Source organism: Coregonus clupeaformis, chromosome 30, assembly GCF_020615455.1.
Source record: "Coregonus clupeaformis isolate EN_2021a chromosome 30, ASM2061545v1, whole genome shotgun sequence".
In the NCBI taxonomy this organism is placed as follows: Eukaryota; Metazoa; Chordata; class Actinopteri; order Salmoniformes; family Salmonidae; genus Coregonus; species Coregonus clupeaformis.
In genome coordinates this window covers 35,745,944-35,890,122 of record NC_059221.1, presented here as the reverse complement: position 1 = coordinate 35,890,122, position 144,179 = coordinate 35,745,944, and the positions used below count along the sequence as shown (strand labels likewise).

The 144,179-nt window shown below is 43.2% G+C and overlaps 1 protein-coding gene and 1 long non-coding RNA gene across 4 annotated transcripts; both read left to right on the top strand.

The window, feature by feature from the left end:
- Nucleotides 1-11,375: 11,375 nt before the first annotated feature.
- Nucleotides 11,376-13,439, top strand: LOC121546527. The gene is made up of 5 exons (XR_006657628.1): nucleotides 11,376-11,774; nucleotides 12,049-12,254; nucleotides 12,449-12,687; nucleotides 12,787-12,887; nucleotides 13,011-13,439. It is a non-coding gene; the product is annotated as an uncharacterized LOC121546527 (long non-coding RNA).
- Nucleotides 13,440-39,567: 26,128 nt separating this feature from the next.
- Nucleotides 39,568-140,246, top strand: LOC121545333 (metabotropic glutamate receptor 7-like). Of its 3 annotated transcripts, XM_041855765.1 has the most exons (11): nucleotides 39,568-39,910; nucleotides 40,024-41,214; nucleotides 81,202-81,418; nucleotides 92,594-92,729; nucleotides 94,335-94,489; nucleotides 96,939-97,076; nucleotides 99,719-99,919; nucleotides 105,263-105,402; nucleotides 115,031-115,966; nucleotides 131,349-131,610; nucleotides 139,322-140,246. In XM_041855765.1, the coding sequence occupies exons 2-11, from the start codon at nucleotides 40,705-40,707 to the stop codon at nucleotides 139,369-139,371; spliced, it is 2,745 nt and encodes a 914-aa protein (XP_041711699.1). In that variant the 5' UTR covers nucleotides 39,568-39,910; nucleotides 40,024-40,704; the 3' UTR covers nucleotides 139,372-140,246. The 3 variants fall into 3 exon arrangements, with proteins under 3 accessions (XP_041711699.1, XP_041711700.1, XP_041711698.1); XM_041855766.2 differs by having other exon boundaries at nucleotides 39,568-41,214; nucleotides 131,361-131,610; XM_041855764.2 differs by having other exon boundaries at nucleotides 39,568-41,214.
- The last annotated feature ends 3,933 nt before the right edge of the window (nucleotides 140,247-144,179 follow it).

Here is a 144,179-nt window from a genome sequence, read left to right as displayed (position 1 = left end):
AGACAGGACTTGGTGCATCGCGGGAGGACTGCAGAGCCAGAACCAGACGTCAACCCCTCTCCAGGGTCGGGGCCTCCCACACCAGGGTCCAGATAGGGCTTGGTGCATCACGGGAGGATTGCCGGTCCAGGCCCAGATGTCAGCCCCTCTCCAGGGTCGGTGCCTCCCACACCAGGGTCCAGACAGGGCTTGGTGCATCGTAGGAGGACTGAGAGGGGAAGCATCGCGCCGGGGTCCAGACCAGACCAGGTGTGCAACGGGGAGCCAGAAAAGGAGAGGACAGTAAGGGTGACGTCGCGCCCGGAGCCGGAGCCGCCACCGAGGCTAAATGCCCACCCGGACCCTCCCCTAAGGAGTCAGTTTTGCGGCCGGAGTCCGCACCTTTGGGGGGGGTGGGGTACTCTCACGCCCTGACATAGAGATCTCTAGTTGGTTTGGTCAGGGTGTGAATATCTATGTGTAGATCTATGTTATCTATATCTATGTTGGCCAGGTGTGGTTCCCAATCAGAGGCAGCTGTCGATCGTTGTCTCTGATTGAGGATCATACTTAGGTAGCCATTTTGCCTACCTTTAGTTGTGGGATCTTGTTTTTGTTTGGCTTGTTTGATGTATAGCCTTTAGAACTTCACGTTCAGTTACTTTGTTATTTTGTCAAGTGTTTATTATTAACATTAAACATGTAAGCATACCACACTGCACCTTGGTCCAATCCTTTACACGACGAACGTGACACCTACATTTCTTCTTCCAAGTTCTTCTTCAATAGATCACCAGCATTGATTCTCAATGAACATCCAACCTGCTCTCAGACCGTAGGTCTAATTGAAACAAAAAGGCAGAGGACAGAAAAGTGATGTTGGGGTGCAGGTTCCAAAACAGAGACTATTTTACACTGCTTTCTGTGTCATGCTGAGGGAGAAAGAGAAAGAATAACCGAGTAGCGAAATAAATCAGTGAGTGAGAGTGATTGTAGCCTGCAGAGGACCGCCATTACGCTCACCAAATTGCATTATCAGATTTTCAATAAGATTGCAGCCATCAATTTGTAAATACGGACAAAGCCCTCCCTCGCCTCATTTCCCATCCTTTTACAAGGTCCAACATGTTTCTACAATCAAATCGGGCTACAAGGCCACAAGGAGTTTCTCCTTATTTCTCATATCCCAGAACAAATCACAAAGCCCAGTAAATCGAAGAGGCTGGCCGGCCCGGGGAGTGGCCCCAGGCTTAGATTAACTTTGTTTTTTGAGTGTTTACACAATGATTACCAGCTGCCAATCCACACGCTGTTGTGTGTGAGTGTTGCCACGGCACAAGGGCACTTGGGGGATTTACGCTGTTCTTCATTATTAAAATGTCTATCCAAAATGAAACCCCACTTTTTAAATAGATGAGTTTCCAGCTGCAAGGCCTAACCCTCATCACCGGACCAGGCTAATGAGAGATAAGAAAAAGGGGATGAAGGGAGAAAAGAGAAGACTATAGACTATGGGGAATACAACTAATACCACCATGCTAGAACTTGCCAATCATTAATTAAAGCTAGAATCCTTAATTTATAACAATAACAAAGAGTACTCCCCACCCCTGTTTCACCCAAATCCTCACAATCATTCATCACTAAAGCCTTTTTTAAGAAAGCAAATGTCATCAGTGAGAGTTGTGGGATTACGGGGTGAATAAGAGAGGAGTGCCGTAGAAAAGGAGTGGGAGCCTATCTGTCAGTGTAGTCCAGCTGAAGTTGGCCCTCGCCCCTCTGTTTGATTATTTCTTTATCTCTCTCCAGCTGGCTGGCAGTGAGTAACAGCAGTGACCTGCCAGATTGCTTCCTGGACCATATTTCCTGGGATGACTCCTGTGTTGCCGTCCGCTCCTGAGGTCACTGGATTTATGCTGGTTTTTACAAATCTCTGAAACACACAGAGCCACTATTTATTTCATGAAGAAAAGTGTGGTTGGATAAATAATGTGTGAAATAAACACAGCTAAGACGTTGAGAAACATTTTATGTGCTATGCATAGGCTGCGGAACAGTGAGCAAGTGAGTCAGGTATAATTTTGGTGCAGACATTAACATGTGTCAACGGTTGCTGTGAAGTCGGGGAAAGGCGAGGACATTTCACTGTGAAATTAAACGGCTGCAGCTCTTTGTAGCACTTGTGTGTGTGTGTGTCAAAGGAGGGCATGTCTTTCTCTCTTTCACACTCGCACACACACACACCCACCACCTCTGTTTACCTTGTTGCCTCTATTTGGGTGACATTTTTCTCTGCCTTAATTATGTGACTGTCACTCATGTAAACGGTGTCTTTGAAGTATCCCCCATGTTAACGGCCCTGGCACCTTTATTGACGGAGAAAACAGCTCAGCAAGGTCACTGCAGACAAGGCCCCATCTGTCTCCATGTAGCTCTCCTCTCCGGAATCCCAGATCCACCATTACACAGGCAATCGCCCCACCCCACCAGTCCCCCCCAGCCACCAGGGCAGGGACAATGGACCATCAATCTGTTTTACCCTGCTTCTGGCCAATGCTGTCATATCTCAGCCCAATACTCCCTTTTAACTATTTCTTAATGGTATGTGGTGTGATGGTGTTTAGTGTCTGTTTTCCTGCCTGTATCCCAGACCTTCACATGACTTCACAGCATATTTCATCATACCTGCTCTTCAGTGTCACATTTTTAGAGTTGATGCACTGGCGGACTTACCATTAGGCAAAAGAGACAATTGCATTAGGCCTCACATCATCAAGGGGCCTCATGAGCTGGGTATAAAAAAAATAAAACATGTAGAAAAAATATTCCTCAGCACCCACCCCCCCTCAGACGATCCTGCAGGTGAAGAAGCCGGATGTGGAGGTCCTGGGCTGGCATGGTTACACGTGGTCTGAGGTTGTGAGGCAGCTTGTGGTCGAGAAATGAACATTGAATTCTCTGGCAACAGCTCTGGTGGACATTCCTGCAGTCAGCATGCCAATTGCAAGCTCCCTCAACACTTGAGACATCTGTGGCATTGTGTTGTGTGACAAAACTGCACATTTTAAAGTGGCCTTTTATTGTCCCCAGCACAAGGTGCACCTGTGTAATGATCATGCTGTTTAATCAGCTTCTTGATATGCCACACCTGTCAGGTGGATGGATTATCTTGGCAAAGGAGTAATGCTCACTTACAGAGATGTAAACAAATTTGTGCACAAAATTTGATAGAAATAAGCTTCTGAAGTATTTTTTGTTTTTTTGTTATGAAACGTGGGAACAACACTTTACATGTTGCATTTATATTTTTGTTCAGTGTATATATATTTTTTATACCTACATGATCCTTGTTATGACCATCTTTAAAAGGATTCCATATGTTACCTTACTAGAAACCCAGCCCTTGCCCTTAGACTCTTTAGACAATACGCATTTCTTTAGTAAAAAGACCAGTGCTGCTGATAATACTGCCATCGATGTAGAGGCAGAGGACATTCATGTGTAGCCCATGTATCTGATGCTGTCTGGCCAAAAAGAGTATGGCATGTCATACAGCGTCAGATACATGGGCTACATATAATAAGACAGAGGGGCGATGTCACGCTCGATCGGATGCTTTCTCCGGTGAGATAGTTTCAGCCACTTGCGAATTTAAGGAAAGTTAGTGGGTGTACTATTCATATGCTGGGATAATTTTTGGATGAACGTACGAAGGTAACCTACTTCTTGAAGTGATTTGTTTGAGAATCAGATGAAAACATTATGACTGGTTGTATTCATGGCATATAATACATTTTTACAGTTAAATTACATGTCTTTATTATAAATCCCATAGAAATGTATGGGAGGGGGGGCCTCAGACTGGCCTCTGCCTGGGGCCTCCAAATCACTAAATACGCCCATGGGTTGATGTACTGGAACAGTTGTGCTGCTGCGCCCTGTATACTGGGCTGAAGGCATAGATCAGTTCCCACGGGGGGCCAGTATGAAAATGTATGCACTCACTAACTGTAAGTCGCTCTGGATAAGAGCGTCTGCTAAATGACTAAAATGTTAATGTAAATAAGTAAGCAATAATGGCATATCCATGTTATATAAGAGTAGTGTGCTCTCACAGTGCAGCAGCAGCGTATCTCTGAGCATAATTCTCTGTGACGGTCACGAAGTTGAAGTCTGTCGGTAAACTCACCCGACCATTCACTTCGACCACTTAGGAAACCAGGCACAATTTAAAAGTCCATCGGCTATGCCTTGAAAACAGCCTCCAGACTACCTTGCGCTTGCGCTCTCTCTCTCTCTCTCTCTCTCTCTCTCTCTCTCTCTCTCTCTCTCTCTCTCTCTCTCTCTCTCTCTCTCTCTCTCTCTCTCTCTCTCTCTCTCTCTCATCCTTTTATCTTGCTGTCTCTCTCATCATGTCAGGGGACATGGTGTTCTTTAGTGGAGCTGACGCAGGAGAATGTGGTGTGAATGCTGGTGCTCCCTGCCCATACAGCAGCTCTGATAATGTCTCTGGAATGCATTAGATACCTCATAAACAGAGTAAGCTTCTTATAAGCCCATAACAGGGGAGACAGCCAGACAAACAGCACCCATGGCTTACTGTAGGCCTATAGGAGGAAGGAAGTAAGAAATGTAACCTAAGTCATGTATGGGTTACTGCTGTTCAAACTTACATTCCTGGTGGTGATGCTGGTGTAACTTTGCATAAGTGGAAATAAAAACGTCAGGGAAAATCCTGCCCTCACTCTGATTTCTGCCATCTTCCTTTTCATACTGTTTTTCCCCTCCCTACACTCCTGGCTGTTGTTTTATCAGCGGTGCCCACCTAGGAAGCATCCCCTTAAGCAGCTCTCAAAACCAGCAAATGTCACTTTTTCAGCCAATATAAATGTCCCTATCTTCCAGAAAGTGGAGTCACAGAGTGCGGAGGGGGAACAGTTTGTCTCCACAATGCAAGGGCCTTAAGGGGTCTTTTAAAAGCGGCTTCTCTTCCTCTTCCTCAACTTCCAATATGACACAAATCCCACTGACATTGGAATGTTTCTTGTTGTCAGGTTGGCTTAAGGTGTTTTAGTCCCATTTTTTATCTCCGGTGTTTGTTCCGGTTTGTATACAACTGAGGAACCAGCGGGGGGAACCCTGGCATGTGTAGCCTCTATCCCTGGCTGGGTGTTTTGAAGACTGGCCCCTGCTCAAGGCAGAGGTGGTTGGCCAAGCATACTGTACTCCAATCCTGCAGGGGTTTTGAACATGATCCCTCAAACAGCCTCGATTGTTATTCACCTGGAACTGGCTGTCGACTGAGCTCACAGACTACCATGCAGGCCAAAATGCCACTGTAGTCCGTCAGCTATATATTTTTCTGTGTTCTTTTATTTTTCCTGTTGTTATTTAATCATATTTGATTTGAATCCCAACCTATACAATCCCACTGAAGTCCCACAGCACCATAAAAAAACGGACAGACCAGGAAGGATAGAATGCCTGATTCATGTACAGAGTCTGTCTGTCTGCTCTCTCCCCATCATAACAGACTACTGTCTCTCTACAAATACCCGAGTGGAACGACAGAATGCGACAGACCTGCAAAATGCATGGTGGCGTTAAGCCCTGTTCTCTTTGGCAAAGTGAACGTAGAGGGATTTCACATCAGTTAAAGGGAGCATGGCTAGGACAGGACTACAGTTGAAGTCGGAAGTTTACATCCACCTTAGGCAAATACATTTCAACTCAGTTTTTCACAATTCCTGACATTTAATCCTAGTAAATATTCCCTGTCTTAGGTCAGTTAGGATCACCACTTTATTTTAAGAATGTGAAATGTCAGAATAATAGTAGAGAGAATGATTTATTTCAGCTTTTATTTATTTAATCACATTCCCAGTGGGTCAGAAGTTTACATACACTCAATTAGTATTTGGTAGCATTGCCTTTAAATTGTTTAACTTGGATCAAACGTTTCGGGTAGCCTTCCACAAGCTTCCCACAATAAGTTGGGTGAATTTTGGCCAATTCATCCTGACAGAGGTGGTGTAACTGAATCAGGTTTGTAGACCTCCTTGCTCGCACACGCTTTTTCAGTTCAGCCCACACATTTTCTATAGGATTGAGGTCAGGGCTTTGTGATGGCCACTCCAATATCTTGACTTTGTAGTCCTTAAGCCATTTTGCCATAACTTTGGAAGTATGCTTGGGGTCATTGTCCATTTGGAAGACCCATTTGCAACCAAGCTATAACTTCCTGACTGATGTCTTGAGATGTTGCTTCAACATATCCACATAATTTTCCTTCCTCATGATGCCATCTATGTTGTGAAGTGCACCAGTCCCTCCTGCAGCAAAGCACCCCCACAGCATGATGCTGCCACCCCCGTGCTTCACGGTTGGGATGGTGTTCTCTGGCTTGCAAGCCTTCCCCTTTTTCCTCCAAACATAACGATGGTCATTATGGCCAAACAGTTCTATTTTTGTTTCATCAGACCAGAGGACATTTCTCCAAAAAGTATGATCTTTGTCCCCATGTGCAGTTGCAAACCATAGTCTGGCTTTTTTATGGCGGTTTTGGAGCAGTGGCTTCTTCCTTGCTGAGCGACCTTGCAGGTTGTGTCAAAAAAAATAAAATAATATAGGACTCGTTTTACTGTGGATATAGATACTTTTGTACCTGTTTCCTCCAGCATCTTCACAAGGTCTTTTGCTGTTGTTCTGTGATTGATTTGCACTTTTCTCACCAAAGTATGTTCATCTCTAGGAGACAGAACGCGTCTCCTTCCTGAGCGGTATGATGGCTGCGTGGTCCCATGGTGTTTATACTTGTGTACTATTATTTGTACAGATGAACGTGGTACCTTCAGGCATTTGGAAATTGCTCCCAAAGAGGCTGTCACGATCGTCGTAAGAAGCAGACCAAGGCGCAGCGTGATATGCGTACATCTTTTAATGAGTACTTTAAACACTACAAAACAACAAAACGATACGTGAAGTCCTAAGGTTAACAAACACAAACCTCTCCGGAACAAGATCCCACAAATGACAAGTGCAAAACAGGCTGCCTAAGTATGGTTCCCAATCAGAGACAACAAGCCACAGCTGCCTCTGATTGGGAACCACCCCGGCCAACATAGAAACACGTGAACTAGAACATGAACATAGAACACTAAACATAGAAACTAACACCCTGGCTCAACATATAAGAGTCCCCAGAGCCAGGGCGTGACAGTACCCCCCCAAAGGGGAGCAGGGACGGGCCGGACCGGGCTGACGACGCGCACCTCTGGCTTGGTGCGCGGGAGCAGGAACGGGCCGGACCGGGCTGACGACGCGCACCACTGGCTTGGTGCGCGGGAGCAGGAACGGGCCGGACCGGGCTGACGATGCGCACCACAGGCTCGGTGCGGGGAGCAGGAACAGGCCGGGCCGGGCTGGCGACTCGCACCACAGGCTTGGTGCGGGGAGCAGGAACAGGCCGGACCGGGCTGGCGACGCGCACCACAGGCTTGGTGCGAGGGGGCAGGAACAGGCCGGGCCGGGCTGGCGACGCGCACCACTGGCTTGGTGCGAGGGGCAGGAACAGGCCGGGCCGGGCTGGCGATGCGCACCACAGGCTTGGTGCGAGGGGCAGGAACAGGCCGGGCCGGGCTGGCGACGCGCACCCCAGGCTTGGTGCCAGGGGCAGGAACAGGCCGGGCCAGGCTGGTGACGCGCACCCCAGGCTTGGTGCGAGGGGCAGGAACAGGCCGGGCCGGGCTGGCGACGCGCACCACAGGCTTGGTGCGAGGGCAGGGACAGGCCGGGCCAAGCTGGCGATGCGCACCACAGGCTTGGTGCGAGGGGCAGGAACAGGCCGGGCCGGGCTGGCGACGCGCATCACAGGCTTGGTGCGAGGGACAGGAACAGGCCGGACCGTACTGGGAACACACACCACTGGCCTTGTGCAGGGATCAGGAACGGGCCGGACCGGACTGGTAACACACCCCAGTACCTCTCGCCGTGCCTCTACACTCTCCTTCCCTCTAATGACCAATGGCCCCCGTAACCTGGTGGCCTTCTTTCCTAGTCCACAATCTCGCCCTGTAGCTGCCTCCAGCAGCCCCGTCGTCCATGCCGTGTGCCCCCCCAAATTTTTTTATTGGGGTTGCCTCTCGCCTGTCCGACGACGACACTGTTGGCGCCGTACCTCCTCTCTCGCCAGGGCTTTAACTTTAGCCCATGGCCCTTTGCCCGCGAACATGTCCTCCCAGGACCACCATTGGCCCACCTGGGCCATCGCCAACCTCTCCAGCTCCTTACCCGGCGTTTGCTCCTGCACACGCTGCTTGGTCCTTGTATGGTGGGATCTTCTGTCACGATCGTCGTAAGAAGCAGACCAAGGCGCAGCGTGATATGCGTACATCTTTTAATGAGTACTTTAAACACTACAAAACAACAAAACAATACGTGAAGTCCTAAGGTTAACAAACACAAACCTCTCCGGAACAAGATCCCACAAATGACAAGTGCAAAACAGGCTGCCTAAGTATGGTTCCCAATCAGAGACAACAAGCCACAGCTGCCTCTGATTGGGAACCACCCCGGCCAACATAGAAACACATGAACTAGAACATGAACATAGAACACTAAACATAGAAACTAACACCCTGGCTCAACATATAAGAGTCCCCAGAGCCAGGGCGTGACAGAGGCACTGAGTTTGAAGGTAGGCCTTGAAATACATCCACAGGTACACCTCCAATTGACTCAAATTATGTCAGTTAGCCTATCAGAAGCCTATCTAAAGCCATGACATCATTTTCTAGAATTTTCCAAGCTGTTTAAAGGCACAGTCAACTTAGTGTATGTAAACTTCTGACCCACTGGAATTGTGATACAGTGAATTATAAGTGAAATAATCTGTCTGTAAACAATTGTTGGAAAAATTACTTGTGTCATGCACAAAGTAGATGTCCTAACCGACTTGCCAAAACGATAGTTTGTTAACAAGACATTTGTGGAGTGGTTAAAAAATAGTTTTAATGACTCTAACCTAAGTGTATGTAAACTTCCGACTTCAACTGTACATCTCCTCTCAAGAGCCTGAGCCTTGAGGTACAGATCCACCTTCCCACTGGGAAACAAATGGTTGAATCAACATCATTTCACAAAAAAATGTAATGTGAGGATGTTAAACCAACATGGAAAACTGATTTGGATGTAAAAAAAAAAAAGAAATCAACGTAAGAGGATTTTGTCTTTTCTTCATCCAGCCTTTGACCTAAATCCTATGACATGGTGAAATGTTTTATTGAATTCACATTAGTTAACAACTCAAAATGTAAATCAAAACTAGACGTTGAACTGTCGTCTGTGCCCAGTGGGTTGTGTGTTTGAGTAGGAGGATTAGGCTGCTTACCCTGCCTGCCTATGGAAATGACATTTATCAAGGTGTAGACACAGATACCTCCCCGGTTCCAGTGTAGCTATATTTCCCTCTAGGGAGACATAAGGAAAACAGTGAAACATCCTTGGGAGACACCGCTAACAGCCAGTGATGAACCACCGTAATCAGGATCATACTTTCTGGCGTTAATAGGAAATAGAGAAGGGCTACAGTGAAGGCAGTGCAGATATCCCATTAGACAACTGTTGTTTGTGTTTAGCGATCCAATCCCTGATTAGCATGATAAGGAACATGCATCTCTTCAGCTTTGAGACACATTGCCTTTCTCTTTTTTTGTATTTGTTGTATTTTACCCTCTTTTTTCTCATCGCTGCAACTCCCCAACGGGCTCGGGAGAGGTGACGGTCAAGTCATGCATCCTCCGAAACATGACCTGCCAAACCACGCTCCTTAACACCCGCCCGCTTAACCTGGAAGCCAGCTGCACCAAGTGTCGGACGAAACACTGTTCAACTGAAGACCGAAGTCAGCTTGCAGGCGCCCGGCCCGCCAAAAGGAGGTGCTAGAGCGTGATGAGCCAAGTAAAGCCCCCCCCCGGCCAAACCCTCCGCTAACCCGGACGATGCTGGGCCAATTGTGCGCTGCCCTATGGGACTCCCAGTCACAGCCGGTTGTGACACAGCCTGGTATCGAACCCGTGTCTATAGTGACGCCTCAAGCACTGTGATGCAGTGCCTTAGACCGCTGCGCCACTCGGGAGGCCACTGCCTTTTACTTTCAACCCATGAGTACTGGTTTATCATTTTCCCATGCTGGGATTTTAATGTCTTAATCCCTTGGCATATTGCAAGAGATTTTCTTTCTAAAATTAACTAGCCCCTTGAGACTGCATAGATAGCAGCTGCTTTTCTGCCACTTGGCGAGTTTTCAACAAACAAAGTGGCTTATTGCAAATGGGGAGCGTTCACACATTAGCTATTTTTAAGGGCTGCGTGAGATTATAGGAGTATCATGCTGCCACTTGACGGAATTCGAGTAAAGTAAACTTATGAATGTGATGTGGGAACCAGGGGAATCTTCAGGAGAAAATCCTGTTTTTGTAGAAGCTCTTTGGCAGCATTTGTGCTTTGGGTGATGTTGCAGTACTGGGAGTAAAAAAACACAGACAACATGGAACAATTCTAAGGAGATGCCTGGCTGCCCACTCTAGCTGTAAACTCAAATGTGTCTGCCATTTACCAGGGTTAGTCAATCAAACCTGCTCTTGTCAAAATCTAGATAAATGCTGCTTACAAGGCATAATCAATCGCACCACTGATATATAGATATATGTTTTTTTGTGTGGTGCAAGAACAATACTTTTCTGTGATGTGGGTTTGATTGAATATCAGCTGTATTCTCTGCATGGTACAGGCAGAGGCAGTATGGTTTATATTGTTTGGAAGTGTAGCTGGTCTTGCTGCATGTTTTCCCACTCTGACCTGCACTGTGGTCCTATCATCCATAGTGAAAGATGCCTTGCAGTAGACTGGACACACATTTCTCCTCAGAGCTAGTGTTGACCTGCTACTAACATGGAAGAGTGTCCCCTATGGTGCCAGTAATGATCGTGTGGAGTAGTTTCAAGTTTTATTTGTCAGATGTACGGGATATGTATGGTATAGATTGTCCAACGTAATGCTTACTTGCAGGTTCCTTCTCGACAATGCAACAACAATAATAAATAATACAAGATAAGAGAACGAACGTAAAGTAAATGGCAGTAGAATTATGGAGGACTAAAAGTGCCACAATTAAATAAATAAATACACCATTAAATAATTACTTAAATGTGTCATTAATTAATTAAAATTAGAATTAAATACATAAATGTGTTATTAAATGTGTCATTAATTAATTCAAATACCGATTCATTTTATGTAAAATACATATATAATAATTTCACTATTTACATTTACATTTCATGGTCCTGCGTTGGAGTGCTTCCTGAATTACTTAAAACTGTCAAACTGACCCATCAAAAGTTGGTAGGCGGAACCTAACGCCTGATTGGTTACCCTCTGCATCAAGCCAAGACAAATCAATTCCGGATAATGGATTGATGCAGAGCTACTGAACACATTCCAATACACTGGGTGGCGCTATTCACCTCTACGTTGGTTTAGTTACACGGTTAAACAGAACTTTCATTGCAACGGCTAAAAAATCAAGAGAAGACTCGGTCCTGCTAGCCCCAATGTTGAGACGCTGTGTGAGGTGCAGGACAAAATGTCTAAAAGTTGCCCGGAGCTGCTGAGAGAAGCAGCGAATTTGATTGAGGAAGCTCTGAGCAGAAGTCCAACGGCTCCCGCGGCACCGGTGACTCCGGCAGCTCAGTCACAGCAGATACCGGCCGCTCAATCACGTACACCTGTCCAAGGTAAGCTAAGTAATTTCATGTTAGCCAGGTGTGCTACTATTTAATGATTCGGGACACACGTGTAGGTTAAATTAGATCGACTCGAACATGTATTTGCATGCGGTATTATGATGCTTCGTGCGTGACACGTTTATTGTTAATGGGGGGAAGCATAAACCTAGCTAGTTCGCTAATCGGCTAAATGGTGTTAGCTGGCTTGAGCATCCCAAGATAGAAGTAGAGGCTGTTTTAGCTGACTGGTGACCATTGAGCTGTTACGTTTTCTGTGTTGCAGCGGAGGTAGCAAGGCTCTTTGCGCCATATAACATTGGAGCCAGAAGGAATATGACGAGACGACCAGCACAAGTCCAAGTTAGCCGAAGAAGCTACACACACACTGTCTGTTGTTTGGCTGACCACAATGCGGATAAAATTCCAAGCGTACTGTTTAAAGCTGAACTTCTTACTTCAGGACTTGGAGAGCAAAAGTAACATTTTCAGGTCAGTGCGAAACTAGGCATTTACCAAAAGTAAAAAAAGTTTGTACTGTCTGTGGCTTGTTGAAATTATTTGCATTTCTTTTTATAGTGACTCAAACTTAATTGGTGTTCATAGTGTCAATAATAGTTATCACAGGCTTATTTGCTTAATTTAAGGTGAGGTGAGTTATGATTTTGTTTTGTTTTTTTCTCCAGGGAATGACCACGATCCCATGGTTATAACAAATAAACTGATGGAAGTGTTTCCGAAGCTCCAACAAGGGGGAGGCTTTGAATTTCTAAAACTTGTAGGATCTACTCGCAGTCGAAATCTTGCGTTGCTTCAGTGTCCCAGCACTGGATACACCCTTGCCTATCTGAAAGATCCATCGACGATGATTGGACAGGCTACAATCTACATACGTCCACTTCAACAGGATCTACCCTTAGATTGTGTACATACATTTACAGAGACTTAGTTTAATACATAATCAAAACAAAGATTACTGGTGACTTTTAATCATTAATTAAAAGCCATTTGTTGTTGTTGTTAGGAGAGCTCACGTCCTGCCTCTGGTCCAGTCATCCCCTGCATCACTTGTCAGAAGGAAGTTCCCTTTTCAGAGATGAAGCTGCACAGATTGAGCTGCAATGGGTATGTACTTCTTAAAGCAATGCAAGGGTAGCATAATTTATTTTCTTTGGGAATATGTCTCTCTTATTGTTGTGCACACAAATAAGCGAGTATGACCATCATTTCAATTGTGTTAACTTCAAGGACACCCATGCAGGAATCAGAAAGAGAACAAGAGGGAGGCCAAAGTGAAGAAAATGATAGTGAGACAGCCCTAGTCAGTGACAGTGTTCCAGTGAGGCCTGAAACATCAGCTGAGAGTGCAGTAGTACCGGCAGTGATTGTCAACGAGGAGTTGGATCGCAAAGAAACAGACAGTGGTTTGTGTCATCACAATAGTGTTGCTATAAGATTGTGTGTAACTGAAAAGTTAATAGAAAGATAACACCTGTAGGATATAATTAGATAAGATAATACAGTTACAGACAACTAACCACTTAGTCATTATATCCACAATATGATAGTTATTTATCCGAAATCTAAATGTGGAAGATATTTTGTGAATGCACCAATTGTCAACCTTACAATATCGTTGCAATATCGACATCAAGGTGTTAGGTCAAAAATGTGATATTTGATTTTCTCCATATTGCCCAGCCCTAATGTCAATGCATACACAGTTCAGATGAATTGACACAAGTTCAGTGTCTTTGAAAACATTAACACACTGTGCAGTAGTTGACTTTTTTTTCTTCCATTTACTAAAATCAAACTGTTCTGCACCTTCAGTGCTAACAGTACAGCATTCATGTTAGTCATTCTGTGGACCATAATGAGACAGGAAGCTTCAAAGAAACAGCTTTTTTCCTTTCTTTTAAAAGGAAAGTAAACTTTCAGTTTTTCCTTGCTTGTTCTAACACAACAAATAAAAACATGGGTTGGACATCAGTCTAAGATTCTTGATAACACTTCCACAGTCTCTACATATAGTCTAAGTGCATCAGTAACAGAAACTCCTGGAGCTGGCAAAATTGCAACCTCTTCATCTGAGAGCTCACGGGCCAGCTGAACCTCGGGGACTGACACAGTGCCTCGATGAAGGCAGTGAGGTCCGTTCCAATCGATCCCATATTCTTCAGGAACCTGAATGGATGACAAGCATAATCAGTCTTGTACTTAAAACTAGTTTGACATGTCCTTACACAAGATTGTTATTTTTGGTCACCAAGGCAGTGAGAAATGAAATGTTACTTATTCAGTTTTTTAAAATAATACAGCTTTGCATAGTATGCACTGTAGAAACTACAGCTCACAGGTTGATCTTTAAAAGCTCGGGAGATTTTAAAGAGACAATAATCTATAGTAAATGTTTCATTTAAAGTATCACATTTAGCACCATTTTTTTCTCCCATAATTCCTTTGGGGAAACAATTTTAAGAAAGTGTTTAAAGTTCATTGTTAACCTCAGTAGGATCCTCCTCAGGGCCTTGCTCTCTGTAACTTCTCCAGAGTTGCTGTGGTGACTGATTCCTTTCAGTTCTAAGACCGTGGAAGTTCCAAGCATCTCGAAAAGAGTCGAGGCTTTGCTGAACCAGTGGAAGGAAAATCCGGTGCAGAGCGAAAAGATGGACTTCATTGTCTGGATTCAGTGTCTCCTGATCTTCCAATTAAGTAAAGATCTGATAGAAGAGGTCCAGGGCATGTTCATAAACATCTCTCCACATCCTCTCTATTCTGTGTTTAGGATAAAATTGAGAAATTGTTAATTTATGACATATGCTAAAGTACATTCAACTAGTATGTTAGTTGTGTGAGCCTAGTTGCCAAACATATTTCTTTACCGCTGATTGTGGACACTTCTGCCTGTGATGTGTGAATTCCTGTCGGTACCTCTGCTTCTGATCATGAATTCTGCTACATCTGCATTCTCCCCCCTTTGTCAGACCGTACCCTTGATGGCAGCCCATACTGCTCAACAGCGGCGATAAAGCTCTGTAAGACCGTATGAGCTCTATTATTGCCGGCCACAGTCAGGTAGACCACTAAACGACTGAATCCATCCACCCCACCGTGGACAACAAATCTCCACCTGTTGCAAACACATGAAAAAATATAACTTTATTGTATAACAATTGTAATGAAACATATAGAAAGATGCATTGTTTATCTGCTAATATCACTGACCTGATAAGCTTATGGTGGCCATCTATATGCCACAAAGAGTTTGGGCCAGGAACAAAATACTGCCGTCGCCTTAATACAAGCAGCCTCAGACGTCTCATGTAGACTCCCTCTGCATTGACTCTGCGTAAAGACTCTTGCAGTCTTGAGACTGAGGGGAGGAATTTAAAATGAATAACCACACACTCACTGGCTACTTATTTTGAGGATATAGTGGTGTCATAATAAAATAAATAAAGTGTGTAAAACAGTCAACTATTACAGAACCACCACAGCTTCAAAAATGTACTTTACTGTCAGATATTGTACATATACATACATATATATATATATATATATATATATATATATGTATATATATGTATGTATATATATATATATACATACACATATATATACACATATATAAAAATTATATATACATATACATATATATACACATACATACATACATATATATACATACATATATACATACATACATATATATATTTATATATATATACATACATATACATACATATATATACATACATACATACATATATTTATATATTGTGACGTCACGAGAGGCTACACAGCTTTCAGCGGGATTGCTCAAGTAGTGCAAGGAGACAAGGTTCAAACAAAACAAGGATTTTATTATAGGTCTTGGGAAATTAACGAAAATATAACAAAATTCTGTTCTCTTGTGGCTCTTTAAGGGTTAACAGTTCAGGGATGTCTCTTCCACATCCAAAATCATAATTCTCACTCGCTCAGATAACTTTTCCCCAGCCTTACTGTAGTCCACGTTGCAGCTAGTGGCCAACCCAGCAAAAAAGTCCTTCCAAATGTCTCTCACGTATTTCCACAGGTGCATATATCCAAAGGTGAGTATTTCCCAAAGGTAAGTATCTCCAAATCCTTATATTCCTCATGGAAGTGGACGTGCAGCACTCTTGTCCTCCAGAGAGCCCAGGTTGGAGACTGTGTCTCTTCCCTTCCCAAACCTTCAGCTCATCAGCTCCTCATTTGTTTCAGCTGCGTGGGAAGATTGGCCATAGAGGGGTGGAGTTCCCGACCCTACCAGCAGATGGAGCCATAGCTGTCTGGGTTTGCAGCCACCTCAGGGGGATGTAACGTCCCTCCAGGACACAGCCTCTCGTGACATCACACATCCCCCTCCTCGGGACCGACGTCCTCGTCGGGGTAAAGGCAGCGAAGAAGGCATCACGCCGGGAGAGGGCGTCCGCATTGCCGTGGTGCTTGCCAGCCCTGTGGACAACAGAAAAGTTAAATGGTTGCAAGCTCAAAAACCATCTGGTTACTCTACTTGGACCCGCCTGGTTTCTGGCTCCCCCTGGAGCCGGGATAAGTCCTGACGTGGCTGGGTTCGAGACCTTGGGGTCCTTTGGACGGGTTCTTCCCATTTGTGGTGGGGCCGCACTCCTGGGGTCTTTTCGGGAAGCATTCAGCATCTCCGCTGTGGCCTGGTACTTTTCCACAGCTTCCACGGTCAGATCAGCCGTGGTCAAGGCCTGTTGACTGATGAACCGTTTTTGCCTCATAAGGCAGGGCGCGTAGGGTAACGATCCACCACAACGGCCTCCACCACCGCCGCTGCTGTATTCCTCTGCGGATCCAGCCATTTCCTTGCGATTCGGACAAGTTCATGCATCTGCGCCCGAGGAGGTTGGTCTGGTTGGAAGGTCCAGCTGTGAAAGCGCTGGGCCATACCAAACTTTGTGAGTCCATATCTGCTGAGGATCTCAGACTTCAGGGCATCATAGTCAGTAACCTGGTCAGGGCCCAGGTCCCGGACAGCATTCAGCGATTCCCCGGTTAGAAAGGGGGCTAACAGACCAACCCACTGTTGCTTGGGCCAGGCTTCCCTAGTGGCCGTGGCCTCAAATGCATGCAGGTATGCCTCAATGTCATCGGTAGCTCCCATCTTAGATATAAAGTCACTTGCCTTTATTGGGCGGGTATTTTGGACCACCCTCTGTCTCTGCAACTGCAATTCCTCTGCCTTCAGAAGGTTGGCTTTCTTTTGCTCCTCCAAGAGAGCCACGTTTGCTTGCATCTGGGCTTGCTGGCCAGCAACAAGGGCTTTCAATATGTCCTCCATTTCAGTCGGGCGGGAGCCTACGGCCAACTTGGAAAACTGGGTGATCAAACCTTCGGTATCCTCCTCTGACATGCACTATTAACGCTTGAGCGTGCCAGCATTCTCCACCATCTGTGACGTCACGAGAGGCTACACAGCTTTCAGCGGGATTGCTCAAGTAGTGCAAGGAGACAAGGTTCAAACAAAACAAGGATTTTATTATAGGTCTTGGGAAATTAACGAAAATATAACAAAATTCTGTTCTCTTGTGGCTCTTTAAGGGTTAACAGTTCAGGGATGTCTCTTCCACATCCAAAATCATAATTCTCACTCGCTCAGATAACTTTTCCCCAGCCTTACTGTAGTCCACGTTGCAGCTAGTGGCCAACCCAGCAAAAAGTCCTTCCAAATGTCTCTCACGTATTTCCACAGGTGCATATATCCAAAGGTGAGTATTTCCCAAAGGTAAGTATCTCCAAATCCTTATATTCCTCATGGAAGTGGACGTGCAGCACTCTTGTCCTCCAGAGAGCCCAGGTTGGAGACTGTGTCTCTTCCCTTCCCAAACCTTCAGCTCATCAGCTCCTCATTTGTTTCAGCTGCGTGGGAAGATTGGCCATAGAGGGGTGGAGTTCCCGACCCTACCAGCAGATGGAGCCATAGCTGTCTGGGTTTGCAGCCACCTCAGGGGGATGTAACGTCCCTCCAGGACACAGCCTCTCGTGACATCACAATATATATATATATATATATATACATACACACATATATATACATATATATACACATATACATATATATACACATATACATATATATACACACATATATAGATAGATAGATAGATAGATAGATAGATAGATAGATAGATAGATAGATAGATAGATAGATAGATAGATAGATAGATAGATAGATAGATAGATAGATAGATAGATAGATAGTACCACTGCTCGAACAGAGATGACCTGAGATTTTTTGCCTCCTATGATATTTTGCTTTTCTATGATTATATTATACCCTTTACAGCAGGGGCACATCCGGACAGCTGAGAATATTACTGTCAGATATTGTTCCACCTCTATTAAACAGGAGGCTAAAAATCACAGGACATGTCTATCCTGATGATACAAGTCAGCCGTCCCTGAAATGTGTGTTTCTCTTCACATTTCTTCTACACATTCTACATCTCAGAGGCGATGTCTTTCCATAAGCGGGCTTCCTTCACCTTTCAAAGGGGCAGAGCTCCAAATTAAAAATACATTTAAATAATGCCCATATTATTATCTACTCACTTGGAACATGCACACCTCTTGCATTCAGGTGACCACGCATTAGCTTGTAGCCGGTGTTTGGATGACTTCTGTGAATTTCACTTACAATACGGTCTAACTCCTCATCATTCACAGCTGAATAGAGATCTGTCTTTCTGTACAAACAAGAAAAACACAACATCAAGTAATGTTACCTTAAACGTCATATTCTTTCCGAGTGTATGAGAGCAGCAATTCATAAACAGAAAACTCATGAATTTAGTGTAAATACCTTAAACTGTATTGTTGCATGCGCCTGTGACACTCTGGCTCTAGGACTTTTGTATGTGAGCTAGAGTGTATGTTGTTTTGTTGGGGATTTGGGTGTTTTTCTATGTTGGTAGTTCTGTCGGGTGTATTTCTATGTTTGCAGGTCTGTGGGTTGTTTTTCTAGGTGTTGTATGTTGTAGTCAATGACTCCCAATCGGAGGTAACGAGTGTCAGCTGTCGGCTCGTTATCTCTGATTGGGAGCCATATTTAAACTGTCAGTTTTCACCTTTGTTTTGTGGGTTATTGTTCCAAGTTCAGTGTATTGTTACGTTAGGACTTCACTATCGTCTTTTGTTGTTTTTACGTGGTTGCTTTATAAATAAAGTCATCATGTTCACTCCACGCGCTGCGTATTGGTCCGCTCCTTCCGACGATCGTGACAGAATAACCCACCATAAAGGAACCAAGCAGCGCGTCCAGGAACAAAGGGCCTGGACATGGAAGGAACTGGTGGAAGGTAAAGGGTCCTGGACTTGGGAGGAGATCCTAGATGGTATGGATCGCCGACCATGGAACGCAGACGGTGGAGAGGCGACGGCGAGAGGAGCAACGGCATCAGCAGGGCCATCATCGTCGGAAGGACGAGAGGCAACCCCAAGAAATTTTTGGGGGGGGGCACATGGCTTGGGCGACGGAGCAGCAGGAGGCTGCCACTAGGCAGAGTCAGAGGGCTGCCAGGTTAAGGGGGCTGACGGAGGCAGAGAAGGGACGGATTCAGTGGGCTACCAGGTCAAGGGGGCTACTGGGTAAAGCAGGGAAGGAAGGTGTTGAGGCACGGCGTGAGGTACTGGGGTGTGTAACCAGTTCGGTCCGGCCCGTTCCTAGTCCCGAGGTGCAGCCAGTAGTGTGTGTTCCCCGTGCGGTACGGCCTGTTCCGGTCCCTCGCACTAAGTGTAAGGTGCGCGTCGCCAGCCCGGTTCGGCCTGTTCCTGCCATACGCACCAGAGTATGCGGTGCGCGTCGCCAGCTCAGCCCGGCCTGTTCCTACTCCACGCACCAGGGATACGGTGCGCTTCGCCAGCCCAGCCCGGCCTGTTCCTACTCCACGCACCAGGGATACGGTGCGCTTCGCCAGCCCAGCCCGGCCTGTTCCTACTCCACGCACCAGGGATACGGTGCGCGTCGCCAGCCCCGCCCGGCCTGTTCCTGCTCTCCGCACTAGGCGTGAGGTGAGTCCCCAGGGTCCAGCAGGCCCTGTTCCGGCTCCCCGCACTAGGCGTTATGGGAGTCCCCAGGGTCCAGCATGCCCTGTTCCGACTCCCGCACTAGCCCTGAGATGCGTGTCCTCAGCCCGGTACCTCCAGTTCCGGCACCACGCATCAGGCCTACGGTGCGTCCCCAGGGCCAAGCATGCCCTGTTGCTGCTTCCCGCACTAGCCCTGAGATGCGTGTCCTCAGCCCGGTACCTCCAGTTCCGGCACCACGCATCAGGCCTACGGTGCGTCCCCAGGGTCCAGCATGCCCTGTTGCTTCTCCCGCACTAGCCCTGAGATGCGTGTCCTCAGCCCGGTACCTCCTGTTCCGGCACCACGCACCAGGCCTACGATGCGCCTCAGACGGCCAGAGTCTGCCGTCTGCCCAACGGGCCTGAACTGCCCGTCTGCCCAACGCCGTCTGAACTGCCCGTCTGCCCAACGGGGCCTGAACTGTCCGTCTGCCCAACGCCGTCTGAACTGCCCGTCTGCCCAACGCCGTCAGAGCCTTCCGCCAGACAGGATCAGCCAGAGCCTTCTGCCAGACAGGATCAGCCAGAGCCTTCCGCCAGACAGGATCAGCCAGAGCCTTCCGCCAGACAGGATCAGCCAGAGCCTTCTGCCAGACAGGATCAGCCAGAGCCTTCTGCCAGACAGGATCAGCCAGAGCCTTCTGCCAGACAGGATCAGCCAGAGCCTTCTGCCAGACAGGATCAGCCAGAGCCTTCTGCCAGACAGGATCAGCCAGAGCCTTCTGCCAGACAGGATCAGCCAGAGCCTTCTGCCAGACAGGATCAGCCAGAGCCTTCCGCCAGACAGGATCCGCCAGGCGCAAGCCGTCCAGCCAGGATCCGCCTGAGCCAGCCAGCCAGGATCTGCCCCTCAGTCCGGTGCTGCCCTTTAGTCAGGTGCTGCCCCTTAGCCCGGTGCTGCCCCTTGGTCGGTGCTGCCCCTTGGTCCGGTGCTGCCCCTTAGTCCGGTGCTGCCCCTTAGTCCGGTGCTGCCACTTAGTCCGGTGCTGCCCCTTAGTCAGGTGCTGTCCCTTAGTCCGGTACTGCCTACTAAGCAGTTTGTGACTGTGGTGGGGTGGGGATCACGACCGGGGCCAGAGCCACCACCGTGGACAGACGCCCACCCAGACCCTCCCCTAGAGCGTATGCTGGTGCGCCCGGAGTGCGCACCTTTAGGGGGGGGTACTGTGACACTCTGGCTCTAGGACTTTTGTATGTGAGCTAGAGTGTATGTTGTTTTGTTGGGGATTTGGGTGTTTTTCTATGTTGGTAGTTCTGTCGGGTGTATTTCTATGTTTGCAGGTCTGTGGGTTGTTTTTCTAGGTGTTGTATGTTGTAGTCAATGACTCCCAATCGGAGGTAACGAGTGTCAGCTGTCGGCTCGTTATCTCTGATTGGGAGCCATATTTAAACTGTCAGTTTTCACCTTTGTTTTGTGGGTTATTGTTCCAAGTTCAGTGTATTGTTACGTTAGGACTTCACTATCGTCTTTTGTTGTTTTTACGTGGTTGCTTTATAAATAAAGTCATCATGTTCACTCCACGCGCTGCGTATTGGTCCGCTCCTTCCGACGATCGTGACAGCGCCTCCTGATGGTCCTCTTTGACACACCGAACATCGCTGCAATTTGAACTGCGGGAACTCCACAAAGAAGTTGATGCTCCAGAACTGCACTCGGTATGTCAAACGCCAAACGCCTCGGTCCCTGTGTGTGTTGGGCCTGAAGTGCCCTGGTACCAGAGAAGCGGTGGACAACTTCTTCTAGATTTGCAATCACTCTGTGGTCGATATCTTCGTCGGAAAGTGCGGAAATGACTCCAACAACTTCAATAAGTTCCTCTGCTTTACTAGCTACATGCTCTGGGTCAGCAGGTCCTGCTTCTACATCCTCTGCTAAGTTTAAAATGTCTCTAACCAACTCCCTGGAAAGTTCACGGAGATCCTCCATTGTCTCTATCCAGGTTGGCCTACTCTACTTCAGACCAAAGCAATGGATCAGACTAGATTCGCGTTAGCCCCGCCCACTGACTTTGATGGGTCAGTTTGACAGTTTTAAGTAATTCATGAATCACTGCAATGCAGGATCATGAAATGTAAATGTAAATAGTGAAATAATTATATATGTATTTTACATAAAATGAATCGGTATTTGAATTAATTAATGACACATTTAATAACACATTTATGTATTTAATTCTAATTTTAATTAATTAATGACACATTTAAGTAATTATTTAATGGTGTATTTATTTATTTAATTGTGGCACTTTTAGTCCTCCATATAGAATACAATAGACATTTGAGCATAAGTATAATACAGGAAGGAACAATTTATAGACCAATATTTACACATGTATTGGGCAAGTGTATGGTCATTTATAAGAGAAGTGCAAGGGTACGAATGAAAGGAGACTGGTAAAACAACCCATACACTGAATAGTAGGTTTAGACTTTTAGAGCTTTTAATAGTATTTTAATAGCTCATAAAAGTAGGTTTGATATTTTAATGAGATTTAGCATTGTTCCACATCTGTAGTAAATGTAATTATCTTATAAAATTATGTTTGTGTTTTACACACCATTAGAGTTACCAATATACTCCACTTTCCCATAACTATGTTATTCATTGTTATTCTCTAGCGGGTAACCTTGATTGGAGTAAATCTATTACCTGTAATCTGATCATGACTTAACAGCACTGTATAGCAGCATAGAATATATGGATACTACATCTATTACCTGTAATCTGATCATAGTCAGTGTGCTGTATAGCAAACCCCCTTTGTCTCCCTTGCAACGTCGAGACTCAGACAAGTGAGTCATGTTGGAACTGACAGCAGATATTTATCACTGCCCGCCTGTTTGTGCCTCAGCTTCAGTACGGACAGTTTTTTTTTCTTTTTTTTCTGTCAATCTAGCAGCCTATAATAAGCACTGGAGTTTAGCACTAATAAGACAGCTTTCACCGTTCATCTCAGCCCCCCCCCCGACCCTCCACTATCGGACCGGAAATAGAGCTGAACAGGTTCTGGAGAAAACCTCCCAGGGTATCACCAGTTGGTTGTGTAAATAAACCAAAACAACTGGAATGGATTGTGACTGTGTGTGCCGGTGCTGCATATGCATAATTGGCTCCAGGCAATGTTTTCATCTGTGATATTCATAGATAGAGGAGAAATATACTTTGGCTAACATGGCCTTCCCTTTCAGCAGTTTTCACACTGTCACTATGAATATGTCCCATACACCATGAAATTTGATGCATGTCAGGTGTTGTAAAATCACAGGTTTCTTAAAGGAATATGGCATTTCTCAAAAAGTTATTCCACCTACTGAAAATACTCTTATTATAGGAATGCAAAACCTGCAGTGGGTCTTGCTATGCAAGAGGATGAGTTGTGAAATAACATTAGGATACATTGCACACACCGAGAGATGGAATTGCTGCTGACTTTATGTTACCTGGGCTATATAAAAAGCTTTGGAAAATAGCTGCAAAACATTCTGCATCAACAAACATTTGTGGAAAATGAGTGACCCTGAAGGAAGCTTTTCTATTTGCTTTTTGTCTCAAAACGGAGTGTAATTATGGAAACCTATCCCTGCAGTAAAGTCATGATTGCTGTCGAAAATTGCTGTCTTAATGGGCTGATATTTGCTTTTAGTGCTCTTTCAAATGACCTTCTGAACTTCAGATGCAACATAACACATCCTTCTAAAAGCATTCTGAAAATGACTAGGTTAGATTGGCCTCATCTCTGTTGTTTGTGCCCTGCTACATTTTAAAGTATCTATCAATCATGTCTACAGGGCTGTCTTCCAGCTTATTTCCACCTGTATGTGAGTGGAATAGTGTATTATTTATCCACAAAAACTGCTCCCCATCCCTGACAGATACCTGCAGTCTGAGGATGGCCTCTATGTTTGAATGTAAAAGGGCCCAACTCTGGCCACACTGGTCATTTTATCTGTTCTTCCCGTTTCCTGCTTGTTGCATTAGTTTGCCCACAGGGATTTCTTTTTGCACATTCAAAGAGATTTGTGTTAATAATTGATGGTGTGATCTATAGACTGTAGTGCCTGAGGTTCAATTGCAAGCATCCACTTAAAAGAAAATGATTGTTTCACCCACTGTGCTTTACCACAGAGACTTACCTTTGATGTCAAGCTCTCGTTAAACATTCTTCAGGAGAAAAGTTACGACCAGAAACGGAATGCTCTCAATACCATTTCAGAAGCAATTCCCAACCTTAAAAGATATTATTTGCGGTGAATGTATTAAACATTACGAATGGAAAGGGATGCAGGATATTGATTAATAGACTACTCTATGTGCAGTATGCCTTCACTGTGTGTATTTGTGGAGTGGAGGATGCTTGGCTCTTCAACCATTAGCATCTTGAGGAGAGACAAGGTCTGTAGTTTGTCAAACATCAATGAAGTCAGAATAATATTCATATTTGCTCTTTTGTTCATAGAATGGTTCATTGTCTGTTTGATCAAGACTCCTTGAATCAACCCCTCGGTTTGATTAGGTTAGATGCAAGCGAAGGGGTTCTTATTATAACCAAGTGCACTAGAGATGCTCTCATTGACTAAGAGTGATTATAATTTTGTTAGCCCGGGATACACTATATATACAAAAGTATGTGGACACCCTTTCAAATTAGTGGGTTCGGCTATTTCAGCCACACCTGTTGCTGACAGGTCTGTAAAATCGAGCACAGAGCCATGCAATCTCTATAGACAAACATTGGCAGTAGAATGGCCTTACTGAAGAGCTCAGTGACTTTCAATGTGGCACCGTCATAGGATGCCACCTTACCAACAAGTCAGCCCTGTTAGAGCTGTCCCGGTCAACTGTAAGGGCTGTTATTGTGAAGTGGAAACGTCTAGGAGCAACAACGGCTCAGCCGCGAAGTGGTAGGCCACACAAGCTCACAGAACGGGACCGCCGAGTGCTGAAGCGCGTAGCTCGTAAAAATTGTCTGTCCTCGGTTGCAACACTCACTACCGAGTTCCAAACTGCCTCTGAAAGCAACGTCAGCACAATAACTATTCGTCACGATCTTCATGAAATGTGTTTCCATGGCCGAGCAGCCGCACACAAGCCTAAGATCACCATGTGCAATGCAAGTGTTGGCTAGAGTGGTGTAAAGCTTGCCGCCATTGGACTCTGGAGCAGTGGAAACACGTTCTCTGGAGTGATGAACCACGGTTCACCATCTGGAAGTCCGACGGACAAATCTGGGTTTGGCGGATGCCTAATGCATAGTGCCAACTGTAAAGTTTGGTGGAGGAGGAATAATGGTCTGGGGCTGTTTTTATGGTTCGGGCTAGGCCCCTTAGTGAAGGGAAATCTTAACGCTACAGCATGCAATGACATTCTAGATGATTCTGTGCTTCCAACTTTGTGGCAACAGTTTGGGGAAGGCCCTTTCCTGTTCCAGCATGACAATGCCCCTGTGCACAAAGCGAGGTCCATACAGAAATGGTTTGTTGAGATCGGTGTGGAAGAACTTGACTGGCCTGCACAGAGCCCCGACCTCAACCCCATCGAACACCTTTGGGATGAATTGGAACGCAGACTGCCAGCCAGGCGTAATCGCCCAACATCAGTGCCCGACCTCACTAATGCTCTTGTGGCTGAATGGAAGCAAGTCCCTGCATCAAAGTTCCAACATCTAGTGGAACGCCTTCCCAAAAGAGTGGAGGCTGTTATAGCGGCAAAGGGGGACCACCTCCATATTAATGCCCATGATTTTGAAATGAGATGTTCGACGAGCAGATGTCCACATTCTTTTGGTCATGTAGTGTATATCCAAATCTTCTTTGAGCATATTTTAAGAATATATGGCCATTTCTTGGTTCCAGCTGTGTGTTTTGGTGCCTACTTTGATTAATACTTTGTATTTATTTTTACTTTTTTACTTAAAATCCAGTATTGTTCATTGGTTTAGTTGACTATTGGTATTCCTCATTTCTGACTCGAGGAATTTTAACTGAATGAAAAGCTGTTCTAAGCACATTTCTGCCATTTCTTAAAAAGTTTTTTCCTGCCACTTTCCAGCTAAATTAATAACAGAGAATAGAATCCATTCCAAATAGAATATAAAGAGGGAATCAGAGGTAAGAAAGGCACCTGCTTGCAATTTTCTGAAAAGAATCTGCATTATGTCTGCATGGTTATGAATTCCATTTTAATTTCCTGTTTATTTCACTCTCTGAAGCTATGGAAACTGGGAGCGGATTGAAATGTCATTCACTCAGGTCTCTTTCTCCCATTGCCTTTGATTTATAGATTAGATTTTCACCTTGAAAGAAAAAAGGGAGATATTCTAAAAGCAGGAAAAAAAGACTTATGACACGACACGGAGGAGCTTAAAGAGAGCTGAAAGATGGAGGAAATAGGCAGGATAAAAAAGTCCCATTCAGGCCCACTGATGAAATATGAGGGATTGTCTCAAACAATGTACCAAAACGTGATATGTAGCACATGAACTGGACTTTATTCAATTCCAGAGCAACCCTGAAAGTCCCAGTCTCTACTGTGCCCTGTGAAGACAAAGCAGATTCATTCTCTTACACACACATTCTGTCAAGCAGGCATAAAATTCGACAGTACACAATCAGTTAGTTGCCTTTGCTCAGATTTCTCTGGCAACATTGGAAACACAGAGGACTCTTACTGTGCGTCTTCCTGCTTCTCCCTGCATCTCTATGCATCTCTCTGTGTTTCCCTGTCTGTGCTATGGTGTGAGTCAATGAGACATGATAATATAAGGTTGTGTGAGTATTCATGACAAATCACCAGGGGATCGGAAACCCTGAACTTCCCGTGACCTCCCTCATTTCTCTGACATCGCCTCGAAAGGAATACGTGCATATTTTAATCCGCAGGGACTTGGGTAATGAACACGTAGTAGCATCCTCCACCTCATATTTCTCCTCTTATTAGCGATGATCATGTGGAATGGCTCAGATACCCATTGTGTGTGCAGGCAGTGGAACCGGAAAGTTGCTGGGGGAATATTACGCTTGTGTGACACAGTTCCAGCCGCTGTGCTCCTATGGGATTTATTGTTCAGAGGGAGAGGGGAGACAAGGGGACAGGGGGAGTTGGGGACCACTGAAGCATTGAGCTCATTGAACAGACAGCCCCTAGGGATAACTCTGGCTCAGACCAGACCAGACCAGACCTGTCCCCTGCTGGCCTGAAGAGTTCCCCTCTGTTTAACCATGGAACAACCTGGGGTCTCTCTAATGGTGAAGCATCAATGCAGATTTTTAACTCAGCACTTACACACCTGATTCAACTAACTTTGATTAGTTGCATCAGGTAGGAAATAACCAGGAATGTGAGTGTCCTCTTCAGGAGTAGGCGACAATGCTCTAAGTAAGGCTGCTATGTATAGTACAGTCGTGGTCAAAAGTTTTGAGAATGACACAAATATTAATTTTCACAAAGTCTGCTACCTCAGTTTTTATGATGGCAATTTGCATATACTCCAGAATGTTATGAAGAGTGATCAGATGAATTGCAAATAATTGCAAAGTCCCTCTTTGCCATGAAAATGAACTTAATCCCCAAAAAACATTTCCACTGCATTTCAGCCCTGCCACAAAAGGACCAGCTGACATCATGTCAGTGATTCTCTCGTTAACACAGGTGAGAGTGTTGACGAGGACAAGGCTGGAGATCACTCTGTCATGCTGATTGAGTTAGAATAACAGACTGGAAGCTTTAAAAGGAGGGTGGTGCTTGAAATCATTGTTCTTCCTCTGTTAACCATGGTTACCTGCAAGGAAACACATGCCGTCATCATTGCTTTGCACAAAAAGGGCTTCTCAGGCAAGGATATTGCTGCTAGTAAGTTTGCATCTAAATCAACCATTTATCGGATCATCAAGAACTTCAAGGAGAGAGGTTCAATTGTTGTGAAGAAGGCGTCAGGGTGACCAAGAAAGTCCAGCAAGTGCCAGGACCGTCTCCTAAAGTTGATTCAGCTGCTGGATCGGGGCACCACCAGTGCAGAGCTTGCTCAGGAATGGCAGCAGGCAGGTGTGAGTGCATCTGCACGCACAGTGAGGCGAAGACTTTTGGAGGATGGCCTGGTGTCAAGAAGGGCAGCAAGGAAGCCACTTCTCTCCAGGAAAAACATCAGGGACAGACTGATATTCTGCAAAAGGTACAGGGATTGGACTGCTGAGGACTGGGGTAAAGTCATTTTCTCTGATGAATCTCATTTCCGATTGTTTGGGGCATCCGGAAAAAGCTTGTCCGGAGAAGACAAGGTGAGCGCTACCATCAGTCCTGTGTCATGCCAACAGTAAAGCATCCTGAGACCATTCATGTTTGGGGTTGCTTCTCAGCCAAGGGAGTGGGCTCACTCACAATTGTGCCTAAGAACACAGCCATGAATAAGGAATGGTACCAACACATCCTCCGAGAGCAACTTCTCCCAACCATCCAAGAACAGTTTGGTGATGAACAATGCCTTTTCCAGCATGATGGTGCACCTTGCCATAAGGCAAAAGTGATAACTAAGTGGCTCAGGGTACAAAACATCGACATTTTGGGTCCATGGCCAGGAAACTCCCCAGACCTTAATCCCATTGAGAACTTGTGATCGATCCTCAAGAGGCGGGTGGACAAACAAAAACTCACAAATTCTGCAAATTGACAACTCCAAGCATTGATTATGCAAAAATGGGCTGCCATCAGTCAGGATGTGGCCCAGTAGTTAATTGACAGCATGCCAGGGCGGATTGCAAATATCGACTCTTTGCATAAACTTAATGTAATTGTCAATAAAAGCCTTGTAATTATACTTCAGTATACCATAGTAACATCTGACAAAAATATCTAAAAACACTGAAGCAGCAAACTTTATGAAGACCAATACTTGTGTCATTCTCAAAACTTTTGACCACGACTGTATATAAGGCAGTCGCCATAAGTGCAGATTTTAGTGGGCGTTACTCATCCATATGTAAAAATTGTGATTTATTTTCCCACCTTATGCAAAATGTCTGAGGTCATTTGTAACTGAGTTAATTTCCTTCGAATGAGTGTGAGAGATTAATTCATGTGTTTGATGAATGGTTTGTCAGCAGGAAGCCAACCCAAGCGAAGCTGGGGGTCTGTGTGGAAAGAATACACCTGGGGCACTTAGCTGGAATAAGTAGGTCTGCCCTCAACCGTAGTCTTTAATTCCACCCTCTGTAACGAGCCATGGTAGATAAACACGTGCTCTTCAACACACAAAACATCACAGTTCATTTAGAAAAGGAGAGAATGCGCACATTCTGCATGCTGTGTGTAATGAACAATGTTACAAATGCATTAGATTAGAAACATTTATATGTAGGCCTAAATGATGTTGAAGGCAGATAGAAAATGTGGGCATTCTGCACACTTACTCTTTCTCACATACTGTAAATGTGTATTAAGCAATGTTACAATACATGATGTTGAATAATGCAGTCAATCTGAAAATGTGAAAATGTGCATATTCTACATAGTCATTTATGGTCACACAAATTCTAGCTTGTAGGAAAACATGAGTTGTATAAGAGAGGCAGATTTCACCCAAAACGAATTATAAGAGGATATAGAACTGCCAATTTTATTTGAAACCAGCCTTTTGTTAAAGGCTTAAAGCTGCTTCAAACCTATCCGTTGTGGAATGAGAATAGCAATCATCGCATAGAATAAAAAGACGAGGAACATGTGTTTCATTCCAGACACTGTAGTGAATGACGAATGTCCTTGTCTGTACTGTTTTCATTGGGTCACATAGCTCACTGCCACTAATACAAGTCAGACATGAAGCTGTGTGTTTCACCTCTGGTTGGTAAAACACATATGTTCCTGTTCTAACTGGGATTGTTGAGGAGATTGTCTGTACTTCCTGTACTGTCTCTGTAAAGCCTTGATGTTCCCAAAGTCAACATCAAAACATTACAATAGCGCCATTAAAATAACACTATCATATGATTAGACAGGGGAATTAGTGGAGCTTTAGTACTTTCTTCTTTGTATAGGTGACAACAGTTGTGCCACAACCTCTAAACCCACATACACACAAGGATGATTATGAATAATTGACAAAGACCGTTAACAAATGTCCTCAATTATAATATTATATAAATGCTTCCTGATTAAATAACTCACACCCAGGAACACAGCTACTTAGAAGTTCAGGTAATTAACCGACACAATGCCAGGGGCCTTTGCTATCGCAATCGAATGTGTGGCTTCGTTCCTCTCGCTGAATATCACTGCAGACACAGCAACTGCCCCCACTTATCATTGCGCCCGCTGGGCCATGTAGGTTAGTCATAGTAACAAAGGCCCAATCACTCACTAAAAAAAACCCCAGAAGATTCTAGAACTGAGTGGGTGGAAGTTCAGAACCTCCAGGTTTTCCCACTGTCAATCATAATACGTTGCTGTTCGTTATCGCAACAATAGATGCGGTAAAGAGGTCAATCGAACTCGACCAAAACAATGGATTTGCCATGGAAAAGCGTTGGGGAAAGGGCCGTGGTGGAAAGACCCCAAGTTTCCTCTTTGCCCCCCAGCAAAATGTGTCCACATTTAGGCTGTTGTTTGTACCTGTATTTCACACTATGCTGAGGTAAAAATCGGAGTATAATGCTTCTATGGATGTCAACCCCAACACACGTTCATGTCATCGTTACCAATCAACTGCATTACAGTTAAAAACGACTTTGACTACCATCAACGATTTCTGTATGCTAGCTATGCTAACCAGCTTCTAAGAACAGGAGTTAGCATTTTGCAGTCACTTCTAAACCTGAAAAGGGACAGCTTCTACATGTTATGCAGCAAAAACAGCCAAATACTGTACATCCAAAGCAGACTTAAGTAAGCACATTGTAGGCCTGTTACACTACATAAATCATGACAGATTTGACAAATTTCCACTTTGTTAGATCTGATTTGTTGAATATGCGCCAATCTGGTCAGCGGAATGTCTGCGTTCCATTGACTGCTTTACCGCATCACCCTCCTTTTCTCCAATCAGGAGAGACTGTTATTGCCATGGCAACAATAAAAGGTAAACAGCAGATATTTTTGCTTCTAGGTATTTTCACTGGCATGCTGTACTGTAGGTACATAATGTACCAATCAGCTGTTTTTTTGTCGTTATGGACAGGACTTGGATGAGAGGGTGCTGATCCTAAATGGGTTGTTATGGACAGAGAAATCTTTTGACTGGTGCGACAAATGAGACTGCTGAGACATTAACCCAATGTCCTCCTGACTGGTCTGTGGTCACTAAACATCCCATCACACTTATTGCCAGATCTGGGGTGTTAACCTCAGTGTCTTGGCTGAGTTCCAAACCCAGCTCCAAACACTTACTGCCATCTAATAACCCTTGGCTGCAGACTGCCACTCCTCACCTCTCTGTCATAATGGCTGATTTGTGGGTAATGTTCAAGCACAAAATGGCTGCTGTCCATCACCCAGGTTGGTGCATCACATTGGTGGATGTGGCTATTGGTGGAAGTTACCCTTCATAAAGTAACAGGTTCTGATACCTACAGTAGTGACAAGTGAAGTAAAGACGCTTATCACTAAGCCACTGTTGTACCCCTACCTTCCAATGGTCTAAAGTGTTGAATCCAATACAGATGAAGGATCTTAATTTGATCACACTGTTGTGGCAGGAAATTTCCTGTACAGCGAACTGCAAACTTGTAGTGTATTCTAGGTTTAAAAAGGCTTCTAAAGTTTGTAATTTCCATAAAAAAATGTCAGACTTGTGAGAAACTGGTCAAATTAAGATCCTACACCTGTACCTCTCTGTCACATTGTGAGGCTTTGGCTGGGCACTGGGCACATGCCAGCAGACTACAAAGACATAATTGGAGAGGAGCAGGTATGACAAATGGATCACTAGGATAATTGAGAGTGTAGAGAGTCTCAATTATCATTCCTGGAGAGCACCTGCTATACTCCAGGTGTAAACAATGAGAAGAGCTAGGAATCTGTCTTCACAAACTGTGCTTACAGACACACCTCACTGTGACGGAAATGCAATATTAAACAACAGGTTTCAAACTCAAAGTAGCTGATTTGTCATAACTCCTCTTTCATACATATGTACATGCAAAGTACATATGGTATGATATGACAAATGAACAAGGTACAGATAGTGGCTAAAGCCCAACTAGATCTGTGACCATGTGAAATCATGTGATTAAAATCAAAAATCAAATCAAATTGTATTTGTCACGTGCTTTGTAAACAACAGGTGTAGACTAACAGTGAAATGCTTACTTACGGGCCCTTCCCAACAATGCAGAGAGAAAGAAAATAGAGAAATAATAGAAAAGTAAAACACGTAATAATAAAAGTAATAATAGATACACAATGAGTAAGGATAACTTGGCTATATACATGGGGTACCAGTACTGAGTCGATGTGCAGGGGTACGAGGTAATTGAGGTAGATACAGTATGTACATTTAACTAGGAATAAAGTGACAGGGATTTTCCACATGTGAAATAATGTGGTTTTTCTGTAAGGGTAGGTAACTAACCCTTTACACCACAAGTGTGTGTCATCCACCTGTGTGTATCCCTTATCGGTAAGTAGACCGAAATAAAGCACACAATAACAAAGCATGACAAGCTGTAATAACCCGATTTTGTTCCTCAAAACAGATGGTGCATAATTAGCCACAAGTCCCAGTGACCTTCACAGCCTTAATTACATTTACATTTTAGCAGACGCTCTTTTCCAGAGCGACTTACAGTTAGTGAATACATATTTTTTTTATACTGGCCCCCCGTGGGAAACGAACCCACAACCTTGGCGTTGCAAACGCCATGCTCTATCAACTGAGCTACATCCCTGCCGGCCATTCCCTCCCCTACCCTGGACGAATTGTGCGCCGCCCATGAGTCTCCCGGTCGCGGCCGGCTGCGACAGAGCCTGGATTCGAACCAGGATCTCTAGTGGCACAGTTAGCACTGCGATGCAGTGCCTTAGACCACTGCGCCACTCAGGAGTCAGTTAATCTAACACTGCCCTAACATTGAGGCAACATTAACATCTAACCCAGGCTTGAATATGTATGACTCGAAACACATGATGGTGTGTGCTTCGTACAAATCACTCAGACATTCAATTACCTCTGGCTGTGGGTTGATTTCTCTGGGAGGTCTGGAAGGAAACCCAGGCCCTTTCATTTGTGCCTGAGAATTAGAAGCTTTCCAGGTTAATTAATTTGACAGACAGACCCCATTGTGCTCACTGTCAGCCAAAAAGCCAACCGTATTGGCTGCTGTCCTGAAGGGTGACTTTTTATTGTTCTTTGATTCCTGCTTGTTCAAAGGGCCACACAGGTCTGCAAGCCTCATGGCATAATGTGTCAAATAGCAGGAAATTAGCTCAGGGATTCTTGAAAGTTGGGACAGGGAAACTTTATTTGTATAGTTGGAAAAAAAATGAATTTATTGCATTATTTGAGCTTAAAATGTACATCCTCAATGAATCAGGAATGAACAGAGTCAGCTGTACCGTAAGGATCCCTTATTCATGTCCTCATTACATGTAGTGCAACAAGACCACTCATCATCTGTAAAGTTTACAGATTTAAATAAACAACCATAAACTGTCAACTCCATCTGGCTGATACATTAAGATAGAATATGAATTTTGGTTCAAATATGTTACATTTAATTAGGTTTTAGAGTCATAAAGCAACTGAGGAGAAACTAAATTGCTACTGTGTATACCACTTGAATTAAGAAGAACATTTTTATTTTTGTCAACTCCGTAAAACATCAACTCCATCAGATTTTTGTCTAATGTCAAGTATGTCGGAGTGCTGAAAGATCTAACCCCCTTTTTTTGGTCAGTATTCTGAAAATATGTTTTAATCACTGTTCTATGCTTAAACAATTAAAGCAGTTGCTATGCTAGACCTATGGGATAATGTTTGCGGGAAATAAAGTTGAGATTGTCCCATCTTTCAAGAATCTCTGAGCTCTAAAACAACATTTTCTCTCAGCCTCATGGCAAAATGTGTAAAATAGCATGAGATTAGCAATAAAACTGCAAATGTTGGAAGTAACAGTGGTTGTTGAAATTCAAAACACCCTGACCGTTGGTTATTGACAGCTCAGGCCTCTTTTAGGAAGCCATTGGGGAACAGGAGACACCCATGTGTGTGTGCGTGTGTGTGTGCTGTCTGTGTGTGTGTAAATATGTATACATTATACATAGCCTTTTCCCATGGCAGATACAATGCTCATCACTTGGCAACTTGTGCTTCGCCCCCTACTCCTGGTGAAATAGAAATTAAGCCTGAGTGCATGTGTGTGTGTGTGCGTGCGTGCATTGGTGTGTGTGAGAGAGGGAGAGAGAGGGAAGGAGAGAAGCTCCAAACTGAAGTGCAATCTCAGTCTAAATCACAGAGGGTTCCCAGGGGAAGGGGCCCTCTTCCTGGGGTTAGTCAGTGAATTAAATCACTGTGCGGGCCCCATTTTTCAAAAGTAACCTTTCCGTTGACAGTGAAAGTGCGAGTCCGACTCCATCCACTCGGTCCGAGCAGTGGAATTAGTGTTGTGCGTAGACTGCAGTCTCCCAGGTTATCATTTGCTGTTGCTGCATTTCTCACAGCCCTGCCTGTCTGTGTGTTCATACTGGAAGAGACCATCTGCCTCTCTCCTCTCTTCTCTCTAGTCTCCTCCCTCTCTTCCCTGCTTCAGATCTCCCCAGCAGGCTGTCCTTAACTCTGGTCTGGGCTGAATGGTGTTGCTTAGATTAATACAGATAGCGTTCTCTCTCAACTACAGTAGACAATCTCTTGCTTTATTGGAAGGATACCATAGACACATCCAATAGCTATGAGCAGGTGCTGGATATGAAAGTAAAACATTTTGCGGGTGATCTTGTATTTTATTCCATAACAGCAGTCACGAGGATGCATTTAAACCATTGGGTAATGGCAGATAAAGTTGGATTACTCCTGGACCACAGCTACAGTTGAAGTCGGAAGTTTACATACACCTTAGCCAAATACATTTAAACTCAGTTTTTCACAATTCCTGACATTTAATCCTAGTATAAAATTACCTGTCTTAGGTCAGTTAAGATCACCACTGTATTTTAAGAATGTGAAATGTCAGAATAATAGTAGAGAGAATGATTTATTTCATATTTTATTTATTTCATCACATTCCCAGTGGGTCAGAAGTTTACATACACTCAATTAGTATTTGGTAGCATTGCCTTTAAATTGTTTAACTTGGGTCAAACATTTCGGGTAGCCTTCCACAAGCTTCCCGCAATAAGTTGGGTGAATTTTGGCCCATTCCTCCTGACAGAGCTGGTGTAACTGAGTCAGGTTTGTAGGCCTCCTTGCTCGGACACGCTTTTTCAGTTCTGCCCACAAATGTTCTATAGGATTGAGGTCAGGGCTTTGTGATGGCCACTCCAATACCTTGACTTTGTTGTCCTTAAGCCATTTTGCCACAACTTTGGAAGTATGCTTGGGGTCATTGTTCATTTGGAAGACCCATTTGCAACCAAGCTTTAACTTCCTGACTGATGTCTTGAGATGTTGCTTCAATATATCCACATAATTTTCCTTCCTCATGATGCCATCTATTTTGTGAAGTGCACCTCCTGCAGCAAAGCACCCCCACAGCATGATGCTGCCACCCCCATGCTTCACGGTTGGGATGGTGTTCTTCGGCTTGCAAGCCATCCCCTTTTTCTCCAAACATAACGATGGTCATTATGGCCAAACAGTTCTATTTTTGTTTCATCAGACCAGAGGACATTTCTCCAAAAAGTACGATCTTTGTCCCCATGTGCAGTTGCAAACCGTAGTCTGGCTTTTTTATGGTGGTTTTGGAGCAGTGGCTTCTTCCTTGCTGAGCGGCCTTTCAGGTTATGTCGATATAAGACTTGTGTTACTGTGGATATAGATAATTTTGTACCTGTTTCCTCCAGCATCTTCACAAGGTCATTTGCTGTTGTTCTGGGATTGATTTGCACTTTGCGCACCAAAGTACATTCATCTCTAGGAGACAGAACGCGTCTCCTTCCTGTGCGGTATGACGGCTGTGTGGTCCCATGGTGTTTATACTTGCGTGCTATTGTTTGTACAGATGAATGTGGTACCTTCAGGCGTTTGGAAATTGCTCCCAAGGATGAACCAGACTTGTGGTGGTCTACCATTTTTTTTTGGAGGTCTTGGCTGATTTCTTTTGATTTTCCCATGATGTCAAGCAAAGAGGCACTGAGTTTGAAGGTTTGCCTTGAAATACATCCACAGGTACACCTCCAATTGACTCAAATGATGTCAGTTTGCCTATCAGAAGCTTCTAAAGCCATGACATCTTTTTCTGGAATTTTCCAAGTTGTTTAAAGGCACAGTCAACTTAGTGTATGTAAACTTCTGAGCCACTGGAATTGTGATACAGTGAATTATAAGTGAAATAATCTGCCTGTAAACAATTGTTGGAAAAATTACTTGTGTCATGCACAAAGTAGATGTCCTAACTGACTTGCCAAAACTATAGTTTGTTAACAAGACATTTGTGGAGTGGTTGAAAAACGAGTTTTAATGACTCCAACCTAAGTGTATGTAAACTTCCGACTTCAACTGTATATTCTGCTGTTTAGAGTTGACCCTGATTTCTTTCTATTGAATTCTGCTTCTGCCACCAAAGCAGCTAACTGAGATAAATACTAAACATGGCACAGTTGGGCTTGAATTAATCTCTATTGGAGATAAATTAATTGGAAATGTGTCCCTTCATGCCTGTAACGTCAATAGGCCATGTTTCAATTACAGCTACATGATGCTACCCTTTAAGCTCTTAATTGCCAGAATTGAGATGTGGCCAAAATTGACAGAATATGGAACTCTGAACCTAACCATTACATTCAGCAACTCTGAGAGCCATAATGCATTGATAGTTAAAGGGTAAATTCTATTTGTAGTTTGAGAGCATATAATATTGCCAGTGTCACCATTGTTGATGAGCACAGTGCCTCATTTGCTAGTGAGATTACAGAAAAACACATCAATTATTTCCAGTAGGTATCTTGATGCTAACTTGCGAATGAAGGCAGATTAAGATGAGAATGCTACAGTACAGTACTAACTCAATACCCGTTGAGTGTCAAGCTTCCTAAATATAGGGTTGATTTCTAAGGAATGGTAAAGCTAAAAGTTGGTCCAGTTCTGCTTTAGTTGTTTAAACTAAATCATGCTAATTTAACCATTCTCCTATTTCTTTCAAATGCAGTGGTAAATATGAAAATAAAAGCTACCAAATGAAACGAACACCCCCACCTCTATAATGGTTTAAACCATTTATTTCTACATGGCTGCACAAACCGTCTCCCTGTCTATGAATGGTATACAGTCTATGGAGTGGCGCTGTCCACTCAGTAGTGCTGAATATCGGCCTCAGCTGAGCTCCCTTAAACTCATAGATTTTCCTTTGTACTTTCTCATTTTTGCAATTTGTTTGCCATACAACCTTATCATTGTTTGCTTTTGTCAGTCAGCTGTTTAGAGCTCTCATTGCTTTGTTTTTCAGGTGCACGCAGGGACACAAGAAGTAGACCATTTATTTAGTTTTATTATTTTCTATCAATATTTATTTTATTTCCTGGATCAGCTGATGACGTCGACAATATCACTAGACCACTAGCCTACAGCTAGACACTAGTGCGCATCCAATCCATCCAACAAGTTGACTCTTTCAGTTAGAAGCATTCGATTGTGCAATTGCATAGGCCTACATTATTTTGAATTTGTGTGCCCATGAAAACTGTTTTCAAGGCGAAACATAATGAAATGTTACCTAGGCATAATTACACTTACAGTGCATTTTCTGAGATCTCCAAGATCCAGGATTCCTACAGGGTTTAAGTTCAATGTTCTAATTCAATTGTTAAATGCTTAATAATGACAAATACCACGGCCATAAATGTAATTCATGAAAGGAAAGAAAGGTAGTGTTTTATGACACAGGATCTGTGAAGACTCCAAGCATATTTTATTGTTTACAATGCCTTTATCAATTAATTGGCTGTTTATAAATGGTATTTGTGTGATGACAGGATATAACTGCTAAACTTGATATCTTAATGGCGCTTTCAAGACAACTGGGAACTCGGGGAATAAACGAAGTCAAATCATTTCAGTGATCTTCAGTTCGGAAAGAAAGATGCCAGAGTTTCCGACTTGGAAATCCGGGTTGGATGACCATTCAAAACGATATTTCCAGTCGGAGCACATTTTTTTCCGAGTTCCCAGTTGTCTTGAACGCACTGAAGTCGGAAGTTAGAGATTTCCGAGTTCCCAGTTGTTTTGAACGTGGCATAAGCAGCTTTATCTAAAGCCTGAGTGTGTTCATGTGTGTAAAATTGCCTCTACTGAGAGGGTAGGCTACCGGCAGTGGTGTATAGGCCTCCCCTCTCAAAATCCATTGAAAGTATAGAGAGCATTACTTTTTCACCGCGACCGGCAATCGGAGTTTACCCACCTATTTATTTTATTACCACATTAGGCTTCCACACTATATCACTGGCTACCGGTAGGCCTATTTGAAGTTCATGGTAATACACATTGTAGCCTAGTCTAGTAAATTGATTGTGTGTTAGGGTGACCATGCCGTTTTTTCTGAGACAGTTTCAGCCCCATTTCATGTGTCCCGACTTTCCAGGCTACATAAAAGGTACATTTGTCAGCAAGACGCAATCGCCAAATGAGCAAGTGCACATGCAGTGAGTGCACTGTTTGGATGCTGGAATTATTTTTGAGTGGACGAACATGCGCAGGTAGCCTACCTTTTGAAGTTATTTGTTTGACAGTCAGATAATAAAAGGTAATTCATTTTTACCGTTAAATGACATCTTTACTATTAGGCCTATAAAAATGTTTCGTGCCACCCAATAGAGACCCCCCGAATGTAATGGTGTAATTCGCACTCTGAATTTAGTCCAAGGGTATAGGCTTAATCTATATCCGTGAAACCGGCCCCTAGAGTTTAAATTGTTTCGGTGCTGATAGCTTTTGGGTGGTAGGCTAGAGGATGATCTAGCCCGGGGTGTAGTTATGCCTCACCACCGTTGTCACAGCATGGGGGATGGCAAAGAAGAATTAGAAAGTGTCTTGTGGAGAAGGGGTTGCCAGGGCGACCAGTTGGCACCATTCAAAATGTCTGTGTTCAATGCTCTGTCTCTCTGACATTTCCTTTGCAGGGGGGTAGGCCTTCATGTTTGGTAGGCTAACATTTAGTGTGCTCTGAGCAAGAAATGTTGGATACATCAAAATATCTGAGTTCTTGTTGTAAAATTGTACAAATAGGCCCCTTATTGTAAAATAAGCCTATCTCTTAGAAGAGTTGACATTGTAGGCTAATCACGCGGTTGGATCGACTTCCTTTCGTGTACTGTAGCCTATTCGCGAAACGTCTACATAATCAGCACTGTCAAATGACTTAAAAAATCTCCCAGATGAGCTGAATATGATCGTGTCCATTTGAGATGTTTTTTCAACAAATGTATAATTAGGTGGGTGGAGTGAGTGAGTGCGTGTGTGCGTGTGTGTGTGTAATGAGAGCGAGTGAATGGAGAGGGGAGAAAGGGAGAGAGAGGGGAGGGGAGGGAGAAAAAGAGAAAGATATTTGGGATTTCAACGGACCCCGGAACGACTGCGTGATGCTGCAAAAGGCTGCTCCTTTGCTCAGTGCGCGCCGATGACGATAATGTGAAGAAGGAAAAATAACGAAGGAGCTTACACGCAATCAGAGGAATATAATAAAAACTGTGGTTTACAATGTTAGCCTTGACTGAGAAATGTAAAGACGAAGCACTGACAGTGAAAGAGTTGACACACTTGCCCAAACCTCGAAAATATGATTTTCTACAAGTAATCGTAATCCCTGGAATCCTTCTTGAGAAGTGATTCACCTCGGGGGTTTTCAAGCAGCTTGAATGACGTCTCAAGGAAAGCGGGTGAAAACTAATCGTGCATGGTGAGTTCTTCTGTGAGTCATTAATTAGTCTTAAGTGTAGGCTATCTGTTTTGTTATTTTTTTGCGGAGGAGAAAGGGATAAAGAAGTAGAGCTTGTTTGCATTTTCGTCCAGTTTCTTAGGGTCTGAATGCACTCCAACGGTTGGCGTTTCATTCGGGGAGATATTTAGTGATGATATGGACTCCGGGTCGACCGAGACGCAGCAGGCAGTTCGTAGCGGACACGCCAGATCCGTCACTGCGCTCATGTGAAGTTTGGCTCTGCGAAAAGGATGTCACCCAGTTCTGCTGGATCTAAAATCAAAGAGCATTTTTAAAGGCTGTTTGATCTGTTCGGTATTTTAATTCTGTGAAAGATATATTAGGCTTTTTCTCAGTTTTGATCGGATCCCTTTTACTTTTACTGTGAACTGACTAATCTAGGTGTTGCTTTCAGTGACAGCCTACAGTTATACATATTTTTGTGGCAGTGGGACATGAGTAAACTATATTTTATTGATGTTTTCTCAGACAAATGGATGTCAATTACCTCGTTTCCCTAAACGATTTGATTCCCTGTCAAAGTGTTATTTTGTATTCAACAAGCTAAGCGAGCACTCCTGGTAGTCAAGCGATGGGCGCAGTTTGCCTGAGTAGGAACCGAATGCGTCTCAATTTTTTAGATCCAGTTTGTTGAATCTCCTCCTGGGTAATAGGAATGGGCTCGTATTGACAAACTTTACAGCCATTTGGGTGGTAACATCGGTGGTTTACAGCCTCCCTTTCCCTAAAACTAACTCAGCCGTCGGAGCATCATGGCTCGTTACGGTCTCGGACTGAAACAGAACCCTCGCTTTCTATGGAGAGTGTTTTGTTTGATAAGAACTTTGTTAGATTTCGCGCTGTCGCAGGAAGTTTACGCACCCCATTCTATCAGGATTGAGGGACATTTGACCCTGGGTGGCCTCTTCCCCGTGCACACCAGAGGGGCCGACGGCGTGCCTTGTGGAGATATCAAAAAGGAGAACGGGATCCATCGGCTGGAGGCCATGCTGTATGCTCTGGATCAAATCAACCTCGACGATCAACTTTTACCCAACATCACCCTAGGCGCCCGGGTGCTAGACACTTGTTCGAGGGATACATATGCGCTGGAACAATCATTAACCTTCGTTCAGGCTTTGATACAGAAGGACACTTCGGATGTGAGGTGCACCAATGGAGAACCGCCGTTGTTCGTCAAGCCCGAAAAAGTGGTTGGAGTCATTGGCGCCTCGGCAAGTTCTGTATCGATTATGGTCGCCAACATTTTGCGCCTCTTTCAGGTGAGTTAACCTCTGGAAATTCCCCCATACTGTATGGCTATATGTGGATGACATTTAGTTTTAGTTGAACTAAAATGTGTTTAAAACAACATGTGTAAGCTAGTCCTATTTTATTATGTGTCTTATTATCTGTTTTATTTTACAGCCTATTGTTGGCCTCATTGCACTTGTCTTTTAATACGCTATTTTCTCTCAAAGAGAAGAACCCGAGAGAATCCTCGCCTCTACAATGCCACCCAAATCCTCGGTTAGCCTATTTCTCAGATGCTCCCTCAGTTACATTAAGGAGAATGAGAAAAGGTTGAGAAACAGTTTGAGTGGGCTGTTGCGTTTCCCTGGTGGTGCTGAAAGAACAGCTCCTGCTGCCCGCACGCCTCCCTCTATCCAAGGGTTCCCTCCGCACGCCTCCCTCATTCAAGGGTTCCCTCCGCACGCCTCCCTCTTGGCTTGTCAACTCTGTCACTGATGGCTAACCCCCTTAAGATCGATTTTTTGGTCAATATATATTTGTATCACTGTTCTGCAAAATATGCTTAAACAATTGAAGAATTTGCTGTGCTAGACCTAAGGGGTAACATTTGCTTTATAACTGTTGCTTTATGTTCTAAATCTAGAAAAACATTCCAAAATGCTAAATTAATTAGTCCTGGAGCATTTAATAGTGCTATAAAACAAAACAAAAAGAGGTTTGGAGATTTGTATAACATATTTGAATAATCTAATGTTATAATTAAACATTTAAGGCCTTTAAACACCTGTTGGACAATAATTGTAAAAATGAAATGCCTTTTATTGTGTCTGACAGAGTTGACATAAATCCAGTTAGTTGCATTTTATATATATACAAAATGAAAATAGGAGGTTGTTCCTTTACATGGTGTGATACCTGATAAAGTACTTTGGTCCATCAAAATATATATTTCAAATGTTGTTAATATTGAGACAAATATTTGTGGAAAAAAGTTGATTGTCCTGTCTTTCAAGAGTCCTTGAGCTCTAAAACAGCAACATTTTCTCTCAGCCTCATGGCTAAATGTGTAAAATAGCATGATATTAGCTATAAAACTGCACATTTTTCTTTCTGCCTCATGGCAATCCCCCATCCACACCAGACGTGATCATGACATACAGATTAAAATATCAAAACCAACTGTTAACCAACCATATTATTTGGGTGCAGGTCGAAGCACACATGAAACATTCATGGACATTTAGCTAGCTAGTTATTGCTAGCTAGTTTTTCCTGGGAGATGAACATTGTGTTGTTATTTTACCTGACATGTACAGTGGGGAGAACAAGTATTTGCAGGTTTTCCTACTTACAAAGCATGTAGAGGTCTGTAATGTTTATAATAGGTACACTTCAACTGTGAGAGACGGAATCTAAAACAAAAATCCAGAAAATCACATTGTATGATTTTAAAGTAATTAATTAGCATTTTATTGCATGACATAAGTATTTGATACATCAGAAAAAGCAGAACTTAATATTTGGTACAGAAACCTTTGTTTGCAATTACAGAGATCATACATTTCCTGTAGGTCTTGACCAGGTTTACACACACTGCAGCAGGGATTTTGGCCCACTCCTCCATACAGACCTTCTCCAGATCCTTCAGGTTTCCGGGCTGTCGCTGGGCAATACGGACTTTCAGCTCACTCCAAAGATTTCTATTGGGTTCAGGTCTGGAGACTGGCTAGGCCACTCCAGGACCTTGAGATGCCTCTTACGGAGCCACTCCTTAGTTGCCCTGGCTGTGTGTTTCGGGTCATTGTCATGCTGGAAGACCCAGCCACGACCCATCTTCAATGCTCTTACTGAGGAAAGGAGGTTGTTGGCCAAGATCTCGCGATACATGGCCCCATCCATCCTCCCCTCAATACGGTGCAGTCATCCTGTCCCCTTTGCAGAAAAGCATCCCCAAAGAATGATGTTTCCACCTCCATGCTTCACAGTTGAGACGGTGTTCTTGGGGTTGTACTCATCCTTCTTCTTCCTCCAAACACGGCGAGTGGAGTTTAGACCAAAAAGCTCTATTTTTGTCTCATCAGACCACATGACCTTCTCCCATTCCTCCTCTGGATCATCCAGATGGTCATTGGCAAACTTCAGACGGGCCTGGACATGCGCTGGCTTGAGCAGGGGGACCTTGCGTGCGCTGCAGGATTTTAATCCATGACGGCGTAGTGTGTTACTAATTTTTTTCTTTGAGACTGTGGTCCCAGCTCTCTTCAGGTCATTGACCAGGTCCTGCCGTGTAGTTCTGGGCTGATCCCTCACCTTCCTCATGATCATTGATGCCCCACGAGGTGAGATCTTGCATGGAGCCCCAGACCGAGGGTGATTGACCGTCATCTTGAACTTCTTCCATTTTCTAATAATTGCGCCAACAGTTGTTCCCTTCTCACCAAGCTGCTTGCCTATTGTCCTGTAGCCCATCCCAGCCGTGTGCAGGTCTACAATTTTATCCCTGATGTCCTTACACAGCTCTCTGGTCTTGGCCATTGTGGAGAGGTTGGAGTCTGTTTGAATGAGTGTGTGGACAGGTGTCTTTTATACAGGTAACAAGTTCAAACAGGTGCAGTTAATACAGGTAATGAGTGGAGAACATGAGGGCTTCTTAAAGAAAAACTAACAGGTCTGTGAGAGCCAGAATTCTTACTGGTTGGTAGGTGATCAAATACTTATGTCATGCAATAAAATGCAAATGAATTACTTAAAAATCATACAATGTGATTTTCTGGATTTTTGTTTTAGATTCCGTCTCTCACAGTTGAAGTGTACCTATGATAAAAATTACAGACCTCTACGTGCTTTGTAAGTAGGAACACCTGCAAAATCGGCAGTGTATCAAATACTTGTTCTCCCCACTGTATGTGGACATTAATTTTGCAACACTCGCATACGTAACATGGCCGGTGAGGTTTGCATGTCAGACTAACATGCTGACTAGACCAGGAACGTGTGTTCGTCTGCGTGGGCAATCGTGCGCATGCTGATTTTGTCCAGCCACACCAGACGCGATCAGGACACGCAGATTGAAATATCAAAAATCAGGTCGAAACACATGAAACATTCAAGGACATTTAGCTAGCTAGCTTGCTGTTGCTAGCAAATTTGTCCTGGGATATAAACATTGGGTTGTTAATTTACCTGAAATGCACAAGGTCCTTTATTTCTGGATCTTTGTAGAATTTCAACCCATTTTGAGTCACACAAAATCGTGTGTTCTCTACTCCGACACTTAATCCACAGATAAAAGGGGAAACCTACTTAGTTTCTAGTAATCTCTCCTCCTTCAGTCTTCTTCTTCTGTGGACTTTAAGGTGCATTACCCCCACCAACAGGACTGGAGTCTGGATCTCAGTTCATTTTTCAATCACCCACGTGGGTATATGCTCCTAAAAACGAATGAGGAGATGGGAGAAGCGGAACTTGCAGCATGTTCACATTTTTTTAATGGTGTTATTATAAAGACCATAGACCCTTTTCAGTACACGACACACTGTCAGGCAGAGATGCGTGCGACTCTTGGCGGCAGTAAGAAAGCCATCGCCATCTGCGCCCATTCAACATAGCCTAGATTTACGTTTTTATTACTTCTAAACTAAATAACTTTTTTGGGTTCTCATACACTTACAATTATGTTTTGATTCTTGCTTGAACAGTCACTAAGATTATATTTGGTTGTGATCTTTGCAAAATAACTATTTTGGATGCAGCAGTTGTTAGCTAGAATGCTAATGTTCATTGATATAGACTGTAGCAAAAGCTAGCCAAAGAGCCATTTTACTGGTTGAAGTTGAAGTGTTTTTTAAGTTAAATGCAGTTGATTTGCGATAATGACACACATTATATTAATCATGACATTCATAGGAGCCTTAAAATCTAATTATAATCCAAAAATAATGTGAAATGCACTCATAAGCAACATGTAAATAGAGGCTTTTTTTGCTGGCGTTCTGTAAGAACTCCCCCTTGTTCTGCCACCAACTTGCGAGCATCGCCCTCATGTGGCAATGTTTGCAAACACAGAAAGGGGTCTATAGGCAGCTCAGTTATGATTATTTTTATATGCGCATTTTCGTGGAACAGTTTCATTTCAATAATAACGTTTTTGTTTCTCAAAATCATTGTCACATGGTTAATCATAAAAATCTGATTTAAAAATGATAAAAATCTATAAATTACAATTCAACTAAGGCGAGAGCACCAGCCTCTGCCATTTGGACACATTCATAGCCTACACTCTGATCCATTGGCAGCTAAATAAATGAGCGCATGGAACTCAGAGATAGCCTATAGACCAATGCAGCAGTAGGCCTATAACTTCCATTGTCAACTAGCCTAAGTAAAATACAAAGGCCTAAAGCCGACAAATAAAAACTGAAGAAAATATCCAAATGAAAATTCTGGTTCTTTCAAATAACATTAATCTCTCTACTCTGCCTGTCTGCCTAGAGTTTTCCACGCCAGTGAGCTAGGGACAGACAGCTGTTTTTTATGACGTTCCCACTGTATATATGGGATCATCACATCATTATATTTTTTCATGGTGATTATCGAGGCCGGGAGAGTGTTGGAAAGATTTTTCAAATACTGTGAAGAACTATTATGGATGTAATAAAAAAATAAAAAATGGACTTTGTTGACTTACTGTGTGAGGTGAAGACAAAATGACTGAGAAGCTCATATTATTAGTGGTGGACGTGGTGACTTAAGACAATCAGAAATCAGACATCCCAAATGAGCGCTTTCCTCCATATGCATGCAGCAGACCAGGTACGACCTACTTCTATACATGCTCAGGCGCGCTCGCTCCCTCTGTATGGTCATAGAGAGAAACCAGACACATTCTCATTGCTCATACGGAGCACTCCAAACAAAAGACAATGAAAAAATTGACAAAACGTGTAAATTATGGTTATGGCTCATTAACCTTTACGGACCAAATAATGATGATCCACAATTCTTTGACAATATATATAATACATTATCAAGCCTGCAAGCAACTCAAGACAATATTATTATGGTGGGGGATTATAATACTGTTTTAAATAGCTCAATGGACCGTAAAGGAAATCACACCACAAACAATCACCCACATGCTCTTAAGGAAATTGTGAATGTCATGGATACATTAGAACTAGTAGATATATGGAGGCTTAAATATATTGATCTAGTGAGATATACATGGCGGAGACTGAATCAAGCTAGTCGTCTTGACTTCTTTCTTATCTCATTCTCGTTGGCACCAAAAGTAAAGAAAGTGTTGATAGGGGACAGAATGCGGTCAGACCATCATATAATAGGCATATAAATTACTCTTACTGAATTTCCACGTGGGCGAGGATATTGGAAATGTAATCAAAGCCTATTGGATGATTATTTATTTATAATTAGAACAAAGGAATTTATAACTGACTTTTTCCAACATAACATAGGTACAGCGAATCCCCTTATTGTATGGGACACCTTTAAATGTGCCTTTAGAGGCCATGCAATTCAGTACTCATCTCGAAAACAAAAGCAATTTAGGTCAAAATAGTTTATACTAAGAAAGGAAATAGAAAGTCTAACAGAACAGATAGATGGCAATAAAAACTGTAACATAGAGGCTCAGAATAAATTAGAGGAAAAACCAAAAGAAATGGAGAAACTTATTCAAGAAAGATCAAGTGTAATATATTATAAAAATAAAGCAAACTGGATGGAATATGGGGAAAAATGCAAAAATTATTTTTTAATCTTCAACATAGGAATGCTACCAAAAATAACTTCATGAAACTGGTTACAATTGACGGAGTCACCCATAATTCACCAAATGATATTTTGAAGGAAGAAACAAAGTACTTTAAGCATATGTTTTCTTTTCAGTCGCCCCCATCTCCTCTAACTGAAGCTAATTGTAGAGATTTATTTTCTATTCATAATGTCAAATTAACAGAAAGACTCATGTGAAGGTGAAAGTACAGAGGAGGAACTTCTGGATGCAATTAAAGACTTTAAGTCTGGGAAAACTCCAGGGTTGGATGGCATACCAGTCGAGGTATACCAAGCCTTTTTTTATATACTAAGAGGACCGTTATTAGCATGTTTTAACCACTCCTATGTAAATGGTAGATTATCTGACACTCAAGAAGAAGGTCTGACCTCATTATTACTGAAACAGGATACAAGTGGAAAATATAAAGATCCAGTCCATTTACAAAATTGGAGGCCCCTTACACTTCAGTGTTGTGATGCAAAAATCCTAGCAAAATGTATAGCGCATAGAATTAAAAAGGTATTGTCGGATATTATTCATTCTAATCAGACAGGTTTTTTTACATGGAAGATACATTGGAGATAATATAAGGCAAGTATTGGAAACAATAGAACACTATGGAAAATATGGGAAACCAGGCCTGCTATTCATAGCAGACTTCGAAAAGGCATTTGATAATGTTCGACTGGGGTTTATATATAAATGCCTGGAGCATTTCAATTTTGGAGAATCTCTTATAAAATGGGTCAAAATCATGTATAGTAACCCTAGGTGTAAAATAGTAAATAATGGCTATTTCACAGAAAGTTTTAAACTGTCAAGAGGAGTGAAACAAGGTTGTCCACTATCGGCATATCTATTTATTGTGGCCATCGAGATGTTAGCTATTAAAATCAGATCCAATAATAATATCAGAGGATTAAAAATACAGGGCTTAAAAACAAAGGTGTCATTGTACACTGATGATTCATGTTTTCTTTTAAATCCACAACTAATAATATGCCATTTAGCAGACGCTTTTATCCAAAGCGACTTACAGTCATGCGTGCATACATTTTTGTGTATGGGTGGTCCCGGGGATCGAACCCACTACCTTGGCGTTACAAGCGCCGTGCTCTACCAGCTGAGCTACAGAGGACCACAGAACTAGAATCCCTCCACAGCCTCATAGAGGATCTAGATACATTTTCTAACCGCTCTGGATTACAACCAAATTATGACAAATGTACTATATTACGTATTGGATCACTAAAAAATACAATTTTTACATTACCATGTAGTTTACCAATAAAAGGGTCTGATGGTGATGTGGATATACTCGGAATACATATCCCAAAGGAAATAAATGATCTCACTTCAATACATTTTTATAGAAAGTTAGAAAAAATAGATAAGATCTTACTACCATGGAAAGGAAAATACCTGTCAATTTGTGAAAAAATCACCCTGATTAACTCTTTAGTATTATCCCAGTTTACCTTTTTGCTTATGGTCTTGCCTACGCCTAGCGAACAGTTTTTTAAATTATATGAGAAAAAAATATTAAATTTTATTTGGAACGGCAAGCCAGACAAAATTAAAAGGGCATATTTATATAATGAATATGAATTCGGAGGACAGAAATTATTAAATATTAAAGCATTAGACCTATCACTAAAAGCTTCAGTCATACAAAAGTTATACTTAAATCCGAACTGGTTCTCAAGCAAATTAGTAAAATTGTCTCACCCAATGTTCAAGAAAGGCCTTTTTCCCTTTATTCAGATTACAACAACTCATTTGCAGTTATTTGAAAAGGAAATCATCTCCCAAATATCACTATTTCTAAAACAAGCCATAGAAAGTTGGTTGCAATTTCAATTTAATCCTCCAGAAACGACAGAACAAATAATGCAACAAATATTGTGGTTAAATTCAAATATACTAATTGACAAAAAACCTTTATTTTTTGACAGAATGTTTTAAAAAGGTATAATCTTCGTAAATGATATCATCGGTAGGACTGGTGGAGTTATGTCGCACATGCAGCTAACAAAAACATATGGAAATGTCTGCTCTATCCAAAATTACAACCAAATAATTGCAGCCTTACCGAAAAAGTGGAAGAGGAAAGTGGAAGGGGGAGAAAGTAAGGAACTTGTCTGTCGGCCTTGCATTAAAGAACATATTTGGTTAAGGAAAACTGTGATAAATAAAAAAGTATATCAGTTTCACTTAAGGACCAAAGGATTGACAGCCGTCCCATATAGATTGCAAAATATTTGGGAAGAGATCTTTGATGTACCGATCCCATGGCATAGTGTTTATGAACTGACACGCAAAACGACACTGGATTCAAAAATTAGAATCTTTCAATTTAAATTATTATATAAAATTATTGCTACCAATAGAATGTTATTTATATGGGGGATACAATCTTCCCAGCTCTGCAGATTTTGCTGTGAAGAGACAGAATCATTAGATCATTTGTTTTGGTTCTGTCCATTTATAGCTTGTTTTTGGACACAGGTCCAGGAATGGCTAAAGGATTGCAATATTTACCTGGAGCTAACCTTGCAGATAGCATTACTGGGTGATCTGAAAAGTCATAGTCAATCAATCAATAATATAATAATACTTTTAGCAAAAATGTTTATTTTTAATTCACAATCTCTAGAAGCAATGAGAATAGAAAGGTTCAGAACTTTTGTAAAACATCACAGTACGGTTGAAATATATATGGCAAATAGAAATCCTATTTGGATGGTGTTAAGAGATAGATGGGAGGTATTGAATAGAGTTGAAGGATGGGACTAATAACAAATAACAACAAATAATAACAAAGATAGATAAGAATGTAAGCATACTGTGTCCATAATAGTATATAGGTTGTATGTTGGGAGGATATATATATATAATAGAATTATTGTAAAATTAACTCTGTCCATAAGGTGTAGATAGTAAGTATAGACCGGAAGTAGAGGCCGGGGCATTGTTGATCACTAATTAACTCCAAGTAGGGAAAGGATGGCGGGGTTGAAAAGTAATAAAGGGGAGTATATATATAAAAAAAACATGGGGGATTGGAAGTGATGCAGACAATTACATTGATAGAAGATACAATCTATCTGCAATATTAAGCTGATCCACCCCCCAAGAAAAAAAAAAGAAAAAAAAAAAAGATAAAAAAATAAAAAAATGTATGGTTATGAAATAAACCAAAACGTGTTTCTCACAAGTGTAGCAGGTTGTGAACATTTCCACTCCGATAATGAGAACATAGGCTAAATGACTGTAATTAATACATTCATTAACATAAATTAATGTAACCAAATGACGGAGGATTAACTGTACATTTACTAGGCCTACTGGTGACATATGTCATGGGGAATTGATAAAAAATATTAAGTCAAAGGGCAAACAATTCACACAATGAATGCACAAGAATTGGCGGGAGACAGCTGAGCGCATTCTAGAGAGCTGAGTGCATGTATTCTGGAGAGAGACATGCGATATCTTCGCCACACACCCCTCCCCCTTCTTCTTGCAACATTTGAAATGATACTCAAGACACATTATCTTCACACATATTTTAGATGCTTTTCACTCACCGCCACAACTCAACAATGCACAGCATAAAAAAAGAAAGAAGCTAATGATCCTCGGTGGCTAACTCGTGCTCTCTGGTGAAGTATTTTGAATGATTTTATTTAGACAGGAGTAATTATATAATTTTGGCAAAACATCAATTTACTTTAGGGGAAGCCAGCATCCGAACAGTGCACTGTGCAATTGCCAACTTTCCTTTCCAATTTGCAAGAGGCTGAAACCAGAGATCTTTATATAATGAGGAGATGCTCATGTCTCCGCCCTAACAATGGGAGTCGTCCCAAACGAGGAAAGGCAGGCTACAATCTTAGGTCTGCATATATATGCCATAAAAACGCATTGGGCTTATTCAGGAAAGATTTTGGCAAGAGTGAGCCCTCTCGCTTCTCCTTTTCCTCTCTGCTGAAACAATCACCGGAGCAAGCAGCTGTGTGATCCAAACAGCGCCCCTCTGTCTTACTATATGTAGCCTATGTATCTGATCCTGTCTGGCAAGAAATAGTATTACATGACATATTATTTTTGTCCAGACAGCATCATATAGGCTACATGGTCTACAAATACTGAGACAGAGGGTCGCTGTTTCTCTCGCTCTGATGTTTTATCTGAGATAAATGCGTCTTTCTTTCGCTGCACATCTCAGTCAATATTTTATTTGGACAGGCAATGAGGTATGGTAGGACGGGCCTTAGGGGGCCTGGCCCATAACCCAGGCCCTTATTGAATGCCGCTTAGATATTTTGACAGGATTCGAGATGGTTTTCAATTGAGTGTTACCATGTCAACATGGCTAATTCCAAAATATCTGTAATGTTTTATTTGATAATGAGAGCACAGTGACCAGCGTAGAATGTTTAAGTACACCCTGTTTTCCTCACATAGGCCTGCATATCTCTTGTTGAGAGAGAGTCAGCAGCATACCACACTGACAGTAGGCTCCCTGTTAGTACTGCAGTGGAATGAGGCACCCAGCAGAGCTCCAATACAGCAAATTAATTATTAAAAACACATGTTTAGAGCAAAATATGCAATTACTTAAAATAGTGTGCATACATTTGCCACTGTACTAGCCAACATCTAAGCAAGTTATCTCATCTGAAGATATAAGATGTGCTGTTCAGAAGGCCAAGTAGAAAACATGAGTTGTATTGTTTGTGTTATTGACTTGTGGTTGAACATTGTGACTTACAATCAATGCTATTATTGTGTGTTTTCCGAGATCAATTAAACCAAGCACAGGCCAGGACTAAGTACTTACCATGCTGCCCCAACCACATTACACACACACACACACACACACACACACACACACACACACACACACACACACACACACACACACACACACACACACGCATTATTACCCCCCTTCTCTTAACACCAAGTCCAATCCTTACCAGACAACTCCAGTCATGCTGGTCTCAGGGGCTTTGTGGCTCTTGTCAGGTGGACATGCTTGTTGATGGTTCCAATATCTTGGCTTTGGGGTTAAATTCCCTCGACCATTATCTATGCAGGGTTGTAATCAGGATTCTCGTTAGAGTGAAGGTACCCCAAGGACAATAACTGTCATGTCTTTCCCAAATACAAGTGATTATGTCTAAAATATGTTCCTTGAGTGTAGCATTAAAACTCATTCACATAGTAGAAAAGTTATGGAGGTGTCATGGTATTTGGCGACCATAAAATATTCCTTCGGGGAAGAAAGGATAATTCCCTAAGTCCCTAATTCTGTTAACTCCAGGCGCTCCAGTGTCTGTGTGTGTGTCTGGCTGCAGCAGCAGCAGAGGAGGTGGGCTGTGTGTTGTAGCACCGGCGCATCGGCATAGTAATCAGGCTCGGGGAATCAGTGGGTTGACACAGGCGCCGTCACAAAGCTCCTTCCTGCGTTTGCTCAGGCAATCACTCTGCGTTTATGCTAATTTCCTCCACTGCACCGTCATATAGCTGTCCCTGGCTATGTTGATCCCCACAGTCAAACCCTACACAAATCCCAGGGAGGAAAGATTTGTTTAAATGTCTCGATTTCCAACCGATTTCAATATTGAGACAGTACTGTCTCCTCTAAGTTTTTCTCTTTCTCTCCCTCTTAGACATGTTCTAGTCATGATGATCATATTGATAGTAAACATTGATTAAGATGAATCCCAGTGGTAATCAATATAATCTAGGGATGACAGCTCCCTGCTCATTTACACTCATCAGTCTCACTGCAACTGATTAATTTGTGATAGCAATTACAAGTTTCACAATTATTTTCAAATCCAATCCATCAAGTTGAGAATTCATTTTGTCAAAAGCTGAATGAAACACCCGTTCCGTCCTGATAGAAAAAGTAAAGTGGAATTTTTGATGTTAAAATTGGGAGAAACGGCTCCATACTTTCTATTGCTCTATCAGACAAGCCACACCTGATTTCATTTTCTTTACATTGTCAATGATAAGGCGGATGAAGACGTCTGTGGTTGAACAACTGGAGTTGAGGTGCTACCTAAACTAAGTAGACAGTACATCCCAACATAAGGTGAGATACTCTTCATATAAATGTACAATTCTTTATTTCTATAAAGGTTAAAACATTGTGATGTATCAGTCAGCCATGACCTTTGTCATATTCTCTTCAACTCCAGTCAGTGCATAATCCAATAAATTCTGGAATGTTGTGGAATGTTCTCTCTATCTGCAATATAACTCTATGGACAGAGTCAGAGAGGGGTCAATCATCTTCGCAGAGCAGCGCATCAGTGTGGTGGTCCTTCAGTGAGGATTTCAGTGAAAGTCACCATATAACCCAGCCATTGTGTTCATCTCCCCCCTGTGATAAATGGAACAGCAGGGAAGTTAAATACAGATTGTTGCTTTTATTGCCAGACACTAAATATCGCGGCTGTCTTTTCAAGGTGTGAGTGGCCGCTGAACTGTTAATGCTGGGAAATTGACACGAGGGATAGATTTTTCTGAGGACACAGGAGTGTTGATCAATACTGTTGCCATGGTGAGGCCGATTTGCTCTGAATATGTTTTCATTTCCCTGTTCTTTCACACAGCGCTATAGAAATGAGAAACAACAATTCCAAAAAACGTTTCAATTATTACACATTGTTCAAACAAATGAGTTGTTGTTCTCAACCTCTGAGAGATCATCTTTTAGTTTTTCATTGTTCTGTGTTTTGCAAGCATTCTCCCACGTTCGAGGAAAGCCTTTCCCTCAGCATAAAATCCTTAGTGTCCATTAGCAACTCTTGGCCCATGGAATAAATAGTGAAATATACACTACCGTTCAAAAGTTTGGGGTCACTTAGAAATGTCCTTGTTTTCGAAAGAAAAACAAATAACTTTCTTCTGAAACTCGTCAGTCTATTCTTGTTCTGAGAAATGAAGGCTATTACATGCGAGAAATTGCCAAGAAACTGAAGATCTCGTACAACGCTGTGTACTACTCCCTTCACAGAACAGCACAACCTGGCTCTAACCAGAATAGAAAGAGGAGTGGGAGGCCCCAGTGCACAACTGAGCAAGAGGACAAATACATTAGAGTGTCTAGTTTGAGAAACAGACGTCTCACAGGTCCTCAACTGGCAGCTTCATTAAATAGTACCCGCAAAACTCAAGTCTCAACATCAACAGTGAAGATGCGACTCCGGGATGCTGACCTTCTAGGCAGAGTTGCAAAGAAAAATCCATATCTCAGACTGGCCAATAAAAAGAAAACGTGAAGATGGGCAAAATAAACAGACACTGGACTTTCTCTTTGCAACTCTGCCTGGATAGTCTTGGCGCCGATGAAGATGGCGGCCTCGCGACTAGCTCTTAGGAAACTTTGCAGTATTTTGTTTTTTTATGTATTATTTATTACATTATTAGCTCAGAACGTGTTTGGCATCATTACATACAGCCGGGAAAAACTATTGGATATCAGAGCGACGGTAACTCACCAGCATTACGACCAGGAATACAACTTTCCCGAAGCAGATCCTTTGTTTGCTCTCCCCAGGGCAACTGAACTGATTCCAGCGGCTGACCCAAAACATCGCCGGCGGAGGAGAGGCACTCGGAGCGGCCTGCTGGTTCGACCCACCGCTTATACTACTCGATAATGTTCAGTCTCTGGTTAACAAGCTCGACGAACTACGGGCAAGGATTTCTTTCCAGAGAGACATCAAGGCCTGTAACATACTCTGTTTCACGGAAACATGGCTCTCTTGGGATATTCTGTCGGAATCGGTCCAGCCAGATGGGTTCTCAGTTCATCGCGCAGACAGGAATAAATATCTCTCCGGGAAGCAGAAGGGCGGAGGTGTGTGTTTCATGATTAATGACTCATGGTGTAATTGTAGTAACATAGAGGAACTCGATTCCTTCTGTTCACCCGACCTAGAATATCTCACAATCAAATGCAGACCATATTATCTCCCAAGATAATTTTATTCGGTTATAGTCACGGCCGTGTATATCCCCCCCTCAAGCCGATACCACGACGGCCCTCAAAGAACTTCACTGGACCTTATGCAAACTGGAAACCACATATCCTGAGGCTGCATTTATTGTTGCAGGGGATTTTAACAAAGCAATTTGAGGACTAGGCTGCCGAAGTTCTATCAACATATTGACTGTTGCACTCGCGCTGCCAAAACCCTCGACCATTGCTATTCGAACTTACGGGATGGTTATAAGGCCCTCCCCCGCCCTCCTTTCGGCAAATTTGACCACGACTCCATTTTGCTTCTCTCTTCCTATAGGCAAAAACTCAAACAGGAAGTACCCGTGCTAAGGACTCTTCAACGCTTGTCTGACCAATCGGAATCCACGCTTCAAGATTGTTTTGATCACACGGACTGGGATGTGTTCCAGGTAGCTTCCGAAAATAATTTTGACGTATGCACTGAAATAGTGACTGGGTTTATCAAGAAGTGTATAGGTGATGTTGTGCCCACTGTGCCTATTAAAACATACCCTAACCAGAAACTGTGGATAGATGTCAGCATTCCCGCAAATCTGAAAGCGCAAACCACCGCATTCAACCATGGCAAGGTGACTGGGAATATGGCAGAATACAAACAGTGTAGCTACTCACTCCGCAAGGCAATTCAACTGGCAAAACATCAGTATAGAGACAAAGTGGAGTCGCAATTCAACGGCTCAGACACGAGACGTATGTGGCCGGGTCTACAGACAATCACGGACTACAAAAGGAAAACCAGCCACGTCGCCGACACCGACGTCTCGCTTCCAGACAAGCTAAACACCTTCTTCGCCCGCTTTGAGGGTAACACAGTGCCACTGACGAGGCCCACTACCAAGGACTGTGGCCTCTCCTTCTCCATGGCCGACGTGATTAAGACATTTAAGCATGTTAACCCCCGCAAGGCTGCCGGCCCAGACGGCATCCCTAGCTGTGTCCTCAGAGCATGCGCAGATCATCTGGCTGGTGTGTTTCTGGACATATTCAATCTCTCCATTTCCCAGTCTGCTGTTCCCACATGCTTCAAGATGTCCACCATTGTTCCTGTACCCAAGAAAGCAAAGGTAACTGAACTAAATGACTATCGCCCTGTAGCACTCACCTCTGTCATCATGAAGTGCTTTGAGAGACTAGTCAAGGATCATATCACCTCTACCTTACCTGTCACCCTAGACCCACTTCAATTTGCTAACCGCCCCAATAGATCCACAGACGATGCAATCGCCATCACACTGCACACTGCCCTATCCCATCTGGACAAGAGGAATACCTATGTAAGAATGCTGTTCATTGACTATAGCTCAGCATTCAACACAATAGTACCCTCCAAGCTCATCATTAAGCTCGAGGCCCTGGGTCTGAACCCCGCCCTGTGCAACTGGGTCCTAGACTTCCTGATGGGCCGCCCCCAGGTGGTGAAGGTAGGAAACAACATCTCCACTTTGCTGATCCTCAACACTGGGGCCCCACAAGGGTGCATGCTCAGCCCCCTCCTGTACTCCCTGTTCACCCATGACTGCGTGGCCAAGCACGCCTCCAACTCAACCATCAAGTTTGCAGACGACACAACAGTAGTAAGCTTGATTACCAACAATGACGAGACCGCCTACAGGGAGGAGGTGAAGGCTCTGGGAGTATGGTGCCAGGAAAATAACCTCTCACTCAACATCAACGAAACAAAGGAGATGATTGTGGACTTAAGGAAACAGCAGAGGCTGCACCCCCCTATCCACATCGACAGGGACGCAGTGGAGAAGGTGGAAAGCTTCAAGTTCCTTAGCGTACACATCACCGACAAACTGAAATGGTCCACCCACACAGACAGTGTTGTGAAGAAGGCGCAACAGAACCTCTTCAACCTCAGGAGGCTGAAGAAATTCGGCTTAGCACCAAAAACCCTCACAAACTTACAGATGCACAATTGAGAGCATCCTGTCGGGCTGTATCACCGCCTGGTACTGCAACTGCACCGCCCACAACTGCAGGGCTCTCCAGAGGGTGGTGCTGTCTGCCGAACGCATTACCGGACACATACAGCACCCGATGTCACAGGAAGGCCAAAAAGATAATCAAGGACATCAACCACCCGAGCCACTGCCTGTTCACCACGCTATCATCCAGAAGCGAGGTCAGTACAGGTGCATCAAAGCTGGGACCGAGAGAATGAAAAACAGCTTCTATCTCAAGGCCATCAGCCTTCAGCCTTTACTAGCACATTAGAGGCTGCTGCTGCCTATTGAAATCACTGGCCACTTTAAGAAATTGAACACTAGTGACTTTAATAATGTTTACATCTTGGACTACTCATCTCATATGTATATACTGCATTCTGTTCTATAACATTCTACTGTATCTTAGTCCATGCCGCTCTGTCATTGCTTGTCCATACAGTGGGGAAAAAAAGTATTTAGTCAGCCACCAATTGTGCATGTTCTCCCACTTAAAAAGATGAGAGAGGCCTGTAATTTTCATCATAGGTACACGTCAACTATGACAGACAAAATGAGAAAAAAAAATCCAGAAAATCACATTGTAGGATTTTTAATGAATTTATTTGCAAATTATGGTGGAAAATAAGTATTTGGTCAATAACAAAAGTTTCTCAATACTTTGTTATATACCCTTTGTTGGCAATGACACAGGTCAAACGTTTTCTGTAAGTCTTCACAAGGTTTTCACACACTGTTGCTGGTATTTTGGCACATTCCTCCATGCAGATCTCCTCTAGAGCAGTGATGTTTTGGGGCTGTCGCTGGGCAACACGGACTTTCAACTCCCTCCAAAGATTTTCTATGGGGTTGAGATCTGGAGACTGGCTAGGCCACTCCAGGACCTAGAAATGCTTCTTACGAAGCCACTCCTTCGTTGCCCGGGCGGTGTGTTTGGGATCATTGTCATGCTGAAAGACCCAACCACGTTTCATCTTCAATGCCCTTGCTGATGGAAGGAGGTTTTCACTCAAAATCTCACGATACATGGCCGCATTCATTCTTTCCTTTACACGGATCAGTCGTGCTGGTCCCTTTGCAGAAAAACAGCCCCAATGCATGATGTTTCCACCCCCATGCTTCACAGTAGGTATGGTGTTCTTTGGATGCAACTCAGCATTCTGTTTTTACCAAAAAGTTCTATTTTGGTTTCATCTGACCATATGACATTCTCCCAATCCTCTTCTGGATCATCCAAATGCACTCTAGCAAACTTCAGACGGGCCTGGACATGTACTGGCTTAAGCAGGGGGACACGTCTGTTACTGCAGGATTTGAGTCCCTGGCGGCGTAGTGTGTTACTGATGGTAGGCTTTCCAGCTCTCTGCAGGTCATTCACCAGGTCCCCCGTGTGGTTCTGGGATTTTTGCTCACCGTTGTTGTGATCATTTTGACCCCACGGGGTGAGATCTTGCGTGGAGCCCCAGATCGAGGGAGATTATCAGTGGTCTTGTATGTCTTCCATTTCCTAATAATTGCTCCCACAGTTGATTTCTTCAAACCAAGCTGCTTACCTATTGCAGATTCAGTCTTCCCAGCCTGGTGCAGGTCTACAATTTTGTTTCTGGTGTCCTTTGACAGCTCTTTGGTCTTGGCCATAGTGGAGTTTGGAGTGTGACTGTTTGAGGTTGTGGACAGGTGTCTTTTATACTGATAACAAGTTCAAACAGGTGCCATTAATACAGGTAACGAGTGGAGGACAGAGGAGCCTCTTAAAGAAGAAGTTACAGGTCTGTGAGAGCCAGAAATCTTGCTTGTTTGGAGGTGACCAAATACTTATTTTCCACCATAATTTGCAAATAAATTCATTAAAAATTCTTCAATGTGATTTTCTGGATTTTTTTGTCTCAATTTGTCTGTCATAGTTGACATGTACCTATGATGAAAATTACAGGCCTCTCTCATCTTTTTAAGTGGGAGAACTTGCACAATTGGTGGCTGACTAAATACTTTTTTCCCCCACTGTATATGTACAGTGGGGAGAACAAGTATTTGATACACTGCCGATTTTGCAGGTTTTCCTACTTACAAAGCATGTAGAGGTCTGTAATTTTTATCATAGCTACACTTCAACTGTGAGAGACGGAATCTAAAACAAAAATCCAGAAAATCACATTGTATGATTTTTAAGTAATTAATTAGCAAGTGCTAACATAATTGCAAAAGGGTTTTCTAATGATCAATTAGCCTTTTAAAATGATAAACTTGGATTAGCAAACAGAGCGTGTCATTGGAACACAGGACTGATGGTTGCTGATAATGGGCCTCTGCACGCCTATGTAGATATTCCATTAAATATATGTTTCCAGCTACAATAGCCATTTACAACATTAACAATGTCTACACTGTATTTCTGATCAATTTGATGTTATTTTAATGGACAACAAAAATTGCTTTTCTTTCGAAAACAAGAACATTTCTAAGTGACCCCAAACTTTTGAACGGTAGTATATATATATATATTTTTTGCTGACATTTATATCAGGGGAGGGCTGCCTGCTATTTCCTGTTTCCTCTCTTCCCCAAAGAGAGAGGCGTAACTTTGTATTGAAATCAGGTGAACTCTGTCCTGTCCTTCTGTCAGGGGACTGGGCCCCTGCAGACAAGCTGTCTAGGTGAAGCATTGATGTCCTCTCATAGCCTGACAGACATTACTCTGTTTTTATCTCTCGCCCTTTCCCAAAGAATCATCAGTACGATCGAGGCGAGGTAGATTGAAGCCTGACAGACAGACTGATCTATTCAGCTGACAACCGGAAGCACTGACAGACACATGGACATGTAGGCGAGATGGGTTGTGCAACTGGCACACTAAGCTGTCACAAAATGTCATAGGTTAAATGTGTCTGCTTGTTCTAAACACAGTGTGCCATTTGCACATTCATGCGTGTGACAGCAAAGGGTCAATTACTCCCATCTAGAGCACCTTTATTTATGCCTCTAGTGGATAGAGTTCAACTGTCAAGCATATGGACACACACTCAGGCACGCAAGAATGTATGCAAACACCCAAACAACCAAACACACATAAAAACATACACACACACACACACACACCCACACACACACACACACACAGAATATAAAAAGACAAAGCTCTTGTGGAATCGTTCCATGCCAGTGGTTTTGGAGCTTTTTTATTTTCTCTCCAAAGCTAGCCTTGCTAATTGGCTTTTACTCTGAGTGTGACACAGAAAACTCTCTGATAGTGAGTTTATTCTCCCAGATACAGAACAAACGCTGATAAGAATTATAATTATAATTTATTCAGACTTCCAGGAGCAATTATCAACTCGAAAATGGACCCCTTTTAGTGTAAAAGAGAACTCTCGGCATGATGAAACAAACAGACACTGTCCTCTATGGCCTTTTAGAGCCTACATCAGGATGTACTGTATGTGGAGTCATGTATGTTACATGTACAGTATGTTTCTACACATACCGGTACACACTATGCATTTCCACACAATCCCCGGCTGATCCCATTTGGCCCATGCTGATCTGTATAATTTATCTGCATTGAATGTCGTAAACACTTTCTCTGCATCCATCATGCATGTCTTACAGCTACATTTCCCCCGTATTTCTCTGTATAACACTGCACCTCGTATTTCAACGTACCTCAAAGTACCTCCTTTGGCCAGCCCATTAGAACCAGTCTAAGGTATAAGGAGGCAATGCAGTTGTCTCGTCCAGGCTGCAGTGAGTGGAGGGCAGGCCATTGTTCACTCACCCAGCCAGCCAGGCATTACCACCAAGCCTCTGTATACCCTGGAGAAAACAGGGGGCCTATTTAACTTAACTCCCCTCACATTCACCGTAAAAAAATAAAAATATTTTTGTTCACAACGTACAATTGTAAGGCAACCAGCTTCAATAGGATTGTGAGTTTGCTCAACAAACATTTTGATGACACAGCAGTGGTGGAACCTGACCTAAAATATGACTACTGTGTTCTGAGTGAACAGAATAGCGTAATATTTGGCCTTGGGTATCCAGATTTGTTTTGTACAGAAAAGTCCTTATCCCAGTACTACAGTTATACAGCATGGACTAGAATAAATAAATATATATCTATTTTTCCTCCTCCTGTCCATGTGCTGTGGCTGGATTACCAAACAGCTGTACATGTCCTTAAACCTGATCTGTTACTCCATACATGCAATACGAGGCTAATCACTTTCAAATCACCTTGTCATTCTGATAGCACTGCTGACGGTTGGCAAATGCATCATATTGTGTGCGGTCTTTGTGCTGTCATTTTAGACTACGGGTGTGTGCCATTTGGGAGGAGGTGTATGTTCCGCGTCGTCAGCTCCTGTTAAGCTTTGGTTCTGCATATTCTTTTTGAAGCCTCCAGAAGCTTTCCCCTCTTTTACACCCTCCCTCCCTCCCCCCACCCACCCTCCCTCCCCCCACCCCTCTTCCCCATCTACCCTCTTCCTGCTCTTCCTTCATACATGGTGCTTCAGAATCCTATTCCACACAGCCTAATCCTGTTCAACTGCTTGTCAGGGAGAGTTCCCTCTCAACGCATGAAAGAATTGCAATTGAAGAAATGCAGAGGAGCCCCCAAAAAAATCCAGAAAAAAAGGGACCTTTAGATTCACGTTGCGCACGTGCCCCCTCCCCCACCCCCTGCCTTACATCCTCCTCCCAAACCCTCTCTTCCTTACACACATAGTCAGACTCACATTCCACAAGACACTTTGCAGTCTGATGGCAGCCTAACTAAGTGGAAAGTGCACTGCTCACATGGCCAGCCTGTTGTCCCCAGAGGTTGGTGGCACTGTTATGTAGAGACTGCTGGACGTCTTAGTGAGGAGGAGTCTAATGCGGATGGACATGCACACTGAAGACTGACTGGCAGGAGATGTGAAGATAGCTCGGCCTGAGCTCTGCATCACTGAAAGAAAAGCAGACTGCTAAAAGCCTCTTGCGGAAAAAAGTGTGTGTATATTTGTGTGTGTGTTTAAGTGTGTGCGCATGTACATGTTTGTGTTAGAAAGACGGTAGGGAGACGGGGGGGACCCGTGGTGTGTATCCTCTCACTATATACACTAAGCCTTCATTAGGATTCATTGGTTGTCCTTCAGTTGTGTTATTACAGCAAGCCCTAAGGCCATCGAAGAATTTCTGCTGTCAACTGATAGTCATAAATCTGCGCCACATCAAACGACACAATGACGGGGTATATTGAAGGAAGAGGCATTTTTACAATAGGACCAACTTGAACTGCAGGTAGACATGCTTAAAGACCTGTTGATTTCACCCGTTAGAAATTCATAAGATTACTGCTTTAGAATTTGATTAGCTGAAATGTACTCTTGGCTATATTTCTCTGGGGATGGTGGTGAGTGAGTGTTCCGTTTTCTCTCCCTTTCTTTCTCTCAGCCTAAGCTTTGCAGTGGTGTGTGTGTGTGTGTGTGTGTGTGTGTGTGTGTGTGTGTGTGTGTGTGTGTGTGTGTGTGTGTGTGTGTGTGTGTGTGTGTGTGTGTGTGTGTGTGTGTGTGTGTGTGTGTGTGTGTGTGTGTGTGTGTGTGTGTGTGTGTTCCTCTGAGTCTAGAAAGTACACCATGGTGCTGCAGCAAGAGCATACATAAGAAATCAGTTGACAGGATTACTGTTTTCAGATGCAAATCCCTCAGGATTTCAACAACACTCTCAAAGCCCTTCTCCGACTGACAGTTAGATTGATTAGGGAAAGAACTCAATCACAATTGACATTTAGCAAATAACTATATCCATTCCTTAGCAAATGGGGTTGCTTAAACTGCAATTGACCCCTGTAGATTGGCCATTGATGAGAGAATATAAGGGTTTTGAACTCCCTTTCTCACTGACAGTCCACTCATCTTTCATCTATCTGGCTGAATGAACAATCCTCAATCAATAGTCTGTTATTTATCAATGGATTTGGCCTCCAGTGGGGTTAGAAGACCAATCAAATGTGTCAAACTTCAATAAATCTGTCCGTTGCTATGAAACTATTAGCCATAACCTCCCACTGGGCAAAAACTGGTTAAATCCACCTTGTTTCCATGTGATTTTAACCCCAAAACGGAATATGATGAAGTTGAATCAACATGGAAAAGTGATTGGATATAAAATAAAATCATCAACATAAGGGAATTTCTTATTTTTTTCACCCAACTTTTAACCTAAAGGCCTTTTCTCAACTACTGCATTGCGATATTTTTGTCAGAATTCTGAAAAAATACAGATTCCGATTTTGACGCACTAAACCATTCACACCAAGTCCGATGCGTTTTTTCGTCCACTTTTCCCATACATTTGCATAATGTCACAAACGCTACTGCAGTCATTCTCAGTGGCAATATGTTGTTCAAAGTGGCTAGAGAGGATGCAGTAATGAGAGAAAAATCATATACTACTAGAACAATAATATGCTAGTGGAAATATTAAGATAGGCTTTTCATCCTATAGGATGAATCATGAAAGGAGCTTGGCTATGCTTCATTCAGTTGCACCCATAATAAGAGAATAAACTCAAAACTGGCACCTGTAGTCATTCCTCGCACATACGCTGACCATCATGAGGCTTGCTGCCTACAGTTTTCTCTCTATCTGATTAAAGAGATGAAGTCCAGACATGCAAGGCCTATTTTAGGAAACTCTTTGAATGGACATAGAGAATTAGTGAACTCATATCCATCCACCCACCCAAAAGGACCCATCAATCAAAGCCGCCTGCAACGCATCTCACTCAGGCACATAAACAAATCACATTTCTCCTTTCCCAAAACCGTATTAAAAACCTTGCATTAGCTTTCTGTAAGATATAAAAAATGAATCAACATTATAAGATAATGTTAAATCAATGTAGCCTATTATATAAATACATTTCTAGTTCTTCTTGTTAGTCTTCTTGTTTATTTTTTCTTTCTTCTTTTTCTTCTTGTTCTTCTTCCTCCTCCATTATCTGTAGTATTCATATCACCATCAACATCTTCATTTTCATTCATATGATCATCATTTCTACCAATCGTTTCATGTTATCTCTCCTCTCTGTCTCTGTGTTTTGGATGTGCTATCGCCCTGCGGCTTGTGTGCTGCTCTCTCTCTCACTCTCTCATTCTGCAGGCAGTAAACAGATCAGTGGTGCTCCATGGGGTAATAGTCTGATCTGGTGTCTGCTCTTCTCTGACTGCTCTGACTCCAGCTCTGGAATACATGTCAGTCTGCAGCCCTCTCACAGCCATGGCAGGCCCTATACTGCTGATAAAACTCTGGCAACAGGGAAGTGCGGCAAGTGTGCTTGGCGAAAACCACAGAGGGAAACAGTTTGAGCGATGTGTGCATTAGTCTATGGTAGCTGTACACAACTCTGGTTGTCAAGCGCTGCAGTCTTGCTGGTTTGCATCCTTGCCTTTAACTAGGTACTGTTTTCTTATTGGTAAAGAAAGTGTATGCACAGCAAATCGGCATACTTCTTTTGAAGAATCTGGAATCAGGAAAGGTATACTGATGATGCCTAGTCAACTACTACTGGGGCGGTAGGTAGCCCAGCGTCTAAGGAGTTGGACCCGTAGCCGAAAGGTCACTGCAGCTTGACCCTGTGCTCCTCTCGTCTGTGTGGAGGGGGTTGAGAAAAGAAGAGAGCAGAAGACACATTTTCGTTGTTCGCTGTGACTATGGACAATAAAGTTGTACTGTATTATACAGATCTACCCGGATGCAGAATTTTTAAAGCAAGTTAATCCTGTATAAATTAAAAAGACAATTACCGGATATTGTGTGTGGGAGACTAGCAGGCCTCTGGCAGGGGTGTTAGGGCAGACCCATCAGTGATGTACCCCACTGCCAGACAGGAGCACAGAGGCCAGAGCAGGCCACGGCTAAAGACAGGATCATTCTCATCCCTGTCAGAATGGGAGAGAGACAGATCTGCCCTCAGTAGAGGGGCCACAGCACAGGCTTTTTATTGGAGTAACATCTGGCTGTTAAAACAAAATGGAGAGGGTAGACGATGCCCTAGCCACTGATGACATATCCTAAACATGAGTATTTCCAACCCAACATTTAAACTTCTCAAGCAAAAAAACAGAGTGCAGGGAAAGATCTTATCTTGCATCTTTCCACATTTACAGCCCAACAGATACAGTAGATCTGTCAGGTGTGGCATGGACGGTAATGGAGGGGAGTTGAGAATAATGAATAATTCCCAGGTATTGGTCCAGATCAGGCTGATGAGAGGAGATAGTGTAATCAACTCTCTGACTGTGGGCCAGGTTGAAGGCGTGACTGCAGGCGCTGCCTCCAGAGCTGGTCATTTCCTATTCAACTTTTGTTGTGACAGATACATATGTCTGGAGTGGTGTGGGGTGGGAGAGGTTATCAGGGAGAGAGAATACACAGAAAGATAGGGAATAGAACCGAGAGAGAGAGAGAGAGAGAGAGAGAGAGAGAGAGAGAGAGAGAGAGAGAGAGAGAGAGAGAGAGAGAGAGAGAGAGAGAGAGAGAGAGAGAGAGAGAGAATACACAGAAATATGGAGAGAGAGAAAGAGAGGGAATAGGATAGGAGACAGTACAGTACAGAGGTTGAAAGAAGGAGAGTACAGAGATGAGAGAGAGAGAGAGGGAATACTGTATCTGTGGTATTTTGTGATGCTGTTGCGATCAGTATGCAATTAGAGGCCTTTGGTGGAGAATGCTCTGTGAGCAGCAGACAGAGAGGACGAGATAAGATCGCAGAGGCTCACCCACTTTGTCTGCACTATTAGGGGAGGAATGGGGCCGGTGATGGTGTTATGTCGCTCTGATGAGAGAGAGAGAGAGAGAGAGAGAGAGAGAGAGAGAGAGAGAGAGAGAGAGAGAGAGAGAGAAAGAGAGAAAGGGAGAATGCGAGAGAGATAGAAAAGAAAGAGAGAGAGAGAAAGAGAGAGAGGGAGGGATGGAGTCATTGGGATGCAGGGCAGGGTGTTGCAGGCACAAGACTGGAGACAGACAATGAATGTGTCAAGCCCCTCCATGGTTCAGGTGTAGCTACAAAAAAGAAGCACATACTGTAACCCTGCTCCCTGGTAAATAACCTGTCAGAGACAGACAAAGACCAAGGGGAACAATGAGGCGTTGCACCATGTCACCCTCCTCTGTCTCTGATGAAGGATCTCTCAGACACACACAAAGACAGTGATATAAATTATGTAGTCAATTATGATGTAAGTGTTTTTTATTTGTTTTCTCTCATGTGAAAACTGTTCTTTTGTTCTCTCATCTAAATGGTGCTAGCCTGGAGAGCTGTTAAATGTTTTATGCATATTAGACTGATCTATATTTCATGTTGTTTGGGAGATTACTTGACTTTATCAAAACAAGGCTGTAAGAACAGTGTATAATAATAAGGGTTGGTCCAGTGCACAGCAGCTGTTGGGGTAATCAATAGGACTATATATGTAATGTGATAGCGGGGGAATAGACAGCAATACATGTGATATCACTTGGTCATAAAGCTGGTTTATTCTCACTGTCAGTTCAGGTTCCATAGCACCTGGCGAGACCATCAAATATAATGCTACTACCAATAGAATGTAGAGTGCTTAAACCTTCTTTATAGAGCATTTCTCTGTTCTTTTTTATATACATCTATCCTACCATTTAGTCATTTGGTTAGACTGAATCACTTAAAGTAATGTAAGTGAATGTTTATACATTTATTTTGCTCGCATAGAATGAGCATCACAACAAAATCAAGCATAATGTATACAAGCATATCCCTTCGGAAATGCAACATGCAATTATTACCAGCGCAAACTTTACAATACATGAACAACACAATAGAATGTGATTTTCTCCCGCCCCTCAGGCTGTTTTAATAAAGAGCTCTGTGTCTGTCTGAGAGCTCAAACTGCAGATTAGAAACAGATTATTTGAACGGCAACATGGTGAAAATAGCAGACTGTTTACCAGATGGGAAGATGGTCACTTACTGTAGGGTCCCTATAGTGAGCGATCCACCCTCTCCTCTCCTCTCCTCTCCTCTCCTCTCCTCTCCTCTCCTCTCCTCTCCTCTCCTCTCCTCTCCTCTCCTCTCCTCTCCCTCTCCTCTCCTCTCCCTCTCCTCTCCCTCCCTCTCCTCTCCTCTCCTCTCCTCTCCTCTCCCTCTCCTCTCCTCTCCTCTCCTCTCCTCTCCTCTCCTCTCCTCTCCTCTCCTCTCCTGGTCAAATATCTGATTTGTGAGTCATACCTGGCCTTTGTCCCTGTGGAGAGGAACATGCTGTGCATCTTAAAATACACTCTGGCATGGCAGACCTTAGGCCCAGCAGCCAGCCCAGCACACATACACCACACGCAGGGGGACAGGAGGGGGAGACAGGGGAGAGGAGGGGGTCAGGGGAGGGAGAGACTGCGGGGAGAGGTGGGGAGACGGGGGAGAGGAGGGGAGACTGGGGAGACTGGGAGGGAGGGGAGACTGGGCAGAGGAGGGGAGACATGGGAGAGGAGGGGAAACCGGGGAGAGGGAGACAGAGGAGAGGAGGGGGAGACAGGGGAGAGGAGGGGAGACTGGGACGAGGAGGGGAGACAGGGGAGAGTAGGGGAGAGGAGGGAGTCGGGGGAGTGGAGGGGAGACAGGGGGAGGGGAGACAGGGGCTCGGTGGAGGGAGAGAAGGGGGAGACAAGGGAGAGGAGGGGGGACAGGGGAGGGAGAGACCGTACCCCGGGCAAAAACTGGTTGAAAAAACTTTGTTTCCACGTCATTTCAAAAACATAAAAATCTATGTGTTGACATTGAATCAACGTGAAAAACTGATTTGTATTTGCAAAGTCATTAACGTAAGGGAATTTCTTATTTTTTTAACCCAACTTTTAACCTTAATCCAAGGACAGGGTGACATTTTTTGTTAATTTCATGTTGAATTCACCTTCATTGACAACTCAATCAAATGTAAATAAAAACTAGACGTTGAACTGATGTCTGTGCCCAGTGGGAGGAGGGTCAAAATACACTCTGGCAGGGCAATACTGCTGAACAGTTAATCAGATGGGCATTGACCCTGTTTTTTTACACTGACTCTCTTGCACTGGCTCTATGCACATTCACTGGACTCTACTCACACATACTACACTGACACTCCAACACACACGTATACACACACAAACACACTCACACACTCAAACTCACAAAACACACACACACACACACACATGCTTATTGATGCCACACACACACACACACGCATAGACACACTTTCACACTCTTCACATACGCTGCTGCTACTCTGTTTATTATCCATCCTGATTCCCTGGTCACCTTTATGCCTACCTACATGTGCATATTACCTCCATTACCTCAACTACTTCGTAACCCTGCACATTGACTCGGTACTGGTACTCCTTGTTTATAGCCTAGCTATTGTTATTTTATTGTGTTACAATATATATTTTTTTTCATATTTTCTTACTTTTTAACTCTGCATTGTTGGGAAAGGGCTCGTAAGTAAGCATGTTGTAAAGTCTACACATGTTGTATTCGGCGCATGTGACAAATAAAATGTTATTCGATTTGAGATCTGAGGCCCAGCACACACCTTGGATCAGCCCAGTGGATGGGTATAGAGAAGAGGGAGAAGGATGGGGAAAGTATGGGAAAGGAGTGAGATAGTGACAGAGCCTTTGGAGGGGTGGAAGTAGAGACTATTAACATGTATATGGAGGGGGTTTACTGTCAGAGGAGGATGATGATTGGTGGAGACAGAAGGAGGGAATAGTGTTTAGAGGAACTGTTGGGAAGCCTCACTAGGGGAGATAATGGAAAAGAGTCTAACTAGCTCACTAGATGAGCAACTGGCTGGGGGGGTGCAATGGGATGGGAGATTGGCTCATCTGAAAATGGCTAAGGGGGAAATGGGGGGAGGCAGACTAGAGAAAGAGGTATGGGGGAGTGGGAGTGAATTAAGGGGGAATGGGGGAGGGAGTTTATAATGGAGAAGTGACTAACTAGCTTCCTAGTTGGCTGTATAGATTAACTGGGGGAGCTGGCTGGCTGGCTGGCTGGGGGAGCTGGCTGGCTGGGAGTGCTGGAGGCAGGGAGACTGGCTCATGTCAGAATGGCTGAGGGGAGAATGGGAGAGGAATGGGGGAGACCAGGGAAAGAAAAGGATTCTTGGCCTTCGGAGAATTGGGTAGGGAGGAGAACTGGAAAAGAGTGACTGGCTTGTGAGAGTGGGGAGAACAAGGGAAGGAGACCAGGGATTAATAGAGAAAGGGAGACTGGTTCGATTGAGAGGGGCTGAAGGGAGAATGTGTGAGAGAGGGAGAGACAGCAGAAGAAAGGGAGGCAGGCTGTATTGAAAATGACTGGAGGAAGAATGGAGGAGGGAGGAAGGGATGGAGGGAGTAGGGAGAGGGAGAGAAAAGGAGACTAGCTCGATTGAGATTGACTGATGGGAGAATGGATGAGGGAGGGAACAGAGAGAGCAGGGAGGGATCAAGAGAGGGAGAGGCATGCTGGCTGGCTAAGGTCTAAATGGCTAGTGGCAGATTGGCTTGGCTCAGGAAACCCGGCAGCCCCTCCCTGGACAGGAAGTGTCTGCTGATCATCTGTGTGGGAGTGTCTTGATGCAGAGAGAGAGAGGGGGGAGAGGGAGGGAGGAGGGGAGGGGAGGAGTGAGAGTGGAGAAATTGAACTCGCTGTCTCCAGAGGGACAGACAGAGAGAGAGAGTGAAAGAGACAAAGAGAGAAGGAGGAGATGGATATGAGGATGTGAAAGTGTCTAAAGTGACAGACGGACAGACAGACAGACAGACGGACAGACAGACAGACAGACACAGTGAAGTGAAAGAAAAAGAGAGAACAAGAGATTCAACACTCGGAACGAGAGCGATCCCTCCCTTCCTGTCTTCCTCTTTTGTTTGGCAGTAGCATGTTCTGTTGTGGAGAGATTACCCAAGCCCAGCCCGGGGTTCCATGTATGGCCACAGTCATTACCTCTGACCTGCTGACAAATGGTACTGTCACCTGAATAAGCATCTCCCGCTGCCTAATCCAGCTACACTAGTAGACTTTTATTTTCAGCTGTCCCTTTGATTTATCAGCAAGTGCTTGAAATGAAATGTGATAACTGTTCAATATCTTTGTAGGCACACATTATATTTTACACTGCAGACATACATTTTCTTTACTGTACAGTTTTGTTGCTTTGTAGGTACTATTCCCTCTGTCAATGCATATTCTAGTCTCACATAATTTGCCATGAATTCACATCACATATCACTGTCAACATCAAAATAATATGTTTTAATAAATAATGCTAATTCATATCTTATAGTTGTTTTGCTCAGTTGATGATGAATGTGGTCCCAGATGACTCCTTTTCCAGATCCTATGCCCAGTGTTCCGCTGCAGTGTGATGGTGAAGTGTGTGCCCTAGCATTTGGCCACAGATAGCGTAAGGTCAGAGTTCGCTCTGTCAGAGAACTCGCTATCAGTTCCGCTGTCCGCCACCGAGACTGTGACCGTAGCAGCGCAGCCAGGCTGACTGATGTCAAGACATAGTTAGAATCTAACCATGCAATAAACAGAAACACTGGGTTTCTTACAATGTAACCTGGCTTGCTGTCATCTCTCTACTTAAATGGAACCTGGCTTGCTGTCATCTCTTTAGTTAAATGGAACCTGGCTTGCTGTCATCTCTCTAGTTAAATGCATTCAGGGGAAACAGTTCAGCTCCTGTCACAGGAATGTTTTTGTTTTGTTCAGAGTTTTTCCTCTGAGTAACTCTGTGAGAAATGGAGAGTTAAATCCAGACTGGATGCGGTCCAACTTTCTCTGGCTAACTCGTGAGTTATGGTGACAGAACTCAACTATTTTAACACTGAGGGTGACTCTCTCTGAGCGATCATGATTCTCCATCTGAAAGATGGGCTTTGGTTTACACAGAGGATCAGGTTTGATTAAGAGTCCCTGAGGGTATGCACTGTCCAGTCTGTTATCCATTGAGTTAGTCTGCTGTGCTTTGTATCTCTGAAGACGATAACATACAGTCGTGGTCAAAAGTTTTGAGAATGACACAAATATTAATTTTCACAAAGTCTGCTGCCTCAGTTTTTATGATGGCAATTTGCATATACTCCAGAATGTTATGAAGAGTGATCAGATGAATTGCAATTAATTGCAAAGTCCCTCTTTGCCATGAAAATGAACTTAATCCCCCCAAAACATTTCCACTGCATTTCAGCCCTGCCACAAAAGGACCAGCTGCCGTCAGTGATTCTCTCATTAACACAGGTGAGAGTGTTGACGAGGACAAGGCTGGAGATCACTCTGTCATGCTGATTGAGTTAGAATGACAGACTAGAAGCTTTAAAAGGAGGGTGGTGCTTGAAATCATTGTTCTTCCTCTGTTAACCATGGTTACCTGCAAGGAAACATGTGCCGTCATCATTGCTTTGCACAAAAAGGGCTTCACAGGCAAGGATATTGCTGCTATTAAGATTGTACCTAAATCAACCATTTATCGGATCATCAAGAACTTCAAGGAGAGAGGTTCAATTGTTGTGAAGAAGGCATCAGGGCGACCAAGAAAGTCCAGCAAGCGCCAGGACCGTCTCCTAAAGTTGATTCAGCTGCAGGATCGGGGCACCACCAGTGCAGAGCTTGCTCAGGAATGGCAGCAGGCAGGTGTGAGTGCATCTGCACGCACAGTGAGGCGAAGACTTTTGGAGGATGGCCTGGTGTCAAGAAGGGCAGCAGAGAAGCCACTTCTCTCCAGGAAAAACATCAGGGACAGACTGATATTCTGCAAAAGGTACAGGGATTGGACTGCTGAGGACTGGGGTAAAGTCATTTTCTCTGATGAATCCCCTTTCCGATTGTTTTGGGCATCTGGAAAACACCTTGTCCGGAGAAGACAAGGTGAGCGCTACCGCTAGTCCTGTGTCATGCCAACAGTAAAGCATCCTGAGACTATTCATGTGTGGGGTTGCTTCTCAGCCAAGGGAGTGGGCTCACTCACAATTTTGCCTAAGAACACAGCCATGAATAAAGAATGGTACCAACACATCCTCCGAGAGCAACTTCTCCCAACCATCCAAGAACAGTTTGGTGACGAACAATGCCTTTTCCAGCATGATGGAGCACCTTGCCATAAGGCAAAAGTGATAACTAAGTGGCTTGGGGAACAAAACATTGAAATGTTGGGTCCATGGCCAGGAAACTCCCCAGACCTTAATCCCATTGAGAACTTGTGATCGATCCTCAAGAGGCGGGTGGACAAACAAAAACCCACAAATTCTGACAAACTCCAAGCATTGATTATGCAAGAATGGGCTGCCATCAGTCAGAATGTGGCCCAGAAGTTAATTGACAGCATGCCAGGGCGGATTGCAGAGGTCTACAAAACTTAATGTAATTGTCAATAAAAGCCTTTCACACTTATGGAATGCTTGTAATTATACTTCAGTAAACCATAGTAAAATCTGACAAACATATCTAAAAACACTGAAGCAGCAAACTTTGTGAAGACCAATACTTGTGTCATTCTCAAAACGTTTGACCACGACTGTATTCACCCCAGTGATAGAAGAGATAGATGGTTGCTATTTCTATGACAGAGAATCATAATGTAGCTGCAGCATATGCTACCCATGTTTTGCAAATCGTTTTTTTCATTGGTCTATGCATGGTTCATCCTTCACAATGAGAGAGAATGAGCAATAGACACATGGAAGACACACAAGTCAAGTGCCAGAGAGGAGTAAACTTTAGAAATAAACAACATAAACATCCCTTTCCTCACACAAAAGAAATGATCCTAACCCTTCACCTATGTTTAGAACCATCCACCTCGCTGCTTTGTACATTTACATTTACGTCATTTAGCAGACGCTCTTATCCAGAGCGACGTACAAATTGTAGCCGGCGGTATGTGAAATAACAGTGGAAAGGGCAAGCTGCACTAATCTACTTCACACCGCATTCCTTCTGAAGTAAACGTTCAACCTTTACACAGTAACCCCGCAGTAACCCCCCCCCCACACACACCCCACACACACACACACACACAGTAACGTCTCTAACCTTTACACAGCATCCCTGCATAGTCACTTTTCCTCATAAACACACCTGCTGAAAAATCTCAATTAATCTCAGTAAGCATATTGGACTGCTCTTTCTCTCTCTCCCCCTTTCCTCCCTCTCTCTTCATCTCTGTACCTGTCAGAGCCTTCTCTCCCTCTCTCAGCTCTTCCTCTCTCTTTTTCTCTCTTTCCCTCTCAGCTCTCTCCCTTTCTCTCTCCCAACCTCTCCTCTCAGCTCCCTCTCACCCTTCCTTCACAGGTTTGCATTTATTGTCATGAATCTTGTCCTAGAGGCAGCTCTGCAGAGTGGTCACTAGCTGGCCACAAAGTAATAAAATCTGATTTTAAAGCCAACCCTAACTTGAACTCTTACCTTAACCACACTGCTAACCCTAATACACCTAACCCTAACCTTAACCACACTGCTAACCCTAACTTTAAATTAAGACCAAAAAGCTCATTTTTGTTTTCATTAATTCTTATGATAAAGCCCATTTTGACTTTGCAGCTGGCCCATCTAGCGGAAATCGCTCAGTTCTGCCTCCAGGGCAAGATTTGTGACAATAAATGTCAACCGTCCCTTCATTCTCTCTTTTTAGACTGCAGCTCTGGATTGTTATTCAGAGAGGTAGGCGGCACTTTACGTTGGTAGATCTATATAAGAGACCGCTGTGTTTTCCTCCCATTGATCCTGTCAGCACAGATACATTTAAGAGCAAGTTGAGCGATTACCCTTAGCAATCATAACTCTGATCCATACGACAAATGACAGGCGCCAGACATCAGCTCTGGGTAATTGTGATGTTGAAAGGGGGCATTGTTAATCTACCTTTTTTCCCCCTCGTTCCTGGGCATGAGTTCAATTTCTCATGTTCAATTCATTCTGATTTTAATTGTGCTTGAGTTATTATGGTCTAGACTGCCTGCATGGGCTGCAATCACTACACTACCTTACCTATGGTGGGACTGAGAGGATGGAGAAATGTGATTATGTATTGTTATGTACAACAGGCTCAACTGTACTGTAGAGACCCTATGAGTCATCGTATCACAGTCAGACGTCAGCAAGTGCAGGGGGGTGGATATACTATTTTAGTGTAGGCTGTCTATTGGCTGTGCTGGTAATTAATGGTAAATTGCAGAAGGATGCAATATTGAGAATGCAAAGTCCATTTAAAACACATCTAATGAAAAGGGTGCTTAGAACAGTCTGATCAATGGACATTTTACAAAGCCTATCGCTGAAGCAAATTGGATTCTGCTTGACTTGATGAAGCAGGATAGTGACAAAAAACAGAACAGTTCACCTTTTGTCCCTATGATAAATAGAGGAGATTGTAATTGAATCCTTCTATTTCACACAGTAGCCTAAATAAATCACAAACTGGCATCTTGCTTCATTTGTAGTCCATTAGCTGGCGGAGAGAGAGGTGCACAGATGTGAAATCCTTATCACAGACTGTTTATACCTACAGCATCTCATAGTATTGTGGTAATGTGGGAAGCGCTTAGTCTCACTCCCATGCATTTACTGATTGAAGGTTTAGCCTTTTTATTCAACGGGAGGTCAAGGGGGTAATTAAAAAAGACCCAGAGTAAGTAGTGTGTAAGAATTATATCAACAGGCCACGAGACATGGAGCAAATCTTGGTTGTGCTCCCAAAATAACACACAGCCCACTTTCTGCTTCTTAAAGCGTTTCATGAAGCAAGAAGCTCAGGAGAGAAACAAATGTTAAGTTTGTTTCCAGCCCTGTTCCTGAAAAGATGAGATGTGACTCAACAATCTATCAGACCTATATAAGACATCTGGGGCGCCAGAGTGCATCCCATTATAACAACAACAACAACATTTATGAGATACAGCTCCTACCAAACACTGCAAATAGATACATTCAGATAGAGAGAGACAGAGATAGAGCAAGAGAGACAGAAAGAGAGAGAGATAAAGAGAGAGAGAGAGCGATAAAGAGACAGAAAGAGAGAGAGCTAAAGAGACAGAAAAGGAGAGAGATAAAGAGACAGAAAGAGAGAGAGATAGAGACAGAAAGAGAGAGATATTACAGTTTTTCTCCATTGGTTTGGCTCATTTCTTGAAACAGAAATTACATTCTCAAAACTACATGGACAAACCTCCAAACCACTTGGCAATTGTTCACAACAGAATTGAATTTCTCATTCATTTCATCAAATTGCAAATGTCTAAGTACATGTCTCAATGTCTCAGTACATCTTTGCAAATGATTAAGTACAGGTAGCCTACATTTAGCACAATTTCCAAGTGAATAGATCTTGTTGATCTAAACTGATTGTTGATTCTCAGTCTAATGGTTGTTCGCTCCAAAACGTGTCAGCGTCATTTCATTGTATAAGTCATCACATGCACAATAGTCTGTTCAATTGTCAAAATTAGTCAAGAACATAATACCATGAATACCATATATGAATCCCCTTGGAACATTTGATAAATTTATTACAGCAATTGACAGTCAGGTGAAACTAGAACTTGACTAACGAAGGAGGAGTTTCACACATCTCAGATGACCAATCAAACAGTATGTTTAGTTACCTGACAGGTGCTGTCCATGACTGTGAATGCTGCCAAACATGTATGTAAAGAGCTTGACCATGCAGGACCAGTACAATTTCTGAACATGGAGGCACCTGGCCAAGTAAATGAACAAGGGCAACTGCCTGCTCGAGGAAGAGGAAGAAGAAGAAGAGGAGGAGGAGGAGTAAGGGTGCGTGGTGGTGGAATAGGGGGAAGAGGCCGAGGAGCACGAAGACACCATGCTGTCCCGGATGAAATTCGGGCCACAATTATAGACCATGTCATCAACCATGGCCTCACAATGGCGGAGGCAGGTCGCCGAGTGCAGCCTAATGTGCCTCGCTCAACAGTCTCCTCCATCATCCAAACCTTTCGCAGGGAAAACAGGTATGTAGTCAGTCAATGATGGAATTATATGTTGTATAGGACAGGACACTGTGCATAGAGCAAGAAATATATTTATTTACATATTTACCTATTCATTTAGTGTGTGTGTGTGATAGGCCTACAGTAATATCTTACCTCAATGGGATGTTATGATACTAAAAATGACAAGAAAAACATTGGAGAAAATAAACTATGGAATAGTTTATTTTCTACAGTATTGATGATACAGTTTACAGTAGTATTCCAGTCACTGTGCAGTGATGCATTAGAATTGTGGTAAAGTTACTGTAAGTAAAACAACAATACAATTACATAGGTAACTCATTCTGTAAGGAATACATAAGGTATACATTACGAATGGAGTGTTGTCCTTTGACTTCTATATCTAGGATTGGACGACAACCTTGCACAGGTGGCAGAGGAAAACTTCTCAATGAACAACAAGAACAAGAGATCTGTAACATGGTGATGGCAAATAATGCCATCACATTGAGACAGATCCGCGCTGCAATCCTACAAGACAATGCCATATTCCAAAATGTCAACTCTATAAGCATCTCCACAATAGACCGGATATTGAAGAAGCATCAGATGACAATGAAGCAAATTTACAGGGTACCATTTGAGAGGAACTCTGATAGAGTGAAAGAGCTGCGGTACCAGTATGTACATGTAAGTCAGTTACTGGTTGTCCATCATTATAACATTTTTACAATTAAGCAGTGGTTCCCAAACTTTTTGGCTTCAGTACCCACTTTACCTGATTTGTGTATCCAGGTAATCCAGGTATGGAAGTATTTGATTTATCTGACTTCAACATTTCGCCTAAAAACTGCAGCTTACTGTATGATGCAATTATCATTATAATCCTTATTTTGAAGAATATAACATACAATAAGAAAAGGGGTCAAAGAGCTGCAATTAGTGCCTCCCATGTAAATCTATCTAATACTGTGGGTTTTACTGTAACATTTCAGTAAGTCTAGTCATTGATGATTTCCCCCTCCCCTTTCTGTCAAATACCCCCTGTAGTACCTCTGCATAGGGGGTACATGTACCCCAGGTTTGGAACCACTGGAGTAGTGGCCAGTAGTATATTGAACTTGTGGAGAACATAGAACATTCCTATGTAATTGTCTGTAACTGTAGTAGATGACTCTTCTGTATGACTGATTTGATGTTTTCTTTTTTACGCTATTGTAGAGAATAATGGCATTGGAAGGAAACGAGACCCATCACATCCTCGTGTTTGTGGATGAAGCTGGCTTCAACCTGGCCAAGGGCCGAAGACGTGGCCGTAATATTATTGGCCACCGGGCCATGGTGGATGTCCCAGGCCAGCGAGGGGGCAATATAACTATGTGTGCTGCCATATCGGAGAATGGTGTGGCCACTCACATCCCCAGTCTTGGCCCATACAATACACAGAAGCTCCTCATCTTCTTGGACCGCCTTCATGTTGATTTGATCCCTGAAAATGAGAGCGGTCTCGTAGGGCCTCACCTACCACAATATGTCATTGTATGGGACAATGTGAATTTCCACCGTGGCCCGCTCATCAGGGCCTGGTTCACTACTCATCCAAGGATGGTCATGGTGTTCCTACCACCTTACTCTCCTTTCCTCAATCCTATTGAGGAGTATTTCTCCGCTTGGAGGTGGAGAGTGTATGAGCATCGGGCTCAAGATCAGAGGTCCCTGCTCCATGCAATGGACGCTGCGTGTGAGGATATTACAGGAGATCAGTGTAGGGGATGGTTGCGACATGCACGCCGTTTCTTCCCTCGTTGCATCGCAAGGGAGAATATACGCTGTGATGTGGACGAGAATCTGTGGCCAGACAGACAGCAGCGTGTGGATGGCCAGGAGGGTGAGGACAGCGACCAGTGAAGAACTGTTAGTTGTGAAACTCCAGCTTTATTTACAGCACTGTAGGCTGCATATAATTTTCATTGTTTTTTGTTTGTGTGTTTATATTACAGTATATTATGCTGTATACATTTTCTTTTTACTCTGATGTATGGAAGTTACTTTATGTGTGTGAATGATAATGGTTACAATTTCCTTGGCAGTATGAGTGCAATGTGTGATGTCAAACCTTGGAGGCTACTCTTACCCTAAAATCCTATTTATTTTTTTCAGTTTTATACACAATTGTATTCTGTTAGCTAGACAAAAAACAGTACAGTAACCATTGTCAATGAAGGACTGGGCTAAGACTGAAAGGTGGACATGAGGGATATTTCAATGGTCCTCTGCCATAGTGACAAAACATCTAAACATTTTGACTTGCAGTGCTTACACAATGCCAAAGGGACGAAGCATTTTGGGGGCACTGACTGTTTAAATGAGAAGGAAATTTAGTTTTGACACATGCGTGAACTGTTTTGGGAGAGGTATGAGCTTTTGCAGGTGAACCATGGTGTTGTGCCGAACCATCCACGTTATTTTGGCTAAAGCACCAAGAGTGTTGAGAACGTCCGGTCTGTTTCAAGAAATGAGCCAAAGCAATTGAGAAGGATCTTTGCCATTTTCGTGGCACTGACTCCTTATATGGGAAAGGAATTTAGTTTTGAAGCATGAGTGAACAGTTTTAGGAGAGATATGAGCTTTTGCAAGTGAGCTATAGTGTTGTGCTGAACTGTAAGACTGTTTTGCCAAATGATCTTAGAGTTTTGAGAATGTAATTTCTGTTTCAAGAAATGAGCCAAACCAATGGAGAAAAACTGTAAGAGAGACAGAAAGAGAGAGAGAGAGAGAGAGAGAGATAAAGAGAGAGAGAGAGACAGAGAGACAGAGAGATAGAGAGAGATAGAGATAGAGACAGATAGAGACAGATAGAGAGATAGAGATAAAGTGAGACAGATAGAGAGAGACAGATAGAGAGAGAGATAGAGAGACAGATAGAGACAGATAGAGAGATATATATATAGAGAGAGAGATAGACAGACAGATAGAGATAGACAGATAGACATATAGACAGATAGACAGATAGACAGATAGATAGATAGATAGATAGATAGATAGATAGATAGATAGATAGATAGATAGATAGATAGATAGATAGATAGATAGATAGATAGATAGATAGATAGATAGATAGATAGATAGATAGATAGATAGATAGATAGATAGATAGATAGATAGATGATAGATAGATAGATAGATAGATAGATAGATAGATAGATAGATAGATAGATAGATAGATAGATAGATAGATAGATAGATAGATAGATAGATAGATAGATAGATAGATAGATAGATAGATAGATAGATAGATAGATAGATTGATTGATTGATTGATTGATTGATTGATTGATTGATAGACAGAGTGTTAAAATACAACTCACTGGGCCTCAGTACAATACAACTCACGAGTGGCGCAGTGGTCTAATTTCTGTTCCACTAGAATTCCTGGTTCAAGTCCAGGCTCTGTCGCAGCCGGCCGTGACCGGGAGACCCATGGGGTGATGCACAATTGGTCCAGGGTAGGGGAGGGTTTGGCCGGCAGGGATGTTCTTGATCCATCGCGCACTAACGACTCCTGTGGCGGGCCGGGCGCAGTGCACACTGACTTGGTCGCCATGTGTACGGTGGCTTCCGGGTTTAGCAGGCACTGTGTCAAGAAGCAGTGCGGCTCGGTTGGGTTGTGTTTCGGAGTTGTGGCGATGGGACAAGACTGTAACTACCAATTGGATACCACGAAAAAGGGGGTAAATCTTTCTCATCCTTTTATTACATTGTTTAAAAATAATCATGTTTTAGTCATTTAGCAGACGCTCTTATCCAGAGCGACTTAGTTGAGCAATTAGGGTTAAGTGCCTTGCTCAAGGGCACATTCACCATACAGTATTTATTACCTAGTCGGCACGTGGATTCAAACCAGCAACCTTTCGGTTACTGGCCCAATGCTCTTAAATGCTAGGCTACCTGGCTGCTGCCCACTTTTGACCCAGAACACTAAATCCTGACTCACTGAAGTGGTTTAGATACTAACATCTGACAGTATTCCCTCCCCTGAATTTGTGTAATTGCATTACAACCAGAACTGATGTTTGGCCGTTCAACACGTATTAAGTTTCTTTGAACATGACCTCCTGTTCCCCCCCTCTATTTGTCTGCTTTGTGCAGTTGATCCCATTTGTGCAGTTGTGGGTTAAAGCCATAACTCATACTCGGTGCTATGAGCCAGGGCTGTGGAATTCCTTCAGTGGGCTTCTGTGTCCTCATTCCCATGTTTCCCCAGTGTCCAGCTGCTTCTCATCAGCCTAATAGGAATGGATTGCATTCTTACAGCAGCTTAGATAAGATGGTGTGATGGGGTAACTCAACCACATCCAACCACATCAATGTGTTGCACCCAGCCCACCTGAGTGATGCAAGGTAGCTGGTCTGTACCTGAACACTCATAACATCTCTGTGATTGCACTGGGGACGGGTGAGGAGGGGTGAGGAGGGGTGGTGAGGAGGGGAGATGAGGACAGGTGAGGAGGGGAGAGGTGAGGAGGGGAGGGGAGAGGTGAGGAGGGGTGAGGAGGAGGAATGAGGACAGGTGAGGAGGGGAGAGGTGAGGAGGGGAGATGAGGAGGAATGAGGACAGGTGAGGAGGGGAGAGGTGAGGAGGGGAGAGGAGCGGTGAGGAGGTACAGGGATGCAAGGGGTGTGGAGGGATGCGAGGGGTGAGGAGGGGTATGGAGAGGTGAGAAGAGGATGCGAGGGGTGAGGAGGGGAGAGGAGAGGTGAGGAGGGATGCGAGGGGTGAGGAGAGGTACCAGTGTCTTTTCAAATGCTATTTCATTTACACATCACCTGTAAAGTCACCAGCAGCTTTTGATGGGGTAAACAGCCATACTTTGAGAGCCAAGCTGTCTGTGATTAATTATAGGGGACCGGGAACATCTCAAGTGATGATAAACAGCTTCATAATAATAGTACAGTGCTTTTATACAGTACTTTTATACAGTGCTTTTTACTAGGTCTCACTAGGTCTCAAAGTGCTTTTCGTTCTCTGTCTGGTTGAAACTCGTGTCATTCACCACCAACAATAAGCATATTCAGTGAGGAGTACTCAGTTAGGTAAAACACTCAGAACATTGCAGACAGAAATATAATGAATAGGGTTGAACGTTGTATACTGTTGTTGCACTCTGTTGAGCAAAAGAGGAGTAAAATCACTTCTCATCATTTCACTCTCTCCTCCAATCAGATCCCTCAGATCAGCTACGCCTCCACGGCCCCAGAGCTGAGTGATGACAGGCGCTATGACTTCTTCTCTCGGGTGGTTCCTCCGGACTCGTTTCAGGCCCAGGCCATGGTAGACATCATCAGAGCCCTGGACTGGTCCTACGTCTCCACCATAGCCTCTGAGGGCAGCTACGGAGAGAAGGGCGTGGAGGCCTTCCAACAGATCTCCAAGGAGGCTGGTAAGTGATGGAAGTAGTAGTGGATATGATACTGTAAATTATAAGATACTGTGGTTAGATTTAGCTTTGGAGTTATTTCTCAAAGCGATGTAGAAGTCAGTTACAGTTAGAGCAGTGTTGTACCTCTTGAAGCCTTTTTCACCCAGGTTTCCATACAGACAGGGAATGATCACAGGTGAGAATGCCCTCCTCCACCTTACAGCAGGTTAAAATTACACTGCCAATTTAAGACAGGCAGCACACTGACAGGCTGGAAAGGAGAGGGAGTGAGGCTGTTTTATCCATCTGGGGCTCACTATGGACCAACAAATTGCTGTAAATGCCATGCTGAGACTACACAGACGATTATATTTTGTAATAAATTAAGAAGTATTAATTTATTGACAACAATTAGCATAGTAACTTCTAGTTCTGTGAGTGACTTCTAGTTCTGTGAGTGACTTTCAGCTCTGTGAGTGACCCTGGGTAAAATATGATCTAAGAATATGAGTTTGTTCTGTGGGTGCTGGCAATATCTGTTGTGTGGGAGAACTCTCAATTCCATTTCCATCCCAGCGACAGAGGCGCTGCTTTAAGAAAGGATTACCTACTTCATCATCTGTCCCAGGAAATTACACTCCATGATCTACAGTTCAACATTCATAAAACTCCTCCCCCGGCAATACCGCTGTACCTAGGGAACCAAGGTTACTTCAAATCAAATCAAATCAAATGTATTAGTCACATACAGTCGTGGTCAAAAGTTTTGAGAATGACACAAGTATTGGTCTTCACAAAGTTCGCTGCTTCAGTGTTATGAGATATTTTTGTCAGATGTTACTATGGTATTCTGAAGTATAATTACAAGCATTCCATAAGTGTCAAAGGCTTTTATTGACAATTATATTTAATTTATGCAAAGAGTCAATATTTGCAGTGTTGACCCTTCTTTTTCAAGACCTCTGCAATACGCCCTGGCATGCTGTCAATTAACTTCTGGGCCACATTCTGACTGATGGCAGCCCATTCTTGCATAATCAATGCTTGGAGTTTGTCAGAATTTGTGGGTTTTTGTTTGTCCACCCGCCTCTTGAGGATCGATCACAAGTTCTCAATGGGATTAAGGTCTGGGGAGTTTCCTGGCCATGGACCCAACATTTCGATGTTTTGTTCACCAAGCCACTTAGTTATCACTTTTGCCTTATGGCAAGGTGCTCCATCATGCTGGAAAAGGCATTGTTCGTCACCAAACTGTTCTTGGATGGTTGGGAGAAGTTGCTCTCGGAGGATGTGTTGGTACCATTCTTTATTCATGGCTGTGTTCTTAGGCAAAATTGTGAGTGAGCCCACTCCCTTGGCTGAGAAGCAACCCCACACATGAATAGTCTCAGGATGCTTTACTGTTGGCATGACACAGGACTAGCGGTAGCGCTCACCTTGTCTTCTCCGGACAAGGTGTTTTCCAGATGCCCAAAACAATCGGAAAGGGGATTCATCAGAGAAAATGACTTTACCCCAGTCCTCAGCAGTCCAATCCCTGTACCTTTTGCAGAATATCAGTCTGTCCCTGATGTTTTTCCTGGAGAGAAGTGGCTTCTCTGCTGCCCTTCTTGACACCAGGCCATCCTCCAAAGTCTTCGCCTCACTGTGCGTGCAGATGCACTCACACCTGCCTGCTGCCATTCCTGAGCAAGCTCTGCACTGGTGGTGCCCCGATCCCGCAGCTGAATCAACTTTAGGAGACGGTCCTGGCGCTTGCTGGACTTTCTTGGTCGCCCTGATGCCTTCTTCACAACAATTGAACCTCTCTCCTTGAAGTTCTTGATGATCCGATAAATGGTTGATTTAGGTACAATCTTACTAGCAGCAATATCCTTGCCTGTGAAGCCCTTTTTGTGCAAAGCAATGATGACGGCACATGTTTCCTTGCAGGTAACCATGGTTATCAGAGGAAGAACAATGATTTCAAGCACCACCCTCCTTTTAAAGCTTCTAGTCTGTCATTCTAACTCAATCAGCATGACAGAGTGATCTCCAGCCTTGTCCTCGTCAACACTCTCACCTGTGTTAACGAGAGAATCACTGACATGATGGCAGCTGGTCCTTTTGTGGCAGGGCTGAAATGCATTGAAAATGTTTTTTTGGGGATTAAGTTCATGTAATGATGTCAAATCAAATCAAATAAAATTTTATTGGTCACATGCGCCGAATACAACAGGTGCAGACATTACAGTGAAATGCTTACTTACAGCCCTTAACCAACAGTGCATTTATTTTAAACAAAAAAAGTAAGAATAAAACAACAACAAAAAAAAAAACAAAAAAAAAAAGGATTGTGAGGACAGGGAAAGAGGACAGGGAAAGAGTTAAGAGATGAGTGGTTTGGGGCCATGAAGTCTACATTCCTTATGTCAAGGTAGATTAGTGATGTTTAGAATAGCATGTGTGATGGGCAGGATACTGACTTGGGGTAAAAAGTGATGAACATCAAAGACAGGGAGTGCCCATGGAGACTTGCCAGATGTATGCCAGCAGAAGGGTAATAAAGGCTATATAAGGTAGAGTGTCTTCTTTGTTTAAGTTAGTTCGTAGCATCAAGGGCAAAGCTCTGGTCATTGCTGTCACGAACCCGGTACAGATCATTAAATAATTGTATTAACTTTCTACAAAGTGTCTCAGTATATCCGTGCATCCTTGATTCTTTGAACACCCAAGAAACTCATCATAACAGTTCATTTTCATGGCAATGAGGGACTTTGCAATTATTTGCAATTCATCTGATCACTCTTCATGACATTCTGGAGTATATGCAAATTGCCATCATCAAAACTGAGGGAGCAGACTTTGTGAAAATTAGTATTTATGTAATTCTCAAAACTTGACCATGACTATACACATGGTTAGCAGATGTTATTGCGAGTGTTGCGAAATGCTTCCTGATTCTCACCTTGACAAGAGAGGAAGAGGCGAAGCTAGAAGGGTTGTCTTTCGCCAAAAAAGAATCCCAATGCGTTTCTATGGGCTTAATATGCAGGCCTGCCTTTATGTCTTTGGGACAACGACTCCCATTGTTAGGGCGGAAACATGACACACTGGGCACAGACGTAATTTCAACATCTAGTTTTGATTTACATTTGGTTGAGTTGTCAACTAATGTGAATTCAACGTGAAATCAACAAACAATGTCACCATGTCATTGGATTTAGGTTAAACGTTGGGTGAAAAAGATATGAAATTCCCTTACGTTGATGACTTTTTAGAAATCCAATCAGTTTCACACGTTGGTTCAACGTGATCACATAGAATTTATTTGTTAAAATTACGTGGTAACAACGTTTATTCAACCAGTTTTGCCCATCATCTCATCATTATATACAGATCTCTGCCTTAACCTCTACAGATCCCAATAATTTTCCTGTAATCTGCAGCTACTAGCTAGACCCCTGTTGACCAATCCTGAGCATCGGTACTGAGGAGTGATGCTAGTGTAGATGAAAGGGAGAGAGCTAATGATATCCCTAAAGATGGTGGATAAATTAAGATGCAGTAGTTCACTCAAGCCGTTTACCATTTTAAAACATGGGCAACTTACTGTCTACATTAGGGAGTGGTTCTCCCATAGACACAGCTGGGTCTGGTCTACTTAGCTCATTGACTTCCATTGAAACAGAAAAAATGAGGGAGTGGGATGTTTCGCTTCCTTTTCCGTCTCTGATATCCAACGGGCGACGATAAGAAGTCCGGAGGACATTAATATTTAATAATGTGCAGTGTAATCACTCATTAAAACTTGAAGAGGCTGTTGTGGCGCTGGAGAGAACAGCTGCAGGAGGAGCCTCAGCAGAACACTGAGAGGGAATTGGGAAGAAAAGTCCTGATGATTTAGTGGGTTACTTTCGAGGGGGTTTCATTTCAGTTTGTTACATCTTCCAATGCACACGGGGATCTGCAGTGACCAGATTGTTTTCTCTCTGTTGTATTTCCTTCACTGGTGTTTTTGTCTCGGCATAGAGTCGGCAAAACGCTGCATTGATAATATTGTTGTGACTGTAAAAACAGACAAGGGAATTAGAAATATATATTGCTGTTGTTGTTGACTCATCCATTACAATAGAGCTGCAGTCAGGGAATGCTCTTCTGTATCCCCATACAAATCAAATAGGAATCATTTCCCTCAATGAAAGCCTTGCACACCCTAGGCATTGTGTTTTTGATAAAAGCTTTGATTACGAAATGACAGAACTCTTGATATTCATAACATCAGAGAATGTGCCATTTGCAGTACGACATGCTGCATTTGATTGAAATGAACAGGCATCATACTGTATCTGCACTGAAGCAGTGGTGCAGTAGAAATAACTCCAATAAGAGAGAAACTTGCAGTCCCAGATACAGCCACAGTTTGTTGTTTGTGTTGATCTGTAGGGCCTTGAGATGTTTCTATTGCTCCCTGTTTTTTGTTGTTGTGGGAGTGACATGGCAGATGCATTAGTAGCATTCTCACTTCACCACATCAAGGAGAAGCATCCACCGGACTAATGCAATATGGCTGCCCATTACCCCGAGCAGAGAGTGTTGGTCAGCTCGTATCGATCTGCCCTGTTTTCCACTCTCCTCTTTCTCCCTTGTTTAGGTATTATTCCACCCTAGCAGTTTCATTTGAATGAGTTGTCTTTGCTATAGAAGCGGAGCAGGGGAAGATTCATCTTGTTTGTATTTTTCTTGGTGTGTCTATGTCTGGAATTGGTCCAGAGTGATGGGAGTTTTTTTTTATCTTTGATAAACAGACTCATGCAGTGCATTTGAGGAGTAGATACTCCCACAAACATCAGTCTCAAATTAATTGCAGTATGCTGCCACAGCCGTGTTTTCATATCACTAGTTTAAACAGCGAAAAACCTGTCAAAGGCACTCCAAATATTTAGCAGAGGGACTGAAGCGGAAAATGTAAAGAGAATAGTATTTTATTTTGACTTTATACAAATGGAGTGACTACCCTGGTTTGCCCTAGTATTTGAGCAATAGCTTGATGTGTTCTCAGAAGATGAGCATTCTAAAGTGGAACAGTGTTCTCCTACAGCATGCTAAAATGGAACAGTGTTCTCCTACAGCATTCTAAAGTGGAACAGTGTGCTTCTACAGCATTCTAAAGTGGAACAGTGTGCTCCTACAGCATTCTAAAGTGGAACAGTGTTCTCATACAGCATTCTAAAGTGGAACAGTGTTCTCCAGTAGCCGTCCCCCCTCTCTTCCAGAGTCAACATGACAGTGGAATGGAACAGGGGATAAGAAAGGAATGGGTTAATATGTACAGAATAGCAATGGAATTCTATTTCTGTGTGCTCCCACTTGAGCTGCACAGGGAGGAAAGTGTCAGTGGAGGAAGCCTGTCGTCGTTCTGCCTCTGCTCCTGAGGTGATAAATATAATTGGAGCATTATGGATCCCCCTCAGGGGTGGAGTGATGGTGCGGTTGGGGATGTGCGTGGTAGTGGGGGGAGAGAGGAACAGGTAAGAGTGTTTGAATCCATTAGGAACCACTCTGATATCTGGAACACCACGGTCTCATCCTGGAGTGCATTTTGGGAATCTCCGGGATATGGGGATGAATAATTGAAGCTGTTAATGCAGCACACGACCTGTGGCACTTAGACTCATCAGCCTAGGACTAGCAGAAGCCTGATGAATTAAATCATCATTATTTTATCTGTGATATATTAATCAAACTGGGAAATGTGGAGCACCGAGTTGGAGGGGGGAGAATGTTTAATGTAGATACCGAGCAGTAGGTCTATAATGATAGAAATGAAATATTGTGCACATTGAAACGTCCTAGGATGTTAATTTCACGAAAACCACATGCTTACCCAATACTTTTAGACTGTTGCATTAAAACTATGTTTGAGGTTCTATGTTAGAATCGCCTATATATAAGATTTGAAAACTCCACCCAGAGCAGTGTGAGGAGTAAAACACTCCCCTCTATGATACCCCCTGTTTTTTTCCCAACAGAGACAGTGGACTTCTCTTTGGCTGCCAGTGGATTGCTCTTTGGCTGCCTGTGTAAATAGAGAGCTCTTTCTTTCATGTCCAGAGAACAGACACTCTGCCAGCGGCAGGTGAAGACACTCAAACCCACAGCACTAGACTCCTGGCTCTGATGGCTCTGCCTGCCTGGTGTTCCCATCTTGACTGACTGACAAGGAATTCTGCAGTCATTCAATAATTTAGCCACAGCTTCACAGCACACAGCCAGTCTGCAGCCTGCAGGCAGGCTAGTCCTCACAGCATATTTGAGCCTGGTAAAATAAATAAAAGGGTTTTATTGTCACATACACCAGAAAGGTGCAGTAAAATGTGTTGTTTTATAGGGTCAGCCATAGTAGTACAGCGCCCCTGGAGCAAGTTATGGTTAAGTGCCTTGCTGAAGGGCACATCAACAGATTTTCACCTTGTCAGGTATTTGAACCAGCAACCATTTTGGTTTCTGGCCCAACGTTCTAACCGCTAAGCTACCTGTCACCCTTAAAGGTTAGTGCTATCTGGAATCCTTGGGACGTTACCCTATTGAAGTTTAAATGAAAAATGGTTAAGGTGAGGGTTAAGGTTAGGTTTAAGTAAGGGTTAAGTTTAGGGTATGGGTAGGGGTTAAGGATAGAGTTTAGGGTAGGGATGTCCCAAGGATCCCAGATTGCACTAACCGAAAGCAAAACCACTCAAAAGGCTGCTTATCTTCATCAGTGACTGGCTGCCATGGTCCCATGTCTCTGTCAGCTTCCTGCTACAAGGTGTGGCCTTGATTTCTCTTTGACCCTAAAATCTAGATACATTTTAGTTGGATTAATCCTCATCACCTATGATACCCTCCGACAGACAGACAGACACATAGACAGCCCCCAGAGCTAAAAGGTAGGGCTAATACCTCTCTAAGAATTAGCCCTAGTACATTATTAGAGTTTCCCAAAAAGGAAACCTTGTTCGTAGCAGTGTCATAAGCCCTCCCAGAGCCCTGAAGAATCATGTGGAATCTTTGTGCTGAAATGGAGCTTTAGTGGTGTCCCTGTGAGACCCTCCGGCTGCTGCCTCTCTCTCTGCTGCTACAGCTCCACAGATACACCACAATACCAGGCTACACTTTTCATTTTAACAGGAGAGCCCAATCCTCAAGCATTTAACAGACCAGCCGCCAGAGAAAGGAGCTCAGCTTTTGTGTTCTGTCCACTTAAGGAGGATTACAGGAGACATCCTCACTGTCTTTGTAGAGATATATTGTCTGGCAATCAGTAATATTGTCTAATTCTGGCTGCGGCTGCTGCTGCTGCTGCTGTTGGGGATGGTGAAAGTGGGATGGAGGAGAGAGGGAGAACTAGGAAGGAGTCCTTTAGATGGAGCTGTCTTTAGCTGTAGCCCGGTAAACAGGGGCTGGAGTTGTGGTTTCTACTCGGTATTAAAATAATGAGCCTGAGCAGACGGCTAATTAGTCGATTCCTCCCATTTCTCAGTCTACTCAGGGAAACCAACCCAATGTTGCAAAGGTTATCTGGTATTAGGAGTGCTTGAGTAGGATATAGTCTAATTGGTTTTGATAGAGAAGCCTGAGTGTTGACTCAGGACCAAACCTACCTGCTGCTCGTCATGTAGCTCCAGTTATCATGTGTCTTCAGGTGTAATGTCTGTTTACTCTAGATGGTTAGGTCGGCCCGTGCGCTCACATCTGCTCCAGCCTAATGAATAAAATTAAGTTACTTGTTAAAGATACGATTTGATGTTTATATTCTGATAATGAGCTCTTGAATGTGACCTGAGGATGACAAATCTATCAAACTCTGTCAAACTTAATATTTGTTTTTCTCTCTTCACAAAATGGTGGCTGCAGTCTCTCCTCCAGCACAAGTGTTTTCATCAGCTCAACATGGAGCTATGGGACAATATTTAAAGATGACCTTAAATGCTTGACAGGAGCAAATTAGGTCATATCACAGGCCCTTCATTTTAGATTCAGACAACCATGGATGAAGCTAAATGATTGCCTTAATCAATATTCCCTCAAGGACAATTGCCAACTAAGTTTTGGCCATGTCTCTGAGGTGACTGTCACAGGAGGCCCGCCAAATATCTAATAACTATTTAGCGACGCAGGGAAGCAATCAGTCAGTACCTTTCATCCTGCACAAACTCATTAGCACTGACCTGTCTGAACATGATTCATTGTCAATATTAATATCCTCCTTGTTTGTGTGGCCTGTCTCCACATCTGATTGGTTGACTGTCCATTGTGTTGTGTCTAATGATGACGTTAAATGAAAAGTCAATGGGGAGGGGACGACTTCTAAACATCTGTGGTCACAAAGTGTGAAGAGTATTTTCACGTCTTCCTTCTACACGGTTGATGCGGTTTCCCATTGGTCTTCTGTTGTACTTAAGTATTCACCCACAGCCCTCGAATAAGAAATGTATCCCACTATTCATTTGTGAGGGTTTTCCTTTCAAATGCTAATTGTTATGCTGAGATGTACCGCTTACCGAAAACCACTCAGCTCACAGCGTGTGACTCAAATGTACATCGGATGTCTAGTATGTCTACAGTGATTGTCTTTCTTAGTCATCTATCTACAGTTGAAGTCGGAAGTTTACATACACTTAGGTTGGAGTCATTAAAACTTGTTTTTCAACCACTCAACACATTTCTTGTTAACAAACTATAGTTTTGGCAAGTCGGTTAGGACATCTACTTTGTGCATGACACAAGTAATTTTTCCAACAATTGTTTACAGACAGATTATTTCACTTATAATTCACTGTATTACAATTCCAGTGGGTCAGAAGTTTACGTACAATAAGTTGATGGTGCCTTTAAACAGCTTGGAAAATTCCAGAAAATGATGTCATGGCTTTAGAAGCTTCTGATCATCATTTGAATCAATTGGAGGTGTACCTGTGGATGTATTTCAAGGCCTACCTTCAAACTCAGTGCCTCTTTGCTTGACATCATGGGAAAATCAAAAGAAATCAGCCAAGACCTCAGAAAATGTTTTGTAGACCTCAACAAGTCTGGTTCATCCTTGGGAGCAATTTCCAAACGCCTGAGACAGGTACAACATTCATCTGTACAAACAATAGTACGCAAGTATAAACACCATGGGACCACGCAGCCGTCATACCGCTCAGGAAGGAGACGCGTTCTGTCTCCAAGAGATGAACGTACTTTGGTGCGAAAAGTGCAAATCTATCTCAGAACAACAGCAAAGGACCTTGTGAAGATGCTGGAGGAAACAGGTACAAAAGTATCTATATCCACAGTAAAACGAGTCCTATATCGACATAACCTGAAAGGCCGCTCAGCAAGGAAGAAGCCACTGCTCCAAAACCACCATAAAAAAGCCAGACTACGGTTTGCAACTGCACATGGGGACAAAGATCGTACTTTTTGGAGAAATGTCCTCTGGTCTGATGAAACAAAAATAGAACTATTTGGCCATAATGACCATCGTTATGTTTGGAGGAAAAAGGGGGTGCCTTGCAAGCCGAAGAACACCATCCCAACCGTGAAGCACGGAGGTGGCAGCATCATGCTGTGGGGGTGCTTTGCTGCAGGAGGGACTGGTGCACTTCACAAAATAGATGGCATCATGAGGAAGGACAATTATGTGGATATATTACATTTTTATTACATTTTAGTCATTTAGCAGACGCTCTTATCCAGAGCGACTTACAGTTAGTGAGTGCATACATTTTTCATACTGGCCCCCCGTGGGAAATGAACCCACAACCCTGGCGTTGCAAGCGCCATGCTCTACCAACTGAGCTATTGAAGCAACATCTCAAGACATCAGTCAGGAAGTTAAAGCTTGGTCACAAATGGTCTTCCAAATGGACAATGACCCCAAGCATACTTCCAAAGTTGTGGCAAAATGGCTTAAGGACAACAAAGTCAGGGTATTGGAGTGGCCATCACAAAGCCCTGACCTCAATCCTATAGAACATTTGTGGGCAGAACTGAAAAAGCATGTGCGAGCAAGGAGGCCTACAAACATGACTCAGTTACACCAGCTCTGTCAGGCGGAATAGGCTGAAATTCACCCAACTTATTGTGGGAAGCTTGTGGAAGGCTACCCGAAACGTTTGACCCAAATTAAACAATTTAAAGCTACCAAATACTAATTGAGTGTATGTAAACTTCTGACCCACTGGGAATGTGATGAAAGAAATAAAAGCTAAAATAAATCATTCTCTCTACTATTATTCTGACATTTCACATTCTTAAAATAAAGTGGTGATCCTAATTGACCTAAGACAGGGAATTTTTACTAGGATTAAATGTCAAGAATTGTGAAAAACTGAGTTGAAATGTATTTGGCTAAGGTGTATGTAAACTTCTGACTTCAACTGTATCTATCTCACAAAGGCACAGACCTATAGCGAAGATGAAAACACAACAAAAATATGGGTCTCCCTTTCAGCACCACTTTGTTTGAAAACTTTCTATATCCATATGGATCTGATTTCCATGAGAAAAGGTTAACACAACCTTGACTTGAGGGTGTCAAGTGTGTGTTTGTATTAGAGCTGGGGGATATGGTTACGATATCTGCATTGTGCAATTGAGAATCCAGGCATTATTGCATGTTCAAAATGAAGTGTTATATGTCAACATTCTAGAGCTCATGTCATCAGTGATGTAGTTGGTCTTAGAGCTGGGGGATATGGACAGAACCATATCGCGATCAATTGCTTGAATTGATGTGATAATGATAAATAGAACGATAAGTTTATAACAATGTGCACCACCATTTTTTTTAAATGATCCTTTAAACTACTGCTACTAGTTTAATGGTTGTAGCCATCAATTGTCCCATTATAATGTTCTGCTTATCGTCCCAGCTCTAGTTTGTATGTGTTAGTGTGTGTGTGTGTGTGTGTGTGTATATGTGTATGTGTGTGTATGTGTTCGAGAGGGCTCATCATCTCTTTCTCTCATTCTCTCTTTCTTTCTTTCTTTTTTCTTTCTGTGTATCTCTCTTTCTTTCTGTGTATCTCTCTCTCTCTTTCTTTATGTGTATCTCTCTCTCTCTCTCTTTCTTTATGTGTGTCTCTCTCTCTCTCTCTCTCTCTCTCTCTCTCTCTCTCTCTCTCTCTCTCTCTCTCTCTCTCTCTCTCTCTCTCTCTCTCTCTCTCTCTCTCTCTCTCTGAATTTAAGGTGGGATCTGCATCGCTCAGTCATTGAAAATTCCCCACAACCCCAAGCTGGAGGATTATGACAAAGCCATCCAACAACTGCTGGAAACGCCCCACTCCCGGGGAGTCATCATCTTTGCCAGTGAAGAAGACATACGGTGCGTAGAGCAGTACACAGCATCTAAATGCATTTGTGAACGCACTGGGTGTCTGAAACACAAACATGCCTCCAATAACACAAACAGAAAGGTGCCTGGGAGGGGAACTGAGAATATGGAATATCACAACAAAGCAGCAGAGATATTGTTTCGTTTACAATGCCTCAAGGGATATGTCTCTGAGAGGAAAGAAATAGACGGATGGATGGATAGACAGACCATAGTAAGAGAAAAAGAAAGAGGGAGAGATGGAGAGTATATGAGGGAGAGAAAAAGGGAGAGAGACATAGAGCTCTTGAAATCATTTCACATCTTCTATACATCAATCAATGGAGGCTGCTGAGGGGAGGACGAATTATAGTAATGTCCAGAATGGAGTCAATGGAATGGTATCAACCACATGAGAACCAAATGTTTGATACCATTCCATTGACTCCATTCCAGACATTATTATGAGCCATCCTCCCTTCAGCAGCCTCCACTGACCTCAATGGATTTAAAACACAATGTAGCCTAAATATACATTTATATCAATATACACTACCATTCAAAACATTGGGGTCACTTAGAAATGTCCTTGTTTTCGAAAGAAACACCAGTCTCAACATCAACAGTGAAGAGACGACTCCGGGATGCTGACCTTCTAGGCAGAATTGCAAAGAAAAAGCCATATCTCAGACTGGCCAATAAAAAGAAAAGACTAAGATGGGCAGTCTGAGATATGGCTTTCTCTTTGCAACTCTGCCTAGAAGGTCAGCATCCCGGAGTCGCCTCTTCACTGTTGACGTTGAGACTGGTGTTTTGCGGGTACTATTTAATGAAGCTGCCAGTTGAGGACCTGTGAGGCGCCTGTTTCTCAAACTAGACACCCTAATGTATTTGTCCTCTTGCTCAGTTGTGCACCGGGGCCTCCCACTCCTCTTTCTATTCTGGTTAGAGCCAGTTTGTGCTGTTCTGTGAAGGGAGTAGTACACAGCGTTGTACGAGATCTTCAGTTTCTTGGCAATTTCTCGCATGGAATAGCCTTCATCTCTCAGAAGAAGAATAGACTGACGAGTTTCAGAAGAAAGTTATTTGTTTCTGGCCATTTTGAGCCTGTAATCGAACCCACAATTGCTGATGCTCCAGATACTCAACTAGTCTCAAGAAGGCCAGTTTTATTGCTTCTTTAATCAGCACAACAGTTTTCAGCTTTGCTAACATAATTGCAAAATGGTTTTCTAATGATCAATTAGCCTTTTAAAATGATAAACTTGGAATAGCAAACACAACGTGGTTGCTGATAATGGGCCTCTGTACGCCTATGTAGATATTCCATAAAAAATCAGCCGTTTCCAGCTACAATAGCCATTTACAACATTAACAATGTCTACACTGTATTTCTGATCAATTTGATGTTATTTGAATGGACTAAAGAATTGCTTTTCTTTCGAAAACAAGGACATTTCTAAGTGACCCCAAACTTTTGAACGGTAGTGTAAATAGTACATAACTTCTGCCATATACTGATATGCATATTCATAGGTTGCTGTTTACCCCCCCATGATATTGGATTGCATGCGTCCCTTCTGCTTTCTCCTAATTCACACATGGTTGCCCTTGCAGGGGAGTTCTCAATGCCACCAAGAGAGCCAATCAGGTGGGCCATTTTCTGTGGATCGGGTCAGACAGTTGGGGGGCGAAGAGCAGCCCAATACACCAGTTAGAGGACGTGGCGGTGGGAGCAGTCACTATACTGCCCAAACGCTCATCTATTAAAGGTACACACACACACACACACACACACACGCACACACTGTTTTACCAGTCAGCAGTGACTTATTTAGCAGTTCCACTCAGTATCACTGTGATAATAGCCACTCATCATTACAATCTGGGGCCTAGGTGGAAAGTGAAGTGTGGGTTTTTGTAAAGCTTTTTTAAATTAGAGTGGACTAGACAGGACAACACATGGTCTGTTAAGAGCCAGCAGGCAAGATGAGTAAATTAAACCAGCATGCATCATTGACGCCCCTTTCAGAAGAAAATCAGCTGAGTCATTCAGTCATGATTAGTCATCATCTCTTGTCACAGTGCTTCTGATGATAAAACTGACTGTGTGAGAGAGCGGAAACCTGTGTAGAGATTTGGACCGTGAGTACGTCACAGCTGGAAATGATACATCAACCCAAACCCTGTCTTTGTGCTTGTTATCCATTCTTATTAATACTGCTTATCTAAAGAGTTCAATAAAAATTCATCAAAATGTACAGTACATAGGCCACAGGTGAGGTGAGAAAACTGATTGGACTTATATAGAAACTTCACAGTAGGCTTTCTCATAAATTACAAATAAATGGCCAAAGAATAAAACGTATTACAGGGTACTGTCCTTCCAGGAAATACTGTAGCGTATAGACTTCACATACAAACCCCATTATTATAGTCCCACACAATAAAATCGGGGAGGGGACAGTGGATCGTCTCCATCCGTCCGTTCGTCCATTCTTACATGTTGACCACACCGCTCGCACGCATGCACCATCACGCGCATGTTGATTTTGTCCACCCACACCAGACGCGATCAGGACACGCAGGTTGAAATATCAAAAACAAACTCTGAAACAACTAAATTATATTAATTTCAGGACAGGTCGAAAAGTATTAAACATTTATGGCAATTTAGCTAGATAGCTTGCTGTTGCTAGCTAATTTGTCCTGGGATATAAACATTGGGTTGTTATTTTACCTGAAATGCACAAGGTCCTCTACTCGTACAATTCATCCACAGATAAAAGGGCAAACCAAGTTTGTTTCTAGTAATCTCTCCTCCTTCAGGCTTCTTCTTCTTCTTTGGACTTTATATGGCGGTTGGCAATCAACTTTAAGGTGCATTACCACCACCAACTGGACTGGAGTGTGGACCTCAGTTCATCTTTCAATCACCCACGTGGGTATATGCTCCTAAAAACCAATGAGGAGATGGGAGAGGCGGGACTTGCAGCGCGTCACAAATAGAATCAAGTTCTATTTTAGCGCCTGGCTACGCAGACGCTCATTTATTTGCGCGAGCAGTTTTGATGCAATGATTGAATAACATGTATGTGTACATTTATTTTGCAACGTTTGCGCACGCGACACGGGCGGTGTGGTCAGCATGTTAAATTAGTCACATGCGATATCTCAGACAGCACTTGCCCGATTTTGATGAAACTTGGGTGAATGATGAGTCTTGCCATAGATATCGGGCATTTACAAAATTACACTGATTGGCCAAAGAAAGGAATAGTCATTAACTGAAATTTGTGAGTCTCACCAGAGAGGAAGAGGCGAAGCGATAAGGATAACTGGGCCCAAAATCTGTCTTCTCCAGCAAGTGGCGTTTTTTCATTTATTTCGCTCACAAAGTTTTTGTATGGAGGTCAATGAGAGAGTGTCAAATTTGGTCAATAAATTTTTTTATGGCTTATTTGCTATGTGTCGCTTATTTGATTGAATATATTTTTCGTAGCGCTTAGGTTGTTACGAGTGTACTGATAAGTAGGACACGTGACATCCTGGCAACTTTGAGAAAAATCGGAGTTGTGCCTATTTTTCACACACGTACCTGCCCTCTCATTGGCTAGAATGGTCCCACCTGATCTTGCCTCCTCCCGACTGCCTTCTGGTCTGGGTACCAGTCTCTTTAGCTAACGTTCCACTCCTTGCCACTCCTTGTCATTGCCAAAGAGTCTTTGGCACGTGACATGGAGTACAGGGAGGGGATTAGCTAAAGAGACTGGTACCCAGGCTAACTGCCTTCCATATTTAAGACATTTATTTTCATTGTTAGAGCGGCCACTTGAGTATATGGTCAATATAATGGATCATCTGTGGTAACACACGATAACTGAAATGTGTTAGTCACACGCGATATATCAATTGGCCCAAGGGGAGGGTGCTGCATCATTCGTGGAGGATGACATGTTTACTATTGCCTTGTTTATTATGCGTCCTGCTTTTTAATTTCCAAGATGAAAGCCCTGATTAAAGATCCATATGGTACACAGGAACTGCAGTGGTCAAAACTTGATGAAGAGCAGTTTATTTGTACTTTAGCTATGAGACTAATACAACAGCCAGTACAGCACAGCGCTGCAGCAACACTGCCCAAGTCATTTCCCCTAGGTAGGGTTCTGTTGGTAATTGGTGCGGATCTGAAGAATTCTCTTTTCTTTTTTGATTCTCCAGGGTTTGATGAATACTTCACCTCGCTCACCCTGGAGAATAATCGCCGGAACGTGTGGTTCGCCGAGTTCTGGGAGGAAAACTTTGACTGCAGGCTCCTTAGTTCCTCCAAAAGAGAAGACACCAGCAGGAAATGCACAGGTAGGTAGCCAACAGAGATTTGTTTGCTTATGTGGTTTTGTTTTTTCATCTGTTTGTTTGTGGGAGGGGTCATTACTATTGGCAGTGGTGCGCTATGAAAATAATACAGATGTAGGATCTTAATTTGATCGCCTGTTGCAGGTGAACCTTCCTGCAATGCAGGACATTTCAAACTTGTAGTATTTTTTAAGTTTAAAAAGGCTTCTGAAGTTTGTAATTTCCACTTAGAAATGTCAGACTTGATTTTCTCTTACGAAAAATGTATCAACCCCTACAGAAATGTCCATGAATTATAATCCACGTAATAATTCACACTTCCTGTTGCTGCATGATTATTTGTTATAGGTATCTTAAGATGATGGTAGTACACATCTTTACAAATGAGGACACTGAGGTGTAGGCCACTGGATCATGTAAATAGCTGGTCCTACTGGGATAGTAAAGTTGTGCCCAGCTGGGTAATGGCATCATGCCAGCAGTGCTAAGCTGTGATATGTATGCTAAGTAGGTAGTAGAGCAAACATGCATGCCATTTAGAGAGGTGCTGAGCAGAGGAACTGATGAAAATGATGAAAGTAAGTAAAGCTCTGCAAGTACAGTAACTCACTATTGATGCTCCCAAAGAGCTTTATTACTGACAATGTTTTGATCTCGCTGCAAACATTATTTGCAATGAGGTGTGTTGGGACTTGGGAGCATTGATAGTGTGGAAGTGTTACTTACTGTGGTGTTTACTATCTATCCTATAGGTATGCCAGCAAAGGGAGAAGATATACAATGTCACTGAGTCAATGCCAGTGACAGGGATTTATATATTTTATATGGCTTATGCCTGTGATGGACTGAAGGTCCTTGCACTCTCGCTGACCATACTGTAGCAGTTAGAGTGACAGGGAGTTGTTGGTATAATATCTTATAAATGCCGTATTTCATAATTTCTTTATGTGCCACATGCTGCAGATCCTTGCACTTAAGAAAGCACATAAAAAATGGATGTAGAATATCAACAAAGCGTTTAAGCATTGTACAAAGACACAAAAAGGTTGGTGTATAGCTGCTTCCATTTCTCCTTTTTCCACATCTAACCAAGCCGATCCATATTTATGAATGTCAGGAACTAAGGGGAAGGTTCTTTTTTTGCATTCAAAGCTTTTGCATTCAATGCTCTACTCGCTGCTCTGGAAAACAAGAAAGGTTATGTGTGGGCTGAGATGTATGTTGAAAGGAGAGAAAGTGGAGAAAATGTCAACATTTATTACTTTTGACCTCCTTCAGCTTGTGCCAGTCTCCCACGTTGTAGTCATATTCGTCATGGTGACACAGCCTGCATTTTCCCTTCTTCTCAAGTTTGCAATTTGAACTGGGAGCCTTTATTTGGTACTTACATGTCAAAATCACACAGTAATCTCCTTGCACTCTAGAAGCTTTTCCCCACGGTGCTGTATAGCGCCCCATTCATCTGTTATTTTGTACTGTGTATTGATGAGCTGGTTTCCTGTTAATGCATCCTTGTTCATTACTGCCTGTGTCTTTCAAATGAATATATTCAGCATCCATATGCCATGCTTAATGATAGAACCTGTTCACATTAGCACGTTGAAAATGTGCAAAATACCTCAGTCAAAGGATCCCCACCTAAAGAAAGTGTGTGCGAGAGAGAGAAGAGATCCCCCACCAACCTGAAGCCATTCATTAGACATTCAGTCAGGGTATCACCAGTTCAATTAAAACGCCTTCAAAAGAATCCATAGTGAAAGGGCAGAGACCGTAATAGAACATGGTGCTGCCAGCAGTGCTAGGAGATGCCTCTAGACCAGGGGTGCCAAACTCATTCCATGGAGGGCCTAGTGTCTGCTGGTTTTTGGTTTTTCCTTTCAATTAAGACCTAGACAACTAGGTGAGGGGAGTTCGTTACTAATTAGTAACCTTAATTCATCAATCAAGTACAAGGGAGGAGCGAAGACCCGCAGACACTCAGCCCTCCGTGGAATGAGTTTGACACATGCTCTAGAACAGGGTTCTTCAATTCCGGTCCTGGAGGGCCGAAACACTTCTGTTTTTTATTTCTACCTGGTAGTTAATTGCACTCACCTGGTGTCCCAGGTCTGAATTAGCCCCTGATTAGAAGGAGAGGATGAAAAACAGAGGTGTTTCGGCCCTCCAGGACCGGAATTGAAGAACCCTGCTCTAGAAGCTTGTCAAGGCCTTGAACACTCTTGAAATGGGACAAATGCAATACACATATGTAGGGCCTATAGCGGCCTGACTTCACTATGAAATATATGCATGTGTACATATGGTATTCATTTATACCTGGTTGGCTCCTCCTTGGCTAGCACTTCTTGGTTTACACTTCTACAACAGGACTCTGCAGGACTATGACCCATGCCGTGCTATATGAACAGGGTGACTCTAATTCACAGTGTGTGACTCTGTCCTTTTCTTGTCCTTTTTCTTTGGTCCTCTGTAGCTCAGTTGGTAGAGCATGGCACTTGCAACGCCAGGATAGTGGGTTCGATTCCCGGGACCACCCGTACGTAAAATGTCTGCACGCATGACTGTAAGTCGCTTTGGATAAAAGCGTCTGCTAAATGGCATGTATTACATATATCCTCTCCTCTCTCCACTGTCTCGTCCCTCAGGCCAGGAGCGGATCGGAATAGACTCCAAGTACGAGCAGGAGGGGAAGGTGCAGTTTGTGATAGACGCGGTGTACGCTATGGCTCACGCCCTCCACAACATGCAGAGAGACCTGTGTCCTGAGTACTCTGGCATCTGCCCTGTGATGGAGGCAGCCGATGGGAAGACTCTGCTCAAGTACATACGCAACGCCAGCTTCAACGGTCAGTACATTGGTTATCCCTGGACCTCATAAAAATATATGCAAAGTGACATTTTGCAAGGGTATTTTTATTTGAAGAAAAAAACTTCTGTTCCATTGTAATTTGTTATGTGCAAATAAAATACAATAAGGACAGGTGGGAGGTAAGATAGAAGCATCAAAAGCGAAAGGGTAGAGTGGATATTGCTCTAAATCCACGATTTTTCTCAGTCCACCAAATATGGCTGCATAATAGAACATGTCATTTCTGAACATGCAGAATCACTAGAGGCACTGGATTCTCCCATGTGTGATGTGTTGAGCAACAATTAATTAAACCTTATAAATTAAACTGCCAGCGGACCACATACTGTAAATTCTCCAATTGTCCAATTCTCTTCATGTCCGTTCTACTAAATCAAATTCTATGGAACAATAATTTCTCCATAGGAATAAATAAAGTTGATTGAATTTAGTTGAATTGAATGGAGGAATGTTTGGCATTTTTCCTATTTTGTTGCCTTACAACCTGGAATTTAAATTGATTTTTGGGGGGGTTGTATCATTTGATGTACACAACATGCCTACCACTTTGAAGATGCAAAATATTTTTTCTTGTGAAACAAACAAGACATAAGACAAAAAAACTGAAAACTTGAGCGTGCATAACTATTCAACCCCCAAAGTCAATACTTTGTAGAACCACCTTTTGCAGCAATTACAGCTGCAAGTCTCTTGGGGTATGTCTCTATAAGCTTGGCACATCTAGCCACTGGGATTTCTGCCCATTCTTCAAGGCAAAACTGCTCCAGCTCCTTTAAGTTGAATGGGTTCCGCTGGTGGCCATTCCAAGACATTTAAATGTTTACCCTTAAACCACTCAAGTGTTGCTTTAGCAGTATGCTTAGGGTCATTGTCCTGCTGGAAGGTGAACCTCCGTCCCAGTCTCAAATCTCTGGAAGACTGAAACAGGTTTCCCTCAAGAATTTCCCTGTATTTAGCGCCATCATTCCTTCAATTCTGACCAGTTTCTCAGTCCCTGCCGATGAAAAACATCCCCACAGCATGATGCTGCCACCACCATGCTTCACTGTGGGGATGGCATCCTCAGGGTGATGAGAGGTGTTGGGTTTGCGCCAGACATAGCATTTTCCTTGATGACCAAAAAGCTCCATTTTAGTCTCATCTGACCAGAGTACCTTCTTCCATATGTTTGGGGAGTCTCCCACATGCCTTTTGGTGAACACCAAACGTGTTTGTTTATTTTGTTCTTTAAGCAATGGCTTTTTTCTGGCCACTCTTCCGTAAAGCCCAGCTCTGTGGAGTGTACGGCTTAAAGTGGTCCTATGGACAGATTCTCCAACCGCCGCTGTGGAGCTTTACAGCTCCTTCAGGGTTATCTTTGGTCTCTTTGTTGCCTCTCTGATTAATGCCCTCCTTGCCTGGTCCGTGAGTTTTGGTGGGTGGCCCTCTCTTGGCAGGTTTGTTGTGGTGCCATATTCTTTCCATTTTTTAATAATGGATTTAATGATGCTCCGTGGGATGTTCAAAGTTTCTGATATTTTTTTATAACCCAACCCTGATCTGTACTTCTCCACAACTTTGTCCCTGACCTGTTTGGAGAGCTCCTTGGTCTTCATGGTGCCGCTTGCTTGGTGGTGCCCCTTGCTTAGTGGTGTTGCAGACTCTGGGGCCTTTCAGAACAGGTGTATATATACTGAGATCATGTGGCAGATCATGTGACATTTAGATTGCACACAGGTGGACTTCATTTAACTAATTATGTGACTTCTGAAGGTAATTGGTTGCACCAGATCTTATTTAGGGGCTTCATAGCAAAGGGGGTGAATACATATGCACGCACCACTTTTCTGTTATTAATTTTTTTGAATTTTTTGAAAGAAGTTATTTTTTTCATTTCACTTCACCAATTTGGACTATTTTGTGTATGTCCATTACATGAAATCCAAATAAAAATCCATTTAAATTACAGGTTATAATGGAACAAAATAGTAAAAACGCCAAGGGGGATGAATACTTTTGCAAGGCACTGTAAGTATGAGCTACCTTGCCTGGCAGAGGGTACATTGGTATTTCTCAAGTATGTGTTGTTTCTACATGGCATAACCATTTCTAGAAGAGACTTACGCAAGGTCTGAAGGCTAATATTTTATTTTGGTCTCAGAAAGAAGTTAGGAAAGCCTTTGTAGCTGCCAACTTCTCTCCAGCTGGTATTTATCGCAATTCATGCGGGGGCACAATTCATGCGAATGTACAATAATTAGCCTAAAGTGTTTCTCTCAGCATTCAGAAAAGGCGAACAAGCTGTTGTTGTATTTTGTTGCACTCTTTCTGAACCTATACAGTACCTGCTATGCACTTGCAATAACACTGTGACAGAGGAATGCTCGGCTCACTAAATTAGCCATTGCCCGGTCTACCCCGGCTGATGCAGTATTCAGATTCACTAACCCTTGTACTTGTAAGCCAACATAAGTACTCCCATAGCTTTGACAGCCATATCTCTTTGTTCTTTACTGCATCCTGTCTGGACTGTGTTTGTGTGTGCATGTGCACGTGCGAGTGTGCGTGTGTGTGCATGTTTGCGTGCGTGGGTGTGTGTGTTGTGTGCATGTTCGCATGTGTGCTTGTGCATGTGCATATGCATTTGTATGTGTCCATGTGTGTCGTCTTTGTTGCTCTCCCCACTTTGCTGGAGACACAGAGCTGAAGATAGTGAAAGAAGGAGAATAATTAAAAAGAGAAGCGCAGCAGTGGAGCCCCCAGTCCACCCACTCTGCTCGGCACAGCACAGCACAGCAGCAGTGCACTTTTGTCATGTCTTAGTTCAGAGCCCCATGCGAATGGATGAACCTTTCATCTCATACAGCGCTCTCACAAAGCTGTCTACACAGATCATTTTGTTCCCTTGCAAATAACGGGAAATGTAAAATAGAATGGAAGTTGTAATGGCTTTCAATCTGCAAGGAGAGCCACGCTGCTTAATTGTTTGCTTACTGACAGACTGTGTGTTTGTGTGTGTGTGTGTGTGTGTGTGTGTGATTCTTTGTATTTCCATGGGCGTAGAACAAGACAGTCTTGTAGTCCTGTCATTCTACTGCTTACAGTGTACTATGTCAACACCTTGTCAACAACTAGATACAGTATGTCAACAACTCTATTCTCTGTCTGTTGGAAGAAGAAGTGACAGATTGTTGACTACCACCGCTGTGTTTGTGTGTGTTTTCGTTTCAGTTTCATAGTAAAGAGGATTCTGCCGTTCTGCAGCCATATGTTTAGTACAAGTATTGGAAGTGTAACACTTTACATGAGCCTGTTGTCTTAAGGGCTACATAGTCATATCATAATACTGACACAACTGATGTCCTTAACATTCATGACAGCTGATGTTATCTTACGACAACTGACAACAAATTGTCTTGACACAAACCATTGTTTATCTGCAAAATGTCCAGTAATAAAGCTGGTCAACTGGCTTCCCCAATATACTGTATGTGAGGGTGGAAAGGATGTAAAGTGTTCAAGTCAGGTATTGTTATGTTCAATGCATCGACGCTAGTGGTCCTGCTAGTCTCTTGTTTATTACACACAGTTCAGATAGGGCAGAATGTGGACCTAGTCAGCCTATTCATATTCTGCACACACAGAGTGAAAGTTGTTTCAGTGACTTCACCTGCGTTATTCAGGGTATTAACTCCCCTCTTCTGAACCCAATTGAGCTCTTCTAATACACCTTGCAGACCATTAACACTGCCATTTCAAAAGCTGTTGAAGGAAGTGAATAGTGTATGACTAATACACTGGAAACGTATGGAAATAACTTAAGCAACTTATTGACTTTGATGGTCATACAAACTTTGAGTGTTGGATTGGGTCCTCCCATGAGAGTTCTGCATCCTTTAGGTCTCTTCCTGTATGTATGGTGCATCTAAATGAGCTTGTTTTACTTCCTGTCATCTCTCTGCTTGCTGTATGAGGGGAGATTTTTGTATTGATCTTTAGTAGAATGTTCAATGACAAATGTCCTTGGGAAAAAAAACTGACGTCTAGCCAGCTGACAGTCCCCTACTGACAGAAATTAAAAGGAAAGGTGTGCAGCATTGGGGTACAGCCTGTATCTCACAAAGACAATGTCCTACACAAAACACAAAGGCAACATGTCCCCCAAAAACATTTTAGACAGGTGTTATTCGTCCTTTTCCTTAAACACATTTTATAGAGCTATTGCTGCAGTCAATTCCCATGCCACATCTGATCTGAGTCCCCCCGTCCTATTTAAAAAATGGTATCTCCTATGCCTTTGAATTATTGTATTCACTGCCAAGGTTAACTCACTGTTAAACTGCAGGAGTAATACAGTCTCTCTCACAATGGCTGGATGAGGGCCATCGACCTTACTGTGTGTTGTATGTCACATCAAAAGAGACACTTAATTCTCAGGGAGCTCTTTATTATGGCGAGGTCTTAACACACAGAAACATACAGATGTATACACGCATGCACACACGTACACAAACACACACATGCATGCACACACGTACACAAACACACACGAGCACGCACACATGCGCACGCACACTTCATCCAAATCAGACCATGGATGTCATTTCTCCAAAAGCGTGTTTCAGGTGTCCAGAACCTTCAGTAAGCTAATTAGCCAAATCTGCGATCCTGTGCTTGAGACAGGCTGCTACAAATTGGGACCAGATGGGGACCCAATGATTATTTGACTGACCTATTTATCCCTTCATTTCCTGTACACCATGTGTGATTGAGAAGGTTTGCTTTTGTCCTGAGGAAATGTGCATCCGTCTTGTAGAACGGCCACCATACGATATTCCTAATGCACAGCTGTGATAACCTACAGCTGCACACCGCTCCAATGATGCTGCACATCTAATGGTGTATCACACAGATCTGATGCTGAAGTGCTCAGATTTGAAATGTAGGGCTGTGGTGTGGTGTTGGCTAGCCTCAGCACATGCTCTTTCACAGTGAACACAGGTGAGGTCTACAGCACAGCAGAGCCATCATCAGTCCGTAGGGAGCTAGCTGACCTTGCTAGCGTTATAATGAGGGGACAGGATATCGGCCATGGTCATTATGAATAGGCCATCAGCACATGAACACACCCTGTGGTCCTCGTTGCCCATGGAACAAGGGACGCTAGGTTAAATGTCAATGTTTCTCTCACTGGGATTTATGTACTGTTGGCCCAGTGGGCTGAAGACTAACCCCAGGGCTTTATTAGTCTTAACTGAAAATGTGCGTAATTCAATTCTTCACACAAATATCTACTCAATATAAACACTTTCTGTTATTCCTTCCTTCTCTCTCGCTGCAGGGAGTGCAGGCACGTCAGTTATGTTTAATAAAAATGGTGACGCCCCGGGACGCTACGACCTGTTCCAGTTTCAGATGACCAACTCCAGTGTTCCTGAATACAGGCCCATCGGACAGTGGGTGGAGACTCTCCAACTCAGGGTAAGGTTATGGCCTGTAATCAGGGCTAGGGTCAAGGACACATGGTCAGAACAAAATAATGGCCTTATTTTATTATATTTATGATCTGTAGTGATACATTTAATACATTTTAGAGAAATGTAAGTACAAACCGGGCACTTGTTGATTGAGGGGATTCCCCACTAACTAGTACTAATTATTACAATAACTTGTTAAGGAAGAGCAATGTAAAATCTAATTGAGGAGTTAGCCTGTAGGCCTGACTGTTGCTCTTGCTTTTTGGCAAGACGACGACAAGTTGAAATATCTTTGTCAAGAAATATTGAGACATGTGACCTTGATGATATCATTTCTGATGAAGATATGAATCAAAATGGGTGTGTCAAAATGCATCTTAAATCCCTACTGAAACCAACAAACCCAACAAACCACCCCTCCTCCTAAAAAAAGAAAGAAAGAAAGAAAAAATAAACAACTACAGCAGCCCTATCAGTCCAAGGTGACAAATCTTGCTTTGTGGTCTCCGTGGCAACAGTGGTGTTGTTCTCATTACAGTATATAACCAGGAGCTGTTCAAGGGAGCACCATTGTCCACATAACAAATCACAGCCCCCAGCCCCTGCACAGATAACTGATAGCAGATCATAATCTAATGAGAAAACACATTTGTCATACAGGTACACGTGAGGTACAGGAATACGCACACACACACACACACACACACACACACACACACACACACACACAGTAGTCATTGTAGGTATTGGCATGCACTAAGGTATTGACCAGAAAAAATTAGTAGATTTGAAGACGGTGGGTTTCTGAATCTTTTTTTGTGAGAATCTGTGGTTGTGTAAGATCTTAAATGTGATTATTATCAGAGCAATTAATACATTCATTCCAAAGGTGCAAAGGTTTTTCGGAGACAGAGATATGGGAGAAATTATATAAGTTGTGATGTGAGATGCTAGATAAAGAGTTGTTCTAGATGACTTGTACTGATAAGTCCAACCCGTTTCTGACCTTAAGGTTAAACTAATATTGTCGACAAAACGCAATGCCAAACTCCTGAGTGGCGCAGTGGTCTAAGGCACTGCATCGCAGTGCTTACTGTGCCACTAGAGATCCTGGTTCGAATCCAGGCTCTGTCGCAGCCGGCCGCGACCGGGAGACTCATGGGCGGCGCACAATTGGCCCAGCGTCGTCCAGGGTAGGGGAGGGAAATGGCCGGCAGGGATGTAGCTCAGTTGATAGAGCATGGCGTTTGCAACGCCAGGGTTGTGGGTTCGATTCCCATAGGGGGCCAGTATAAAAAAAAAACATTAAAATAAAAAATGTTTTCACTAACTGTAAGTCGCTCTGGATAAGAGTGTCTGCTAAATGACTAAAATGTAAATGTAAATAAATCTTCTGGAGTGTTAAGGCTTAGTATCTTTTAAGTACTATAATTCAGTGGCCTTCTCTAAATTCTCTGTAGTCGACTTTACATTTATATGACAATATAACGATCCTGAAGAGATAGTCCCCATCTAAGACGGCTGTAAAATTGGCATTTTAAGGCGGTAAATCAGATTCTCAAATTTTTCATAACTCTCTGGCTTTTCATTACATAAAAAAAATCAACGACTGTCTCCATGGTGATATCAACTACTCTTGAGTACAGAATAGGACAGATTAAAGTGTATTGTTTTATTTTACTTATTCTTAGCAATCTTACGAGTGGAACTACTTAAGCAAATGGATGAAACATATATTGTGTTCTCCACGGCAACAACTCAGTGGAAGTTATACAGTTGAAGTCGGAAGTTTACATACACTTAGGTTGGAGTCATTAATACTCGTTTTTCAACCACTCCACACATTTCTTGTTAACAAACTATAGTTTTGGCAAGTCGGTTAGGACATTTACTTTGTGCATGACACAAGTAATTTTTCCAACAATTGTTTACAGACAGATTATTTCACTTATAATTCACTGTATCACAATTCAAGTGGGTCAGAAGTTTACATACACTAAGTTGACTGTGCCTTTAAACAGCTTGGAAAATTCCAGAAAATGATGTCATGGCTTTAGAAGCTTCTGAGTCAATTGGAGGTCTACCTGTGGATGTATTTCAAGGCCTTCCTTCAAACTCAGTGCCTCTTTGCTTGACATCCTGGGAAAATCTAAAGAAATCAGCCAAGACCTCAGAAAAATTATTGTAGACCTCCACAAGTCTGGTTCACCCTTGGGAGCAATTTCCAAACGCCTGAAGGTACCACGTTCATCTGTACAAACAATAGTACACAAGAATAAACACCATGGGACCACGCAGCCGTCATACCGCTCAGGAAGGAGACACGTTCTGTCTCCTAGAGATGAACGTACTTTGGTGCGAAAAGTGCAAATCAATCCCAGAACAACAGCAAAGGACCTTGTGAAGATGCTGGAGGAAACAGGTACAAAAGTATCTATATCCACAGTAAAACGAGTCCTATATCGACATAACCTGAAAGGCACTCAGCAGGGAAGAAGCAACTGCACCAAAACCACCATAAAAAAGCCAGACTATGGTTTGCAACTGCACATGGGGACAAAGATCGTACTTTTTGGAGAAATGTCCTCTGGTCTGATGAAACAAAAATAGAACTGTTTGGCCATAATGACCATCGTTATGTTTGGAGGAAAAATGGGGTAGCTTGCAAGCCGAAGAACACCATCCCAACCGTGAAGCACGGGGGTGGCAGCATCATGCTGTGGGGGTGCTTTGCTGCAGGAGGTGCACTTCACAAAATAGATGGCATCATGAGGAAGGAAAATTATGTGGATATATTGAAGCAACATCTCAAGACATCAGTCAGGTGATGCAAGCAATGACCCCAAGCATACTTCCAAAGTTGTGGCAAAATGGCTTAAGGACAACAAAGTCAGGGTATTGGAGTGGCCATCACAAAGCCCTGACCTCAATCCTATAGAAAATTTGTGGGCAGAACTGAAAAAGCGTGTGCGAGAGGGAGGCCTACAAACCTGACTCAGTTACACCAGCTCTGTCAGGAGGAATGGGCCAAATTTCACCCAACTTATTGTGGGAAGCTTGTGGAAGGCTCCCCGAAACGTTTGACCCAAGTTAAACAATTTAAAGGCAGTGCTCCAAATACTAATTGAGTGTACAGTCGTGGTCAAAAGTTTTGAGAATGACACAAATAATAATTTTCACAAAGTCTGCTGCCTCAGTTTTGATAATGGCAATTTGCATATACTACAGAATGTCATGAAGTGTGATCAGAGGAATTGCAATTAATTGCAAAGTCCCTCTTTGCCATGAAAATGAACTTAATCCCCAAAAAACATTTCCACTGCCACAAAAGGACCAGCTGCCATCATGTCAGTGATTCTCTCGTTAACACAGGTGAGAGTGTTGATGAGGACAAGGCTGGAGATCACTCTGTCATGTTGATTGAGTTAGAATAACAGACTGGAAGCTTTAAAAGGAGGGTGGTGCTTAAAAGCATTGTTCTTCCTCTGTTAACCATGGTTACCTGCAAGGAAACATGTGCCGTCATCATTGCTTTGCACAAAAAGGGCTTCACAGGCAAGGATATTGCTGCTAGTAAGATTGTACCTAAATCAACCATTTATCGGATCATCAAGAACTTCAAGGAGAGAGGTTAAATTGTTGTGAAGAAGGCGTCAGGGTGCCCAAGAAAGTCCAGCAAGTCCCAGGACCGTCTCCTAAAGTTGATTCAGCTGCGGGATCGGGGCACCACCAGTACAGAGCTTGCTCAGGAATGGCAGCAGGCAGGTGTGAGTGCATCTGCACGCACAGTAAGGCGAAGACTTTTGGAGGATGGCCTGGTGTCATGAAGGGCAGCAAAGAAGCCACTTCTCTCCAGGAAAAACATCAGGGACAGACTGATATTCTGCAAAAGGTACAGGGATTGGACTGCTGAGGACTGGGGTATTGTCATTTTCTCTGATGAATCCCCTTTCCGATTGTTTGGGGCATCCGGAAAACACCTTGTCCAGAGAAGACAAGGTGAGCGCTACCATCAGTCCTGTGTCATGCCAACAGTAAAGCATCCTGAGACCATTCATGTGTGGGGTTGCTTCTCGGCCAAGGGAGTGGGCTCACTCACAATTTTGCCTAAGAACACAGCCATGAATAAAGAACGGTACCAACACATCCTCCGATAGCAACTTCTCCCAACCATCCAAGAACAGTTTGGTGATGACCAATGCCTTTTCCATCATGATGGAGCACCTTGCCATAAGGCAAAAGTGATAACTAAGTGGCTCGGGGAACAAAACATCAACATTTTGGGTCCATGGCCAAGAAACTCCCCAGAACTTAATCCCATTGAGAACTTGTGATCGATCCTCAAGAGGCGGGTGGACAAACAAAAACCAACACATTCTGACAAACTCCAAGCATTGATTATGCAAGAATGGGCTGCCGTCAGTCAGGATGGGGCCCAGAAGTTAATTGACAGCATGCCAGGGTGGATTGCAGAGGTCTTGAAAAAGAAGGGTCAACACTGCAAATATTGACTCTTTGCATAAACTTAATGTAATTGTCAAAAAAAGCCTTTGACACTTATGGAATGCTTGTAATTATACTTCAGTATACCATAGTAACATCTGACAAAAATATCTCATAACACTGAAGCAGCGAACTTTGTGAAGACTAATATTTGTGTCATTCTCAAAACTTTTGACCACGACTGTATGTAAACTTCTGACCCACTGGGAATGTGACGAACTAAATAAAAGCTGAAATAAATCATTCTCTCTACTATTATTCTGACATTTCACATTCTTAAAATAAAGTGGTGATCCTAACTGACATAAGACAGGGAATTTTTACTAGGATTTAATGTCAGGAATTGTGAAAAACTGAGTTGAAATGTATTTGGCTAAGGTGTATGTAAACTTCCGACTTCAACTCTAGGTGTGAAAATTACTAACACCACTGTTTTCAATATCTTTCAATACCTCATCTTGCGAGGTTAACAGCACTGAGCCTTTTTCTAAAATGTGACCGACCGCCTTGATTCGGTTTTATGTAGCAACATTTGAAATTGTGTTTTTTACAATGGATAAAAGCAGAGACATAGTGCTACAACATGGTATATCATACTCTAAATTTAAGGGTACAATGGGAAAGTAATTCTGCTTTGAAAGTTGATAAACATGTAATCTCACTTTTGAGAAAATGGCCTTTGAATGTTTTGGTACCTACTGAAGAGCTCTTCTTTGTCTACACCCATTTCAGCATCATTCACACCCTCTTAAGCTTTAGCCCCACCCATCTTGTTTCGCTCTCGGAGCGTTCAGAGCGCACACTTGACACTCTGGCCGATGAGTAGGGTTGATCCGAGTGTTCTGACCTCACAACAGCAGTCAAGCACCCAAGCTAACTGGCTAACATTGGCTTGCTTGCTAGCTACTTCCAGACACAACATGTGGATTATGGTTCATTGTTTACCTCTGGATAACATGAAAACAGCCTAACCAGCTCTGCTAGGGCGAGTAAAATGGTCAGTGGGGTGTTCTTTCATTAAATGGTCAGTGGGGTGTTCTCTCATTAAATGAGAAAACACCCCACTCCACTGACCATTTTACTCACCCTAGCAGAGCTGGTTAGGCTGTTTTCATGTTATCCAGAGCGTTGGTGACTGTAACTGTGCTGCTGGCAACAATTTAATTATGCTTTTTTGCCGACGTTTACTGACACCGGTCATATTCAACAGGTGTTGTGCGTTCGTAAATTCATCAGTTATTCTGCGCTCTGGCATACTCAGACTGAATTTACAAAAGCACCTGCAATGGTTACTTGCATAGTGGAGTCTTTTGTTAAGACATGTAGCTAGCTAGCTAGCTAGGTAAACAATGATCCATAATCCCAACTCATGACGTTACTACCCTGTATGAATCTGCAGGTAGCTAACCAACCAGGTTCAATGTTAGCTAGCTAACATTAGGCTCTAACTAGCCAAGCAAATGGCTCTGAGATATGAATAACAAGATCATACACGTAATGTTAGCTAGCGTGCCAGCCAGCTAACACTAGCTAGCTAGTTAAACAATGAACCATAATCCCAACTCATGACTTTACTACCCTGCATGGATCTGCAGGTAGCTAACCAAGCAGGTTCAATGTTAGCAAGCAAATGGCACTGAGATATGAATAATAAGATCATATACAGTGAGGGAAAAAAGTATTTGATCACCTGCTGATTTTGTACGTTTGCCCACTGACAAAGACATGATCAGTCTATAATTTTAATGGTAGGTTTATTTGAACAGTGAGAGACAGAATAACAAAAACAAAATCCAGAAAAATGCATGTAAAAAATGTTATAAATTGATTTGCATTTTAATGAGGGAAATAAGTATTTGACCCCTCTGCAAAACATGATTTAGTACTTGGTGGCAAAACCCTTGTTGGCAATCACAGAGGTCAGACGTTTCTTGTAGTTGGCCACCAGGTTTGCACACATCTCAGGAGGGATTTTGTCCCACTCCTCTTTGCAGATCTTCTCCAAGTCATTAAGGTTTCGAGCCTGACATTTGGCAACTCGAACCATCAGCTCCCTCCACAGATTTTCTATGGGATTAAGGTCTGGAGACTGGCTAGGCCACTCCAGGACCTTAATGTGCTTCTTCTTGAGCCACTCCTTTGTTGCCTTGGCCGTATGTTTTGGGTCATTGTCATGCTGGAATACCCATCCACGACCCATTTTCAATGCCCTGGCTGAGGGAAGGAGGTTCTCACCCAAGATTTGACGGTACATGGCCCCGTCCATCGTCCCTTTGATGCAGTGAAGTTGTCCTGTCCCCTTAGCAGAAAAACACCCCCAAAGCACAATGTTTCCACTTCCATGTTTGACGGTGGGGATGGTGTTCTTGGGGTCATAGGCAGCATTCCTTCTCCTCCAAACACGGCGAGTTGAGTTGATGCCAAAGAGCTTGATTTTGGTCTCATCTGACCACAACACTTTCACCCAGTTCTCCTCTGAATCATTCAGATGTTCATTGGCAAACTTCAGACGGGCCTGTATATGTGCTTTCTTGAGCAGGGGGACCTTGCGGGCACTGCAGGATTTCAGTCCTTCACAGCGTAGTGTGTTACCAATTGTTTTCTTGGTGACTATGGTCCCAGCTGCCTTGAGATCATTGACAAGCTCCTCCCGTGTAGTTCTGGGCTGATTCCTCACCGTTCTCATGATCATTGCAACTCCACGAGGTGAGATCTTGCATGGAGCCCCAGGCTGAGGGAGATTGACAGTTCTTTTGTGTTTCTTCCATTTGCGAATAATCGCACCAACTGTTGTCACCTTCTCACCAAGGTGCTTGGCGATGGTCTTGTAGCCCATTCCAGCCTTGTGTAGGTCTACAATCTTGTCCCTGACATCCTTGGAGAGCTCTTTGGTTTTGGCCATGGTGTAGAGTTTGGAATCTGATTGATTGATTGCTTCTGTGGACAGGTGTCTTTTATAAAAGTAACAAACTGAGATTAGGAGCACTCCCTTTAAGAGTGTGCTCCTAATCTCAGCTCGTTACCTGTATAACAGACACCTGGGAGCCAGAAATCTTTCTGATTGAGAGGGGGTCAAATACTTATTTCCCTCATTAAAATGCAAATCAATTTATAACATTTTTTACATGCGTTTCTCTGGATTTTGTTGTTGTTATTCTGTCTCTCACTGTTCAAATAAACCTACCATTAAAATTATAGACTGATCATTTCTTTGTCAGTGGGCAAACGTACAAAATCAGCAGGGGATCAAATACTTTTTTCCCTCACTGTACGTAACTTGAAATGAAACCACTTTCTGTCAAAATTAGAAACATGTAATATCTGAAAATGTAGCTAGCTAGACTATCTTACCCGTATACATCATGCATGATGGATGTGTCTCCCTGTCACGGATGCCATTAGTTTGAAGATGTAATCCGGAGACAGGTGTTTTCTCCATCTCTTTAGCTATCATACTCTAATTCCACTGATTTCAAAACTCGATCCTTCAGAAGGTGGAGAGCAACACTTATGCAGCTCCACTACACGATGTTGGACAGGATTACCTATACATACTGACCACCTCAAATAGACAGAAGCGTGCTATATGGCGTACCAATCCAAACTCCTCTCTCGGCATGTCCAGCCCACTCATTATCTCAGCCAATCATGGCTAGTGGGAAGGTTGCTGTCTTTTTCTGTGTCTTAACCGACTAGGCTTGTAATTTAACAATTTTATTCATATTTACAGATGGCATACAAGTTTGTTATTAAGGCATATGAAAGTTCACATGTTCCAGAAGGCATTTCTGCCAAAAAAAACGCATTTAGAAAAAAAAAAAAAAAAAAAAAGGTTTACGTTCAAATGGCTCTCCCGTAAAGTAGAAATGAGTCACACATGTTTTATGAGTTGGAGAACACATTGGGAGGGATCCATACAGAATCCTTCCAGATCCTTGATATCCTGCTTCTGCGCTTATGGACTGCCCTCTTCAATTCAAACCACAGGTTTTCAATTGGTTTCAAGTTCGGAGACTGAGCTCTTTGGCCACTCTCTTTTGCCACGCACACCAGTGGTGAGAATGCATGAGCAGAAAATAACCCCATACCTACTGTAAAATATGGAGGTGGATCTTTGATGTTATGGGAGTTTTTTGCCAACAACCTGGTTGCCTCTGCCAGGAGGCTGAAACTTGGCAATGAGTGAATCTTCCAGCAAGAAAATAACCCCAAGCACACATCAAAATCCACAAAGAAATTGTTAATTGGCCACAAAATCAACATTTTGCAATGGCCATCTCAGTCTATGGACTTGAAACCAATTGAAAACATGTGCAGATGAAGGATATCAAGGATCTGGAAGGATCCTGGGTAACCCTTTTTTTGGATAGTCCACCTGTAGATGCTCTAAAAAACGATCAGTAACATTTCAACTAACTATCTACTAACCCTATCCCTAACCCTAACCTTAACCCTTATCCTAACCCTTATTCTAAACCTAACCCTAACCGTAACCTTAGCAAGCAGTTGCTTATCAAAAGATCGTTTGTTGATAGCATGACCATCACTACAGATGGACTATCCGGACTATCCAAATAAAGTGTGACCGGATTCTGCATGGAGGAATAGTCTAATGTGTTCTCCAACTCATAAAACATTTTACGAAAAGGCTCAGTGCCATAATCCTCGCAAGGTGAGGCACTGAAAGGTATTGAAAACAGAGGTGTCAATCATTTGTGAGAAATATTTGTATTACTTGTTAAACAAAATCTCTTTCTCTGAGCAATTGCATTAGTATAAAATAATCAAATGTCCCCATTTATTTGAGTATACAATGTAGCTCAGTATTTGAATGATTTATTTTATCAAGGGTGTCAATAATTTCGGACCCCACCGTATCTCATCCTGTATGCACACGCCCAGTCCAGGCCCATTTGCCTGTCAGGTAGATGCAAAAGACTTCATCACTATCGACTAACCCTCGTATCTGAAGTGCTACCTTCACTGCTTGTCCCACGGTCTGTGGTCTCTCTCTCTCTCTCTCTCTCTCTCTCTCTCTCTCTCTCTCTCTCTCTCTCTCTCTCTCTCTCTCTCTCTCTCTCTCTCTCTCTCTCTCTCTCTCTCTCTCTCTCTCTCTCTCTCTCTCTCAGCTGGAGGAGCTGCAGTGGCCAGAGGGGGAGCAGGAGGTCCCTATCTCCGTGTGCAGTCTGCCCTGTAAGACAGGTGAGAGGAAGAAGAGGGTGAAGGGCATGCCATGCTGCTGGCACTGTGAGCTGTGTGATGGTTACCAGTACCAGTACGATGAGACCTCATGCCGCCTGTGCTCTTACGACATGAGGCCCAACCCCAACCGGACGGAGTGCCAACCTATCCCCATCGTCAAGCTGGAGTGGCACTCCCCCTGGGCCGTCATTCCCGTGTTCCTCGCCATGCTAGGCATCATCGCCACCATCTTTGTCATGGCAACGTTCATACGCTACAACGACACGCCCATTGTGCGTGCGTCGGGCCGCGAGCTGAGTTACGTGCTGCTGACGGGCATCTTCCTGTGTTACATTATCACCTTCCTGATGATTGCCAAGCCTGACGTGGGCGTGTGCTCCTTCCGGAGGATCTTCCTGGGCCTGGGGATGTGCATCAGCTACGCCGCGCTGCTCACCAAGACCAACCGGATCTACCGGATCTTTGAACAGGGGAAGCAGACAGTGACCGCCCCGCGCTTCATCAGCCCCACCTCCCAGATCGCCATCACCTCCTCCCTCATCTGTCTGCAGCTGCTGGGCGTGCTCGTCTGGTTCGCCGTTGACCCGCCCAACACCATCATCGACTACGACGAGCAGAAGACCATGAACCCCAACCTGGCGCGTGGCGTGCTGAAGTGTGACATCACAGACCTGCAGATGATCTGTTCGCTGGGCTACAGCATCCTGCTGATGGTCACATGTACCATCTACGCCATCAAGACCCGCGACGTGCCAGAGGACTTCAATGAGGCCAAGCCCATCGGCTTCACCATGTACACCACCTGTATCGTCTGGCTGGCCTTCATCCCCATCTTCTTTGGCACAGCCCAGTCTGCAGAGAAGGTGAGTCATCCCTCTCCCACACTCACTCACTCACTCACTCCCTCTCTTCCCCCTCTCCCTCCCCCCCTCTCTCTCTCTCTCTCCCACCCCCTGCGCTGCTTCTACTCCTTCCAGCTTGTGTTTTATCTCATGCAAACACACACACTGATATAGACACACACTGACATAGACACACACTGACATAGACACACACTGACATAGACACACACTGACATAGACACGCACTGACATAGACACGCACTGACATAGACACGCACTGACATAGACACGCACTGACATAGACACACACTGACACAGACACGCACTGACATAGACACACACTGACATAGACACACACTGACATAGACACGCACTGACATAGACACACACTGACATAGACACACACTGACATAGACACACACTGACATAGACACACACTGACATAGACACGCACTGACATAGACACACACTTAGAGACGCAAAAACAGATACACACATAAGGAAACACATACACACAGAGGCTTACACACACCCAAACACACAGGGTCTGTATGCTAAAGACTCATTTTCTTTTGATTTCAAATTCATATGGCTCAGATGTGCATAGAAAAACACACAAGGACTGCAGGAGACATACATAGGCCTTAGAAAGGGGGGGAAAGGAGGGGATGCTGTGAGATGTAGCAGCTCCTTATGTCATTATCTTAGCTTTCATGCCTGGAGCTCAACACTAGCTATTATACCTCATCCTGTGGAGGAGGAAAGGGAGAAGGAGAAGGATGAGGTGGAGGAGGTGGAGGAGGATGAGAGGGAGGAGGTGGAGGAGGATAAGAGGGAGGAGGTGGAAGAGGAAGACTAGGAGGAGGTGGAGGAGGAGGTGGAGGAGGATGAGAGGGAGGAGGTGGAGGAGGAGGAAGACTAGGAGGAGGTGGAGGAGGAGGTGGAGGAGGAAGACTAGGAGGAGGTGGAGGAGGAGGTGGAGGAGGATGTATATCACGCCACTGTGATATACAAAAAGGCCGTGACAATAAAAAGACAACAGTCACACAGTGGCGGAATATATTTAGCTACACATACGTTTGTTTCATCACAAAACTGGAGAGCAACATCTGTCCAGTGAAGTCCACAAAGCAAATATGTGACTGACCTCCTCGATTCGGTCTTATGTAGCAAAATTTGAAATTGTGTTTTTTACATTGGATAAAAGTAGAGACTCAGCACTAGAAAATGGTATATCTTACACCGCAGTTGAGGAACAATGGGAAAGTAATTCTGCTTTGAAAGTTGATAAACTTTTGAGAAAATGTCCCTTGAATGTTTTGGTACTCCTACTGAAGCGCTCTCCTTTGTCTACACCCATTCAGCATCGTTCACACTCTCTTAAGCCTTAGTCCCACCCATCTCTTTAAGGATTCACATGTGAGGCCATGTGGTAAACACACGCGATATCGAATAAAACGTTTATTTGTATGTACAGGATACAGAAGGGGTAAACGGTATAGTGATAGTACTTGCATACTTGCATAGTAGCAATATCAAAAACAGAAAGTGCCCAGGTAAAAATATTTAATGAATATTTTATCGTTATTAGATTACGCTTACCCGACACACTTGTCTAAATTGATGGGTCATGTGAAGGAAATGCTATAACCACCCCTCACCCACATCTAGCTAAGTGGATGGGTCACTATTAGACATGTGCACATGTTCATGAAATACAATCGATGGCTGTATTCACCCCCAGACACAACTGCTAATTTGTAATAATCCGGCCGAAGTGGAGTCCTTTGTTTAGACATGTAGCTAGCTAGGAAGCTAGCTAGCTAAACAATGAACGGCATAACCACAACTCATACTACTACCAATACAAACATTGCCATAGCTGTAGTATGAATCTGCAGGTAGCTAAAGCTAACAAACTAGGTTCAATGCTAACTAGCTACTATTAGGCTATAACCAGCAATGCAAATGTATTTCTGACTCAAATAATATTACTACACAGATCGTACACGTATCGTTAGCTATCGAGCCAGCAAGCTAACGTTTGCTAGCTAACTAACAGTATGCTTTAACTTGAAATAAAAATGCATTTCTGACAAAATTATAATCGTATATCTGTAAAATGTAGCTAGACTCTTACCCATATACACTACCGTTCAAAAGTTTGGGGTCACTTAGAAATGTCCTTGTTTTCGAAAGAAAGCATTTTTTTGTCCATTAAAATAACATCAAATTGATCAGAAATACAGTGTAGACATTGTTAATGTTGTAAATGGCTATTGTAGCTGGAAACGGCAGATTTTTTATGAAATATCTACATAGGCATAAAGAGGCCCATTATCAGCAACCATCAGTCCTGTGTTCCAATGGCACGTTGTGTTTGCTAATCCAAGTTGATCATTTTAAAAGGCTACTTGATCATTAGAAAACCATTTGCAATTATGTTAGCACAGCTGAAAACTGTTGTGCTGATTAAAGAAGCAATAAAACTGGCCTTCTTGAGACTAGTTGAGTATCTGGAGCATCAGCAATTGTGGGTTTGATTACAGCCTCAAAATGGCCAGAAACAAATAACTATATTCTGAAACTCGTCAGTCTATTCTTGTTCTGAGAAATGAAGGCTATTCCATGCGAGAAATTGCCAAGAAACTGAAGATCTCGTACAGCGCTGTGTACTACTCCCTTCACAGAACAGCGCAAACTGGCTCTAACCAGAATAGAAAGAGGAGTGGGTGGCCCGGTGCACAACTGAGCAAGAGGACAAATACATGGTAGTTTAGGCAGGCCACAGGTCCCAACTGGCAGCTTCATTAAATAGTACCCGCAAAACACCAGTCTCAACGTCAACAGTGAAGAGGCGACTCTGGGATGCTGACCTTCTAGGCAGAGTTGCAAAGAAAAAGCCATATCTCAGACTGCCCATCTGAATCTTTTATTTTTATTGGCCAGTCTGAGATATGGCTTTTTCTTTGGTGTTTTGCGGGTACTATTTAATGAAGCTGCCAGTTGAGGACCTGTGAGGCGCCTGTTTCTCAAACTAGACACTCTAATTTATTTGTCCTCTTGCTAGCTAGCTAGTTAACTTGAGCCTACTAGGCTACATCTAGGCTACTATTGAACTTCAATCGTCTCAGGCCAGTGGCACAACATATGAATTTATGGTTAGATCAGAATCACAGTCATAATCATTGGCCTGTACAGAGAATTAAGTCCAAAGCCCCATCTCCATCCATGGCTTAGGAAAGGGACGGTTTAGCAAGCTAGCTACTGCTGGACATTAACACAAGCGGACCAGAAACAGACACGTTTTTCTGAAAATTAAGTTTTGCTTAGGATGTGATTTGATTGGTGTGAAACCAAATCCAAACTGGCCTCCCTTAGGTGTGTTTTGCTGCACCAGGACAACCCACTGCTGAGATCAGCTCAATGCTGATTGGCTAATTATTTTATACGTTTTTTATCAAGTGAGGCCAAATGCTTGCTGGCATCAATCAAATGCTACGGTGGCTTACATGTTATACTCTTTTGGTCCAGACAGCATCAGATACATGGGCTACATATAATGAGACAAATTATGAAAACAAAGAGAGAGACGAAAGAGAAATTATTATTATTATTTAAAAATATATATATTGGTCAAATATTTGGGGAAGCCTGGCTTCCCTTGGCATCCATGAATACACAACACTGCTAGGAGGAGGTGGAGGAGAAGAAGGAAAACTAGGAGGAGGTGGAGGAGGTGGAAGACTAGGTGGAGGTGGAGGACTAGGAGGAGATGGAGGAGGTGGAGGAGGTGGAGGAGGAGGTGGTGGAGGAGGAGGTGGAAGAGGAAGAGAAGGAGGAGGAAGACTAGGAGGAGGAGGAGGAGGAAGACTAGGAGGAGGTGGAAGACTAGGAGGAGGTGGAGGAAGACTAGGAGGAGGAGGACTAGGTGGAGGAGGAGGAGGAGGAAGACTAGCAGGAGGAGGACTAGCAGGAGGAGGACTAGGAGGAGGTGGAGGAGGAGGAAGACAAGGAGGAGGAGGACTAGGAGGAGGTGTAGGAGGAGGAGGAGGAGGAGGAGGAGAAAAAGGGGTATAGATAGTCTGACTCAAGACATTCCATTCCTTGACAAGGTGAACTCTAGAAATGCACTTGACATCATTAGCTACTGGAGTTGATTGACAATGTGACAGAGGAAGAGAAGGAGGAGGAAGACTAGGAGGAGGAGGAGGAGGAAGACTAGGAGGAGGTGGAAGACTAGGAGGAGGTGGAAGACTAGGAGGAGGTGGAGGAAGACTAGGAGGAGGAGGAGGAGGACTAGGTGGAGGAGGACTAGCAGGAGGAGGACTAGCAGGAGGAGGACTAGGAGGAGGTGGAGGAGGAGGAAGACGAGGAGGAGGAGGAGGAGGAGGAGGAGGAGGACTAGGAGGAGGAGGAGGGAGGAGGAGGAGGAGGAGGAGGAGGAGGAGGAGGAGGAGGAGGAGGAGAAAAAGGGGTATAGATAGTCTGACTCAAGACATTCCATTCCCTTGACAAGGTGAACTCTAGAAATGCACTTGACATCAGTAGCTACTGGAGTTGATTGACAATGTGACATCCTGACCCCCCTGTGCTAGTCATTGCTTATCTGAACAGTATTGCACAGAATACAGATGCATGTATCTGCTCTATTCTTGAGGTGTGTGGTGCTTGGCAGGCCTTGTGTACATATAGCTGAGTGGAAGTTTTCCACTGCAGACTATCAAGGTCGACAGGAAAGTTTTACTCCTAACCTTTTGGGAGCCGCACCGTTCAATATCCTTCCTGCTAGGCTACAGAAAGGGATAGATCACAAACTGATTTTCCTCCTCTCAATTTGCAGCTGATTTCATAGATGAATTACACTCTCAGAAGCCATTAGGAGTTCATTGTGTAGAGCAAGCCCTTAATGTGTCTATCCTCCTTATGCTGTTAACTCATACTGAACACTGGCTCATCTTACACACACGTAAGCCACAAAGAAACATACGGCAGTAGCCTCTTGATGCAAGGCTCTTTGTAGGCCCACTCCTGTGGCCTTCAGCAGATTAGGGGGAGTGGTGTTCACAGGGAGCTCTCCATTAACTCCTAAGCTTTGCGCCCAGAGACTGATTGCTGCATTTGACCAGACTCCTTATCGCCAAAATACCTTGCACTTGTTGCTTGCGACTGAAAAGCCCCAGGCACGTTTGATTTTGATTTATCTGGGCCATTCAGGGACTCCCATTATCTAAAGATGTGAGGTGATACGATGCCGGGCAACTCCTAATTTTAAGCCTGAGATCCTGTTGACCTTATGTTATTGTATCCTGCTTTGATCGCACAGCCAAAGCTCTGTTGCCGTATTGACTGAATTCTCTGCAGCCTGTGCCTCCCCACACCCAAACCCATGCTGTGTGAAGCGATGCACACACAGCAACAAAATATCAAGCAGCAGTCTTTCCCCCCCTCCGCACCTGCACTCGCTCAGTCAGCCACTCAGCAGACAGCACACAGCTAATGACCATGAGAATAACCAGCTTGGGCAAAGGCCAGATTGACTGATTCTACCTCTGACTGGCAGTCCTTCAGACATTTGAGAAATAGATGTCTTACTCTGGTTAGAAAAGCAAAGTCAATATACTTCTTGAATTGTGTATCTGAGAGTGGTGGAAATCCAGCTAAAATATCCATTTAGCCTCAGCTGGTCATCTATTTGAAAGAATAGAGGGAGTCCTTTATTCACCTCTAAACTAATAGCATCTTCTTGCAATTGAGCTTTTTTCTCCATTTGAACCATTTTATGTCAATGATGTATTAAGTGCCTTGCAAGAAATGTATGTAAAAAAATCCACAGGAGCTGATTCGCTCATCCCTTTCTATTGCAGCTTTCTGTCCCCTCATTGCCGAACCTTTGACTCACATTTTCTATTTAACAATTGCTTCTGGTGCTACCCCTAAGATCTGGAAGGTGGCGCATGACCTTCCCTTTTACAAAGGTGGAGATCCTTCTGACCTAGATAACTACCGCCCCATTTCTAAACTATCTTGCCTTGCAAAAATATTAGAATCACTGGTTAATTCTCAGCTAATAACTTTTTTTTAGCTAATAACATATTCTTAATGTGTACCAGTCTGGTTTTGGACCTGGACATAGCACAGTTTCAGCAGCTATGCTTGTCTTAAAGTATATATTAAATTGTTTAGATCATAGGAATCGCTGTGCTGCCATATTTATAGACCTATCCAAGGCCTTTGATATTGTCGACCACCCCCTACTCATTCAAAGGTTCTCTGAAATGGGCCTCGACCAGGCGTCTTGTAAATGGTTTGGGAACTATCTGTCAGACAATAAACAATTTGTGCTTTCTGATGGTGTCAAGTCAAGTTACCTCGATATTACTAAAGGTGTCCCACATGGGGTCGATTTTGGGTCCTATGCTCTTCACTACATATATATACAGTATCAGTCAAAAGTTTGGACAAACCTACTCATTCAAGGGTTTTTCTTAATTTTGACTATTTTCTACAAAACTATGAAATAACAAATATGGAATCATGTAGTAACCAAAAAAGTATTAAACAAATCAAAATATATTTTATATTTGATATTCTTCAAATACAGTGAGGGAAAAAAGTATTTGATCCCCTGCTGATTTTGTACATTTGCCCACTGACAAAGAAATGATCAGTCTATAATTTTAATGGTAGGTTTATTTGAACAGTGAGAGACAGAATAACAACAAAATAATCCAGAAAAACGCATGTCAAAAATGTTATAAATTGATTTGCATTTTAATGAGGGAAATAAGTATTTGACCCCCTCTCAATCAGAAAGATTTCTGGCTTCCAGGTGTCTTTTATACAGGTAATGAGCTGAGATTAGGAGCACACTCTTAAAGGGAGTGCTCCTAATCTCAGTTTGTTACCTGTATAAAAGACACCTGTCCACAGAAGCAATCAATCAATCAGATTCCAAACTCTACACCATGGCCAAGACCAAAGAGCTCTCCAAGGATGTCAGGGACAAGATTGTAGACCTACACAAGGCTGGAATGGGCTACAAGACCATCGCCAAGCAGCTTGATGAGAAGGTGACAACAGTTGGTGCGATTATTCGCAAATGGAAGAAACACAAAAGAACTGTCAATCTCCCTCGGCCTGGGGCTCCATGCAAGATCTCACCTCATGGAGTTGCAATGATCATGAGAACGGTGAGGAATCAGCCCTGAACTACACAGGAGGATCTTGTCAATGATCTCAAGGCAGCTGGGACCATAGTCACCAAGAAAACAATTGGTAACACACTACGCTGTGAAGGACTGAAATCCTGCAGCGCCCGCAAGGTCCCCCTGCGCAAGAAAGCACACATACAGGCCCGTCTGAAGTTTGCCAATGAACATCTGAATGATTCAGAGGAGAACTGGGTGAAAGTGTTGTGGTGAGAGACCAAAATTGAGCTATTTGGCATCAACTCAACTCGCCGTGTTTGGAGGAGGAGGAATGCTGCCTATGACCCCAAGAACACCATCCCCACCGTCAAACATGGAGGTGGAAACATTATGCTTTGGGGGTGTATATCTGCTAAGGAACATGACAACTTCACCGCATCAAAGGGACAATGGACGGGGCCATGTACTGTCAGATCTTGGGTGAGAACCTCCTTCTCTCAGCCAGGGCATTGAAAATGGGTCGTGGATGGGTATTCCAGCATGACAATGACCCAAAACACACAGCCAAGGCAACAAAGGAGTGGCACAAGAAGAAGCACATTAAGGTCCTGGAGTGGCCTAGCCAGTCTCCAGACCTTAATCCCATAGAAAATCTGTGGAGGGAGCTGAAGGTTCGAGTTGCCAAATGTCAGCCTCGAAACCTTAATGACTTGGAAAAGATCTGCAAAGAGGAGTGGGACAAAATTCTTCCTGAGATGTGTGCAAACCTGGTGGCCAACTACAAGAAACGTCTGACCTCTGTGATTGCCAACAAGGGTTTTGCCACCAAGTACTAAGTCATGTTTTGCAGAGGGGTCAAATACTTATTTCCCTCATTAAAATGCAAATCAATTTATAAAATTTTTGACATGCGTTTTTCTGGATTTTGTTGTTGTTATTCTGTCTCTCACTGTTCAAATAAACCTACCATTAAAATTATAGACTGATCATTTCTTTGTCTATGGGCAAATGTACAAAATCAGCAGGGGATCAAATACTTTTTCTCCTCACTGTAGTCACCCTTTGCCTTTATGACAGCTTTGCACACTCTTGGTATTCTCTCAACCATCTTCACCTGGAATGCTTTTCCAACAGTCTTGAAGGAGTTCCCACATATGCTGAGCACTTTTTGGCTGCTTTTCCTTCACTCTGCGGTCCGACTCTCCAGATCCTTCAGGTTTCGGGGCTGTTGCTGGGCAATACGGACTTTCAGCTCCCTCCAAAGATTTTCTATTGGGTTCAGGTCTGGAGACTGGCTAGGCCACTCCAGGACCTTGAGATGCTTCTTACGGAGCCACTCCTTAGTTGCCCTGGCTGTGTGTTTCGGATCGTTGTCATGCTTGAAGACCCAGCCACGACTCATCTTCAATGCTCTTACTGAGAGAAGGAGGTTGTTGGCCAAGATCTCGCGATACATGGCCCCATCCATCCTCCCCTCAATATGGTGCAGTCGTCCTGTCCCCTTTGCAGAAAAGCATCCCCAAAGAATAATGTTTCCACCTCCATGCTTCACGGTTGGGATGGTGGTCTTGGGGTTGTACTCATCCTTCTTCTTCCTCCAAACACGGCGAGTTGAGTTTAGACCAAAAAGCTCTATTTTTGTCTCATCAGACCACATGACCTTCTCCCATTCCTCCCCTGGATCATCCAGATGGTCATTGGCAAACTTCAGATGGGCCTGGACATGCGCTGGCTTGAGCAGGGGGACCTTGCGTGCGCTGCAGGATTTTAATCCATGATGGCGTAGTGTGTTACTAATGGTTTTCTTTGAGACTGTGGTCCCAGCTCTCTTCAGGTCATTGACCAGGTCCTGCCGTGTAGTTCTGGGCTGATCCCTCACCTTCCTCATGATCATTGATGCCCCACGAGGTGAGATCTTGCATGGAGCCACAGACCGAGGGTGATTGACAGTCATCTTGAACTTCTTCCATTTTCTAATAATTGCACCAACAGTTGTTGCCTTCTCACCAAGCTGCTTGCCTATTGTCCTGTAGCCCATCCCAGCCTTGTGCAGGTCTACAATTTTATCCCTGATGTCCTTACACAGCTCTCTGGTCTTGGCCATTGTGGAGAGGTTGGAGTCTGTTTAATTGAGTGTGTGGACAGGTGTCTTTTATACAGGTAACAAGTTCAAACAGGTGCAGTTAATACAGGTAATGAGTGGAGAACAGGAGGGCTTCTTAAAGAAAAACTAACAGGTCTGTGAGAGCCGGAATTCTTACTGGTTGGTAGGTGATCAAATACTTATGTCATGCAATAAAATGCAAATTAATTACTTAAAAATCATACAATGTGATTTTCTGGAGTTTTTGTTTTAGATTCCGTCTCTCACAGTTGAAGTGTACCTATGATAAAAATTACAGACCTCTACATGCTTTGTAAGTAAGAAAACCTGCAAAATCGGCAGTGTATCAAATACTTGTTCTCCCCACTGTAACTAGATCATGCCTCTCCCTAAACAGCAGGAAGGAGATTGTACAGTCAACTTTCCTGACAGTTCTTGACTATGGTAACACCATTTATCGGAATGCAGCAGCCACTACTCTTAAACCTTTGGATGCCATCTACCATAGCGCCGTTTGTTTTATCACAGGTGACAGTTTTAATACTCATCACTGCATCCTGTATCAAAAGGTTGGCTGGTCCTCATTAAAGTCCCATAGATCACTTAATTATTCCCTTTTTGTTTACAAAGCTCTACTACACAAGCTTCCAACTTACCTCACTTCGGTGTTAAAATATAAAAACATGAGATACAAAACCCATTCACAAGGATGGTTAACTCTCGAGGTTCCACTAGTACGTATCGATCTAGGTAAATCCACCTTCAGTTTTAGTGCCCCCCATTTCTGGAATAGCCTACAAAACTCCCTACATCTCGACTCTGGTGCCTCTAGGGCAGTTTAGGACTTTAATGTTGAATGAATTTAATGAGAATTGTAACTGTTTGGATTGAATGTAAACAATTGTATTTCTGGTGTTTGAAGCTGTAGTGTTGATTCTGTAATTTGTAGTTTATTTTCATTTATTGATCATTTTGAATTTGTTGTATTGTTGTCCTCAGTGCACCATTGTAAATGAGACCCTGGTCTCAATGTCCCCTGAAGAAATCAAAGTTAAATACAAATAAATAACCAGCTTCCAAATCCAATTTGTTTAATGTTCAACTGCCATCCACTCACCAGGAATGGGGAATGATCCAACCGAACATAAGTGTTGGAATGGAACTACATGTAAAGGATTTTGAGTAGTTCTGTAATAAGCATGTGTAGCTGTGTTTTATTCAAGCAAACTTGCAAATAACATAGGTAAATGAATTGTTGTCATATTGTCTGTTGTTTTTGTTTTTTTACCAAAATGTCTAACATTCTGGAGTGATCAGGTATCAGTGTCCAGGTTTACCCATTTTATTTGAATGTCTCAAGTTAGAATCTCTGAGTAATCTCTAACTCTATATCATTCATTACATTTTGACCGAGTGAAAACCACCTTTGTAAAGAACTCCTGACACCAAACATCACCAACTCAACTTTCTCCTAAAACCATAGAAACCTCACTCGGAAAAGGAAACTTGTGTTAAATCAAACCTCTTTACCTCAACACGTCTTAACAAGCACTTCAAGTCTTGTAAAATGGCACTTGTGCATATGTGAACTTCTTAAAGTCAGGGCGAGCTGCCAAGTTAGATTACCCGTGGTTAAGGCAAGAAGCATTGAAGCATTTCCTCCAACTTTAAGGGGGCAGAAAAACAACATAATCTGCAATCCAGTTGTCTTTCAGCAAATAACTTTATTTGACAATAATTAGATTTTCTTTGTCAAGGCGCTTTGCCTTCCTGAATTTATATGTTGGATGCTTACTGTCTCTGCCTGAGTTTGCATATCTAGAACCTCAAACAGCATGCAATGCACACCAACATTTTACAATCAACAGAAGGAGAACTGCGGGAACCAGGGGCTTTGTTAAGCTTTAGCCTTATTATAGTGGTTAGAGATGGAGAACATCTTCTAACAAGATATCACCAGGCCAAGAGGGTAACCTAAAAGGATGCTTTAAGTTGAGCACACGATGATAACAACTATATTGTAAATAGCCTAAAGTGCATTGGTGGCAGGTTAGTGGTTAGAGCGTTGGGCCAGGAACCGAAAGGTTGCTGGTTCGGACACCCTAGCTGACTAGATTAAAAATCTGTTGATGCACTTAAGCCTAATTTGTTTCAGGGATGCTGTATGACTATGACTGACCCTGTAAAACAACACATTTCACTGCACCTATCCGGTGTGTGACATTTTTTTATTTTTATATCCAAGTCAAGACTTCATATAAATAGCCATGCCCATTGAGTATACCACATGTTTTGGTGTGTTAAACAAACAGCTATACTCCAATCACATGATCACAAGTTTTATGCCAGTCTAGATCTTCTGATTGTACTTTTTTTTTAAACATTTTCAGCAGCACAAGGCAGATGTTTGATCACCTCCTGTAATATCCCAAAACATCATCTCTGTGCCATTGTCATCAGCCCAGGCATTTACAGCAGGCGAACGACAGCCAATGAGACAGTCTATGAGAGGGTCCCCAGAGCAGCACGTAGACACACTTCCTCCTGATCTTACTGAGCAAAGCTGGTTGGAAAAAGTAGGCTACCCCAAAACAACAAGGACAATGCAAATCCCCCAAATCCATTATTGAAGGTGTTTTCCACCAGGACAGGAAGCATCCTAATTGTCACTCTACTGAATGGTGTCTTTATCTCTGTGTGCATTTATAATCCCCAATTTATACCAGACTAAATTGCCTGTGCTGTACATCCCGTGGGTATAATTATCTAAAAACCTTCCCCAGCTTTTTGTCTGTGCAGATAGAAGGCTGTTGGCGGTTTGCTTCCCTGTTATCTGGATGTTGGCGTTTGACGATGCTCGTCATTGAGATGTTAAAACTCAGACTCAATCGTTTGATTCCTGATGATTATCTTAATAAATCATTACTGCAGCTATAAATAGAGAGTTGCCAAGCAGTTGGGAAATTGACTTCATGTATTTATTTATGTTAAAGCGACAGGAATTAATTATACATGCTCTGTGACAAGCTAAGCATTCCTGTGGTGTGTGAGAGGGATGTGAATTTGGCTCAAGCTCTCATTGAAGCACTCTAAAGAACCCTATCTGTGTAACAGGAGCTTGGGCAGCTAACTAACAATAAGGTGTTAGCATATGAGTGTGTGTGTGTGTGTGTGTGTGTGTGTCCGTACAGGCGTGTGTGCATGCTTGTGAGTGTGGGTGTGCATGCGTGTATTTGTATGCGCGTGTGTGTGTTTGCCTCTTACACTTTTTGTGGGCTACTGTAGAGAAATCAAGTCTCTTACATAGTCAATAAATCTCTGATAGGGTCAGCAATGCAGTAGATAGTCTCATTACAAGCTTATTTTAGCTGTGTTTTAATAGCTTGCACCAAACTCTGTGGTGGTGATGGTGGGTGGTGATGGTGGTGGTGTTGCTATGGATACCAGACATGGAAACATAGCTAGTGGTGGAGATCCTCTGGTGATGAGCAATTATAATGCATGGAGCACTGCAGGGTTTGATCAATGCCCCCTACACCCAATCACACGCGCTGTAAATTGACAGCAACGCAATCGGTAAAACACGCGCAACAATTCCATTGTCTTCTGTTTATGTCCTTCCGCAGAGAGAGAGAGAGAGAGAGAGAGAGAGAGAGAGAGAGAGAGAGAGAGAGAGAGAGAGATGTTGATGATATTGGTATTTGAATGAGTTGCCGAGATCAGACGAAAAAACCATGACTGGCATGTAAATGTCTATGTGTAGAATGTGTACAAGGCGTTACCATGGCTGGTGCCATTTGCTGAGGAAAACACTATGCAAATGGTGACATTTCCTCTTGTACAGATTCACTCAGAGTTTTATTGCCATGCAGATATTTACTACTGTATCTCCTTCACTACAGGGTGTCAGAAATGTAGTGACATTTCAATCTTTTAAGTACCATAGCTCAGTTTTAAGTAGATTTTTCATGGACTGCTCTTCAAACACAGAGATGCGCCCTCTAACATGTTTCAGCCTAATCTAAGACTCTTGAAGGAAACAAGTGCCTCTTGCGGGTATGTGAACTACATAGCTGCTTGAAGGATGATTGCCTTTTAAGAATACGGTTACATAATTCAGAACAAACTCAAATTATAGCCTGATTAAAGGTGTGTTTGAAAATTCAAGTATGAATGGTGTTATGGTGTCCGTCTTGTTGAGTTTAATCGTAATCTTCTTAAATGTACAGTTAAATACCTCAGTCAGGCCGAGGACAGTCCGATGACTAATCTAAAGGTGCTGAGAGTTCAGACAGATAAAGAGTCATATTTGCTAATTCACTTTTTCTAGGTCAAGGTTCACCAAGGAGTGAGATGAGAGAAGTCATAACGCCATTTAACATCCACATGGGTGATGCTACAGCATCCATTTTGCGCCAGAAAACTCTATATACATCAGCTTTTGCAGTGGAGAGGCGATGAGTGAATCATGCCATACTGAAGAAACTGCTAGTTACTGCTGATACATATAGTACACTGTGGAGAGTAGGCAAGTGTCTAATATACAGTGAGGTCCAAAAGTATTGGGGACAGTGACACATTTTATGTTGTTTTGGCTCTGTACTCCAGCACTTTGGATTTGAAATGATACAATGGCTATGAGGTTAAAGTGCACACTGTCATTAATGTGGATGCTACCATGATTACGGATAGTCCTGAGTGAATCGTGAATAATGATGAGTGAGAAAGTTACAGATGTACAAATATCATACCCCCAAGACATGCCTCTCACCATTACAATACCAGGGGAGGTTAGCATTTTTGGGGGGGTATGATATTTGTAATGGTGAGAGGTTAGCATGTCTTGGGGGTATGATATTTGTGCATTTGTAACTTTCCTTCAGGACTATCTGTAATCATGGTAGCATCCACATTAATGTAGAAGTGTTTAGAAACATATTCTATTCTTATTTACAATAAAAGTAACTCCAAAATGACACACTACATTATTTACCATTCATTTCTATTGGGCACCAAATAATCTGAAACACTACCAAAACAAACAGCAAATGCATCTAACAAGTTTGTAGAGTCACAAGCTTGATGTAATCATTGCGTGCTAGAAATATGGGACCAAATACTAAACTTTTGACTACTTTATTTATAAGAATCTTTTGGGGTGTAAATACTTTTTACCCATACCTTTTTGAGAAAACAAATATTTATTTACAATACTCTGGATTGTTAATTGGACTCATTCTGTAATTTCTTGATTTCTTCTTTAGATTTTAGATTACTTGTGTATTTGTATTTTATTTGCGAGACATTCTACTGCACTGTGGGAGCTAGTAACATAAGCATATCACTGCACCTGCAAATCTGTGTACGCGACCAATAAACTTTGACTTGATTTGAATAAATGTTATGGGAGTATGAGTGGTTGGATTGATATTTTCCTCCACAGCATCAGAATGCACACATCCAGACCCCTAAATGAATGTGTCACTCTTTTTGCAGTAGGCAAGGCCAATTTCTCTGTGGTTACATTGAAATCCATCAAGACCACCTACGAGATCTCTGGGGTATGACCATGATAGGCTTTCCTCTTCCCTGTCTCCCTCAGCCTTACATCAAGCCCAACCTGTAAGTCGAACAGAATCTAACAGCTATGGAAGTGTGTGATAAGAGTACAGTATAATGGTGTGGCTCTTTTCTCTGTCCATTTCCCTCCACAAGCATAGACCAGACCACCTGTAGAAAAGTGCTTGACAAGGGCTATGGGGCAGTTTTACTGTATGAGAGTACATTCTAACTAATGTGGCTTCTCTCTCTCTCTTTCTTACTTCCTTCCTCCCTCTCTCTCTCTCTCTTTCTAACTTCCTCTCTCTCTCTCTCTCTCTCTCTCTCTCTCTCTCTCTCTCTCTCTCTCTCTCTCTCTCTCTCTCTCTCTCTCTCTCTCTCTCTCTCTCTCTCTCACTTACTCTCCTCCTCCCTCTCTCTCTCTCTCTCTCTCTCTCTTTCTAACTTCCTCCCTCTCTCTCTCTCTCTCTCTCTCTCTCTCTCTCTCTCTCTCTCTCTCTCTCTCTCTCTCTCTCTCTCTCTCTCTCTCTCTCTCTCCCTTCGTCCATCCTCTATCCCCCCCTCCTCCTCCCCCTCCCTTCCTCCACAGCTGTACATCCAGACAACCACCCTCACCATCTCTATGAACCTCAGTGCCTCTGTAGCTCTCGGGATGCTCTACATGCCCAAGGTGTACGTCATCATCTTCCACCCGGAGCTCAACGTCCAGAAGAGGAAGAGGAGCTTCAAGGCCATGGTCACCGCCGCCACCATGTCCTCCCGCATCTCCGTGAAGCCCAGCGAGAGGCCCAATGGAGAGGCCAAGACCGAGTTGTGTGAAAACCCACCCACCGTACCCACCGACCCCATGAGTGAGTCACACAACGAGAGAGGCCATTAACGTATTCTGTAACTATTTTGTTAAAAAAATATATATTACTGACCATATAACTACTTTGTAGTATCTGCAGTAGTAGAAGTAGCAGCACAGACTCTGTTTCAAATTAGTTTTTTATATTCCTAGTTACTGTGTACATGTAACTCCATGGAATCTGTTACATCCCATGACACATACTGAGAGGCGTGAGAACCCTGCTCACCATGAGTCAGTCACGCAGCAGAGCCCGCTGTGCCTAGAATGAGATAACAAGGTATCAGACAGAGATTACTTAATCAAAGACATCAGGAAGTGCACACGGGATCTAGCCATTCAGTCCTATTCATTGGCTCTACTGTTCTGGCTCCCAGTGTAAATTGACTTCCTGAAGAAGATTGAGATTTATGACATCACTGTCTAATCCTTCCTCATCTCATTCCAGTCGTGTACTGTGTCAGTGGTATAATTCACATTCTGGTCATTTGATGCGGGGTGCTATAGTATAGGTCCACTGGTCTTGGGGGATCATCTCTGACTGCTTAATTAATTGTTATCTAGTTAAATGTACGAATTAGCCTTAGATTAGCAGAGACCAAGACAAGACCAATATGGGTGGCTTTGTCTGTTGTGTAGCTGATTGCTAAGAGCACAGGAAGCCTGTGTTGAAGACTGGTAAAGAGGAAGGATAGTCAGTGACACCAGCTGTGTGTAGTTGACACCACACTGCACTACTGTTTGTGTGGTGCAGTGGGTTTGATGGTGTTTATAATGAGAACATAATTAGGTTAAAGTGCAGAGACCAACATGCCTGGTGGGGTGAGGTGGGAGTTGCATGATTAAACACTATGATAATGATATACAGAAAGGTCCAAAATGATTGGCACCCTTGATAAAGAGGAGCAAAAAAGACTGTATAAAATAAAAAGAATAAAAACTGAACTACAGTATATTGTATGATAAAACATTTTCTTTAACAAGTAATACTTTTTTTCTTAAAAAGATAGGAGTCAAAATGATTGGCCCCTATGTTTTCAATACCTTTCAATACGTCAACTTGCGAGGATAACAGCAATGAGCCTTTTTCTCAAATGTTTTACGAGATTGGAGAACACATTGGGAGGGATCTTAGACCATTCCTCCATACAGAATCCTTCCAGATCCTTGATATCCTTCGTCTGCACTTATGGACTGCCCTCTTCAATTCAAACCACAGGTTTTCAATGGGGTTTAAGTCCAGAGACTGAGATGGCCAAAGCAAAATGTAAATGTTGTGGTCAATTAACCATTTCTTTGTGTATTTTGACGTGTGCTTGGGGTTATTGTCTTGCTGTAAGATCCACTTGCGGCCAAGTTTCAGCCTCCTGGCAGAGGTAACCAGGTTTTTGGCAAAAATGTCCTGGTACTGGGTAAAGTTTCTGATGCCGTTGACCTTAACAAGGGCCCCAGGACCAGTGGAAGAAAAATATCCCCATAACATCAAAGATCCACCTCCATATTTTACAGTAGGTATGGGGTTATTTTCTGCATATGCATTCTTGTTTCGACGCCAAACCCACCACTGGTGGTGGTTCGTAGAGCATGGCGTTTGCAACGGGGGGCCAGTATGAAATAAATAAAAAAGAATGTATGCACTCACTAACTGTAAGTCGCTCTGGATAAGAGCGTCTGCTAAATGACTAAAATGTAAAATGTAAATGTGGTGTGCATGTCCAAACAGCACTTTTTTCATGTCATCTGACCATAGCACTGGTTCCAATCCAAGTGCCAATGCTGTTCAGCAAACTCCAGGTGTTTACATTTGTTGGATGATATAAAAATAGAGGGCAAATCCTTACATCTCCGTAAGCGACAATCACAGATATATTTTGACAAAAAACCTGGTTGCCTCTGCCAAGTGGACCTTCCAGCAAGAAAATAACCCCAAGCACACTTTAAAATCCACAAAGAAATGGTTAATTGACCACAAAATCAACATTTTCAGTCTCCGGACTTGAACCCCATTGAAAACTTGTGATTTGAATTGAAGAGGGCAGTCCATAAGCGTAGATGAAGGATATCAAGGATCTGGAAAGATTCTGTATGGAGTAATGGTCTGATATCTCTCCCAATGTGTTCTCTAAAAATGCTCAGTGCCGTTATCCTTGCGAGGTGAGGTATTGAAACGTATTGAAAACAGTGGCCAATAATTTTGACCCCTATCTTTTTGAGAAAAAATGAATTACTTGTTAAACAAAATCTCTTTCTCTGAGCAATTGGATTAATATAAAATAAAAAATAAAAATGTGCAAATCTTTTTTGCTCATCTTTATCAAGGGTGCCAATCATTTTGGACCTGACTGTGCCTGTGATGGACAGGCTTAATGTAAACCAATTGAAATCGCCCTATACTAGCGCCATGCTCGCCTCATTTTTCTAGACTAAATCAAGAAATGATTGACAGGCCATGGTAACACATCACGGTTCCCAACTGCCTTATTTTCTCGATCTTTACTAATCACATGGCACACACCACACATGACATCAACAGGTGCTAGCCTTCTCTCAATTCTGGCTCTGATATGACAGCTATTCCTGCAAACGCCCTGTGATTGTCATTGTCATCTGTGTAATGAGCTGGAGTGTGTGTGCGTATGAGAGAGAGAGAGAGAGAGAGAGAGAGAGAGAGAGAGAGAGAGAGAGAGAGAGAGAGAGAGAGAGAGAGAGAGAGAGAGAGAGAGAGAGAGAGAGAGAGAGAGAGAGAGAGAGAGAGAGAGAGAGAGAGAGAGAGAGAGAGAGAGAGAGAGAGAGAGAGAGAGAGATCAGGAGGGCGACAGCGTCTCTCTGCCAGTCACACATGTGGCTCGTGGAGCGAACACACTGCGTAGGGGGGGACCTCAACAGCTGTGGTAGCAGTGCATCCAAATTCCCCAAGCGGAGCCGGCAGAGCCCGAACGGAGCTCCCAAAAGTACACTGTGTCATCTGCTCTGTGCGTCTCTCACCTTCTGTCTCCCCTACATAAACATATTTTCGCATCGCTTCCTCTCCTCTCTCCTTGCCTCGCCCTTCTATTTTAGCAGCAGTGGAAGTGACATTTATTAATGGTGAATTTATGTGCATGACCGCCCCGAAACCTGAACTGTGGCTCCCTTGTCCCTGGAGACTGTCCATCAGCCCCTGTAACCGTAAAAGCGCCAAATAGTACCTTTCAGGAGGGATCCCCTCTGACTGATCTGACTCATAATGATTTAGAGTTATTAAGTAAGAGAATTAGTAGCTCTGAAGATTCTACAGGAAATCACTATCGATATTACTCAAAATATGGAAGGATTTGCCCTGTAATTTAGAGCTATTGGCGATGTCTCCTCTCTGTCTCGGCAGTGATTATGAGCAGAGATATATTGACCACATCAGGCATGTGTGGATGAATTAACGATTTTTAGGTACATTTTTGTATTATGACCCATCAATCAATACCATGACAAGGAAATTGTACGCATGTGTGCCACACACACACACGTTTGTTTTACTATCCTTGTGGAGACCAAACAACAGATTACCATTCAAAATATAAAATCTAAACTAACTCCTTAACCGTAAAATAGCCTTTTTCCTTGTGGGGATCAGCGAAATGTCCCCACTTGTCAGAATTTTCCTTGTTTTATTCTCCTTGTGAGGACTTCTGGTCCCCACAAGGATAGTAAAACCAAAAAGACACACACACACACACAAACACAAAATCATTGCTTTCTTCTTGAAAATATTAACTTTTTTAGACCAACTGCACACATATACAGCTAAGACTGCAAAAGTATGTTGTACATCTACTCATGTTTTATTCATCATAGTCACTGGCCAAGGCTACAAAATAAGTCTGGAAGGAAGTGGTAGGACTTTAATTGCATAGCCCATGGGAGTTGGTCACCATGGCAACATTTAGAGCAGTAAGAAAATAAGTTTACAGAGCTACACTATATATACAAAAGTATGTGGACACCCCTTCAAATTAGTGGATTCGGCTATTTCAGCCACACCCGTTGCTGACAGGTGTATAAAATCGAGCACACAGCCATGCAATCTCCATAGACAAACATTGGCAATAGAATGGCCTTACTGAAGCGCTCAGTGACTTACAACGTGGCACCGTCATAGGATGCCACCTTTCCAACAAGTCAGTTCCTCAAATTTCTGCCATGCTAGAGCTGCCCCGGTCAACCGTAAGTGCTGTTATTGTGAAGTGGAAACGTCTAGGAGCAACAACGGCTCAGCCGCGAAGTGGTAGGCCACACAAGCTCACAGAATGGGACTGCCGAGTGCTGAAGCACGTAGTGCGTAAAGATCGTCTGTCCTCGGTTGCAACACTCATTACCGAGTTCCAAACTGCCTCTTGAAGCAACGTCAGCACAACAACTGGTCGTCGGGAGCTTCATGAAATGGGTTTCCATGGCAGAGCAGCCGCACACAAGCCTAAGATCAACAAGCGCAATGCCACGCGTCACCTGGAGTGGTGTAAAGCTCGCCGCCATTGGACTCTTGAGCAGTGGAAACACTTTATCTGGCATGATGAATCACGCTTCACCACCTGGCAGTCCGATGGAAGAATCTGGGTTTGGCGGATTCCAGGAGAACGCTACCTGCCCGAGTGCCAACTGTAAAGTTTGGTTGAGGAAGAATAATGGTCTGGGGCTGTTTTTCTGGTTCGGGCTAGTTCCAGTGAAGGGACATCTTAGCGCTACAGAGTACAATGACATTCTAGACGATTCTGTGCTTCCAACTTTGTGGCAACAGTTTAGGAAAGACCCTTTCCTGTTGTAGCATGACAATGCCCCCATGCACAAAGCAAGGTCCATACATAAATGGTTTGTCGAGATCGGTGTGGAAGAACTTGACTGGCCTGCACAGAGCCCTGACCTCAACCCCATTGAACACCTTTGGGATGAATTGCAACGCCGACTGCGAGCCAGGTCTAATCGCCCAACATCAGTGCCCGACCTCACTAAAGCTGTTATGGCTGAATGGATGCAAGTCCCCACAGCAATGTTCCAACATCTAGTGGAAAGCCTTCCCAGAAGAGTGGAGGCTGTTATAGCAGCAAAGGGGGTACCAACTCCATATTAATGCCCATGATTTTGAAATGAGATGTTCGACGAGCAGTTGTCCACATACTTTTGGTTGTGTATTGTATGTGTATGCTTTAAGAAACGCAATGTGCATCGACCTCCGTTAGGCAGGAGAGAACACTGCATAGGTGGAGTGGTGCAGTACACAACACAGACACATACATACCACTGTACCTACCTTGGCACTCAGCAAAGTTCAGGTACGTTTCCATGGCAATGTAGAGACTGGGATCACATCAAATGCCCTAGCATTTGTTAGGTGCCCACTTGTGTGGTGTTTGTGTTTTTGTATCACTAGTTAGTATCTGAAAATAGAGAGTTTGACTCAGGGGTGTTGCTGAAATAAAACAATGCACTAAACCAGGCAGCGATTGTTAACAGTGTACGTTCACATGCAATGCATGAATGTATGATAGAGTTGCAGGGTATTTGTACTTTATGTCTTCTCTATGTACAGTGCCTTCAGAAAGTATTCATACCCCTTGACTTATTCCACATTTTGTTGTGTTACATCCTGAGTTCAAAATGTATTAAATAAATAAAAATCACAATACCCCATAATGACAAAGTGAAAACATGTTTTAAGAAATGTTTGCACATTTATTGAAAATGAAATACAGAAATATAATTTATACTGAACAAAAATATAAATCCAACGTGCAACAATTTCAGCGATTTTACTGAGTTACAGTTCATACAAGGAAATCAGTCAATTGAAATAAATTAATTATGCCCTGATCTATGAATTTCACATTACTGGGGAGCCAGGCCCAGCCTATCAGAATACGTTTTTTTCCCACAAAAGGGCTTTCATACAGACAGAAATACTCATCAGTTTCATCAGCTGTCCGGGTGGCTGTTCTCAGACGATCCCGCAGGTGAAGAAGCCGGATGTCGAGGTCCTGGGTTGGTGTGGTTACACATGGTCTGTGGTTGTGAGACTGGTTGGACGTACTGCCAAATTCTCTAAAACGACATTGGTAGAGAAATGTGTAATGATCATGCTGTTTAATCAGCTTCTTGATATGCCACACCTGTCAGGTGGATGGATTATCTTGGCAAATGAGAAATGTTCATTAAAAGGGATGTAAACAAATATGTGCCAAAAAAATTGAGAGAAATAAGCTTTTTGTGCGTATGGAACATTTCTGGGATATTTTATTTCAGCTCATGAAACATTGGACCAACACTTTACATTTTGGGTTTATATTTTTGTTCAGTGTACATAAGTATTCACACCCCTGAGTCAATACTTTGTAGAAGCACCTTTGGCGGCGATTAAAGCTTTGAGTCGTCTTGGGGATGTCTGTATCAGCTTTGCACATCTGGATTTGGGGATTTCCTTGCAGATTTACTCAAGCTTTAAGTTAGACAGGGAGCGGCGGTGAACCGCAATCTTCAAGTCTTTCCACAGATTTTCAATGGGATTCAAGTATGGCCTTTGGCTTAGCCACTCAAGGACTATCACATTCTTGTTCTGAAGCCATTCCAGCATTGCTTTGGCGTATGCTTGGGGTCATTGTTTTGTTGGAACGTAAATCTTCACCCCAGTCTAAGGTCGTTTACAAAGCAGGTTCTCATCAAGGATTTATCTGTATTTGGCTCCATTCATTGTTCTATCTATCCTTACCAGTCTCCCAGTCCCTGCCGCTGAAAAGCATCCCCATAGCATGATGCTGCCACCACCATGCTTTACAGTAAGGGTGGTGATTGACGGGTGATGAGCTGTGCCTGGTTTTCTCCAGTCATAACGCTTTGCATTCAGAACACAGAATATTTTTCATTATGCTCAGAGTCTTTCTTCTGCCTTTTTGCCAATTCCAGGTGTGCTGTCATGTGCCTTTTTCTCAGGAGTGGCTTCCGTCTGGCCACTCTCCCATAAAGCCCAGATTGGTGAAGTGCTGTAGAGACTGTTGTCCTTCTGGCAAGTTCTCCCATCTCAGCCAAGGAACTCTGTAGTTCGGTCAGAGTGGTCATTTGGGTTCATGGTCACCTCCCTGACCAAGGTCCTTCTTGCCCTGTTGCTCAGTTTGGTCAGATGGCCAGCTCTAGGCAGAGTCTGGGTAGTTCCATATTTTTTCAATTTCCAAATGATGGAGACCAGTGTGCTCTTGGAAACTTTCAACACTCTAGAAATGGTTTTATACCCTTCCCCAGATATATGCCTCATCACAACTCTATCTCGGAGATCTGTGGACAGTGCCTTGGACACATGCACTGTCAACTGTGGGACCTTATATAGACAAGTGTGTTTCTTTCTAAATCATGTCCAAACTATTTAATTGGCCAGATGTGGACTCCAATCAAGTTGTCATGACATCTCAAGGATGATCAAAGGAAATTGGATGCACCTGAGCTTATACTTATATAAATGAGCTATTTCTGTATTTCATTTTCAATAGATTTACAAACATTTCTAAAAACATGTTTTCACTATTTAATCCATTTTGAATTCAGGCTGCAACTCAACAAAATGTGGAATAAGTGAAGTGGTATGAATACTTTCTGAAGGCACTGTATGTCTGTGTATGTTTGTGCATTGCTTATTATACTGTATTTTGTTGCGCTGTTGGATGCCATTATAATCTTTGACCTACCTCGCTTCTCAGGTCAAGCTACGAAGAAAACATATGTGAGTTACAACAACCTCAGGATCTGATGGGCTCCCAGGGAATGCTCCATGTCCTTACTCTGGGATGATGACCATGACTGGGGAGCACAGGAATATAATATTGGGAGCGGGAGGGGCAGGGGCAGGGGTAGGGACAGGGACCGGCTGCCTAGATAGTACTATGGACTCCAGAACTGTGGATGGTGTCAACCTTTATAATTGTTGTCTTCTGAATAGGAAGATGGAGGGGGGAAAGGAAAAATTGAGATATTTGATATGAGCAGTGAATGATGAAGAGATAGCTAGCTGTAGGATGGTAAAGGGCCCTGATCCATGCTGTTCTGTTCTGATCTGTTCTAGAACCAGACTGTGGGTTTTTAGAACCTCTCTGTAGTGTGCTCCCTTATCTCTGAAACAGTCAGTGATGTGAACAACCTCTGTGATACAGGAGTCGGTCTAAGTGATCACTGAGAAAAAAAGAAGACTGGACAGTATTTAAAAAGTGTTTTTTGTAATATTCATTAAAGCCATATTCTCTTGCAGTGCCCATGGTTTGTTTTTAAGTTAAGTGAGGTTTCTTCTGAGTTCCTTGTGCCTGATCTTACATAATATTATGTTGAATTTCGACCTTGACTAGCAAGCTCTGCCACATGCGTTTTGTTTTTATGAAATCCACTCACGTCAATCATTTTAACATGAATAACTGTGTCAGAGTGACTGGCAATGTATCTATATTATTTGTAAATATCTGAGAGTATTTTCATGTTTGGATAACAACAACAAAAATATCCAGTATATGTTTAATTGGCTTTGGATGGTAATGAAAAAGCAGCACAAAGTGTTCACATTGCATGTGCCAATGTATGTCTGTTCTATTTGATGTAAAACAAAGAAAAGTTAAATAAATTCTGAAATGACTATGATCTTAAGCATCATTCTGAAGTTTATTCAATTATTTTAAAGAAATTACTTGATTCTTAACAGAATATGGCTTTAATCTGTTATTAAAATGGACCCCTCTGCATCTGTCAGCATGTTGGTTTTATATAGTTATGTACATTATGCTTAATTATCAATGGTGTGGGGAAAAAAAACGATTTGAACAATCATGCAAGTATGTTGTGATGTTGTCTGTCCAATTATCAACATGTAATAAAATCATTTTGTTATCTTTTATACAATTAAACAAGGCAGAACCTAATCGTTATTTGTGTGTGTGCATGTGTGTGAGTTTGTGTGTTTGTGTCAACATTCCTCTATTGGCGTGAGGGGGAATGTGTGCATGCATATTTGCGTGTCTGTCTGTCTGTCTGTGTGTGTGTGTGTGTGTGTGTGTGTGTGTGTGTGTGTTTATTGCTTCCTGTAAACTGATGACAATGTTATCTGCTAACTTGTGTCTCACCCTGTGAATGCCACATTATCAGGCTCGCTGAGCTATGCTGTCATGCAGAGGAGATGGGTTCCTGGGAGATTAAGAGAAACTATGTCCACTAGCTGGCCCATATCTTCCACTACCCCCTCTGTTTCTGTTTCTTTCTTTTTATGCCTGTCTCTGTCTCTCTATCTCTCTTCATCCTCTCGCTCACTCACTCCCTTTCCACCCTCACTCTCTCCCACTCTGACTCTCTCCCACCCTGAATCTCTCCCACCCTGACTCTCTCCCACCCTCACTTTCTCCTACCCTCACTCTCTCCCACCCTGACTCTCTCCCACCCTGACTCTCTCCCACCCTCACTCTCTTACCCTCACTCTCTTCTACCCTCACTCCGTTCCACCCTCACTCTCTCCACCCTCACTCTCTCTACCCTCACTCTCTCTCACCCTCACTCCCTTCTACCCTCACTCTCTCCTACACTCACTCTCTCTCTTTCACCCTCACTGTCTCACCCTCACTTTCTTCTACCCTCACTCCGTTCCACCCTGACTCTCTCCCACTCTGACTCACTTCCCTTTTCAGCCTCTCCCTCAACCTCCTCTTCTCCCAACATCAATACACTGTATGTTGAAAATGAAATATGGCAGAATAATATGTCCACGTACAAAAACAAAGCCTATTTTAAAGCTGCATGCAGCGTTGCCGGGGTTCAGCTGTGTGTCCACTGTGCCACCATCAGGACAAATTGGACACATTGCCCTAGGATGAGCTACTTATGTACTGTTTACCACACTTGCCAAATATCAGAACTCAACATCAAACAGGTCATTCAATATTATGCTTTTGAGGTATTTTGGACCATTTTCAATTATGTTGACTATTTTCAAAGACTTGTTCTCCAGGACCGCTGGACCGAATTTGGTATATATCATCAATGTCTTTAAACTCAACATTTTCCAGGACTCTAGCTCAAACAATATGGCCTATATGAGCCAATGAGCTTGCATTAATGGTTTTTCATGTCCAACAGTGCCACCATGTGGCATAACTGAACCATACTTGACAGGTTAGCTAGACTCATGTCCCTGAGCATGTGTGCCAAATTGTATCACTCTGAATCAAAAAGATTAAGAGATATAAACATGACCCCGTTATAGCACCACCATGTGGTCAATCTGACTGTGCTTGAATATGTTGAGTCTTCACAGTATTTGGAACATGTGTACCAAGTTTTGTTACAATACAAATAACTTTGTCCATAGATGCCACATATTACGTTTCGATCAGAACTGTAATTTTGGTGCCAAAGGAGTAGCATTTTAAGTGTTTTTCACAAAATTCTAAATGGCGGAAAATCCATCATGGTGGACCTTATGGATCCTTGAGGCAAATTTGTTTGTTGTGTGGAGAGGGACCCATGTACCGAATTGTATGACTCTAGGTCAAATGGGGTGAGGGGCGTGACCTTTCAAAGTTTGCATGTTAAATCAATTGTTATAGCGACACCATCTGGCCTGTTGGCATGGTATTGCATGAGAGGTTGTGACCCTTGGCCCTTTACCATCGTGCCAGGTTGCACCCTCCTAGGCCTTATCATCTCAAGGAAATATGTATTTTAATTTGGCCTAATAATGGAATAATAATGATGAACAGCGACAGTGAACAATGGCGCCGGAGAAGATGGCTGCCGTTTTACAGCCCTCTAACCAATTGTACTATTATGTCTGTTTTTCCGCGTTATTTGTAATTTATTTTGTACATCATGTTTCTGCCATCGTCTCTCATAACCAAAAAGAGCTTCTGGATATCAGGACAGCAATTACTCACCTCGTATTGGACGAATAATTTTTCTTCAACGAAACGGCCGCAAAGGATATCCTACAGACACCCGACAAGGCCCAAATCCCCGTCATTCGCATGAGGAAGAGACGGAGATATCGTGGACGTAGGTCGGGGTGCCTTGTAAGGATCCGACGGCGAGCGAGTAAACTGCCGCTCCCATCAATCCTATTAGCCAATCTTCAATCATTGGAAAATAAATTGGATGACCTAAGATTACGGTTATCCTACCAACGGGACATTAAAAACTGTAATATCTTATGTTTCACCGAGTCGTGGCTGAACGACGACATGGATAACATACAGCTAGCGGGCTATACGCTACATCGGCAGGATAGAACGGCTGACTCCGGTAAGACAAGGGATGGCGGTCTGTGTATATTTGTAAACAACAGCTGGTGCACAAAATGAAATACTAAGGAAGTCTCGCCTGAGGTAGAGTATCTTATGATAAGCTGTAGACCACACTATTTACCAAGAGAGTTTTCATCTATATTTTTCATAGTTGTCTATTTACCACCATAAACCAATGCTGGCATTAAGATTGCACTGAATGAGCTGTATAAGGCCATAAGTCAACAGGAAAACGCTAATCCAGAGGCAGCGCTCCTAGTGGCCGGGAACTTTAATGCAGGGAAACTTGCATTAAACTCTAGACCACCTTTACTCCACACACAGAGACGCATACAAAGCTCTCCCTTGCCCTCCATTTGGCAAATCTGACGATAACTCTATCCTCCTGATTCCTGCTTATAAGCAAAAACTAAAGCAGGAAGCACCAGTGACTCAGTTAATAAAAAAAGTGGTCAGATGACGCAGATGCTAAGCTACAGGACTGTTTTCCTAGCACAGACTGGAACATGTTCCGGGATTCTTCAGATAGCATTGAGGAGTACACCACATCAGTCACTGGCTTCATCAATAAGTGCATCGATGATGTCGTCCCCACAGTGACCGTACGTACATACCCCAACCAGAAGCCATGGATTACAGGAAACATCCACACTGAGCTAAAGGGTAGAGCTTCCGCTTTCAAGGAGCGGGACTCTAACCCGGACGCTTCTAAGAAATCCCGCTATGCCCTCCGACGAACCATCAAACAGGCAAAGAGTCAATACAGGACTAAGTTTGAATCGTACTACACCGGCTCTGACGCTCGTCGGATGTGGCAGGGCTTGAAAACTATTACAGACTACAAAGGGAAGCACAGCCACGAGCTTCCCAGTGACACAAGCCTACCAGACGAGCTAAACCACTTCTATGCTCGCTTCGAGGCAAGCAACACTGAAGCATGCATGAGAGCCCAGCTGTTCCAGATGACTATGTGATCACGCTCTCCGTAGCCGATGTGAGTAAGACTTTTAAGCAGGTCAACATTCACAAGGCCGCAGGGCCAGACGGATTACCAGGACGTGTACTCCGAGCATGTGCTGACCAACTGGCAAGTGTCTTCACTGACATTTTCAATATGTCCCTGACTGAGTCTGTAATACCAACATGTTTCAAGCAGACCACCATAGTCCCCGTTCCCAAGGACACTAAGATAACCTGCCTAAATGACTACCGACCCGTAGCACTGACGTCTGTAGCCATGAAGTGCTTTGAAAGGCTGGTCGTGGCTCACATCAACACCATTATCCCA

Coding starts and splice junctions, on each gene's coding strand:
- LOC121545333 (XM_041855765.1), top strand. CDS start 40,705: ATGGCTCGTTACGGTCTCGGACTGAAACAGAACCCTCGCTTTCTATGG. Junction 92,730..94,334: donor GCCAGTGAAGAAGACATACG/GTGCGTAGAGCA, acceptor TTGCCCTTGCAG/GGGAGTTCTCAATGCCACCA. Junction 115,967..131,348: donor CAGCCCAGTCTGCAGAGAAG/GTGAGTCATCCC, acceptor CTTCCTCCACAG/CTGTACATCCAGACAACCAC.